The sequence below is a fragment of the Chiloscyllium plagiosum genome, unplaced genomic scaffold, assembly GCF_037043375.1.
Source record: "Chiloscyllium plagiosum isolate Xiang-an unplaced genomic scaffold, Cpla_swu_hap1 HiC_scaffold_33, whole genome shotgun sequence".
NCBI classification, from domain to species: Eukaryota; Metazoa; Chordata; class Chondrichthyes; order Orectolobiformes; family Hemiscylliidae; genus Chiloscyllium; species Chiloscyllium plagiosum.
Window position 1 is genome coordinate 27820560 of NW_028270171.1, and position 126908 is coordinate 27947467.

Consider the following 126908-nt stretch of genomic DNA (forward strand, 5'->3'; position numbering starts at 1 on the left):
AGGGGAGGTGTGAGGGTGAGGGGCGAAGAGAGGGTAGGGAGTGAGGGTGAGGGGAGGAGAGAGGGGAGGGGGTGAGGGTGAGGAGAGGGAGTCCAACCCGTCCATGCCGACCAGATATCCCAACCCAATCTAGTCCCACCTGCCAGCACCCGGCCCATATCCCTCCAAACCCTTCCTATTCATATACCCATCCAAATGCCTCTTAAATGTTGCAATTGTACCAGCCTCCATCACATCCTCTGGCAGCTCATTCCATACACGTACCACCCTCTGGGTGAAATCATTGCCCCTTAGGTCTCTTTTATATCTTTCTCCTCTCGCCCTGAACCTGTGCCTTTCGTTCTGGACTCCCCCACCCCAGGGGAAAATGGGAACAGGGAAAAGATTTCCCTGAATTAGAGACTGTTAAGTTTCTTTTCTCGGCTGTATTGACTCGATGTGGGCCCGTGCTTGGACCCCAGAATCCTGATAGATAAACCGATGGCACGATTCAGTGCCTTGCTTGTTGATTTTATGGACCATAGCTGGGCCCCACCATTCTCTGTTCGAACTGAGAGTGAAGTTCCACATAACGTCTCTCTTCAACAAACTGCAGAAATATTAGTCACATTCTTTCAGAAGTCTGCTGTCCGACGTTGGACTGTTACACTGGAAATTTGCTAATGTTCCTTTGTTATTTAAGAAGGAAGGGACAGAGGAATTCTAGATCCAAGTTATCAGTGGGTTTGGGTGGGGGGGTGGGGAGCAGGGAAGACCCTTTGCGGACTGAGATGAGAATTCTGTTCATTTCATCTAGAGATTCCTGTCAGAAAAGTGCCTGTAAACAGGAATAAAAGAAAGAATATGTGGAGCTTGTTCAAGGAGCAACTATTGAGTGTCCTTGATAATTATGTACCTGTCAGGCAGGGAGGAAAGGGTCGTGCGAGGGATCCGTGGTTTAATAAGGAATTGGAATCCCTTGTTAAATGGAAGAGGGCGGCCTATCTCAAGATGAGACGTGAAGGTTCAATTGGGGCGATTGAGAGTTATAGGGTAGCCAGGAAGGACCTGAAGAGAGAGCTAAGAGCAGCAAGGAGGGGACATGAAAGGTCCTTAGTCGGTAGGATGAGGGAAAACCCTAAGGCTTTCTATAGGTATGTTAGGAATAAAAGAATGACTAGGGTAGGAATAGGTCCAGTCAAGGATAGTAGTGGGAAGTTGCGTGTGGAGGCGGAAGAGATTGGGGAGACACTGAATGAATACTTTTCTTCAGTATTTACTCAGGAACAGGGCATTGTCGTCGATGTGAATACTGAGTCACAAATAAGTAGAATGGATGGCTTTGAGGTATGTAGAGAAGAGGTGTTGGAAATCCTGGAAAAGGTGAAAATAGATAAGTCCCCTGGGCCTGATGACATTTATCCTAGGATTCTCTGGGAAGCAAGGGAGGAGATTGCAGAGCCATTGGCCTTGATTTTTATGTCCTCTTTGTCTACAGGAGTAGTGCCAGAAGACTGGAGAATAGCAAATGTGGTTCCCTTGTTCAAAAAGGGGAGTAGGGATAACCCTAGTAACTATAGGCCGGTGAGTCTCACTTCTGTTGTGGGAAAAGTCTGAGAAAGAATTGTAAGGGATAGGATTTATGCACATCTGGATAGGAATAATGTGATCAAGGATAGTCAGCATGGTTTTGTGAAGGGCAGGTCGTGCCTCACAAACCTTATTGAATTCTTTGAAAAGGTGACGAAGGAGGTTGATGAGGGGAAAGCGGTAGATGTGGTATATATGGATTTTAGTAAGGCGTTTGATAAGGTTCCCCATGGTAGACTACTGCAGAAAATACGGAGATATGGCATTGAGGGTGCGTTGGAGGTTTGGATTAGGAATTGGCTGGATGGAAGAAGACAGAGGGTAGTAGTTGATGGCAAAGTTTCTTCATGGAGTGCCGTCACTAGCGGTGTTCCGCAAGGATCTGTTTTGGGACCATTGCTGTTTGTCATTTTTATAAATGACCTGGAAGAGGGGTTAGAAGGTTGGGTGAGCAAGTTTGCGGATGATACGAAAGTCGGAGGAGTTGTTGACAGTGAGGAAGGATGTGGCAGGTTACAGCAGGATATAGAGAAGCTGCAGAGCTGGGCAGAAAGGTGGCAAATGGAATTCAATGTAGCTAAGTGTGAGGTGATTCACTTTGGGAAGAATAACAAAAAGATGGGGTACTGGGCTAATGGTCGGATACTTGGTAGTGTGGATGAGCAGAGGGATCTTGGTGTCCATGTACACAGATCTCTGAAAGTTGCCACCCAGGTAAATAGTGCTGTGAAGAAGGCAAATGGCGTACTGGCTTTTATTGGTAGAGGAATTGAGTTCCGGAGTCCTGAGGTCATGATGCAGTTGTATAAGACTCTGGTGCGGCCGCATCTGGAATATTGTGTGCAGTTTTGGTCGCCATACTATAGGAAGGATGTGGAGGCACTGGAACGGGTGCAGAGGAGGTTTACCAGGATGTTGCCTGGTATGGAAGGAAGATCGTATGAGGAAAGACTGAGACACTTGGGGCTGTTTTCATTAGAGAAAAGAAAGTTTAGGGGTGACTTGATTGAGGTGTACAAGATGATTAGGGGGTTAGATAGGGTTGACAGTGTGAACCTTTTCCCGCGTATGGAGTCGGGTATTACAAGGGGGCATAGCTTTAAATTAAGGGGGGGTAGATATAGGACTGAAGTTAGGGGTAGGTTCTTCACTCAGCGAGTCGTAAGTTCATGGAATGCCCTGCCAGTAGCAGTGGTGGACTCTCCCTCTTTATGGGCATTTAAGCGGGCATTGGATAGGTATATGGAGGATAGTGGGTTAGTATAGGTTAGGTGGGCTTGGATCGGCGCAACATCGAGGGCCAAAGGGCCTGTACTGCGCTGTATTCTTCTATGTTCTTCTATGTTCTATGTTCTATGACTAGGGTAGGAATAGGTCCAGTCAAGGATAGCAGTGGGAAGTTGCGTGTGGAGGCTGAAGAGATTGGGGAGACACTGAATTCGTCAGTATTCACTCAGGAACAGGACATTGTTGCTGATGTGAATATTGAGTCACAATTAATTAGAATGGACGGCTTTGAGGTATGTAGGGAAGAGGTGTTGGAAATTCTGGAAAGGGTGAAAATAGATAAGTCCCCTGAGCCTGATGGCATTTATCTTAGGATTCTCTGGGAAGTAAGGGAGGAGATTGCAGAGCCATTGGCCTTGATTTTTATGTCCTCATTGTCTACAGGAATAGTGCCAGATGGCTGGAGGATAGCAAACGTGGTTCCCTTGTTCAAGAAGGGGAGTAGGGATAACCCTAGTAACTATAGGCCGGTGAGTCTCACTTCTGTTGTGGGAAAAGTCTTAGAGAGAATTGTAAGGGATAGGAGTTATGAACATCTGGATAGGAATAATGTGATCAAGGATAGTCAGCATGGTTTTGTGAAGGGCAGGTCGTGCCTCACAAACCTTATTGAATTCTTTGAGAAGGTGACTAAGGAGGTAGACGAGGGTAAAGCTGTAGATGTGGTGTATATGGATTTTAGTAAGGCGTTTGATAAGGTTCCCCATGGTAGGCTACTTCAAAAAATACGGAGGTATGGCATTGAGGGTGAGTTGGAGGTTTGGATTAGGAATTGGCTGGATGGAAGAAGACAGAGGGTAGTAGTTGATGGTAAAGGTTCATCTTGGAGTGCAGTTACTAGCGGTGTTCCGCAAGGATCTGTTTTGGGACCATTGCTGTTTGTCATTTTTATAAATGACCTGGAGGAGGGGCTAGAAGGTTGGGTGAGCAAGTTTGCGGATGACACGAAAGTCGGTGGAGTTGTTGACAGTGAGGAAGCATGTGTCAGGTTACAGCAGGATATAGAGAAGCTGCAGAGCTGGGCAGAAAGGTGGCAAATGGAATTCAATGTAGCTAAGTGTGAGGTGATTCACTTTGGGAAGAATAACAAAAAGATGGGGTACTGGGCTAATGGTCGGATACTTGGTAGTGTGGATGAGCAGAGGGATCTTGGTGTCCATGTACACAGATCTTTGAAAGTTGCCACCCAGGTAAATAGTGCGGTGAAGAAGGCATATGGTGTACTGGCTTTTATTGGTAGAGGAATTGAGTTCCGGAGTCCTGAGGTCATGATGCAGTTGTATAAGACTCTGGTGCGGCCACATCTGGAGTATTGTGTGCAGTTTTGGTCGCCATACTATAGGAAGGATGTGGAGGCACTGGAACGGGTGCAGAGGAGGTTTACCAGGATGTTGCCTGGTATGGAAGGAAGATCGTATGAGGAAAGGCTGAGGCACTTGGGGTTGTTTTCATTGGAGAAAAGAAGGTTTAGGGGTGACTTGATAGAGGTGTACAAGATGATTAGGGGTTTAGATAGGGTTGACCATGAGAATCTTTTTCCACGTATGGAGTCAGCTATTACGAGGGGGCATAGCTTTAAATTAAGGCGGGGTAGGTATAGGACAAATGTTAGGGGTAGATTCTTTACTCAGCGAGTCGTGAGTTCATGGAATGCCCTGCCAGTAGCAGTGGTGGACTCTCCCTCTTTATGGGCATTTAAGTGGGCATTGGATAGGCATATGGAGGATAGTGGGCTAGTGTAGGTTAGGTGGGCTTGGATCGGCGCAACATCGAGGGCCGAAGGGCCTGTACTGCGCTGTATTCTTCTATGTTCTATGTTCTAAGAGTATCTGTTGATTTCCACATCGATTCCCAGACAGGTTTTGAAGTCCTACATGAGATAACTAGCAAAAATGAAACCATTTTTTTTCAAGATTTGGAAACGCAGGTGTTGGACTGGGGTGCACAAAGTTAACAATCACACAACACCAGGTTGTGGAACATAGAACATTCCAGCCCGCGATGTTGTGCCGCCCTGTGGAACCAATCTGAAGCCCATCCAACCTACACTATTCCATTCTCATCCATATGCCTAGGCAATGACCACTTAAATGCCCATAAAGTTGGCGAGTCCACTACTGTTGCAGGCAGTGTGTTCCACACCCCTACTACTCTCTGACTAAAGAAACTACCTCTGACATCTATCACCCCTCAATTTGAAGCTATGTCCCCCCTCGTACTAGCCATCACCATGAGGCAAAAAAACTCTCACTGTCCTCACGATCAACAGTTTATTTGGAAGAGGATTTAATCCTCTTGCAAGGATGCCTGCCTTGAAGAAGTTTATTTGGAAGCACTAGCTTTCGGAGCGCTGCTCCCTCATCAGGTGGTTATAGAGTCATAGAGATGTACAGCAGGGAAACAGACCCTTCGGTCCAACCCGTCCATGCCGACCAGATATCCCAACCCAATCTAGTCCCACCTGCCAGCACCCGGCCCATATCCCTCCAAACCCTTCCTATTCATATACCCATCCAAATGCCTCTTAAATGTTGCAATTGTACCAGCCTCCCCCAGATCCTCTGGCAGCTCATTCCATACACGTACCACCCTCTTAGGTCCTTAGGTCTCTTTTATATCTTTCCCCTCTCACCCTAAACCTATGCCCTCTATTTCTGGACTCCTTCACCCCAGGGAAAAGACTTTGCCTATTTACCGTATCCATACCCCTCATGATTTTATAAACCTCTATAAGGTCACCCCTCAGCCTCCGACACTCCAGGGAAAACAGCCCCAGCCTGTTCAGCCTCTCCCTGTAGCTCAGATCCTCCAACCCTGGCAACATCCTTGTTTGTGGAGTATGCGGTCTTATTCCCCACAACCACCTGATGAAGGAGCGGCGCTCTGAAAGCTAGTGCTTCCAAATAAACCTGTTAGATCATAACCTGGTGTTGTGTGATTTTTAATTTTGTTTTTTTTTTCAAAAAACCGTTATTGGATGTGAGTGCCACTGACAAGGCTGGGATTTGTTCCTCTCCTTTAATTGCCCTCGAGCTGGGGACGGGGGTTTGCTACGCCATTTGAGGTCAGTTAAGAGTCAACCATATTGCTGGGTCCCCGGAGTCACGTATGGAACAGCAGATTTCCGACCCTAAAGAACATTCATGAACCAGATGGGGTTTTTTTTACGATGATCAATGATGGTTGTCATGGTCACAGTCACTGAGACAAGTTTTCAATTCCAGATCTTGTATTTTGCATCTAATTCTGAGCGTTGAACTTTGGGTCTTTGTTGAGGACCTGGAGACAATGTGAGGGAGATTTACCAAAGCAATGATGGGGATGAGGCAAGGTGAGTTCAGGGAGATAGGCGTCACGGAAACGCAGTTCTGGCCTCCTTATTTAAGGACAGATGCTGGAGGCAGGTCAGAGGAAGGTGACTAGAGTGGAATGGATGGAAAGCTAATGAGATGTCTATTACGAGAGAGGTTGAACCAATAGTACGGGGTACTTTATTTCAGTTCCACAGGACATGGTGAGACCACATCTCCAATACTGTATGCACTTTTTGTCTCCTTATAAGGAAGTTCTGAGGAGGTTTACTGGATTGATACCTACAGGTAATAAGTGAGTTATCTTCTGAGGAAAGATTAGTGTGGACTTGATGATTTAATTGAAATATATGCATTTCTGAGTGTGAAAAGGATATTTTTCACTCGTGAGAGTCCCAAAGCTCCCAGCGGAGCCTGGGCTGCTGTCTGATCGGAGAGGGGATGACTGGTGGGGAGTTTAACCTGAGAAACTGGGGCCTTTATGGTGACCTGAACCAACACCCGCAACTCTCATGTCACGCTGCTTGGCAAACCTGGCGGCGGAGGGAAGGAAGATCACTCAATAGAAGATTTCAAAAATGAAGGGCCTGGGTGGAGTGAACAGTGTTTCCACCAACGGGAGCATCAGAAACTGGAGGCTTAAGATAATTGGTTTAAAAAAAAAACAGAGGTGGAGCTGAAGAGGTTTCATGACCAAGTTACAATGATTTGGGATGCACTGGCAGGAAGCTGACAGGTTCAACAGTAACTTTCCAAATCGAATGAGCAGTTGCATGTCAGAGAAGGGAATGTCACTCAAGGAAGAGCAACAGAACAAATATTGCCCAGCGGTCTGCTTTCTGTGCCGGAAGATCGGAATGCAGCTTTGTCCTGCTGAGGTGGGAGTACCCGAGTTGATAAATGGAGTCACCATGGCCTTTTCAAGAATAAATTACACCTGGTTAATGGAGCCGATGTGAACAATGCAGGCAGAGTTCTTCATGGGATGCCTTCCGGACGCTTTCCGGACAGTATTGGGTTCCGTGAAACAGAGAGAAGCTCCTGGAATCAGAGATCGCTTTTTGACGTGGGCTGGAGACAGAGCTGGGACAAAGGGTGATCAGCAGAATCTAACAGGTCCCCCCCCGGGGAGGAACGAACCTTTGCTGGGATTTTGAAGATTGAGGGGTAATTTAATCCAAAGTTTCAAGCTAGTGAGTGGAACTGATGAAGTTGATAGCGAGTGATTTGCTCACAGGTTGGAGAATCCATGACTGGATCCAGGAATAGGCTGCTGGAAATCTAAATGTCACCTCCTGTAAGCAGCACTTGACGCTGGTTCAGTGTTTAATTTAAAATTGGCGTTCAGTAGATTTCTGTTCAATTCCGTGAATCCTTTTGTGGTAAAGGTGACCATCGACACCATCTCTAGGGGTTGAGTACTGATTTGTTAGGTACGCAGGTGATTGTTGAGGCTGCTTTGAACCCAGAAGGCACTGTTAGAAACAGGACAGCATTAGCACAGGCCCTGGAGTTTCTCAGTGAGTTGCAGGCTCGGGACTTAGAGTCATAGAGATGTACAACATGGAAACAGACCCTTCGGTCCAACCCGTCCATGCCGACCAGACATCCCAACCCAATCTAGTCCCACCTGCCAGCACCTGGCCCATATCCCTCCAAACCCTTCCTATTCATATACCCATCCAAATGCCTCTTAAATGTTGCAATTGTACCAGCCTCCACCACATCCTCTGGCAGCTCATTCCATACACGTACCACCCTCTGTGTGAAAAAGTTGCCCCGTAGGTCTCTTTTATATCTTTCTCTTCTCACCCTGAACCTATGCCCCCTAGTTCTGGACTCCTCCACTCCAGTGAAAAGACTTTGCTTGTCCATGCTCCTCATGATTTTGTAAACCTCTGGAAGGTCACCCCTCAGCCTCCGACGCTCCAGGGAAATCATTCTGGTGCAGGACCAGCCCAGGCTCTGCTGTGACTGCCTCAGAATGTTTGTGGGTGTTTGGCTCCTCTGGTTGGGTAGGGGGAGAGTCACTGTCATTTGTTACTTCCTCCGGCCCTCTGATCTTCAGGAGTGTCCAAAGACAACTCGAGTAGAAGTTTCTCAGTGGTGGTACATGCCTGGTGTTTGTAGAGCACAGCAGGGCAGTACTGTTTCTCCATAGACGGTCAGTTTGGTCAGCACGCGGGCTCCTCTGCACTCCCAGGCTGACATCCCCAAACTGTTAAAGACACTTTGGTTGTTTTGGTAATACCTCCGTCTCACCGTGAGCGTAGACGGCTTGAGAGGCAGTGCTGCTGACAACACTCACTGCTAACAGATTCTCGTCGTGGACTGAAATCTTGAGCTCGAGATAGGGATTCCCTGGAGAAGACTGCGACACTGCAGTTCACAAAAGATCAAAGTTGTCACTTGCTTTGCTGGGGAGAGCGGGTCCTTGCTCTTTTGTATATCCAGTTCTGAACCGGGTGCACAGTCAGGGACAAACAGGAAGTTAGGAAGTGTCTCCTTGGAGACTGAGGTCTTTGTCCAGAGCCATCTCTGACTGACCGCCGTCCCACCCATGTGAGATCTGATTCCGCAAGGCATTGACAGAGGAAAACATTCTGAAGAGGCTGGACGGACGCACAGTCCCGTTTCACTCCATCGCTGACTGAGAGTGGGTTCTGGAAACCTGCCGTCATCCAGGATGTGAGCAGGCGTTGGACCTTGAATGTTCCGAGCCGTTGAGGGGAATACCCGAGAACAGCTTCATTTTTCTATTGATCTTTCAAAACCTGTCGTGCCTGATAGTGTCAAAGATCTGGGTCAGTGCGTGAGGGACCTCGCTGTGTTCTTGACCATTCCCCTGCAGCTCTCTGGATTGCAAACACCATCCCAATGACTCCTCGCACTGACGCTCTGCTCCGTTCGCCCTCCCCGATGGCTCTCCTTGTTTATTAACCACTGGAGTGAAGGAACATCAAAATTTGCAGCTGGCACAAAGTCAGGTGGGTAGGAGCTTACTGGAGGGCAACGATGACAGTGAGTGGGCGAAATGGAGACGTGGCGTGCAAAGTGGGAAAACGCGAGCTACATCAGTCTAGAGCCGAGGGAGACCGGGGAACTTTCCACGTGTTGAGAAACTGGACGCCAGCGGAGCCACATGTACAAGTCACGTGAGTCCATGAGAACATTTGAATTACACTCGTAGGATTGTCCCCAGGGTTTATGAAGAGAGATAGGAATTATCATTTAGCTGGACAGATTCCTGATGCCCTCTCGAGAGCAGCTCAGCAGACACCTCAGGAAAGAGAGAATCTCCAGGAAGTGGGTTCCGTGCAGATCCACCAGACTGATAGCAAACTCACAAGGTTGGTTTACAAGGATAGATTACATCGATGTGGCTTGTTGGGATTCAGAGGCGATCAGCTTGAGGTGGTTAAACTTAACGCTGCATTGGGAAGGACTCGGAGACACGGTTTCCTCTCTGGGAATGTCCAGGACTACTCTGGACACCGCGCTGAGGGAAAGCTGGTGGACACTTCCGCAAGGCTACGGAAAATGGTTGTAGGGATCAAGGGATGTGGGCGCAATGGAGGGGCTGGGACTGAGCTCTTCACAGGTGACACTGGCAGAAAGGTTGTGAGGACCTTTGGGGGGGGGGGGGAGGGGCACCTGGTGTGAGGTCACTTATCACCGAGCCAGTGACGACTGGAGGAAACCAGTTTGTAAACAGGGTGTGGTTAGGAGCTGGCATATGCTCAGCCAGAGCTCTTGGATCCTAATATGAAGAGAGAGGACGGGCAGCAGTGCAGGGGAGCAGGCTGGTGAGAGAGACTTGCTAAATTGCTCTTGTCGGTGTGCAGGTTAGGTGAATTGGCCGTGCTAAATTGCCCACAGTGTTCAGGGATGTGCAGTTTAGGTGCATTAGTCAGGGGTACATGTAGAGTAATAGATTCGGAGAATGGGTCTAGCTTGGTTACTCTTCAGAGGGTCAGTTGGGCCAAAGGGCCTGTTTCCACACAGTCGTGATTCCAGAGAGCCAGCAGGGGCTTGATGGGGTGAATGGCCTCCTCCACTGTAATTGTTCTGTGATTGAGCTCCAATCTTATTTAAATCTGATCGTGCAGGAGGAGAAATCGGGAAACGTGTTTTCCACATAGGTGAGCACCTCTCCGGGACTTCCCGTCAACTTGGGAGCGTTCAGGATTGAGATCAGGAGATTGTTGCAAAGAATATGGAACAGAGTCGGTTAAAGCAGCTATGGTTGGATTCCAGGGCGGAGCAGTTTGGAGGGGCTGAATGGCCACACTGTGTTCTGTTGCATTGGTCTTTTCTTTTAAATCTTCTCATTCCTTAAAAAGCGAAAGTAATTTCACACAATGTGATGCTGCAGTGTTCCTCTCTGAGGTTTTTTTTTAGATTACTTACAGTGTGGAAACAGGCCCTTCGGCCCAACAAGTCCACACCGCCCCGCCAAAGCGCAACCCACCCATACCCCCTACATTTACCCTTTACCTAACACTACGGGCAATTTAGCGTGGCCAATTCACCTGACCTGCACATCTTTGGATTGTGGGAGGAAACCGGAGTACCCGGAGGAAACCCACGCAGACACGGGGAGAACGTGCAAACTCCACACAGTCAGTCACCTGAGGCGGGAATTGAACCCAGGTCTCTGGAGCTGTGAGGCAGCAGTGCTAACCACTGTGCCACCGTGTGTATCCCCCTTGGTGGTGAATGGCTGGAGGTAGACTGAGGGTTAGTGACAGTTCCAGTGACAGTGTAGAAGGGGGCCAGGGGCCACACTTTGTGGTATACAGGTTATTATGGGCCAGGGCTATGGTCTTGTCTTGGTAACTTGCATGTCACATCCGTTGCTCTCCATCCTGATCAACCAGTGTCTGTGCTCCCTTTTGTTTTCCCCACAAATTATTTTCATCATGACAGTGACAGGCAGGAGAAGGCCCATGATCATTTGTAACATCCCCTTCGGTTAATCAATCCATGCCCAGTCTTGTGTGTCCACCACTCTGTGCGTTTAGTTTTAAATATATTCTCGTGCACTTTTTGTCTTTCTTGGTCCCTCTCTGTCAGGAAGTTAACTGTACAGACTTATGTCTGTCAGACCCCTCGATCTCAGGGAGATATCTGTAAAACGATTGGTGTCTCTGAGTCCTCTCTCAGGGAGATATCTGTACACCGACTGGTGTCTCTGAGTCCTCTCTCAGGGAGATATCTGTACACCGACTGGTGTCTCTGAGTCCTCTCTCAGGGAGATATCTGTACACCGACTGGTGTCTCTGAGTCCTCTCTCAGGGAGATATCTGTACACCGACTGGTGTCTCTGAGTCCTCTCTCAGGGAGATATCTGTACACCGACTGGTGTCTCTGAGTCCTCTCTCAGGGAGATATCTGTACACCGACTGGTGTCTCAGTCCTCTCTCGGGGAGATATCTGTACACCGACTGGTGTGTCTCAGTCTCCTCTCAGGGAGATAATCTGTACACCAACTGGTGTCTCAGTCCTCTCTCGGGGAGATAATCTGTACACCGACTGGTGTGTCTCTGTCCTCTCTCAGGGAGATATCTGTACACCGACTGGTGTGTCTCAGTCTCCTCTCAGGGAGATAATCTGTACACCAACTGGTGTCTCAGTCCTCTCTCGGGGAGATATCTGTACACCAACTGGTGTGTCTCTGTCCTCTCTCAGGGAGATAATCTGTACATCTGTACACCGACTGGTGTGTCTCTGTCCTCTCTCAGGGAGATAATCTGTACACTGACTGGTGTGTCTCAGTCTCCTCTCAGGGAGATAATCTGTACACCAACTGGTGTCTCAGTCCTCTCTCAGGGAGATAATCTGTACACCGACTGGTGTGTCTCAGTCCTCTCTCAGGGAGATAATCTGTACATCTGTACACCGACTGGTGTCTGTCAAGCCCCGTCCCCCTCCCTTTCTCAGTGAGATATTTGTAAACTGATTTAATGTGTGTCAGTACTCTCTCATGGAGATATCAGCACACTGGTTGGTGTCTCTCAAGTGCCCCAGCCCCCCCACAATGAGGTATCTGTACACTGACTGATGTCTGTCAGTCTCCTCTCTGTCTCAGAGCCATTATATGTATGCTGCCTGGTGTCACTCGGATCCTTAACTCAGAGAAATATCTGTACGCTGATTGCTGTCTTGCAGATCTCTCTCTCTCTGGGGCATATTTCAATGCTGAATGGCTAGTAGTTTTGTGGAATTATGTTGCAGACCTGAAATGCCTCAGTCCATCACATCTCGGTGCACAAGAGCTGAGAGCAGCTCAACTTGCACTGTTCAGATTCATTTCATCTTAATTGCTTTGGCAACTGAGGTTTTTTCTGTGAACTCTCTTTGTGCTCCTTTCTCTCTGGAGGTTGTGTGTTGGTCAGTTATTTCTCAACTGCTTGTCCTGTCTGTTCAGGTGTTAATGAGCTCTTCAGTGTTGCAGTCAGCCCTGGTATTTCAGTTTGCAAATTCCTGTTTCATCATGCTCACCTCAGTCAAATTAAATCCGATGTTTCTTCAAGGTGTGACTGAGTTTAGATGTCTGATAGAGAATTTTTATTCCCACAAATAAAAATGTTTACGCGGCTGCAAAAGCTAAAAATTGCAACCCGTCGCTGTATCACACTGGGGTACAGTACTGGTAGGGACAGGTCTGTCACTGTATAACACTGGAGTACAGTACTGGTGAGGACAGGTCTGTCACTGTATAACACTGGGGTACAGTACTGGTAGGGACAGGTCTGTCACTGTATAACACTGGAGTACAGTACTGGTGGGGACAGGTCTGTCACTGTATAACACTGGGGTACAGTACTGGTGGGGACGGGTCTGTCACTGTATAACACTGGGGTACAGTACTGGTGGGGACGGGTCTGTCACTGTATAACACTGGGGTACAGTACTGGTGGGGACGGGTCTGTCACTGTATAACACTGGGGTACAGTACTGGTGGGGACAGGTCTGTCACTGTATAACACTGGGGTACAGTACTGGTGGGGACGGGTCTGTCACTGTATAACACTGGAGTACAGTACTGGTGGGGACAGGTCTGTCACTGTATAACACTGGGGTACAGTACTGGTGGGGACAGGTCTGTCACTGTATAACACTGGCGTACAGTACTGGTGGGGACAGGTCTGTCCCTGTATAACACTGGCGTATAGTACTGGTGGGGACAGGTCTGTCACTGTATAACACTGGAGTACAGTACTGGTGGGGACATGTCTGTCACTGTATAACACTGGGGTAGGGTACTGGTAGGGACAGGTCTGTCACTGTATAACACTGGGGTACAGTACTGGTGGGGACGGGTCTGTCACTGTATAACACGGGTACAGTACTGGTAGGGACAGGTCTGTCCCTGTATAACACTGGGGTACAGTAGATTAGATTAGATTAGATTAGATTACAGTGTGGAAACAAGCCCTTCGGCCCAACAAGTCCACACCGACCCGCCGAAGCGAAACCCACCCATACCCCTACATTTACCCCTTACCTAACACTACGGACAATTTAGCATGGCCAATTCACCTAACCTGCACATCTTTGGACTGTGGGAGGAAACCGGAGCACCCGGAGTAAACCCACGCAGACACGGGGAGAACGTGCAAACTCCACACAGTCAGTCGCCTGAGTCGGGAATTGAACCCGGGTCTCTGGCGCTGCGAGGCAGCAGTGCTAACCACTGTGCCACCGTGCCGCCCACGGTGGGGACAGGTCTGACCCTGTATAACACTGGGGTACAGTACTGGTGGGGATGGGGCTGTCCCTGTATAACACTGGGGTACAGTACTGGTGGGGACAGGTCTGTCATTGTATAACACTGGGGTACAGTACTGGTAGGGACAGGTCTGTCACTGTATAACACTGGGGTACAGTACTGGTGCGGACAGGTCTGTCACTGTATAGCACTGGGGTACAGTACTGGTGGGGACGGGTCTGTCACTGTATAACACTGGGGTACAGTACTGGTGGGGACGGGTCTGTCACTGTATAACACTGGGGTACAGTACTGGTGGGGACGGGAATGTCACTGTATAACACTGGGGTACAGTACTGGTGGGGACAGGTCTGTCACTGTATAACCCTGGGGTACAGTACTGGTGGGGACGGGTCTGTCACTGTATAACACTGGAGTACAGTACTGGTGGGGACAGGTCTGTCACTGTATAACACTGGGGTACAGTACTGGTGGGGACAGGTCTGTCACTGTATAACACTGTGGTACAGTACTGGTGGGGACAGGTCTGACCCTGTATAACACTGGGGTACAGTACTGGTGGGGACAGGTCTGTCACTGTATAACACTGGGGTACAGTACTGGTAGGGACAGGTCTGTCACTGTATAACACTGGGGTACAGTACTGGTGGGGACAGGTCTGTCACTGTATAACACTGGGGTACAGTACTGGTGGGGACGGGTCTGTCACTGTATAACACGGGTACAGTACTGGTAGGGACAGGTCTGTCCCTGTATAACACTGGGGTACAGTACTGGTGGGGACAGGTCTGTCCCTGTATAACACGGGTACAGTACTGGTAGGGACAGGTCTGTCCCTGTATAACACTGGGGTACAGTACTGGTGGGGACAGGTCTGACCCTGTATAACACTGGGGTACAGTACTGCTGGGTACGGGTCTGTCCCTGTATAACACTGGGTACAGTACTGGTGGGGACGGGTCGGTCCCTGTAACACACTGGGGTACAGTACTGCTGGGTACGGGTCTGTCCCTGTATAACACTGGGGTACAGTACTGGTGGGGACAGGTCTGTCCCTGTATAATACTGGGGTACAGTACTGCTGGGTACGGGTCTGTCCCTGTATAACACTGGGGTACAGTACTGGTGGGGACAGGTCTGTCCCTGTATAACACTGGGGTACAGTACTGGTGGGGACAGGTCTGTTACTGTATAACACTGGTGTACAGTACTGGTGGGCACAGGTCTGTCCGTGTATCACACTGGGGTACAGTACTGGTGGGGACAGGTCTGTTGCTGTATAACACTGGGGTACAGTACTGCTGGGTACGGGTCTGTCCCTGTATAACACTGGGGTACAGTACTGGTGGGCACAGGTCTGTCCGTGTATCACACTGGGGTACAGTACTGGTGGGGACAGGTCTGTTGCTGTATAACACTGGGGTACAGTACTGCTGGGTACGTGTCTGTCCGTGTATAACACTGGGGTACAGTTCTGGTGGGGACAGGTCTGTCCCTGTATAACACAGGGGTACAGTACTGGTGGGGACTGGTCTGTTGCTGTATAACACTGGGGTACAGTACTGGTGGGGACTGGTCTGTCACTGTATCACATTGGGGTACAGTACTGGTGGGGACAGGTCTGTCACTGTATAACACTGGGGTACAATACTGGTGGGGATAGGTCTGTCATTGTATAACACTGGGGTACAATACTGGTGGGGACAGGTCTGTCATTGTATAACACTGGGGTACAATACTGGTGGGGACAGGTTTGTCATTGTATAACACTGGGGTACAATACTGGTGGGGACAGGTCTGTCCCTGTATCACACTGGGGTACAGTACTGTTGGGGTCAGGTCTGTCACTGTATAACACTGGGGTACAATATTGGTGGGGACAGGTCTGTCCCTGTATAATACTGGGGTACAGTACTGGTGGGGACAGGTCTGTCACTGTATAACACTGGGGTACAGTACTGCTGGGTATGGGTCTGTCCCTGTATAACACTGGGGTACAGTACTGGTGGGGACAGGTCTGTCACTGTATGACACTGGGGTACAGTACTGCTGGGTACGGGTCTGTCCCTGTATAACACTGGGGTACAGTACTGGTGGGGACAGGTCTGTCCCTGTATCACACTGGGGTACAGTACTGGTGGGGACAGGTCTGCCACTGTATAACACTGGGGTACAGTACAGGTGGGGACGGGTCTCTCCCTGTATAACACTGGGGTACAGTACCTGTGGGTTCGGGTCTGCCACTGCATAACACCAGGGTATGGTACAGGTGGGGACAGGTTTGTCACTGCATAACACTGGCGTACAGTGCCGTTAGGGACGGGTCTGTTACTGTTTAACACTGGCGGACAGTGCCGTTGGGGACGGGTCTATTACTGTTTAACAATGGGGTCGAGTACTAGAGGGGACAGGTCTGTCACTGTATAACACTAGGGTACAGTTCTGGTGGGAACAGGTCTATTACTGTATAACACTGGAATACAGGACTGGTGGGGACTGGTCTTTCACTGTATAATACTGGGGTACTGTACTGGAGGGGACAGGTCTGTTACTGTATAACACTCGGGTACAGTACTGCGAGGGACAGGTCTGTCAATGCATAACATTGGGGTACAGTACTGGTTGAGACCGGTCTGTTCCTGTACAACACTGGCCTACAGTACTGGTGCGGACCGGTCTGTCAATGGTTAACACTGGGGTACAGTACTGCGGGGGACAGGTCTGTCACTGTACAACACTGCGGTACAGTAATAGTGGGGACAGGTCTGTTACTGTATTAAGCTGGTGTACAGTACTGGTGGGGACAGATCTGTCGCTGTATAACACTGGGGTACAGTACTGGGGGGGACAGGTCTGTCTTTGTATAACACTGGGGTACAGTACTGGTGGGGAAGGTGTGTTACTTATACGAAATAAGGTAGGTGAACTTGCAGCGTGGGTTGGTACCTGGGACTTCGATGTTGTGGCTATTACGGAGACATGGGTAGAACAGGGACAGGAATGGCTCTTGCAGGTCCCAGGGTTTAAATGTTTTAGTAGGGTCAGAGGTGGGGGTAAAAGAGGGGGAGGTGTGGCATTGCTTGTCAAAGATAGTATTACAGCTGTGGAAAGGACGATGGATGCAGACTCGCCATTTGAGGTAGTTTGGGTTGAGGTTAGGAATAGGAAAGGTGAGGTCACCCTGTTAGGAGTTTTTTACAGGCCTCCTAATAGTCCTAGAGACGTAGAAGAAAGGATAGGGAAGGTGATTCAGGAGATGAGTGACAGTAATAGGGTGGTTGTTATGGGGGACTTTAACTTTCCTGATATTGACTGGGAAAGCTATAGCTCAAGTTCGTTAGATGGGTCAGTGTTTGTCCAATGTGTGCAGGAGGGTTTCCTGACACAATATGTAGACAGGCCAACAAGAGGTGAGGCCATACTGGATTTGGTTCTGGGTAATGAACCAGGCCAGGTGTTAGAATTAGTGGTAGGTGAGCACTTTGGGGACAGTGACCACAATTCGGTGACTTTTACTCTAGTGATGGAGAGGGATAAGTGTGCACTACAGGGCAAGAGTTATAGCTGGGGGCAGGGAAATTATGATGCGGTGAGGCATGACTTAGGATGTGTGGCTTGGAAAAGTAAGCTTCAAGGCAAGGGCGTAATTGATATGTGGAGCTTGTTCAAGGAGCAACTATTGAGTGTCCTTGATAAGTATGTACCCGTCAGGCAGGGAGGAAAGGGTGGTGTGAGGGAGCCGTGGTTTAATAAGGAATTGGAATCCCTTGTTAAATGGAAGAGGGCGGCCTATGTAAAGATGAGGCGTGAAGGTTCAATTGGGGCGATTGAGAGTTATAAGGTAGCCAGGAAGGACCTGAAGAGAGAGCTAAGAGCAGCAAGGAGGGGTCATGAAAGGTCCTTAGTTGGTAGGATTAGGGAAAACCCTAAGGCTTTCTATAGGTATGTCAGGAATAAAAGAATGACTAGGGTAGGAATAGGTCCAGTCAAGGATAGTAGTGGGAAGTTGCGTGTGGAGGCTGAAGAGATTGGGGAGACACTGAATGAATACTTTTCGTCAGTATTCAATCAGGAACAGGACATTGTTGTCAATGTGAATACGGAGTCACAATTTAGTAGAATGGATGGCTTTGAGGTATGTAGGGAAGAGGTGTTGGAAATTCTGGAAAGGGTGAAAATAGATAAGTCCCCTGGGCCTGATGGCATTTATCCTAGGATTCTCTGGGAAGCAAGGGAGGAGATTGCAGAGCCATTGGCCTTGATTTTTATGTCCTCGTTGTCTACAGGAATAGTGCCAGAAGACTGGAGGATAGCAAATGTGGTTCCCTTGTTCAAGAAGGGGAGTAGGGATAACCCTAGTCACTATAGGCCGGTGAGTCTCACTTCTGTTGTGGGCAAAATCTTAGAGAGAATTGTAAGGGATAGGATTTATGAACATCTGGATAGGAATAATGTGATCAAGGATAGTCAGCATGGTTTTGTGAAGGGCAGGTCGTGCCTCACAAACCTTATTGAATTCTTGGAGAAGGTGACTAAGGAGGTGGACAAGGGGAAAGTGGTAGATGTGGTTTATATGGATTTTAGTAAGGCGTTTGATAAGGTTCCCCATGGTAGGCTACTGCAAAAAATACGGAGGTATGGCATTGAGGGTGAGTTGGAGGTTTGGATTCAGAATTGGCTGGATGGAAGAAGACAGAGGGTAGTAGTTGATGGTAAAGGTTCATCTTGGAGTGCAGTTACTAGCGGTGTTCCGCAAGGATCTGTTTTGGGACCATTGCTGTTTGTCATTTTTATAAATGACCTGGAGGAGGGGTTAGAAGGTTGGGTGAGCAAGTTTGCGGATGATACGAAAGTCGGAGGAGTTGTAGACAGTGAGGAAGGATGTGGCAGGTTACAGCGGGATATAGATAAGCTGCAGAGCTGGGCAGAAAGGTGGCAAATGGAGTTCAATGTAGGTAAGTGTGAGGTGATTCACTTTGGTAAGAGTAACAAAAAGATGGGGTACTGGGCTAATGGTTGGATACTTGGTAGTGTGGATGAGCAGAGGGATCTTGGTGTCCATGTACACAGATCTCTGAAAGTTGCCACCCAGGTAAATAGTGCGGTGAAGAAGGCATATGGCGTACTGGCTTTTATTGGTAGAGGAATTGAGTTCCGGAGCCCTGAGGTCATGTTGCAGTTGTATAAGACTCTGGTGCGGCCACATCTGGAGTATTGTGTGCGGTTTTGGTCGCCATACTATAGGAAGGATGTGGAGGCACTGGAACGGGTGCAGAGGAGGTTTACCAGGATGTTGCCTGGTATGGTAGGAAGATCGTATGAGGAAAGGCTGAGGCACTTGGGGCTGTTTGATAGAGGTGTACAAGATGATTAGGGGTTTAGATAGGGTCGACAGTGAGAATCTTTTTCCACGTATGGAGTCAGCTATTACAAGGGGGCATAGCTTTAAATTAAGGGGGGGGTAGGTATAGGACAGATGTTAGGGGTAGATTCTTTACTCAGCGAGTCGTGAGTTCATGGAATGCCCTGCCAGTAGCAGTGGTGGACTCTCCCTCTTTATGGGCATTTAAACGGGCATTGGATAGGCATATGGAGGACAGTGGGCTAGTGTAGGTTAGGTGGGCTTGGATCGGCGCAACATCGAGGGCCGAAGGGCCTGTACTGCGCTGTATTCTTCTATGTTCTATGTTCTAACACCTGGGTACAGTACTGGTGGGGACAGGTCTGTCACTGTATAACACTGGGGTACAGTACTGGTGGGGACAGGTCTGTCACTGTATAACACTAAGGTACAGTACTGGTGGGGACAGGTCTGTCACTGTATAACACTAAGGTACAGGACTGGTGGGGGCAAGTCTGTCATTGTATAACACTGGGGTACAGTACTGGTGGGGACAGGTCTGTCACTGTATAACACTAAGGTACAGTACTGGTGGGGACAGGTCTGTCACTGTGTAACACTGGTGTACGGTACTGGTGGGGACAGGTCTGTCACTGTATAACACTGGAGTACAGTACTGGTGGGGACAGGTCTGTCACTGTATAACACTGGGGTACAGTACTGGTGGGGACAGGTCTGTCACTGTATAACACTGGAGTACAGTACTGGTGGGGACAGGTCTGTCACTGTATAACACTGGGGGACAGTACTGGTGGGGACAGGTCTGTTACTGTATAACACTGGGGTGCAGTACTGGTGGGGACAGGTCTGTTACTGTGTAACATTGGGGTACAGTACTGGTGGGGACAGGTCTGTTACTGTGTAACACTGGGGTACAGTACTGGTGGGGACAGGTCTGCCACTGTATAACACTGGGGTACAGTACTGGTGGGGATAGGTCTGTCACTGTATAACACTGGGGTACAGTACTGGTGGGGATAGGTCTGTCACTGTATAACACTGGGATACAGTACTGGTGGGGACAGGTCTGTTACTGTGTAACATTGGGGTACAGTACTGGTGGGGACAGGTCTGCCACTGTATAACACTGGGGTACAGTACTGGTGTGGACAGGTCTGTTACTGTGTAACATTGGGGTACAGTACTGGTGGGGATAGGTCTGTCACTGTATAACACTGGGATACAGTACTGGTGGGGACAGGTCTGTTACTGTGTAACATTGGGGTACAGTACTGGTGGGGACAGGTCTGCCACTGTATAACACTGGGGTACGGTACTGGTGGGGACAGGTCTGTTACTGTGTAACACTGGGGTACAGTACTGGTGGGGGCAGGTCTGTTACTGTATAACACTGGGGTACAGTACTGGTACGGACAGGTCCGTCCCTGTATAACACTGGGGTACGGTACTGGTGGGGACAGGTCTGTTACTGTGTAACACTGGGGTTCAGTACTGGTGTGGACAGGTCTGTTACTGTGTCACACTGGGGTACAGTACTGGTGGGGACGGTCTGTCGCTGTATCACACTGGGGTACAGTACTGGTACGTACAGGTCTGTCACTGTATCACGCTGGTGTATAGTACTAGTGGGTATGGGTCTGTCATTGTATAACACTCGGGTGCAGTACTGGTGGGGACAGGTCGTTCCCTGTATAACACTGGGGTACATTACCGGTGGGGACAGATCTGTCCCTGTATAACACTGGGGTACAGTACTGGTGGGTACCGGTCTGTTCCTACATAACACTGGGGTATAGTACTGGCGGGGACAGGTCTGTCATTGTATAACACTGGGGTGCAGTATTGGTGGGGGACAGGTCTGTCACTGTATAACACGGGTACAATACTGGTGGGGACAGGTCTGTCATTGTATAACACTGGGGTACAGTATTGGTGGGGGACAGGTCTGTCACTGTATAACACTGGGGTACAATACTGGTGGGGACAGGTCTGTCACTGTATAACACAGATATAGTACTGGTGGGGACGGGTCTGTTACTGTGTCACACTGGGGTACAGTACTGGTGGGGACAGGTCTGTCACTAAATAACTCTGGCGTACAGTACTGTTGGGAACGGTCTGTCATTGTATTACACTGGGGTACAGTATTGCTGGGGACGGTCAGTCGCTGTATCACACTGCTGTACAGTACTGGTGGGGACACATCTATCATTATATCGCATTGGGGTACAGTACTGGTGGGGACAGGTCTGTCACTCTGTAACACTGGGGTACAGTACTGGTAGGGACAGGTCTGTCACTGTATCACGCTGGGGTACAGTACTGGTGGGGACAGGTCTGTCATTGTATAACACTGGGGTACAGTACTGGTGGGGACAGGTCTGTCACTGCATAACACTGGGGTGCAGTACTGGTGGGGACAGGTCTGTCACTGTATAACACTGGGGTGCAGTATTGGTGGGGACAGGTCTGTCACTGCATAACACTGGGGTACAGTATTGGTGGGGACAGGTCTGTCACTGCACAACACTGGGGTACAGTACTGGTGGGGACAGATCTGTCACTGTATAACACTGGGGTACAGTACTGGTGGGGACAGGTCTGCTCCTATATAACACTGGGGTACAGTACTGCGGGGGACAGGTCTGTCACTGTACAACACTGCGGTACAGTAATGGTGGGGACAGGTCTGTTACTGTATTAAGCTGGGGTACAGTACTGGTGGGGACAGGTCTGTCTCTGTATAGCACTGGGGTACAGTACTGGTGGGGACTGTTCTGTTCCTGTATAACACTGTGGTACAGTACTGGTGGGGGACCGGTCTGTCACTGTACAACACTGTGGTACAGTACTGGTGGGGGACCGGTCTGTCACTGTACAACACTGCGGTACAGTACTGGTGGGGACAGGTCTGTTACTGTATTAAGCTGGGGTACAGTACTGGTGGGGACCGGCCTGTCACTGTATAACGCTGGGGTACAGTACTGGTGGTGATAGTTCTGTCACTACATAACACTGGGGTACAGTACTGGTGGGGGCCGGTCTGTTACTGTATAACACTGGCGTACAGTACTGGTGGGGACAGGACTGTTACTGTATAACACTGGGGTACAGTACTGGTGGGGACAGGACTGTTACTGTATAACACTGGGGTACAGTACTGGTGGGAAGGATCTGTCCCAGTATAAGACTGGGGTACAGTGCCGTGGGGACGGATCTGTCCCTGTATAACACTGGGGTACAGTACTGGTGGGGATGGATCTGTCCCTGTATAACATTGGGGTACAGTGCCGTGGGGACGGATCTGTCCCTGTCTAATACTGGGGTACAGTACTGGTGGGATGGCTCTGTCACTGTATCACGCAGGGGTACAGTACCGGTGGGGACAGATCTGTCCCTGTATAACACTGGGATACAGTACTGGTAGGGACCGGTCTGTCTTTGTATAACACTGGGATACAGTAGTGGTTGGGACCGGTCTGTCTCTGTATAACACTGGGATGCAGTATTGGTAGGGTCCGGTATGTCACTGTATAACACTGGGGTACAATACTGGTGGGGACAGGTCTGTCACTGTATAACACAGATATAGTACTGGTGGGGACGGGTCTGTTACTGTGTCACACTGGGGTACAGTACTGGTGGGGACAGGTCTGTCACTAAATAACTCTGGCGTACAGTACTGTTGGGAACGGTCTGTCACTGTATAACACTGGGGTACAGTTCTGGTGGGGACGGTCTGTCACTGTATTACACTGGGGTACAGTATTGCTGGGGACAGGTCTGTCACTATTACACTGGGGTACAGTAGTGGTGGGGACGGTCAGTCGCTGTATCACACTGCTGTACAATACTGGTGGGGACACGTCTATCATTGTATCGCATTGGGGTACAGTACTGGTGGGGACTGGTCTGTCACTGTGTAACAGTGGGGTACAGTACTGGTAGGGACCGGTCTGTCACTGTATAACACTGGGGCACAGTACTGGTAGGGACCGGTCTGTCACTGTATAACACTGGGGTACAGTACTGGTAGAGACATTTCTGTCTCTGTATAACACTGGGGTACAGTACTGGTACGGACAGGTCTGTCACTGTATCACGCTGGGGTACAGTACTGGTGGGGACCGGTCTGTCACTGTATAACACTGGGGTACAGTACTGGTGGGGACAGGTCTGTCACTGCATAACACTGGGGTACAGTACTGGTCGGGACAGGTCTGTCATTGTATAACACTGGGGTACAGTACTGGTGGGGACAGGTCTGTCACTGTATAACACTGGGGTATAGTCCCGTTGGGGACAGATCTGTCCCTGTATAACACTGGGGTACAGTACCTGTGGGGACAGGTCCGCCACTGTATAACACCAGGGTATGGTACAGGTGGAGACAGGTCTGTCATTGCATAACACTGGGGTACAGTACTGGTGGGGACAGGTCTGTCACTGTATAACACTGGGGTACAGTACTGGTGGGGACCGGTCTGTCACTGTATAACACTGGGGTACAGTACTGGTGGGGACAGGTCTGTCATTGTATAACACTGGGGTACAGTACTGGTGGGGACAGGTCTGTCACTGTATAACACTGGGGTATAGTCCCGTTGGGGACAGATCTGTCCCTGTATAACACTGGGGTACAGTACCTGTGGGGACAGGTCCGCCACTGTATAACACCAGGGTATGGTACAGGTGGAGACAGGTCTGTCATTGCATAACACTGGGGTACAGTACTGGTGGGGACAGGTCTGTCACTGTATAACACTGGGGTACAGTACTGGTGGGCACAGGTCTGTCACTGTATAACACTGGGGTACCGTACTGGTGGGGACAGGTCTGTCATTGTATAACACTGGGATACAGTACTGTTGGGGCAGTTCTGTCACTGTATAACACTGGGGTACAGTACTGGTGGGGCAGTTCTGTCACTGTATAACACTGGGATACAGTACTGGTACGGACAGGTCTGTCTCTGTATAGCACTGGGGTACAGTACTGGTGGGGACTGGTCTGTTCCTGTATAACACTGGGATACCGTACTGGTGGGGACAGGTCTGTCATTGTATAACACTGGGATACAGTACTGTTGGGGCAGTCCTGTCACTGTATAACACTGGGGTACAGTACTGGTGGGGCAGTTCTGTCACTGTATAATACTGGGATACAGTACTGGTACGGACAGGTCTGTCTCTGTATAACACTGGGGTACAGTACTGGTGGGGTCTGGTCTGACCCTGTATAACACTGGGGTACAGTACTGGTGGGGACAGGTCTGTCACTGTATAACACTGGGGTACAGTACTGGTGGGGACTGGTCTGTTCCTGTATAATACTGGGGTACAGTACTGGTGGGGGACAGATCTGTCTCTGTATAACACTGGGGTACAGTACTGGTGGGGACTGGTCTGTTACTGTATAACACTGGGGTACAGTACTGATGGGGAAGGTGTGTTACTGTATTACACTGGGGTACCGTACTGGTGGGGACGGATCTGTCCCTGTATAACAATGGGGTACAGTGCCGGTGGGGACGGATCTGTCCCTGTATAACTCTGGGGTACAGTGCCGGTGGGGACGGATCTGTCCCTGTATAACAATGGGGTCGAGTACGTGTGGGGACAGATGTGCCATTGTTTAACAGTGGGATAGAGTACTGATGGAGACAGGTCTGTTCCTCTATAACGCTAGGGTACGGTATTGGTGGGAACAGGTCTGTTACTGTATAACACTGTGGTACAATACTGGTGGGGACAGGTATGTCTCTGTATAGCATTGGGGTACAGTACTGGTGGGGACTGGTCTATTACTGTATCACGCTGGGGTACCGTACTGGTGGAGACAGGTCTGTCATTGTATAACTCTAGGGTGCAGTACTGGTGGGGCAGTTCTGTCACTGTATTACACTGGGGTACAGAACTGGTAGAGACATTTCTGTCCCTGTATAACACTGGGGAACAGTACTGGTGGGGACCGGTCTGTCTCTGTATAAAACTGGGATACAGTAGTGGTAGGGACCGGTCTGTCTCTGTATAACACTGGGGTACAGTTCTGGTGGGGACGGGTCTGCACTGTATAACACTGGGGTGCTGTACTAGTGGGGATGTATCTGTCACTGTATAACACTGGGGTACAGTACCAGTGGGGACAGATCTGTCCCTGTATAACACTGGGGTATAGTACCTGTGGGGACAGGTCTGCCATTGTATAACACCGGGGTACAGTACCAGTGGGGACAGATCTGTCCCTGTATAACACTGGGGTATAGTACCTGTGGGGACAGGTCTGCCATTGTATAACACCGGGGTACAGTACCTGTGGGGACAGATCTGTCCCTGTATAACACTGGGGTACAGTACCTGTGGGGACGGGTCTGCCACTGTATAACACCAGGGTATGGTACAGGTGGAGACAGATCTGTCACTGCATAACACAGGCGTACAGTACTGGTGGCGACGGGTCTGTTACTGTATAACACATCGGATGCTGCTGGAATTGCTGTGCTCTACCAGCACCACTGATCCAGAATCTGGTTTCCAGCATCTGTAGTCATTGTTTTTACCTTACTGATGGAGACAGGTCTGTCACTGTATAACACTGGGGTACAGTACTGGTGGGGACAGGTCTGTCACTGTATAACACTGGGGTACAGTACTGATGGAGACAGGTCTGTCACTGTATAACACTGGGGTACAGTACTGGTGGGGACAGGTCTGTCACTGTATAACACTGGGGTACAGTACTGGTGGGGACAGGTCTGTCACTGTATAACACTGGGGTACAGTACTGGTGGGGACAGGTCTGTCACTGTATAACACTGGGGTACAGTACTGGTGGGCACAGGTCTGTCACTGTATAACACTGGGGTACCGTACTGGTGGGGACAGGTCTGTCATTGTATAACACTGGGATACAGTACTGTTGGGGCAGTTCTGTCACTGTATAACACTGGGGTACAGTACTGGTGGGGCAGTTCTGTCACTGTATAACACTGGGATACAGTACTGGTACGGACAGGTCTGTCTCTGTATAACACTGGGGTACAGTACTGGTGGGGTCTGGTCTGACACTATAACACTGGGGTACAGTAATGGTGGGGACAGGTCTGTTACTGTATTAAGCTGGGGTACAGTACTGATGAGGACAGGTCTGTCACTGTATAACACTGGGGTACAGTACTGGTGGGGACAGGTCTGTCACTGTATAACACTGGGGTACAGTACTGGTGGGGACTGGTCTGTTCCTGTATAATACTGGGGTACAGTACTGGTGGGGGACAGATCGGTCTCTGTATAACACTGGGGTACAGTACTGGTGGGGACTGGTCTGTTCCTGTATAACGCTGGGGTACAGTACTGGTGGGGAAGGTGTGTTACTGTATTACACTGGGGTACAGTACTGGTGGGGACCGGTCTGTTCCTGTATAACACTGGGGTACAGTACTGATGGGGAAGGTGTGTTACTGTATTACACTGGGGTACAGTACTGGTGGGGACAGGTCTGTCACTGTATAAAACGGGTAACAGTACTGGTGGGGACCGGTCTGTTCCTGTATAACACTGGGATACAGTACTGGTGTGGACAGGTCTGTCACTGTATAAAACGGGTAACAGTACTGGTGGGGACCGGTCTGTTCCTGTATAACACTGGGGTACAGTACTGGTGAGGGCAGGTCTGTCACTGTGTAACACTGGGGTACAGTACTGGTGGGGGACAGGTCTGTCACTGTATAACACTGGGGTACAGTACCGGTGGGGACGGGTCTGTCACTGTATAACACTGGTGTACAGTACTGGTGGGGGCAGGTCTGTCACTGTGTAACACTGGGGTACAGTACTGGTGGGGGACAGGTCTGTCACTGTATAACACTGGGGTACAGTACCGGTGGGGACGGGTCTGTCACTGTATAACACTGGGGTACAGTACCGGTGGGGACAGGTCTGTCACTGTATAACACTGGTGTACGGTACTGGTGGGGACAGGTCTGTCCCTGTATAACACTGGGGTACAGTACTGGTGGGGACAGGTCTGTCACTGTATAACACTGGGGTACAGTACTGGTGGGGACAGGTCTGTCACTGTATAACACTGGGGTACAGTACTGGTGGGGACATTTCTGTCCCTGTATAACACTGGGGAACAGTACTGGTAGGGACCGGTCTGTCTCTGTATAACACTGGGATATAGTAGTGGTAGGGTCCGGTCTGTCGCTGTATAACACTGGGGTACAGTACTGGTGGGGACAGGTCTGTCACTGTATAACACTGGGGTACAGTACTGGTGGGGACGGGTCTGTTACTGTGTCACACTGGGGTACAGTACTGGTGGGGACGGGTCTGTTACTGTGTCACACTGGGGTACAGTACTAGTGGGGACGCTCTGTCGCTGTATCACATTGGGGTACAGTACCGGTGGGGACAGGTCTGTCACTGTATAACACTGGGGTACAGTACTGGTGGGGACAGGTCTGTCAGCGTATCACACTGGGATACAGTACTGGTGGGGACTGGTCTGTTCCTGTATAACACTGGGGTACAGTACTGGTGGGGGACAGATCTGTCTCTGTATAACACTGGGGTACAGTACTGGTGGAGACTGGTCTGTTCCTGTATAACACTGGGGTACAGTACTGGTGGGGGACAGATCTGTCACTGTATAACACTGGGGTACAGTACTGGTAGGGACCGGTCTGTCTCTGTATAACACTGGGATATAGTAGTGGTAGGGACCGGTCTGTTGCTGTATAACACTGGGGTACAGTACTGGTGGGGTCAGGTCTGTCACTGTATAACACTGGGGTGCTGTACTGGTGGGGACAGGTCTGTCAGCGTATCACACTGGGATACAGTACTGGTGGGGACGGGTCTGTTACTGTGTCACACTGGGGTACAGTACTGGTGGGGACGGGTCTGTTACTGTGTCACGCTGGGGTACAGTACTGGTGGGGACGGTCTGTCTCTGTATCACACTGGGGTACAGTTCTGGTGGGGACGGGTCTCCACTGTATAACACTGGGGTACAGTGCTGGTGAGGATGGGTCTGTCATTGTATAACACTGGGGTGCAGTACTGGTGGGCACAGGTCTGTCCCTGTTTAACACTGGTGTTCAGTACAGGTGGGGACATGTCTGTTACTGTATAACACTGGGGTATAGTACCTGTGGGGACAGGTCTGCCATTGTTTTACACTGGGGTACAGTACTGGTGGGGACATGTCTGTCACTGTATAACACTGGAGTACAGTACTGGTGGGGACATGTCTGTTACTGTATAACACTGGGGTACAGTACTGGTGGGGACATGTCTGTCACTGTATAACACTGGGGTGCAGTACTGGTGGGGACATGTCTGTTACTGTATAACACTGGGGTATAGTACCTGTGGGGACAGGTCTGCCATTGTATAACACTGGGGTACAGTACCTGTGGGGACAGGTCTGTCACTGTATAACACTGGCGTACAGTACTGGTGGGGACGGGTCTGTCCCTGTATAACAATGGGGTCGAGTACGAGTGGGGACAGATGTGCCACTGTTTAACAGTGGGATAGAGTACTGATGGAGACAGGTCTGTCACTGTATAACGCTAGGGTACAGTACTGGTGGGGACAGGTCTGTCACTGTATAACACTGGGGTGCAGTTCTGGTGGGAACAGGTCAGATACTGCATAACACTGGGGTACAGTACTGGTGGGGGCAGGTCTGTCACTGTGTAACACTGGGGTACAGTACTGGTGGGGACGGATCTGTCACTGTATAACACTGGGGTACAGTACTGGTGGGGACATTTCTGTCCCTGTATCACACTGGGATACAGTACTGGTGGGGGACAGGCCTGTCACTGTATAACACTGGGGTACAGTACTGGTGGGGACGGGTCTGTTACTGTGTCACACTGGGGTACAGTACTGGTGGGGACGGTCTGTCGCTGTATCACACTGGGGTACAGTACTGGTGGGGACAGGTCTGTCACTGTATAACACTGGGGTACAGTACTGATGGGGACGGTCTGTCACTGTATAACACTGGGGTACAGTACCGGTGGGGATGTACCTGTCACTGTATAACACTGGGGTACAGTCCTGGTGGGGACAGGTCTGTTACTGTATAACACTGGGGTACAGTCCTGGTGGGGACGGGTCTCTCCCTGTATAACACTGGGGTACAGTACCTGTGGGTTCGGGTCTGCCACTGTATAACACCAGGGTATGGTACAGGTGGGGACAGGTTTGTCACTGCATAACACTGGGGTACAGTATTGATGGGGACAGGTCAGTCACTGGCGGACAGTGCCGGTGGGGACGGGTCTGTTACTGTATAACAATGGGGTCGAGTACTAGTGTGGACAGGTCTGTCACTGTATAACACTGGGGTACAGTTCTGGTGGGAACAGGTCAGATACTGCATAACACTGGGGTACAGTACTGGTGGGGGCAGGTCTGTCACTGTATAACACTGGGGTACGGTACTGGTGGGGCAGGTCTGTCACTGTGTAACACTGGGGTACAGTACTGGTGGGGACAGGTCTGTCACTGTATAACACTGGGGTGCTGTACTGGTGGGGACAGGTCTGTCAGCGTATCACACTGGGATACAGTACTGGTGGGGGACAGGCCTGTCACTGTATAACACTGGGGTACAGTACTGGTGGGGACGGGTCTGTTACTGTGTCACGCTGGGGTACAGTACTGGTGGGGACGGTCTGTCTCTGTATCACACTGGGGTACAGTTCTGGTGGGGACGGGTCTCCACTGTATAACACTGCGGTACAGTGCTGGTGAGGATGGGTCTGTCATTGTATAACACTGGGGTGCAGTACTGGTGGGGATAGGTCTGTCATTGTATAACACTGGGGTACAGTATTGGTGGGGACAAGTCTGTCCCTGTATAACACTGGGGTTCAGTACTGGTGGGGTAGGTCTGCCATTGTATAACACCGGGGTACAGTACCTGTGGGGACAGATCTGTCTCTGTATAACACTGGCGTACAGTACTGGTGGGCACAGGTCTGTCACTGTATAACACTGGGGTACCGTACTGGTGGGGACAGGTCTGTCATTGTATAACACTGGGGTGCAGTACTGGTGGGGACAGGTCTGTCTCTGTATAACATTGGGGTACAGTACTGGTGGGGACAGGTCTGTCACTGTATAACACTGGTGTCCAGTACTGGTGGGGACTGGTCTGTTCCTGTATAACACTGGGGTACAGTACTGGTGGGGTCTGGTCTGACACTATGACACTGGGGTACAGTTCTGGTGTGGACAGGTCTGTCACTGTATACCACTGGTGTACAGTACTGGTGGAGACTGGTCTGTTCCTGTATAACACTGGGTTGCAGTACTGGTGGGGAAGGTGTGTTACTGTATTACACTGGGGTACAGTACTGGTGGGGACTGGTCTGACACTGTATAACACTGGGGTACAGTACTGATGGGGAAGGTGTGTTCCTGTATTACACTGGGGTACAGTACTGGTGGGGACAGGTCTGTCTCTGTATAACACTGGGGTACAGTACTGATGGGGAAGGTGTGTTACTGTATTACACTGGGGTACAGTACTGGTGGGGACAGGTCTGTCTCTGTATAACACTGGGGTACAGTACTGATGGGGAAGGTGTGTTCCTGTATCACATTGGGGTACAGTACTGGTGGGGACTGGTCTGACACTGTATAACACTGGGGTACAGTACTGATGGGGAAGGTGTGTTACTGTATTACACTGGGGTACAGTACTGGTGGGGACTGGTCTGACACTGTATAACACTGGGGTACAGTACTGATGGGGAAGGTGTGTTCCTGTATTACACTGGGGTACAGTACTGGTGGGGACAGGTCTGTCTCTGTATAACACTGGGGTACAGTACTGATGGGGAAGGTGTGTTCCTGTATCACATTGGGGTACAGTACTGGTGGGGACTGGTCTGACACTGTATAACACTGGGGTACAGTACTGATGGGGAAGGTGTGTTCCTGTATTACACTGGGGTACAGTACTGGTGGGGACAGGTCTGACACTGTATAAAACGGGTAACAGTACTGGTGGGGACCGGTCTGTCACTGTGTAACACTGGGGTACAGTATTGATGGGGACGGTCTGTCACTATATCACACTGGGGTACAGTACTGGTGGGGTCTGGTCTGTTACTCGGTAACACTGGCGTACAGTACCGGTGGGGATGTACCTGTCACTGTATAACACTGGGGTACAGTCCTGGTGGGGACAGGTCTGTCACTATAACACTGGGGTGCAGTACTTGTGGGGACAGGTCTGTCATTTTATAACACTGGGGTACAGTACCTGTGGGGACGGGTCTCTCCCTGTATAACACTGGGGTACAGTACCTGTGGGTTCGGGTCTGCCACTGTATAACACCAGGGTATGGTACAGGTGGGGACAGGTTTGTCACTGCATAACACTATTGTACAGTATTGATGGGGACAGGTCAGTCACTGGCTGACAGTGCCGGTGGGGACGGGTCTGTTACTGTATAACAATGGGGTCGAGTACTAGTGTGGACAGGTCTGTCACTGTATAACACTGGGGTACAGTTCTGGTGGGAACAGGTCAGATACTGCATAACACTGGGGTACAGTACTGGTGGGGACAGGTCTGTCAGCGTATCACACTGGGATACAGTACTGGTGGGGGACAGGCCTGTCACTGTATAACACTGGGGTACAGTACTGGTGGGGACGGTCTGTCTCTGTATCACACTGGGGTACAGTTCTGGTGGGGACGGGTCTCCACTGTATAACACTGCGGTACAGTGCTGGTGAGGATTGGTCTGTCATTGTATAACACTGGGGTGCAGTACTGGTGGGGATAGGTCTGTCATTGTATAACACTGGGGTACAGTATTGGTGGGGACAAGTCTGTCCCTGTATAACACTGGGGTTCAGTACAGGTGGGGACAGATCTGTCCCTGTATAACACTGGGGTACAGTACCTGTGGGGATAGGTCTGCCATTGTATAACACCGGGGTACAGTACCTGTGGGGACAGATCTGTCTCTGTATAACACTGGCGTACAATACTGGTGGGCACAGGTCTGTCACTGTATAACAGTGGGGTACCGTACTGGTGGGGACAGGTCTGTCATTGTATAACACTGGGGTGCAGTACTGTTGGGGCAGTTCTGTCACTGTATAACACTGGGGTACAGTACTGGTACGGACAGGTCTGTCTCTGTATAGCACTGGTGTCCAGTACTGGTGGGGACTGGTCTGTTCCTGTATAACACTGGGGTACAGTACTAGTGGGGTCTGGTCTGACACTATAACACTGGGGTACAGTAATGGTGGGGACAGGTCTGTTACAGTATTAAGCTGGGGTACAGTTCTGGTGGGGACAGGTCTGTCACTGTATAACACTGGGGTACAGTACTGGTGGGGACTGGTCTGTTCCTGTATAACACTGGGGTACAGTACTGATGGGGAAGGTGTGTTACTGTATTACACTGGGGTACAGTACTGGTGGGGACTGGTCTGACACTGTATAACACTGGGGTACAGTACTGGTGGGGACAGGTCTGTCACTGTATAAAACGGGTAACAGTACTGGTGGGGACCGGTCTGTTCCTGTATAACACTGGGATACAGTACTGGTGGGGACAGGTCTGTCAGTGCATAACACTGGGGTGCAGTACAGATCGGGGCAGGTCTGTCACTGTGTAACCCTGGAGTACAGTACTGGTGGGGACTGGTCTGTCACTGTATAACACTGGGGTAGGGTACTGGTGGGGGCAGGTCTGTCACTGTGTAACACTGGGATACAGTACTGGTGGGGACAGGTCTGTCACTGTGTAACACTGGGATACAGTACTAGTGGGGACGGATCTGTCACTGTATAACACTGGGGTACAGTACTGGTAGGGACCGGTCTGTCTCTGTATAACACTGGGATATAGTAATGGTAGGGACCGGTCTGTCTCTGTATAACACAGGGGTACAGTACTGGTGGGGACAGGTCTGTCACTGTATCACATTGGGGTACAGTACTAGTGAGGACGGTCTGTCGCTGTATCACACTGGGGTACAGTACTGGTGGGGCTGGGTCTGTCCCTGTATAACACTGGGGTACAGTACCGGTGGGGACAGGTCTGTCACTGTATAACACTGGGGTACAGTTCTGGTGGGGACAGGTCTGTCAGCGTATCACACTGGGGTACAGTACTGGTGGGGACGGGTCTGTTACTGTGTCACGCTGGGGTACAGTACTGGTGGGGACGGTCTGTCTCTGTATCACACTGGGGTACAGTACCTGTGGGGACAGGTCTGCCATTGTATAACACTGGGGTGCAGTACTGGTGGGGACAGGTGTGTCACTGTATAACACTGGGGTGCAGTACTGGTGGGGACAGGTGTGTCACTGTATAACACTGGGGTACAGTACCTGTGGGGACGGGTCTCTCCCTGTATAACACTGGGGTACAGTACCTGTGGGTTCGGGTCTGCCACTGTATAACACCAGGGTATGGTACAGGTGGGGACAGGTTTGTCACTGCATAACACTGGGGTACAGTATAGGTGGGGACAGGTCAGTCACTAGCAGACAGTGCCGGTGGGGACGGGTCTGTTACTGTACAACAATGGGGTCGAGTACTAGTGTGGACAGGTCTGTCACTGTATAACACTGGGGTACAGTTCTGGTGGGAACAGGTCAGATACTGCATAACACTGGGGTACAGTACTGGTGGGGGCAGGTCTGTCACTGTATAACACTGGGGTACAGTACTAGTGGGGACGGATCTGTCACTGTATAACACTGGGGTACAGTACTGGTGGGGACAGGTCAGATACTGCATAACACTGGGGTACAGTACTGGTGGGGGCAGGTCTGTCACTGTATAACACTGGGGTACAGTACTGGTGGGGACAGGTCTGTCACTGTATAACACTGGGGAACAGTACTGGTAGGGACAGGTGTGTCACTGTATAACACTGGGGTACAGTACTGGTGGGGACAGGTCTGTCACTGTATAACACTGGGGTACAGTACTGGTGGGGACAGGTCTGTCACTGTATAACACTGGGGAACAGTACTGGTGGGGACAGGTGTGTCACTGTATAACACTGGGGTACAGTACTGGTGGGGACAGGTCTGTCACTGTATAACACTGGGGTACCGTACTGTTGGGGCAGGTCTGTCACTGTATAACAATGGGGTACAGTACTGGTACGTACAGGTCTGTCGCTGTATCACGCTGGGGTACAGTACTGTTGGGGCAGTTCTGTCACTGTATAACACTGGGGTACAGTACTGGTGGGGACAAGTCTGTCACTGTGTGAAACTGGGGTACAGTAGTGGTAGGGACCTGTCTGTCACTGTATAACACTGGGGAACAGTACTGGTAGAGACATTTCTGTCCCTGTATAACACTGCGATACAGTACTGGTAGGGACCGGTCTGTCTCTGTATAACACTGAGATACAGTAGTGGTAGGGACCGGTCTGTCTCTGTATAACACTGGGGTACAGTACTGGTGGGGACAGGTCTGTCACTGTATAACACTGGGGTGCAGTATTGGTGGGGACAGGTCTGTCACTGTTTCACACTGGGGTGCGGTAGTGGTGAGGACGGGTCTGTTACTGTGTCACACTGGGGTACAGTACTGGTGGGGACGGTCTGTCGCTGTATCACACTGGGGTACAGTACTGGTGGGGACGGGTCTGTCGCTGTATCACACTGGGGTACAGTACTGGTGGGGATGGTCTGTCGCTGTATAACACTGGAGTAGAGTAATGATTGGGACGGTCTGTCACTATATCACACTGGGGTACAGTACTGGTGGGGTCTGGTCTGTTACTCGGTAACACTGGCGTACAGTACCGGTGGGGATGTACCTGTCACTGTATAACACTGGGGTACAGTCCTGGTGGGGACAGGTCTGTTACTGTATAACACTGGGGTGCAGTACTGGTGGGGACAGGTCTGTCACTATAACACTGGGGTGCAGTACTGGTGGGGACAGGTCTGTCACTATAACACTGGGGTACAGTACTGGTGGGGACATTTCTGTCCCTGTATAACACTGGGGAACAGTACTGGTAGGGACCGGTCTGTCTCTGTATAACACTGGGATATAGTAGTGGTAGGGACCAGTCTGTCTCTGTATATACTGGGGTACAGTACTGGTGGGGTCAGGTCTGTCACTGTATAACACTGGGGTGCTGTACTGGTGGGGACAGGTCTGTCAGCGTATCACACTGGGATACAGTACTGGTGGGGGACAGGCCTGTCACTGTATAACACAGGGGTACAGTACTGGTGGGGACGGGTCTGTTACTGTGTCACACTGGGGTACAGTACTGGTGGGGACGGTCTGTCGCTGTATCACATTGGGGTACAGTACTGGTGGGGACAGGTCTGTCACTGTATAACACTGGGGTACAGTACTGATGGGGACGGTCTGTTACTCGGTAACACTGGCGTACAGTACCGGTGGGGATGTACCTGTCACTGTATAACACTGGGGTACAGTCCTGGTGGGGACAGGTCTGTTACTGTATAACACTGGGGTGCAGTACTGGTGGGGACAGGTCTGTCACTATAACACTGGGGTACAGTACTGGTGGGGACAGGTCTGTCACTATAACACTGGGGTACAGTACTGGTGGGGACAGGTCTGTCACTATAACACTGGGGTACAGTACTGGTGGGGACAGGTCTGTCACTGTATAACACTGGGGTGCAGTATTGGTGGGGACAGGTCTGTCACTGTTTCACACTGGGGTGCGGTAGTGGTGAGGACGGGTCTGTTACTGTGTCACACTGGGGTACAGTACTGGTGGGGACGGTCTGTCGCTGTATCACACTGGGGAACAGTACTGGTGGGGACGGGTCTGTCGCTGTATCACACTGGGGTACAGTACTGGTGGGGACGGTCTGTCGCTGTATCACACTGGGGTACAGTACTGGTGGGGACGGGTCTGTCGCTGTATCACACTGGGGTACAGTACTGGTGGGGACGGTCTGTCGCTGTATCACACTGGGGTACAGTACTGGTGGGGACAGGTCTGTCGCTGTATAACACTGGGGTACAGTCCTGGTGGGGACGGGTCTCTCCCTGTATAACACTGGGGTACAGTACCTGTGGGTTCGGGTCTGCCACTGTATAACACCAGGGTATGGTACAGGTGGGGACAGGTTTGTCACTGCATAACACTATTGTACAGTATTGATGGGGACAGGTCAGTCACTGGCTGACAGTGCCGGTGGGGACGGGTCTGTTACTGTATAACAATGGGGTCGAGTACTAGTGTGGACAGGTCTGTCACTGTATAACACTGGGGTACAGTTCTGGTGGGAACAGGTCAGATACTGCATAACACTGGGGTACAGTACTGGTGGGGGCAGGTCTGTCACTGTATAACACTGGGGTACGGTACTGGTGGGGCAGGTCTGTCACTGTATAACACTGGGGTACAGTACTGGTGGGGACAGGTCTGTCACTGTATAACACTGGGGCACAGTACTGGTGGGGACAGGTCTGTCAGTGTATAACTCTGGGGTACAGTACTGGTGGCGACGGATCTGTCACTGTATAACACTGGGGTACAGTACTGGTGGGGACGGATCTGTCACTGTATAACACTGGGGTACAGTACTGGTGGGGACGGATCTGTCACTGTATAACACTGGGGTACAGTACTGGTGGGGACATTTCTGTCCCTGTATAACACTGGGGAACAGTACTGGTCGGGACAGGTCTGTCACTGTATAACACTGGGGTACAGTACCGGTGGGGACAGGTCTGTCACTGTATAACACTGGGGTACAGTACTGGTGGGGACAGGTCTGTCAGCGTATCACACTGGGATACAGTACTGGTGGGGGACAGGCCTGTCACTGTATAACACTGGGGTACAGTACTGGTGGGGACGGGTCTGTTACTGTGTCACGCTGGGGTACAGTACTGGTGGGGACGGTCTGTCTCTGTATCACACTGGGGTACAGTACTGGTGGGGACGGTCTGTCTCTGTATCACACTGGGGTACAGTTCTGGTGGGGACGGGTCTCCACTGTATAACACTGGGGTACAGTGCTGGTGAGGATGGGTCTGTCATTGTATAACACTGGGGTGCAGTACTGGTGGGGACAAGTCTGTCCCTGTATAACACTGGAGTACAGTACTGGTGGGGACAGGTCTGTCAGCGTATCACACTGGGATACAGTACTGGTGGGGGACAGGCCTGTCACTGTATAACACTGGGGTACAGTACTGGTGGGGACGGTTCTGTCACTGTATAACACTGGGGTACAGTATTGGTGGGGACAAGTCTGTCCCTGTATAACCCTGGGGTACAGTACTGGTGGGGACAGGTCTGTCAGCGTATCAAACTGGGATACAGTACTGGTGGGGGACAGGCCTGTCACTGTATAACACTGGGGTACAGTACTGGTGGGGACATTTCTGTCCCTGTATAACACTGGGGTACAGTACTGGTAGGGACAGGTCTGTCACTGTATCACACTGGGGTACAGTACTGGTGGGGACAGGTCTGTCACTGTAAAAATCTGGGATACAGTACTGTTAGGGACCGGTCTGTCTCTGTATAATACTTTGGTACAGTACTGGTAGGGACAGGTCTGTCACTGTGTGACACTGGGGTATAGTAATGGTGGGGACAGGTCTGTAACTGTATTATGCTGGGGTACAGTACTGGTGGTGAGAGGTCTGTTGCTGTATAACTCTGGGGTACAGTACTGGTGGAGACAGGTCTGTCGCTGTATAACACTGGGGTACACTACTGATGGGGAAGGTGTGTTACTGTATTACACTGGGGTACAGTACTGGTGGGGAAGGTGTGTTCCTGTATAACACTGGGGTACAGTACTGGTGGGGAAGGTGTGTTCCTGTATAACACTGGGGTACAGTACTGGTGGGGGACAGGTCTGTCTCTGTATAACACTGGGGTGCAGTACTGTTGGGGACTGGTCTGTTCCTGTATAACACTGGGGTACAGTACTGGTGGGGAAGGTGTGTTACTGTATTTCACTGGGGTACAGTACTGGTGGGGACCGGTCTGTCTCTGTACAGCACTGGGGTACAGTACTGAGGGTGACATGCCTGTCAGTGCATAACACTGGGGTGCAGTACTGCTCGGGACCATTCTGTCATTGTATATCACTGCGGTACAGTACTGGTGGGGGACAGGTCAGTCTCTGTTTTGCACTGGGGTACAGTACTGGTGGGGACTAGTCTGTCACTGCATAACACTGGGGTACAGTACTGGAGGGGACAGGTCTGTCACTGTATAATACTGTGGTACAGTCCTGGTAGGGACAGGTCTGTTACTGTATTACCCTGGGGTACAGTACTGGTGGGGACCAGTCTGTCGCTGTATATCACTGGTGTACAGTACAGGTAGGCACCGTTCTGTTACTGTATAACTGGTGTAAAGAACTGATGGGGAGTGGTCTGTCGCTGTATTGCCCTGTGACACAGTACTGGTGGGGACAGGTCTGTCACTGTATCACATGGGGTACAGTTCTGGTGGGAACAGGTCAGATACTGCATAACACTGGGGTACAGTACTGGTGGGGGCAGGTCTGTCACTGTATAACACTGGGGTACAGTACTGGTGGGGGCAGGTCTGTCACTGTATAACACTGGGGTACAGTACTGGTGGGGACAGGTCTGTCACTGTATAACACTGAGGTACAGTACTGGTGGGGACAGGTCTGTCACTGTATAACACTGGGGTACAGTACTGGTGGGGACAGGTCTGTCACTGTATAACACTGGGGTACAGTACTGGTGGGGGCAGGTCTGTCACTGTATAACACTGAGGTACAGTACTGGTGGGCACAGGTCTGTCAGTGTATAACACTGGGGTACAGTACTGGTGGGGACAGGTCTGTCACTGCATAACACTGGGGTACAGTACTGGTGGGGGCAGGTCTGTCACTGTATAACACTGGGGTACAGTACTGGTGGGGACATTTCTGTCCCTGTATAACACTGGGGAACAGTACTGGTAGGGACAGGTCTGTCACTGTATAACACTGGGGTACAGTACTGGTGGGGACAGGTCTGTCACTGTATAACACTGGGGTACAGTACTGGTGGGGACAGGTCTGTCAGCGTATCACACTGGGATACAGTACTGGTGGGGGACAGGCCTGTCACTGTATAACACTGGGGTACAGTACTGGTGGGGACGGGTCTGTTACTGTGTCACGCTGGGGTACAGTACTGGTGGGGACGGGTCTGTTACTGTGTCACGCTGGGGTACAGTACTGGTGGGGACGGTCTGTCTCTGTATCACACTGGGGTACAGTTCTGGTGGGGACGGGTCTCCACTGTATAACACTGGGGTACAGTGCTGGTGAGGATGGGTCTGTCATTGTATAACACTGGGGTGCAGTACTGGTGGGGATAGGCCTGTCATTGTATAACACTGGGGTACAGTATTGGTGGGGACAAGTCTGTCCCTGTATAACACTGGGGAACAGTACTGGTGGGGACAGGTCTGTCAGCGTATCACACTGGGATACAGTACTGGTGGGGGACAGGCCTGTCACTGTATAACACTGGGGTACAGTACTGGTGGGGACGGATCTGTCACTGTATAACACTGGGGTACAGTACTGGTGGGGACATTTCTGTCCCTGTATAACACTGGGGTACAGTACTGGTAGGGACAGGTCTGTCACTGTATCACACTGGGGTACAGTACTGGTAGGGACAGGTCTGTCACTGTATAACACTGGGGTACAGTCCTGGTGGGGACAGGTCTGTCACTGTATAACACTGGGGTACAGTACTGATGGGGACAGGTTTGTCACTGTATAACACTGGGGTACAGTACTGGTGGGGACAGGTCTGTCACTGTAAAAATCTGGGATACAGTACTGTTGGACCGGTCTGTCTCTGTATAATACTTTGGTACAGTACTGGTAGGGACAGGTCTGTCACTGTGTGACACTGGGGTATAGTAATGGTGGGGACAGGTCTGTAACTGTATTATGCTGGGGTACAGTACTGGTGGAGACAGGTCTGTCGCTGTATAACACTGGGGTACAGTACTGATGGGGAAGGTGTGTTACTGTATTACACTGGGGTACAGTACTGGTGGGGAAGGTGTGTTCCTGTATAAGGAGAAAGTGAGGTCTGCAGATGCTGGAGATCAAAGTTGAAACTTTATTGCTGGAACAGCACAGCAGGTCAGGCAGCATCAAGGGAGCAGGAGATTCGACGTTTCGGGCACAGGCCCTTCTTCAGGAATTCCTGAAGAAGGGCCTGTGCCCGAAACGTCGAATCTCCTGTTCCCTTGATGCTGCCTGACCTGCTGTGCTGTTCCAGCAATAAAGTTTCAACCGTGTTCCTGTATAACACTGGGGTACAGTACTGGTGGGGGACAGGTCTGTCTCTGTATAACACTGGGGTGCAGTACTGTTGGGGACTGGTCTGTTCCTGTATAACACTGGGGTACAGTACTGGTGGGGAAGGTGTGTTACTGTATTTCACTGGGGTACAGTACTGGTGGGGACCGGTCTGTCTCTGTACAGCACTGGGGTACAGTACTGGTGGGGACCGGTCTGTCTCTGTACAGCACTGGGGTACAGTACTGCGGGTGACATGTCTGTCAGTGCATAACACTGGGGTGCAGTACTGCTCTGGACCATTCTGTCATTGTATATCACTGAGGTACAGTACTGGTGGGGGACAGGTCAGTCTCTGTTTTGCACTGGGGTACAGTACTGGTGGGGACTAGTCTGTCACTGCATAACACTGGGGTACAGTACTGGAGGGGACAGGTCTGTCACTGTATAATACTGTGGTACAGTCCTGGTAGGGACAGGTCTGTTACTGTATTACCCTGGGGTACAGTACTGGTGGGGACCAGTCTGTCGCTGTATATCACTGGTGTACAGTACAGGTAGGCACCGTTCTGTTACTGTATAACTGGTGTAAAGAACTGATGGGGAGTGGTCTGTCGCTGTATTGCCCAGTGACACAGTACTGGTGGGGACAGGTCTGTCACTGTATCACATGGGGTACAGTTCTGGTGGGACAGGTCTGTCACTGTATAACACTGGGGTACAGTACTGGTGGGGACAGGTCTGTCACTGTATAACACTGGGGTACAGTACTGGTGGGGGCAGGTCTGTCACTGTATAACACTGAGGTACGGTACTGGTGGGGACAGGTCTGTCACTGTATAACACTGGGGTACAGTCATGTTAGGGAAAGGTCTGTTAATGTTTTATCCTGGGGTACAGTACTGGTGTGGACTGGTCTGTCGCTGTATCACACTGGGGTACAGTACTGGTGGGGACAGGTCTGTCACTGTATAACACTGGGGTACAGTACTGGTGGGGACAGGTCTGTCACTGTATGACACTGGGCTACAGTAATGGTGGGGACAGGTCTGTTACTGTATTAAGCTGGGGTACAGTACCGGTTGGGAGAGGTCTGTCGCTGTATAACACTGGGGTACAGTCCTGGTGGGGAAGGTGTGTTACTGTATTACACTGAGGTACAGTACTGGTGGGGACCAGTCTGTCTCTGTATACCACTCGGGTACAGTACTGGTGGGGGACAGGTCTGTCTCTGTATAACACTGGGGTACAGTACTGGTGGGGGAAAGGTCTGTCTCTGTATAACACTGGGGTGCAGTACTGTTGGGGACTGATCTGTTCCTGTATAACACTGGGGTACAGCATTGGTGGGGAAGGTGTGTTACTGTATTACACTGGGGTACAGTACTGGTGGGGACCGGTCCGTCTCTGTACAGCACTGGGGTACAGTACTGCAGGTGACATGCCTGTCAGTGCATAACACTGGGGTGCAGTACTGCTGGGGACCATTCTGTCATTGTATATCACTGCGGTACAGTACTGGTGGGGGAACAGGTCAGTCTCTGTTTTGCACTGGGGTACAGTACTGGTGGGGACTGGTCTGACCCTGTATAACACAGGGCAACAGTGCTGGTAGGGACCGCTTTGTCCCTGTATAACACTGGGGTCCAGTACCTTTTCCTCTGCTACATCGATGACTGTATGGCGCTGCCTCATGCTCCCACGAGGAGGTTGAACAGTTCATCCACTTCACCAATATCTTCCACCCCCAACCTCAAATTCACCTGGACAAGTCTCAGATTCCTCCCTCCCCTTCCTCGACCTTTCTATTTCTATCTCAGACGACCGAATCAACACGGACATCTACTACAAACCGACCGACTCCCACAGCTACCTAGACTACACCTCCTCCCATCCTGCCCCCTGTAAAAACGCCATCCCATTCTCCCAATTCCTTCGACTCCACCGCATCTGCTCCCAGGAGGACCAGTTCCAAAAACGCACAACCCAGATGGCCTCCTTCTTCAAGGACCGCAATTTCCCCCCCAACGTGGTCGACGATGCCCTCCACCGCATCTCTTCCACTTCCCGCTCCTCCGCCCTTGAGCCCCGCCCCTCCAACCGCCACCAGGACAGAACCCCACTGGTCCTCACCTACCACCCCACCAATCTCCATGTTCAGTGGATCATCCGCCATCATTTCCGCCACCTCCAAACGGACCCCACCACCAGGGATATATTTCCCTCCCCTCCCCTATCAGCGTTCCGAAAAGACCACTCCCTCCGTGACTCCCTCGTCAGATCCACACCCCCCACCAACCCAACCTCCACTCCCGGCACCTTCCCCTGCAACCGCAGGAGGTGCAAGACTTGCGCCCACACCTTCCCCCTCACCTCCCTCCAAGGCCCCAAAAGAAAAGGCCACAGATTCACCTGCACCTCCACACACATCATTTACTGCATCCTCTGCACCCGATGTGGCCTCCTCTATATTGGGGAGACAGGCCGGCTACTTGCGGAGCGTTTCAGAGAACACCTCTGGGACACCCGGACCAACCAACCCAACCACCCTGTGGCTCAACATTTCAATTCCCCCTCCCACTCCACCAAGGACATGCAGGTCCTTGGACTCCTCCATCGTCAGACCACAACAAAATGACGGTTGGAGGAAGAGCGCCTCATCTTCCGCCTAGGAACCCTGCAACCACAAGGGATGAACTCGGATTTCACCAGTTTCCTCATTCCCCCTCCCCCCACCTTGTCTCAGTCAAATCCATCGAATTCAGCACCGCCTTCCTAACCTGCAATCTTCTTCCTGACCTCTCCGCCCCCACCCCAGTCTGACCTATCACCCTCACCTTGACCTCTTTCACCTATCACATTTCCGACGCCCCTCCCCCAAGTCCCTCCTCCCTACCTTTTATCTTAGCCTGCTGGACAAACTTTCCTCATTCCTGAAGAAGGGCTTATGCCCGAAACGTCGATTCTCCTGTTCCCTGGATGCTGCCTGACCTGTTGCGCTTTTCCAGCAACACATTTTCAGCTCTGATCTCCAGCATCTACAGACCTCACTTTCTCCTGTCCCAGTATAACACTGGGGTACAATACTGGTGGGGACAGGTCTGTCACTGTATAACACTTGGGTACAGTACTGGTGGGGACAGGTCTGTCACTGTATAACACTGGGGTACAGTCCTGGTGGGGACAGGTCTGTCCCTGTATCACACTGGGGTGCAGTACTGGTGGGGACCATTCTGTCATTGTATATCACTGGGGTACAGTACTGCTGGGGACCATTCTGTCATTGCATATCACTGCGGTGCAGTACTGCTGGGGACCATTCTGTCATTGTATATCACTGGGGTACAGTACTGGTGGGGGACAGGTCAGTCTCTGTTTTGCACTGGGGTACAGTACTGGTAGGGACTGGTCTGACACTGTCTAACACAGGGGTACAGTGCTGGTAGGGACCGCTTTGTCCCTGTATAACACTGGGGTCCAGTACTGGTGGGGACCAGTTTGTCACTGTATAACACTGGGGTACAGTACTGGTGGGGACCGGTCTGTTCCTCTATAAAACTGGAGTACAGTACTGGTGGGGACAGGTCTGTCGCTGTATAACACTGGGGTACAGTTCTGGTGGGACAGGTCTGTCACTGAATGACACTGGGGTACAGTACTGGTGGGGATAGGTCTGTCCCTGTATAACACTGGGGTACAGTACTGGTGGGGACAGGTCTGTCCCTGTATAACACTGGGGTACAATACTGGTGGGACAAGTCTGTTACTGTATAACACTGGGGTACAGTACTGGTGGAGACAGGTCTGTCCCTATATAACACTGGGGTACAGTACTGGTGGGACAGGTCTGTTACTGTCTAACACTGGGGTATAGTACTGTTGGGGACAGGTCCGTCCCTGTATAACACTGGGGTACAGTACTGGTGGGGACAGGTCTGTCATTGTATAACACTGGGGTACAGTACTGGTGGGGACAGGTCTGTCACTGTATAACACTGGGGCACAGTACTGGTGGGGACAGGTCTGTCACTGTATAACACTGGGGTACAGTACTGGTGGGGACAGGTCTGTCACTGTATAACACTGGGGTACAGTACTGGTGGGGACAGGTCTGTCACTGTATAACACTGGGGTACAGTACTGGTGGGGACAGGTCTGTCACTGTATAACACTGGGGTACAGTACTGGTGGGGACAGGTCTGTCAGTGTATAACACAGGGGTACAGTACTGGTGGGGACAGGTCTGTCCCTGTATAACACTGGGGTACAGTACTGGTGGGGACAGGTCTGTCACTGTATAACACTGGGGTACAGTACTGGTGGGGACAGGTCTGTCACTGTATAACACTGGGATACAGTACTGGTGGGGACAGGTCTGTCACTGTATAACACTGGGGTACAATACTGGTTGGGACAGGAGTGTGTCTGTGCAGCATAGTCGGAGGTTCCTGTGATTTCAGTTGGTGTTGTAATGGAAATGTGTACTTCCTGTTGGGAAGGTTTCCCCTCCGCAGGTGAGAAGCAGGATGTATTGTTTCATTCATTCCAGGTTCATCAGCCCAGTTAGCAGGAAGTCTAAGGAGTGGGTCTCTATATTTCTCAAATCCATCCCAATTCACGTGGTTATATCTTTATGTTGGTAATTTTTCATGCGGTTTTCACCGTGAAGGGGGAGCGAAACCAGTTTTGCCTCTGTTAAGGGGAAGTTACAGACGTGCTCAGGCTGTAGAGCTGAGCTGTTGAACGTGGTTCAGTTGAATAGAGAGCGTTGGCGTGGTCTGCACAAGCCTGGTGTGTCCTAATTGGGTTTTCTTCTAAGGGGCTGGGCAGGGTCACTGCAATCTTTGTCGAGGAATGTCTCTCTGTTGTTTCTGTCAGTGTTTTCTGATCATATTTGATCAGATTCTGCACTGAAGATATGCAGAAAGAGGGAAAGGAATAGATTGGAGCTAACGTTATGTTGGTGCTGAGTGATTGGTTGGGAGGCTGTAAACAGTAACAATGAAGGAAATGGGTTTGCGTTGTTACCCGTCATGTCTCCCAGGAACCTGTTCAACGGTTGGTATTTCTTTGATTGACATAGTGGTGCAGTCCACTGTTAACACATTAACGCTTGGAGTTGCAGACTGTAGTTCAACAAGATCCAGGAGATCGCCAAAGGAACTGGTGCAGGGACTGAAGAAAACTGGTAGCGTTCATCATGACAGAGTGTGGATTTCTCTGCTCGACATCGGAGCAGGATCCATCGGGAATATTGAATATTGGGAGAGGCTGGAGATTTGGGGTCAAATGTCATCCAGCACTAAAGGTTCGTGGTTGAGGCAATAAGCAAGCAAGGGCTGTCAGAATGTTGGACTTTAATCTGGGAGGTGAAAGCTGAAGGGACAAAGTGATGTTTCAATAGAGTAAGGTTACGCTTCCATTTGAAGAAAGTTCTGCCTATCCTGGTTGGGTTTGTGGGGGGGGGTGGGGGTGCAGTGCAGAGTCACCAGATTTGTCGTGGGCTTTAAGTACAAGGTATCCTCACCTAAAGTCAGAGTTGGCTTCTTGTAAATGACAACTTTAAGTGAAGCGGGCTTTCTGATAGGAATCAGTGTTAAAGCCGGAGTTGGGTTCCTCGCAGACAACCTTAATCCTGAAAAGCTGATGTGAAAGTTGACGTGCTGTGCCGTAGCTGCGTAGCACTGTTTGTTCTGAGCTGACACAGCTTGCAGAACGAGTGAAGGGAGGGTTCAGTGAAGAAAGCAGGCTTCGACAGAGATTGACAGCACAGGGAAAGGCCCTTCAGCCCATCACATCCATGCCAGTCAAATCAACCATGTAACGTTTTGGTCACATTTTCCAGCACTTGGCCCATAGACCTTTATACCTTGGCATTGAAGGGCACACCTGAATAATACTAAAATGCTCTAAAGGTTTCTACTCTCCCAGTATTACAGGCAGTGAGTTCCAGACCCTCTGGTTGAAAAGGTTTCCCTCACATCTCCTGGAAACCTTCTGTCCCTCACCTTGAATCTATGCCAGCTGATCCCTCCAGCAAGGGGAAACATTTCTTCTGTCTACCTTGTCTATACTCCTCAGAATTTCTATCCCCTCTCTATTTCCTGTGCTCTAAGGAAAACAACCCGTGTCCATCATTAGAGTCATAGAGATGGACAGCACAGAAACAGACCCTTTGGTCCAGCTCATCCATGCTGACCAGATATCCTCAACTCATCTCGTCCCATTTGCCAGCACTTGGCCCATATCCTCCAAACCCTTCCTATTCATATACCCATCCAGATGCCTTTTAAATGTTGTACCAGCCTCCACCACTTCCTCTAACAGCTCATTCCAGACACACTCCACCCCCTGCATTAAAAAGTTGCCCCTTTTAAATTGTTCCCCTCTCACCCAAATATGCCATCTAGTTTTGGACTCCCCCATCCCAGGGAAGAGACGTTGTCTATTTACCCTAACCATGCCCGCCATGATTTAATAAGCCTCTATGAGGTCACCCCTCAGCCTCCGACGCTCCAGGGAAAACAGCCCCAGCCTGTTCAGCCTCTCCCTGTAGCTCAAATCCTCCAACCCTGGCAACATCCTTGTAAATCTTTTCTGAACCCTTTCAAGTTTTCCATAGGAGGGAGGCCAGATCTATCTTCATAACTGAAATTCTCCAGCGCAGGCAACATCCTGGTAAATCTCCTTTGCACCATCTGCAGTGCTGTCACATCCCTCCTATAATGTGAATTCCAGAATTGCACACAATCCACTAGTTTTTGGCTTAGCCAATGTTTGAATGCAATCCCAGCATGGTCTCCCTGCTCTTAAACTCTCTGCCTCCACGAATGAAGACAAGTATCCCTTCTTAACCACTTTATCGTGACACCTGTCTGTCAGTTCCTCAGTGTTTCCCAGAGTCCTGCTGTTCGTTATGTATTCCTTTGCCTTTTTTGACCTGCTCAAGTGCATCATATCGTATTTATCTGGATTGTATTCCATTTGCCTCAGGTCAGTCCGCCTGACCAGCCCATCTCTCTCCCCTTGTTGTCTATCACCTGTCGTAATCCAAGGCTATCCTCCTGACTTCTAATCACCCTCCCAGTTTCTGTATTGTCTGAGAACCTCGTGATCAACCCTGCCATGCTCAGGCCTAAACACCGCACACAGCAAAGGCCCCAACACTAACCCCTTTGTTCTTTGTTCCGTGTGGGACCCCATTGGACACTGACTTCCAGTCAGAAAAACACCTCTTGACTCTTACCTTCTCTCCTCTGCCACTCAGACCATTGCGGGTCCAGTTTGCCAAATTTCCTTGGATCCCATGGGCTCTTGTCCTCGCTATCAGTCTCCGTTACAAAACCTTATCAAAAGACTTGCTGAACTGCAAGTAGTCATCAAAAGCGTTGCCCTCACCCACACACCTGGTCACCTCTTCCAAAAAAACGTCAGTCACGTTGGTCAAACTTGACCTCCCCATAACAAAACCATGCTGATTTGCTTTTGATTAATCCTTGTGTCAATAAATGCAGATTAATTCTGTCCCTCAGAATTGCTCCCAATAGTTTCCCCATCACTAAGGTTAGACTGACCAGGCTGGAGTTTCCTGGTTTACCCCCTTGTAGTCTTTATAAAAATGTGCAGTGCTTACAAATACAGAATACATTTTGTAATAATAACCATAATTATTAATCAGAGTAAGTTCCTCCACTGTTGCACCTATTCAGGTGAGGCAGCATGGAACTCATTACATCAAGAATTCTTTTTAAAAAAACTAACTCCACAGCAAATCCTGTCTTGGACAGGTACGAAGAGCAGAGGAATTTTAAAAATTAAAGGGGAAAAGCAAAGTTTACTTCAGTACCTGAGCAGAGAGCTGTTAGTGAATTTTGCGAAGATTTGTAGCTCAGGTTGAGGTTCCAGATGTAGGTTTGCTCGCTGAGCTGGAGGGTTCGTTTTCAGGCGTTCTTTTTCTGAGGGGGTGGTAAATGGGATCCAAGGCAATGTGTTTGTTGATAGAGTTCCGATTGGAATGCCATGCTTTTAGGAATTCTGGTGCGTGTCTCTGGCTTGTCCTAGGATGGATGTTTTGTCCCAGTCGAAGTGATGTCCTTCCTCATCTGTATGTGAGGATACTAGTGAGACTGGGTCATGGCTTTTTGTGAACAGTTGATGTTCATATATCCTGGTGGCTAGTTTTCTGCCTGTTTGTCCTGGTGTTTGTTACAGTTCTTGCAAGGTATTTTGTAAATGACATTAGTTTTGCTTGTTGTCTGTATAGGGTCTTTCAAGTTCATTATCTGCTGTATTAGTGTGTTGGTGGGTTTGTGGGCTACTATGATGCCAAGAGGTCTGAGTACTCACAATATTATTACATACAGATGTGGTGTTAATGAGCTCTTCCGTGCTCATTAGAAGCATAGCATTCCAATTGGAACTCTATCAGCAAACACATTGACTTGGGATCCCATTTACCACCCTCCGAGAAAAAGAACCGGAAATGATGCCACCACAGGAAATGACATCACCAACCCAAGGAAACCTAAACACACAAATAGAAAGTGGGTCATGCCACCAGTGCTTCATCCGGAGGCTCACTGATGATGTTACCTAGCATGGTGATGAAAGGTCTGAAAACAAACATTCCAGCTCAGTGAGCTAACTTACATTCAAAATTATAGAGTCATACAGCGTGGAAACAGACCCTTCAGTCCAACTAGTCCACACTGACCATGTTCCAAAATTAAACTCGTCCCACCTGCCTGTGCTTAGTCCAAAAACATTCAAACCTTTCCTATCCATGTACTTATCCAAATGTCTTTTAAATGCTGTAACTGTACCTGCTTCTACCACTTCCTCTGTCAGTTCAGTCCATTCATGAACCACTCTGTGCAAAAGCAGTTGCCCCTCATCCTTTTTAAAACTTTCTGCTCTCTCACTTTAAAAATATGGCTCCTAGTTTTGAGCTCTCCACACTAGGGAAAAGACTCTTGCTATTCACTTTATGTTATGCCTGTCATTTTATAAACCTCTATAATAACATTTAATAATAATCTACCTATAAACAGGGCGACTGGAACTCCACATTGTACACCAGGAGCGGCCTCACCAACTCCCTGTACAACCCTCAACATGACGTCCCATCCCTTATACCAATGGTCTGAGCAATGAAGGCAAGCTTGCTAAACACCTTCTTAACCATCCTGTCTTGCCTGCGACACAAATTTCAAAGACTTGTGAATGTGATCCCCTTGGTCTCTCTGTCCTACAGCACTACCCAGGGCCACCATTAATTATATAAGTCCTGTCCTTGTTCATTTTACCCAAAGGCAATGCCTCACATTCATCTGCCATTGACCCAATTGATCAAGGTCCTGTTGTGAGATAATCATCTTCTCTGTATATTAGGTCATCAATTTTGGTGTATCTGCAAAGTTTCTAACCATGCCTCCCATATTCAATTTATATAAATGACAAATAAAAGTGGACCCAGGATTGATCCCTGTGGAACTCTGCAGGTCACAGGCTTCCCAGTCTGAAACAGCCCTCCACCACCACCCTCTGTCTCCTACCATCAAGCCAATTCAGTATGCAGGGGAGAGAAGGTAACAATCAAGAGGTGTTTTTCTGACTGGAAGTCAGTGTCCAGTGGGGTCCCACACGGAACAAAGAACAAAGGGGTTAGTGTTGTCGCTCTTGCTGTGTGCGGTTTTTAGAAATGATTTAGACCTGAACGTGGCAGAGTTGATCAGTAGGTTCTTAGACAATACAGAAACTGGGAGGGTAACCCTGAATCCATTTACTAATTAACTTTACAAATGTGGAACCATGTCAAAAGCTTTACTAAAGTCCATATAAACAACATCCACTGCTCTGCCCTCGTCAGTCTTTTAGTTACTTCTTCAAAAAAACTCAGTCAAGTGAGACACTATTTCCCTCACACAAAGCCATGCTGACGGTCCCTAATCAGTCCTTGCTACTCCATATGTATATAAACCCTATCTCTCAGAATCCCATCCAGTAACTTATCACCACTGATGTCAGTTTCACCAACTGACCGTTCCCAGTCTTCTCCTTACAGCCTTTCCTGATTAAAGGCATTATATTAGCCACCCTCCGATCCTCTGGCACCTCACCCGAGGTTATAGATGATACAGATATTTCTGCTAGGGCACCAGCAATTTCTTCCCTAACTTTCTGCAATATCCTTGGAAACACTTGATTGGGTCCCAGAGATTTATCCACCTATAACTCAGGCAATGGTTGGGAGATGGGACTGGGGTATCATAGCAATTACAGAGACATGGCTCAGAGATGAATAGGACTGCGCGCTCAATGTTCCAGGGTATAGATGCTGTAGGAAGGTTAGAAAGGAGGGCACGAGAGAAGGGGGCATGTCGTTTTTGATAAGGGATAGCATTAGAGCTGTATTTAGGGAGGATATTCCTGGAAATACATTCAGGGGACTTATTTGGGTGGAACTGAGAAATAAGAAAGGGATGATCACTTTATTGGGAATGTATTATAGACCCCCTAATAGTCAGAGGGAAATTGAGAAACAAATTTGTAAGGAGATCTCAGCTATCTGTAAGAATAATAGGGTGGTTATGGTAGGGGATTTTAACTTTCCAGACACCGACTGGGACTGCCACAGTGTTAAAGGTTTAGATGGAGAGGAATTTGTTAAGTGTGTACAAGACAATTTTCTGATTCGGTATGGGGATGTACCTACTAGAGAAAGTGCAAAACTTGACCGACTCTTGGGAAATAAGGCAGGGCAGGTGACTGAGGTGACTTGGGGCCACCGACCATAATTCTATTAGTTTTAAAATAGTGATGGAAAAGGATAGACCAGATCTAAAAGTTGAAGTTCTAAATTGGAGAAAGGCCAATTTTGACGGTATTAGGCAAGAACTTTCGAAAGCTGACTGGGGGCAGATGTTCGCAGGTAAAGGGACGGCTGGAAAATGGGAAGCCTTCAGGAATGAGATAACAAGAATCCAGAGAAAGTATATTCCTGTCAGAGTGAAAGGGAAGGCTGGTAGGTATAGGGAATGCTGGATGACGAAAGAAATTGAAGGTTAGGTTAAAAAGATCGAGTGAATCCTTAGAAGAGTATAAAGGCAGTAGGAGTATACTTAAGAGGGAAATCAGGAGGGCAAAAAAGGGACATGAGATAGCGTTGGCAAATAAAGTTAAGGAGAATCCAAAGGGATTTTAGAAATACATTAAGGACAAAAGGTTCACTCTGGAGAGAATAGGGCCCCTCAAAGATCAGCAAGGCGGCCTTTGTGTGGAGCTGCAGGAGATGGGGGGGGGGGGGGGGGGGATACCAAATGAGTGTTTTGCATCAGTATTTACTGTGGAAAAGGACATGGAATAATATAGAACATGGGAAAATAAACAGTAATATCGTGAAAAATGTCCATAATACAGAGGAGGAAATGCTGGACATCTTGAGATGCATAAAAGTGGATAAATCCCCAGGACCTGATCAGGTGTACCCTAGTATCTGTGGGAAGCTAGGGAAGTGATTGCTGGGCACCTTGCTGAGATATTTGTATCATCGATATTCACAGGTGAGATGCAGGAAGACTGGAGGTTGGCTAATGTGGTGCCACAATGGAACAGCAGTTTCTCGATGAATTACATACGGATAAGGCAACATACATATTGATTAAGTGACCGTTGCAACCAGAGTGTGTCAATAGTAGAGATTAAGCCATCTGGCATTATTACAATGGATAACTGGCTTCACCTTGTTAAACGGACCTTACATACTGAATGCATCTTCATCTTGTTAAATACTCTACATAATGGCTGCTTCTTCCACCTTCTTAACCCTTTACCCTTCCCTGCAGCACTCCATTGTTAACTGCAAGTTCTTATCTGAACGGAGTCATGCTCAGCTGAACCTCCTGTTTCACAAAACTCAAAGCTTAACTCTTTGTCTACCTGCTCATATCTTATACACTTTCCCACTCAGGCCTCACCTTTTTTAAGTAAATGGCGAGGGATGCAATGGTGAGTAACTCGCCTCTTGACTCCCCAGAGCCTGTCCATAATTCACCAGGCACAAGTCAGGAGTGTGGTGGAATACTCCCCACTTGACTGGATGGCTCCAGCTCCAACAACACAGGCCAAAGCATCCTGCTGGATTGGCACCACATCCACTGTCTTGACCACTGACGCTCAGTAGTAACAGTGTGTACTCTCTACAAAATACACTGCAGAAACGTACCTGTTACTCTGAGAGGAGCTTCCAAACCCAAGGCCATTTCCATCTAGAAAGACAAGGTGAGCAGGTAGATGGGAACGCCACCCCCTGCAAGCTCCCCTCCAAGCCTGTCACCATGCAGACTTTGAAATATGTTACCATTCTTCCATTGTCACCGAGTCGAAACCCTGGCATTCCCTCCCTAATAACATTGTGGTTTTAGCTTTAGACTGGAGGCCTGTGACCAGTGGAGTGCAGCAAGGAATCGGTGCTGGGTCCACTACTTTCATCATTTACATAATGATTTGGATGTGAGCATAAGAGGTACAGTCAGTAAGTTTGCAGATGACACCAAAATTGGAGGTGTAGTGGACAGCGAAGCAGGTTACCTCAGATTCCAACAGGATCTGGACCAGATGGGCCAATGGGCTGAGAAGTGGCAGATGGAGTTTAATTCAGATAAATGCGAGATGCTGCATTTTGGGAAAGCAAATCTTAGCAGGACTTATACACTTAATGGTAAGGTCTTAGGGAGTGTTGCTGAACAAAGAGACCTTGGAGTGTAGGGTCATAGCTCCTTGAAAGTGGAGTCGCAGGTAGAGAGGATAGTGAAGAAGGCGTTTGGTATGCTTTCCTTTATTGGTCAGAGTATTGAGTACAGGAATTGGGGGGTCACGTTGCAACCGTACAGGACATTGGTTAGGCCACTGTTGGAATTCTGGTCTCTTTCTTAGCGGAAGGATGTTGTGAAACTTAGAGTCATAGAGATGTACAGCACGGAAACAGACACTTCGGTCCAACCCGTCCATGCCGACCAGATATCCCAACCCAGTCTAGTCCCACCTGCCAGCACCCGGCCCATATCCCTCTAAACCCTTCCTATTCATATATCCATCCAAATGCCTCTTAAATGTTGTAATTGTACCAGCCTCCACCACATCCTCTGGCAGCTCATTCCATACACGTACCACCCTCTGTATGAAAAATTTTCCCCGTAGGTCTCTTTTATATCTTTCCCCTCTCACCCTAATATGCCCTCTAGTTTTGGACTCCCCCATCCCAGGGAAGAGACGTTGCCTATTTACCCTAACCATGCCCGTCATGATTTAATAAGCCTCTATGAGGTCACCCCTCAGCCTCCGACGCTCCAGGGAAAACAGCCCCAGCCTGTTCAGCCTCTCCCTGTAACTCAAATCCTCCAACCCTGGCAACATCCTTGTGAATTTTTTCTGAACCCTTTCAAGTTTCACAAGGGATATGGGCCGGGTGCTGGCAGGTGGGACTAGATTGGGTTGGAGTAACTGGTCAGCATGGACGGGTTGGACCGAAGGGTCTGTTTCCGGGCTGTACATCTCTACGACTCTATGTCTCTATGACATGGACTACAAAGCAGTTCAAGAAGACAACTAGCCACCTTCTCAAGGGAACCTCAGGACAGGCAATAAATGCTGGCCCAGCTAGCCTCACGCGTGTCCCACAAAGTAATTTTCAAAATTAACTTGGATGAAGGTATGGAAGGTAGGGTTACCAAACTCACTGATGTCACAATGATAGGGTGCAAAGCAGGTTGTGAAGAGGACAGCTAGAGGCTACAAAGGGATTATAGACTGGGCAATAACTAGTAGCAAATACACCATAATATGGCAAAGTGCAAAACTATCGGCTTTGGTTGGAACAATGTGAAAATGAGGAGAAAGTGAGGTCTGCAGATGCTAGAGATCAGAGCTGAAAATGTGTTGCTGGAAAAGCGCAGCAGGGCAGGCAGCATCCAGGGAACAGGAGAATCGACGTTTCGGGCATGAGCCCTTCTTGAAGAAGGGCTCATGCCCGAAACGTCGATTCTCCTGTTCCCTGGATGCTGCCTGACCTGCTGCGCTTTTCCAGCAACACATTTTCAGCTCAACAATGTGAAAATGATCTAAACTGGCAGGGTGTTTGTACAGCTCTGAGATGCAGGTAGATCTAGCCGTTTTCATGCATGAATCACAAGAGGTTAGCACGCAGGTACAACAAATAATTAGGAAGATTAACACAATGTTACCATTTATTTTTGGAGGAATTGGATATAAAAGTAGGGAAGTTATGCTTCGCTTGTACAGGGCCTAGTGAGGCTACATCTGGAGTACCGTGTACCTGGAGTACTGTGTACAGTAGCTGCTCCCCCCCACCCCCCGTACCTGTGGGGGATACGTTCCAGGACCTACCGTGGAAGCTGGAAACCGCGGATCGCAGTGAACTAATTCATTTAAATGGGAAACACACCTTCCCAGCAGCCTCCTGGTCCCTGGTTCTGGAACATTCCTTTTTTATGTGTTCAGGCCGCGGGTCACTGAAATTGCAGAGAATGATTCTGTGGATACTGGGGTTACCCTGTAGGGTGCGCCTGGAGGACCGCGTGCAGGGTGCGCCTGGAGGACCGCGTGCGGGGTGCGCCTGGAGGACCGCGTGCGGGGTGCGCCTGGAGGACCGCGTGCGGGGTGCGCCTGGAGGACCACGTGTAGTACTGGTCACCTTCTTGAAGGAAAGATGGAAATGCATTGAATGCAGTTCAGAGAAGGTGTACTCGGCTAATGCCTGGGATGTCTTTATGAGAAAACGTTAGACAGACGAGTCTTGTATCTATGGAGTTTAGAAGAGTAAGAGGACACTTAAATGAAACACAAGATCCTGGGAGTTCTTGATGAGATAGATGTGGAGATCACTTTTCCTTTTGAAGGAGAATCGAGGGCTCAGGGTCACTGTTTAAAGAGCAGTCTCCCAGTTAAAGCAGCAGTGACAAAGACTCTGAGGCTCATCAGTCACACAGTCACACAGCACAGCAACAGACCCTTCGGTCCAGAGTGTTTGAACCCTTCTTCCTGAAATGGTGCCGGACACAAACTACTTGGATATTTTTAAGGCAGACGAGAATAAAATCTGGATATGCAAAGGTTGGAGGAGGGGCTAGATCATGAAACGTTACTTGGGGGTTTGTGGGAATGTAGATTTGAGGTTACAATGAGATCAGCCATGATCATACCGAATAGCAGAGCAGGCTCAAGGGGCTGAGTGGCCTCCTTGTTTACTTGCAAGAAATCGAGGGTTCCCATGATAGATTACCAAGGCTGGACAGGTTTGAGGGAGAGTGGGAGAGAGGGTTACCATGATAGATTACCAAGGCTGGACAGGTTTGAGGGAGAGTGGGAGAGAGGGTTACCATGATAGATTACCAAGGCTGGACAGGTTTGAGGGAGAGTGGGAGAGAGGATTCCCATGATCGATTACCAAGGCTGGGCAGGTTTGAGGGAGAGTGGGAGAGAGGGTTCCCATGATAGATTACCAAGGCTGGACAGGTTTGAGGGAGAGTGGGAGAGAGGGTTCCCATGATCGATTACCAAGGCTGGACAGGTTTGAGGGAGAGTGGGAGAGAGGGTTCCCATGATAGATTACCAAGGCTGGACAGGTTTGAGGGAGAGTGGGAGAGAGGGTTCCCATGATCGATTACCAAGGCTGGACAGGTTTGAGGGAGAGTGGGAGAGAGGGTTCCCATGATAGATTACCAAGGCTGGACAGGTTTGAGGGAGAGTGGGAGAGAGGGTTCCCATGATAGATTACCAAGGCTGGACAGGTTTGAGGGAGAGTGGGAGAGAGGGTTCCCATGATAGATTACCAAGGCTGGACAGGTTTGATGGAGAGTGGGAGAGAGGGTTCCCATGATAGATTACCAAGGCTGGACAGGTTTGAGGGAGAGTGAGAGAGAGGGTTCCCATGATAGATTACCAAGGCTGGACAGGTTTGATGGAGAGTGGGAGAGAGGGTTCCCATGATAGATGTAGGTGAAGAATGACGGAAGGAGGTCTGAATGGAATGGTTGGGCCGATGGCCTGTTTCTGTATATCTTGGATAAAATGAGGAGCACTCCTTTGTAAGGCTGTCGAGGATGGCGACCATTAGAATTTTTGCACTGAGATTAATAGATGTTTTTTGGATAAGATTGAGTTTATCTCCCCTGCTATCCCTGTCTCTCTGCATGTTACCGTTCCTCCATTACTCTGAGCTCCCTTCATTCTCCTCTTGGACCTGTGGTGTCCCCTGTTTGATATCTGTCCTCACAGACTCTGTTCACTTCAGTGACTTGGCTCAGCAACCTTTTGACTTCCGAAGGGGGAAATGGGCTGGACCAGATCTTCAGCTGAGCTTTCCTCAAACAGACGTATTAGCTCATGTAACAAGGAAACTAATAACAGAAACACGTTGGACCTTGTAGTGGTGAGGTTTAGCTTGTTTTAAAAAGCTGTGAAAGGCAGCATTGAATGCCCAGACCATTCAGCCCATCAGGGCCATGTTTACCCTTCACAGCTTAGATACGCCAAATGTCTCCTGTTCCCTTTTCCTGTTTTGCTGGGACTCCCTTTTAAACACTGATGCGTTGTTCATCTCATCAACTCTGACATGACCACTCCCCCCTTCTCAGCACTGACCAGGCAAAGGAGTTGTTTTTTCTGATTCTCGATTAGATTCGCGATCTTGACAGTTGGTTGTAAAACTGGCGAGGGTGTTCTGTTGAAAAACAGACACCTTTTCAGAACTTTTCGTATTGCACTCATCAGGAATGTTTTCAAGAATACTCCAGTTTTAAAGGTAAACCAACCTTTATACTGTACAACGGTCTACATGGATGTCAGTAAGGCGTTTGACAAGGTTCCCCATGGGAGACTGATTAGCAAGGTTAGATCTCATGGAATACAGGGAGAGCTAACCATTTGGATACAGAACTGGCTCAAAGGTAGAAGACAGAGGGTGGTGGTGGAGGGTTGTTTTTCAGACTGGAGGCCTGTGACCAGTGGAGTGCCACAAGGATCAGTGCTGGGCCCTCTACTTTTTGTCATTTACATAAATGATTTAGATGTGAGCATAAGAAGGTACAGTTAGTAAGTTTGCAGATGACACCAAAATTGGAGGTGTAGTGGACAGCGAAGAGGGTTACCTCAGATTACAACAGGATCTTCTCCAAATGGGCCAATGGGCTGAGAAGTGGCAGATGGAGTTTAATTCAGATAAATGCGAGGTGCTGCATTTTGGGAAAGCAAATCTTAGCAGGACTTATACACTTAATGGTAAGGTCCTCGGGAGTGTTGCTGAACAAAGAGACCTTGGAGTGCAGGTTCATAGCTCCTTGAAAGTGGAGTCGCAGGTAGATAGGATAGTGAAGAAGGCGTTTGGTATGCTTTCCTTTGTTGGTCAGAGTATTGAGTACAGGGGTTGGGAGGTCATGTTGCGGCTGTACAGGACATAGGTTAGGCCACTGTTGGAATATTGCGTGCAATTCTGGCCTCCTTCCTATCGGGAAGATGTTGTGAAACTTGAAAGGGTTCAGAAACGATTTACAAGGATGTTGCCAGGGTTGGAGGAGCTGAGCTACAGGGAGAGGCTGAACAGGCTGGGGCTGTTTTCCCTGGAGCGTTGGGTGCTGAGGGGTGACCTTATAGAGGTTTATAAAATCATGAGGGGCATGGATAGGGTAAATCAACAAAGTCTTTTCCCGGGGGTGGGGGAGTCCAGAACTATAGGGCATAGGTTTGGGGTGAGAGGGGAAAGATATAAAAGAGACCTAAAGGGGAACTTTTTCACGCAGAGGGTGGTACGTGTATGGAATGAGCTGCCAGAGGATGTGGTGGAGGCTGGTACAATTGCAACATTTAAGGGGCATTTGGATGGGTATATGAATAGGAAGGGTTTGGAGGGATATGGGCCGGGTGCTGGCAGGTGGGATTAGATTGGGTTGGGATATCTGGTCGGCATGGACGGGTTGGACCGAAGGGTCTGTTTCCGTGCTGTACATCTCTATGACTTTATGACAGGAGGGTGATAGTTGTAAGCAGTCTTTGATTGGTAGAGGAGTAATCAGCTAATGATGATTGAAACTTAACTGCCAATTTATTCTTTTAAAATTTTCTTGTGTTGTGGGTCCCTGAGAATAGTTGAATGGTCCCCATATAGGAGGGAATATGTCGGGTTTGTTCTGTCTCTCTTTGTGAGCTACTCTCCTTATCCCACTCCTCCACAACCCTGCGATTTTTTTAAATTTCTTTTGCTTCGGTGCTAACCCAATTCCTTTCTCCCAAAAGAACCTGCCCCCTCCCACTCTCACACTCACACAGTGCACTCCAGATCTCAGCCACATGCAGCGAGTAACTATTATTTCCACGTCTGGTCATTGGGTCTTTTGCCAATCCCATCAAAACAGCATCCCCTGGTTCATGACCCTTGCACTGTGAGAGTCATTTCCTCCGAAGTCACTCTGTTCCGACTGATCCTGACTCGGTGCTCCTTTCCGGGATATTTTTGGGAAGTTGTTCAGACCAGACTGGCCCCCTCCAAGTGCACAGGAAGAGTTTCACAAGGCAGGTTGCTAAGTAACAACTTACAACATGTTCCCAGGATTGAACATATTCAAGCAGCAAGAGTTAGGAATACTCCCCACACTGGAACACCGAACAGTGGCTGGGGGGGGGGGGGGGGGTGGGAGGGGCACTACAGGTTAATGTGTCCAGCTGAACAGGAATTTAAAGAAACCTAAGCAATTTATTTTGCATTTTAAGAGAATCTGTTCGCTTTTTGAAGTGAGTTGTCATGATGACGAAGCAGCGTGTTTCGGGGGAAGTCTCATTGTCTGTCTGTTGTGATGGATCTTGTCAATCAGGCACAGCCCACAGGATGCTTGGATTGTAATCAGGCCTCTCCCTCTGACTGTGAGCAGTGAAAATCCATAGCTTAGACTGAGATCCAGTTTCTAAGAGTGAATCGTAGCGACATCACATTAGGCCAAAGTGAGGTCCGTGGTGGCACAGGCTAAGCATGGTTTTAGGGAGTGATAATTGTCCTGAGTAACCTGGGGTGGAGGGAGGGGACGGTCTGGGATGGGGCAGGCAGGTAAACAAATTCAGCTCAACAGATACACAGCGTTACGCCAGCCCCTGCACGTGCCTCACAATGCTTCTCATTACCTGCCTCATCTTGACCATTAACAGACACCCCCATCATACTCCAGCTAATCGCTGGGGGTGGACTGTTTCTTCAATGGCCAGAATTGAAAGCAGTCAAGGTGGCTGTAGTACCAAGAGAGCGCCGCACTGTCAGAGGGTCAGTGCTGAGGGAGTGCCGCACTGTCAGAGGGTCAGTGCTGAGGGAGCGCCGCACTGTCAGAGGGTCGGTGCTGAGGTAGCGCCGCACTGTCGGAGGGTCAGTGCTGAGGGAGTGCCACACTGTCGTAGGGTCAGTACTGAGGGAGTGCCACACTGTCGGAGGGTCAGTGCTGAGGTAGCGCCGCACTGTCGGAGGGTCGGTGCTGAGGTAGCGCCGCACTGTCGGAGGGTCGGTGCTGAGGTAGCGCCACACTGTCGGAGGGTCAGTGCTGAGGGAGTGCCACACTGTCGTAGGGTTAGTACTGAGGGAGTGCAGCACTGTGGGAGGGTCAGCGCCGAGGGAGCGCCGCACTGTCGGAGGGTCAGCGCCGAGGGAGCGCCGCACTGTCGGAGGGTCAGCGCCGAGGGAGCGCAGCACTGTCGGAGGGTCAGCGCCGAGGGAGCGCCGCACTGTCGGAGGGTCAGCGCCGAGGGAGCGCCGCACTGTCGGAGGGTCAGCGCCGAGGGAGCGCAGCACTGTCGGAGGGTCAGCGCCAAGGGAGCGCCGCACTGTCGGAGGGTGAGCGCCGCACTGTCGGAGGGTCAGCGCCGAGGGAGCGCCGCACTGTCGGAGGGTCAGCGCCGAGGGAGCGCAGCACTGTCGGAGGGTCAGCGCCGAGGGAGCGCAGCACTGTCGGAGGGTCAGCGCCGAGGGAGCGCCGCACTGTCGGAGGGTCAGCGCCGAGGGAGCGCCGCACTGTCGGAGGGTCAGCGCCGAGGGAGCGCAGCACTGTCGGAGGGTCAGCGCCGAGGGAGCGCCGCACTGTCGGAGGGTCAGCGCCGAGGGAGCGCCGCACTGTCGGAGGGTCAGTACTGAGGTAGCACTGCACTGTCGGAGGGTCAGTACTGAGGTAGCACCGCACTGTCGGAGGGTCAGTGCTCTGTTTGATGCTGGTTATCTCTCACTGATGCACTGACCAATACTTTGCCAGTCATCCAATCGACCTTTGGTTCCAGGGTAACGTGAATTATTATTTTCCAATTTGCAATGTTGCTGTTGTGTGAATGGACTTCTCTGTTTCTGACATTCGCCGCCCATGTAAATGTCATCCAATAGCAGCAGAGTTTAGATTAGCCTTGGGGTCATAACAGGACTCCTGACCCCGGTGACCTTTGGCCAGCACATTGCTTAGGGGTTAGAGTGTATGAACAAGTAAAAACCAAAATACTGCGAACACTGGAAATCAGATCTGAACACAGAAAGTGCTGGAGGAGCCCAGTGTATTTGGCAGCGTCTGTGGGTAGAGAAATAGTTAACATTTCAAGTCTGGTGTTATTCTTCCTCGGAATTGAATGGGGTTGAAAAATGATGTATTTCACGTTGGAAACAAGAGGTGCAGGAAGTGGGACTGATTGTGAGTGTGCTCAGAGCTAAATACAAAGGGATTATTCATGGGGAAGGGAAGGGAGAGATGTGAAAGGTGTGAAAAGAAGGAAAATACCTTGTCCAGGAGACGCTGCCGTGTATGATGGTGTGGGGGGAGGGGGGTGCGAGAGGAATGTAAGAGACATTTGAGGACACAGAGACCATGCTCTTGAAGTCATGCAATTCAGTATTGGCTGTTTGAGGTGGAAAGCACCAAACTGGAAGAGGAGGTGTTTTTCCTTGGGCACAGTTCTGTAGGCCCAAGAAATGTTAACGTTCGTTTCTTAAAACAGCAAATAAATTGGGGGGTGGGGGGGGTTGGTGTCAGGGTCGTTGGGAGAGGTGGGGGGAGGGGGGTCAGGGTCGTGGGTAGAGGTGGGGGGTGTCAGGGTCGTTGGGAGAGGTGGGGGGGGTCAGGGTCGTGGGGAGAGGTGGGGGGAGGGGTGTCAGGGTCGTGGGGGGAGGGGTGTCAGGGTCGTGGGGGGAGGGGTGTCAGGGTTGTTGGGAGAGGTGGGGGGGTGGTGTCAGGGTCGTGGGGAGAGGTGGGGGGGTCAGGGTCGTGGGGGGAGGGGTGTCAGGGTCGTTGGGAGAGGTGGGGGGGTGGTGTCAGGGTCGTGGGGAGAGGTGGGGGGGGTCAGGGTCGTGGGGGGAGGGGTGTCAGGGTCGTGGGGGGAGGGGTGTCAGGGTCGTTGGGAGAGGTGGGGGGGTCAGGATCGTTGGGAGAGGTGGGGGGAGGGGTGTCAGGGTTGTAGGGAGAGGTGCAGTGGGCACAGATCAGCTCAAACTGGTCTTCCCCCAAATAGCTGCCTTTCACGTGGGGTGGGGGACATGATTAGACCCCCCCCCCCGCCCACTCCCCAAAACCGTTCCCCAGTTCCCGCACACTCTATATTGGAGGGATGATCGCGAGCCCGTGACAGGAAGCAGAGACGTTAAACTGAGATCTTCCTGCCCTTGTGGGAGCCAACAGGCCACGCGCTGTGCTCGGCATTCCAAGCCGGTGCGGCCTGCGGTGTTTTTGGGAAAGGATTGACCCCCCGCCCTTTCGGGTTCTGAGTGAATAGAAGCTGTTTTAATCCCTGACTCACTCAGTGAAGGGAGGCCAAATGAACCCCACCTTAAATTCCCTGCCACAGGAAAGGGTGAGGAGGCTGTTCACTTACAGACTTGATTTAAGCCTGCAGTTACCATAGCAACAGAACTGCTCTGCCGCTGAAGGTATTGGTGGCTGCATGATCCCGAGGGAAAGCTGTTGGAGAGACTCTCTGATCAGTCAGTTCCTGCTCTTTAATGCTGTGGCCTCTCAGCGTTCCTCCCATTGCCCCCGACCTCTCACAATCACCCGCCCCCTCTCCCACCCTCATTCCCTCCCACATACACTTCGGATCACAGAATCCCCCACACTGTGAAAGCCGACCATTCGGCCCATCCACACCGAGCATCTGAAGAGTATCCCACTCTGCTACCCCATTCCCATAACCCTGCATTTCCCCTGGCCAGTCCACTAACCTACACATCCCTGAACACTACGGGCAATTTTGCGCAGCCAATTCCTGCACATCTTTGGACTGTGGGGGGAAACTGGAGCACCCGGAGGAAACCCACGCAGACACGGGGAGAATGTGCAAACTCCACACAGTCGCCCGAGGCAGGAATCGAACCTGGCTCCCTGGCGCTGTGAGGCAGCAGTGCTAACCACTGAGCCACCACGCCAGCCCTTTGTATTGGCTAACGTCCATACGTTCACTTTTCATGCTCACCATAAGCTGAATAAGCCTCCCAAATATGGCCAGCAACAACCATGTGCATTGATGTAGCACTTTTAACATTGTGCATCCCCAAGGTGCTTCACGAAACAAAACAGAACTGAGATCTAGCCCTGTGAGATATCAAGGCATGTGGCTGGCCACTCAGTCACAGATTTAACAGACCGTCTTTAAAAGGGAGGAGGGGGGAGGGAGAAGTGGACAGGTGTCGGAAGGGTTCCAGAGCTCAGGGCCTTGGTCAGCCGAAGGCATGGTCACCAGTGGTGAAGCAATTAAAATGAAGGGGCTGTTGGAAGGGGCCAGAATTGAGATGAGCCCTGATGAGGGGCATGGATAGGATAAACAGACAAGGTATTTTCCCTGAGGTGGGGAGTCCAGAACTAGAGGGCATAGGTTTCAGGTGAGAGGGGAAAGACATAAAATAGACCTAAGGAGCAACGTTTTTCAATGAGAGGGTGGTACGTGTATGGAATGAGCTGCCAGAGGAAGTGGTGGAGGCTGGTACAATTGCAACATTTAAGAGGCATTTGGATGGGTATATGAATAGGAGGGTTTGGAGGGATATGGGCCGGGTGCTGGCAGGTGGGACTAGATTGGGTTGGGATATCTGGGCGGCATGGACGGGTTGGACTGAAGGGTCTGTTTCTGTGCTGTACATCTCTCTGACTCTCTATCCCAGAGGGCTGTGGGGCTGGAGGAAATCTCCTGGGTCGGGAGAGTTCGGGACTGAGTTTCTGATGGCTGGAGGCCAGTGTCTATCAGGGAGTACGGCAATGATCAGGACCAGGGTTCTGAGCGAGTTGACGTGAGGTTTAGAAACGGTGATCTGTAGGAGATCAGACAGGAGTAGTCGAGTCTGGAGTTACAAGGCGTGGGTGCGGTTTTGAAGATGGTGTTGGATGTGTGGTGGAGGCTCCTGGGGGCCAGGATGGTGACAATCTGCCAGGGGCGTGGATGGAGCTGTCACACAGAGGATGCCGAGTTAGTGGCTGGGACTGAAAACAATAGCTTTGTTGTTCCTGATGCCTCTGCAGAGGAAAGGCCAGCTCATCCAGGAGTGGTTGGATAGGCCTCTGAGAATTCAGCATCATTGGGCAGTGGGGGTAGAGCTGAGTGGTGTCACTGTAATAAGGGATGCTGTGATTTCAGATGTTGCTGAGGGACAGTATGTGGCTGAGAAATAGAAAGGGCGCAGAGTTAGATCCTCAGTGTTGGGACTGAGTGAGAGATAATGGAACAGGGAATGTTGCTGGTACATGTGATTCTCTGGTTAATGAATCAAACCAGTTATTCATGAAAGCAGTTAATGCTCTCACATTTGCAGTGTCCTTTTTGCCGTTTGTACATCTCTGGTTAAATCTGCATTTACTGTCCTTTCCTAATTGTCCAGAGGACAGGTAAGGGGCTACCCTCATGACTGTGGGACTGGAGTCAGGTGTGGGTCCAACCCGTTATGGATGGTAGATTTCCTTCCCTGAGTGGTATTTGTGAACCAGATATGATTTTACCACAGTTGACAATTTTATAAAATTCATTTTTCACCATCTACCCTAGTACAGGTAATCATTGTAACAGGGTCGGCCAGATGGACATCATAGATTAGGAGTTCCCTGACTGTTAACCTGGTCCAATCAGGGAGCCCTGGCTGACAGATATATACAGGAGGGTCAGAGGTTCTTCACTCTGAGAGCTGGCTCTGAGGGAGCTGGATCAGTGTCAGGGACTCTCCGCGTGTAGATAAACGATGACTTGATGCTGGGATGCCAGCCTTCAGGGGAGTTATTTCATGGTGACCAGATTAGGATTAATGATGTAACCATTGCACAAGCGCCCACTAACTGAAGCCCAACTGGATTTCAAACAGTTGCTACAACTGGCTTTATCATTGGAAAATGCAGCAAGTGGAGCATATGTGTTGCAGGGTATTTAGGGCGGCACGGTGGCTCACGCTGCCAGGGACCCGGGTTCGGTCCCACCCTCGGGCAACTGTCTGTGTGGAGTTTGTACATTCTCCCCGTGTCTGTGTGGGTTTCCCCCCACAGTCCAAAGATGTGCAGGTCAGGTGGCTTGGCCATGCTAAATTACCCATAGTGCCCAGGGATGTGCAGGCCTGGTGGGTTAGTCAGGGGAAAGGGCAAGGAGGGATGCCCTCTGGAGGGTCAGTGTGGACTTGATGGGCCAAATGGCCCGTTTCCACACTGTAGGGATTTTATGATTTTGATGGAAGTGGACACCCTCACCCTCAGTCTGACCTGAGCTTGGGGAACACCACTTGAGTGAAGTCAATTGTAGAGCCTCCCTCAGGACATATCCTGAACAGATGGACTCTGGGTCAACCCCCAGTAAAACCCCAAAACAAAGCCACTGGGATTAATGCTTAAAATTCTCTTCAGGATCCAGGCCAGCGGGTCATTGTAGTTGCAGTCGGTATGCGGACTTGAGACAGTGAAAGAGTCCCACCTCGCCTGGATTGAGTAATGAACTTATAGGAACGCTGTGCTTTTCCAGCACCACTCTAATCTAAATGAATTTATAGGCTGGTATCCAGTAGAGTGCACACCCTGGAAAATTCACCAACTGATGGTTTGGTACAGTTAAATTGCTTCGGATCATCCAAATCAGAACCAGTCACAATAAATGTCTGGTAAAGTAGTCACCTGGTTCAGTTATTTCGGTGATCCCAGAACCAGTCTTTAACAAGATTCATTCTACGCTCGAACACTTAAGTTTATGCAAGATGTCAGCCAGTGGGAGAACCTGTACTGGGGAACCTTTACAGATTAAGGGGACAACTTCAGTTCCAACCTTTTATGAAAAGCAGCTGGTTCAGTTATCCTTCATTGTAGTAAAAGACCCAGACCCACGCTTGATGGGGTGAAATTAGTCGTCAAAGATTCACCTCGATTGACTCAACATCTTTCAACGAGCAAATGGCTGCATGAGTAAAGTCCCAATTAAATTTCCCAAACAGCAAGGTGGCTCAGTGGTTAGCACTGCTGCCTCACAGCGCCAGGGACCTGGGTTCGATTCCAGCCTCGGGCAACTGTCTGTGTGGAGTTTGCACATTCTCCCCGTGTCTGTGAAGGTTTCCTCAGGGTACTCCGGTTTCCTCCCACAGTCCAAAGTTGTGCAGGTCAGGGTGAATTGGCCGTGCTAAAATTGTCCTCTAGTGTTGAGGAATGTGTAGGTTAGGTGAATTAGTCAGGGGTAAATTTAGAGTAATAGGGTAGGGGGAATGGGTCTGGTTGGGTTACTCTTCAGAGGGTCGGTGTGGACTTGTTGGGTTTAGATCAGAGTGGTGCTGGAAAAGCACAGCCGGTCAGGCAGCATCCGAGAAGCAGGAAAACCGACGTCTCGGGCAAAAGCCCTTCATCAGGAATGGAGGTTGTTGGGCCGAATGGCCTGTTTCCACACTGTAGGTGCTCTATGATTTTCGGGAAGGTCGAGGGATTGTCAAAGGAGCCCAGGCCACCTTGCATGTTGACCAGGAAGTGATTCCACGATTCTGCAAGGCCCATTGCCTTATGGGAAGGTAGGGGCAGAAACCAGGTGGCTGGGAAAGTGAAGGAATCTTCAAACCGGCCCAGTTTGTGGAAGGGGCAGCACTGGTCATGCTGAGGTTGAAACCCAGTGGGTGGGTCCGGCCTTTGTGGGGATTTTAAACAAATGGCAAATGGTTTTTAACAGCTGAGTAACTACCCAATGCCTCGCATAGTGGAATAATACACAACGCTGACAAGGGCAGGTTGGTTCTTCACAAAGCTGGACATGAGCCGTGCTTAGGTTAAAAACAATGACTGCAGACGCTGGAAACCAGATTCTGGATCAGTGGTGCTGGAAGAGCACAGCAGTTCAGGCAGCATCCGAGGAGCAGCCTGAATTGCTGTGCTCTTCCAGCACCACTGATCCAGAATGAGCCATGCTGACTCAATGCAATTGCGGCTAGATGAGGATTCCCAGAGGTCTGCTACAAATAATATTCATAAGGGCTTGTACCAGTAAAGGAGGCTACCGTATTGGGTTTAATTGACCTGTGCCCCCATTTGGGGTAGAATTGGCCTGTGCTGCAGATGATCGAGAACAGTTTACAAAGTGGTAATGAGGTGCTAATAACTGGGAAGACCAATATGGAGCACTTAGAGAACCTGGACGTAATCCTTAGCTATTTCTCCCAGTGGGCATACACCTTAGAAGGGAAAACTGTGTGTACCAGGCGCCCCAACTAACCTCCTTGGGTTGCAGAGTCGAAAAGACCCAGTTACGCCCAGTAGAAGGTGAACTGAGGGTGATTGAAGTCTGTACTGGAGCTTAGGTCTAGGGCTGGCGAGCAATTATGGGAAGTTCGTACATAACCTGGACTCCATCTTGACACCATTGCATTAATTCTTAGGAAGGGATCGGCCTTGGAAATAGTTGCATAGCCAAGGCGTAGCTTCCAGGAAAGTGGAGAAACAGCTCTCATCCTGTAAGGTGTTGGCTCACTACGATCCCAAGCGAGCTCTGGCACTGACATGCGATGCCTCCCCGGATGGCATTGGGATAGTGTTAGCTCATAGTTGGCCCACTGGAGAGGAACACCCAATAGCTTCTGCATCCAGGACTTTGGCTAATGTAGGATGTAAATACTCCCAGAGAGAGAAGGAAGGTCTGGCCGTCACATTCGGACTCCGGATGTTCCGCCAATACGTTTGCATATGGACATTCCTGGAGTGTCATAACAGTGGACCAGAAACCCCTGTTATGTCCAGTTAAAGAGTACAAGGCAGTGCTGCCCACACGTTCAGGCTGAATTCAGCAGTGGGCTGTAATACTAAGTCCGTATAATTGCAAATTGGAACACTATCCAGGAGACCAAATAGTAAATAGTGGGTGGCACGGTGGCACAGTGGTTAGCACTGCTGCCTCACAGCGCCAGAGACCCGGGTTCAATTCCCGACTCAGGCAACTGACTGTGTGGAGTTTGCACATTCTCCCCGTGTCTGCGTGGGTTTCCTCCGGGTGCTCCGGTTTCCTCCCACAGTCCAAAGATGTGCAGGTCAGATGAGTTGACCATGTTAAATTGCCCATAGTGTTAGGTAAGGGGTAAATGTAGGGGAATGGGTCTGGGTGGGTTGTGCTTCGGCGGGTCGGTGTGGACTTGTTGGGCCGAAGGGCCTGTTTCCACACTGTAAGTAATCTAATCTAAAAAGGTAATCTAATCCAAACGTGGATGCAATGTGCCACCTCCCTTTGCAGATACATCACCAGTGGGTCCGCCACTGAGAAACTCCATTATGGTTTTCAATTTTCTGGACAGACTTTGAGCCAAGCAGAAAGTGTCAGACTTTAGGTACAGAAAGGTTCGGTCCTGAGGGACCTGAAACAGCAGGTGGTGATGGGGGAAACCGTAGGGCCATGAGAACACCCAGAACTGAGACCTGGAGAGACCAGGTCACCGTACTGGACGGTATATTATTATGGGGAGCAAGAGTGATTGTCCTGAGCAAAGATCACTACCAGATATCATTTGAACTCCTCCAGGGTCGGGGGTGGGGGGTCTCCAAAATGAAGATGTTGGCGAGATGTTATATCTGGTGGCCAGGCTTGGATGAGGCAGCTGTGTTAGTGGGGCAGTGCCAACAAGGACAGAAAATGACCACCCAGCAGCTCCCCCCATATTTGTGGGCATGGTTGGGTAAATCCTGGACTCAGTTGTACCTTAATTATGCGGGTGATTTCATGGGCTCGATGTTCTCAGTCGTTGTGAACGTCCACTCAAAGTGGCTGAATGTGTACAGAGTTCATTCGTCAAACACTGGGAACAGCGATAGAAAGACTTTGCGCGTCCTTTGCAATACATGGGTTCCCAGAGGGGTTGGTCACAGATAACGGACAATCGTTGACCAGACTGCTGCCCGAGGAAGAGAGAGCATTTCTTCTGAGATGCTCTAGGTTCAAGTGGCGGGCGACTGTGTGTCACACACCGCCTGTATCACAGTCAAAGTTAGAGGAACCCAGGGGGAGCTACAAAACGCCACCTTTGTGCTCGTACTCAAGAGGGGGAGGGATGTAGTGACTGTAACAAGGTCAGTCAGGTGGACCTCATAGAACAGGAGTTCCCCAATTTGGGCTGTTTATTTGGTCCAATCAGGGAGCCCTGGCTGGATAGATAAGAACAGGAGAGTCCGAGGCTCTGCTCACTCTGAGAGCTGGCTCTGAGGGAGCTGGATCGGTGTCAAGGCCTCTCCATGTATAAATAAAGGGTGACTTGGTGACGGGATACCGGCCTCTGTGGAATTATTTCCAGTGGGATTTTCCAGAATAGAACATGGAACATTACAGCACAGTACAGACCCTTCGGCCCTCGATGTTGCGCTGCCCTGTCATACCAATCTGAAGCCCATCCCACCTACACTATTCCATGTTTGCCCATATGCTTGTCCAATGATGACTTAAATGTACGTAAAGTAGGCGAATCTACTACCGTTGCAGGCAAAGCATTCCGTACCCTTACTACTCTCTGAGTAAAGAAATATTAGCCTTGTGGTCGAGATCGCGAGTCATGTGACATTATCACGCCATCACTGCCTCGCATAGTGAATTATTTTGCTCCTTTACATTTGTTGCTCTCAGGGTGAACGCTGTACTGGATTTGGGGGAACATGGTGACCAGGACAGATGCACAGACACCTGGTTGGCCACAACCATTTGGTGTTTGCAGATAGGTTTCTGAGGTTGTCTGAAAATTCAGCTCTCTCCGTCCTGTCTTCGTTTGTGACTGGAGGGAGGACTGAAAAAGAATCCAAAGATATTTGGACAGGTCTGTGAATAGGAAAGATTTAGAGGGAAATGGGCCAATAGCAGGCAGACAGGACTAGTTCAGTCTGGGAAAGCTGTGAGCATGGACGAGTTGGGCCAAAGGGACTGTTTCCATGCTGTATTATCTCTATGACAGGTTTAGAGAATGGCCTGGCTTTTGTTGCCACAGCAACGTGATGGTCAGATTTATTTAGTGGAACCTTTTGTCCTGTTGCTGTCAGCCACTCTCAAACCCAGTTCCTGAGTTCATTTCCTTCCTGCTCCCTGGAGCAGAGGCCCTTCTTGGCGTACAGTTCCTCCACTGAAAGTGTTAAGATTCTGAATGGGTTTGTAAGAAACTGGGCCTTGGCTGAGGCCTGGGACTGGAGTGAGCCACGGTGGCCTTTGTGAGTGCACCGTGATCAGGCCGGAGCCGTGAACAAAGCCCCTAGTTCGTGTGGCCTACTCGTGATTCAGCTGCAGTTCTGGTAAAGCCTGCATCCTTGTGCAGCTGCCGCGGAAATTATAGCAGCAACCCCACCCCTCTAAGGCTGAGCTTTGAAGCATTTATTCCAAAAAAAAACCGAGGTTTGAGCAATTAGTGCAGAATCTTGAGAGTTGCTGTGATAATCTGGACATTCCTGGAGTGCCACAGCAGGCTGACCTCAGTTAACTCCTTAGGTTGACTGGAGTTCACCTGCTCCGAGCAGAGCTTTCAGTTCAAGGGCCACATTTCGACTCTAATAACAACTGGGGTTGGGGGGAGGCAGAGGACCACGGGGACACCACTGAGTCCCTTCAGCCTGTTCTAGCCTTTCATTAGATAGCGGCTCGCCCGTATCTCAACTCATAAACAAAATCCATATCCTGGAGTGTTCTTACCGCCAAAAATAAAACACCAATTGCGCCCCTTCCCCATTCTGCTGCCATTGGACCATTTTCTGACAGTTCTTTAAAAAATAACTTGTTTAAAGAGAATTTTAAGATCACAATTATGTCTGCCATCCCTCCAATTATTCTCCAGAGATTGACTTGTACAGTTGTTAGAGTGGTGCTGGAAAAGCACAGTAGGTCGAGCAGCATCCGAAGAGCAGGAAAATCGACATTCTGGGCAAAAGCCCTTCATCAGAAATGTTGATTTTCCTGCTCCTCGGATGCTGCCTGACCTGCTGTGCTTTTCCAGCACCACTCTCTAGACTCTGATCTCCAGCATCTGCAGGCCTCACTTTCGCCTTGTACAATTGTTGAATAGCACAGCATAGGAAGAGGCTAGTCAGCTCATCTAGTTTATGTAAGCTTCTGTGAACAGTAATCCAGTTTGTCCCACTCCTTCACCTTTCCCATATCCCTGCAATTCTCTATTTCTTAATATTTATCCAACTGTCTTTTAAAAATTCCGGATGAATCTGTATCCACTGACCCGCCTGGCAGCTAAAATGGAGCAGCTATGTCCATTTGCAGCAAGATCTGGAAAATATTCAGGTTTGGGCCTGTCGAGTGGCAAGTCACATTTGTGCCACATAAATACCAGGCAATGAACATCTCCAACAAGAGAGAATCTAACCATCGCTCCATGATTCCAATGGCGTTGCCATCACTGAATCCCTCACTATCAATACCTTGGGAGTTTCCGTTGACTAGAAACTCAACTGGACTCACCATATAAACACATTGGCTACAAGAGCAGGTTAGAGGTTAGAAATGCTGCAGCGAATAAGTCATCCTTTGACTCACCACAGTCTTTCCACCATCTACGAGGTACAAGTCAGGAGTGTGATGGAATACTCCCCACTTGCCTGAGTGGGTGCAGCTCCAACAACACTCAAAGCTTGTCATCCTCCAGGACAAAGCAGTCCACTCAACTGTCACCACATCTGACCCCTTCATCACTCACACCTTCCATCACTGACACTGAGTGGCTGCGATGTGTACCATCCACAAGATGCACTGTAACAACTCACTGAGGCCTTCTCTGGCACCACCTTCCCCATGCTCTTCCATCGAGAAGGACAAAGGTAGCAGATACACGAGGAAGACCACTCCCTGCAAGTTCCCCTCTAAGCCGCTCACCATCCTGATCTTGAAACGGATCCCTGTTCCTTCCATGTTACTGGGTCAAACTCCTGGAACTCTCTCGCTAACAGCTTTGTGGGTCAACCCACAGCACAGGGACTACAGCGGTTCAGGAAGGCAGCTCACCCCCACCATCTCAGGAGCAACGAAGGATAAGCAATAAATGTTGGCTAAGCAGCAATCCTGTGGATGGATTGAAAATAACATGTAAATTTGGTTCCTTTTTTGTCTGCTATCTTAAATCTGAGCTCGCTGCCTCCCGATCCTCCAGCTGTTGGGACCAGTTTCTCTCTCTTTCATGATCCTTTATCACTTTAAACACTATCAAACCTCCCCTTAACTTTCTCAACCGAAAGACAAACAGCCAGGCTCCCTTTGTAGTCAGAATTTCTTATCTTTTCTGAACAACTCTGAGTACAGGAGTCAGGGTGACATACTGCAGCTGTACAGGGCCTTGGTGGTGAGATCTCCACTGGGAGTACTGGCTGCAGTTTTAGTCTCTTTAAAAAGACAAAATATATTTGCCATGGAAGGACTGTAGAGGAGGTTTTCTGGGCTAGTTTCCGGGATTTTGGTTTGCCATATGAGGAGAAATTGGGTCAATTAATCCCGTATTCACTGGGGTGTAGGAAAATGAGAGGGGACCTTAATGAAATGTATACATTTCTTACCAGACACGGCAGACTGGATTCAGGGGAGTCCAGAACAAGGGCTCCTCATCTCTGCATACATGGGCCATTTTGGACTGAGATGAGGAGAAATTCCTTCACTCTCAGAGAGTGGAATTCTCTACCAGAGAAGGCAGTGGAAGCAAAATAACTGAATATGTTTAAACAAGAAATAGATTTCCAGAGATGACAGGCAGCCAGGGTATAGAGGGAGAGTGGTGGGGGGTAGGGCATTGAGATAGAATCAGCTGTGATTGTACTAAATGGTGTAGCAGGCCTGAAGGGCAGAATAGCCTGCTCCTACTCCTTTTCTGTGTTTCTGTCGAGACTTGGCCCTCCCCTCCGGGGATACAAGCTTGTGCAGGTCGGAAATGCAGTGGAAACGACTGCTCGCTTTGACAGAGCCCCCTCGGCAGGTTGGTGGGACGGGTTCAGGGGAGCGGGCAGCTGAGAGACAGGATCCAGGAAGAGGCTGCACAATGTCAGTAAATGGGGGGGGGGCGGTGGGGAGAGAGAGACAGGACGTGGCGGGGGGGAGCTCCTTGATGCTGCACCAAGCGAAACAAAACCAGTTCTTCTTTCTTGTTACAAAACAAAACTCAGGAAGGAAAGGGAATGCACAAGCAGTTACTTGACGTTGTCTTGCTGAGAACTGCACTCTGGGCTCAATTATGATTCACCGCAGTGGCAGCTGGTGAACACAAGCCATTCTGAAAGAGTACAGCTCAGTTATCTTCACAACAAGCAGCAACTGAAGCTAACTGGGAGAGACTAGGTAGGGCGATGCAGTCAGTGTTTGTCCAGTTTGAGAGGCTGTTGGCGGAGAGAGTGGAACAGAACATGTCCGCAAGGCGAGCTGCTCCCGAGCAGCACCACAATATTATCACCATCTCCTGTTTGTTTTACAGGCAGAAGGTGTCATGTTAACGATCAGAGTTCAAACAGCCATCACATGAACTTTTGTTTCAGAAAGGTTCCTTCACAGGATGTGAGAGTTGCTGGCTAGCCTGCCATTAATTGCCCGTCCCCTAATTACCCTGGAGTAGGCGGTGTGTGTTGTCCCTGTGCTCTGGGTTGACCCACAAGGCTGTTAAGGAGAGAAACCCGGGATTTTGACCCAGTGACCGTGAAGGAACGGCGGAATATTGCCAAGCCCGGACGGTGAGTGGTTTGGAGGGGAACATGCAGAGAGGGTGGTGTTTCCCCTGTATCTGCTGCCCTTGTCCTTCTCAGTGCAAGTGGTGGTGGGTTTGAAAAGTGCTGTCTGAGGATCTTCAGTGAGTTTCACATGGACAAGGACTGAGAGTAGGCCACTCAAGCTCCACCATTCAGTCAGCTCATAGCGGACCTGATTTAAAACCTCATCCCAACGTTCCTGCATATCCCCAAATAACCTTTCACCCCATTTGTTATCAAGAGGGTTGGGATATCTGGTCGGCATGGATGGGTTGGACCGAAGGGTCTGTTTCCATGGTGTACATCTCTATGACTGTATAATGTATCTAGCTCTGCCTCGGAACTATTCCAAGATTTGCGTCCACTATTTTCCAGGGAAGGGAATTCCAAAGACTCGATCCTCTGAGAGAAATGTTTCTTCCTCCTTTTTTGAAATGGGCAGCCCCTTATTTTTAAACTATGACCCTTGTTTGAGGTTCTCCCACAAGAGGAGGAAACATCCTTCCCACGTCCACTCAGTCGAGTCCCCTCAGGATCTTATCTGTTTAAATTGCCTCAGCCTCTGAGCTCCAGAGGATAAGGGCCTGGCTCATCTAGCTTTTCCTTATAAGGCAATCTGGTCTGAGTGGCACGGTGGCTCAGTGGTTAGCACTGCTGCCTCACAGGGACCCGGGTTCGATTCCAGCCTCGGGAGACTGTCTGTGTGAAGTTTGCACGTTCTCCCCGTGTCTGCGTGGGTTTCCTCCCACAATCCAAAGTTGTGCGAGTCAGGGTGGATTGGCCAGGCTAAATTGTCCATAGTGTTCAAGCATGTTGTTGAGAAGGTATATGGTGAGTTGGTGTTTATTTGTAGGAGGATTGAGTTTCAGAGCCACGAGGTCATGCTTCAGCTGTACAAGACACTGGTGCGGTCGCACCTGGAGTATTGTGTACAATTCTGGTCACTGCATTATAGGAAGGATGTGGAAGCTTTGGAAAGGGTTCAGAGGAGATTTACTAGGATGTTGCCTGGTATGGAAGGAAAGTCTTACGAGGAAAGATTGAAGGACTTGAGGCTGCTTTCGTTGGAGAGAAGAAGGTTGAGAGGTGACTTAATCGAGACGTATAAGATAATCAGAGGGTTAGATCGGGTGGACAGGGAGAGCCTTTTTCCTCGGATGGTGATGGCTAACACAAGGGACATAGCTTTAAATTGAGGGGTGATAGATTTAGCACAGATAACGGGGGTAGTTTCTTTACTCAGAGAGTAGTAGGGGCGTTGAATGGCCTGCCTGCTACAGTAATAGACTCGCCGACATTAAGGGCATTTAAATGGTCATTGGACATACATGTGGATAATAATGGAACGGTGCAGGTTAGATGGGCATCAGATTAACTTCACAGCTCGGTGCAACATCGAGGGCCGAAGGGCCTGTACTGCGCTGTAATGTTCCGTGTGCAGGTTTGGTGCATTAGGTAGGGGTCAATGTATTAGGGTAGGGGAGTGGGTCTGGGTGGGTTACTCTTCGAAGCGTTGGTGTGGGCTTGTAGGGCTGAATGGCCTGTTTCCACACTGTAGGGATTCCATGATAAACCTTCTCTGAACTGCTTCCAACACATTAATAACCTTCCGTAAATGCAGCAAAGAACACTGTACACAGTAACTTAGATGCAGGATCACAATCGCCTTGTATAACCGAAGCCATAATCTCTTGTATTCGGTTACCCTCACAGTATTGCTATTAGGTGCAGTGCTGCTTCGAGATGGCACACGCTGCTGTTACTGTGTGTCGGTGGTGAATGAGGAACCAATCAAGTGGTTGCATCAAGGTGTGAACACCTTGAAGCTGCACTCATCCAGTGAAGCTGGGAACATTGCACTATGTTCCTTGTAAACTGATTAACTCGGTGGGTTATTTGATTTAACAGGGTAAAGCACAGTGCTGTGTGTACAGTTGGCAGGCACGCGTTGTAGAGACTTGGCACATGGAGTCTTTCAAGGCAAGGTACACTTACAACATGAAGAATCACCGAACGGTCAAGGGAAGGGCTTGTGCAGCACTGAAGTGGGCAAGTCAGGAACTTGGGACTTTGTAATGAACTCAGGTATGAGCAGAGATATTGGTGTCCGTCCCTGGGAACTTCTCCAGGGATTTCCAGTGACTCCCTGTCCCCGGCAAGGACACAAATTGCCAGCACAAAAGGAGGCTGCTTCCCCCCATCCTCTCTCTGCTGTCTCTTTCCAGTCCGAAAGCAATCTCTGCTGTCACTCAACGTGCATTATTAATTCAGTTTCCCCTTGAACGGAACAAGTTCATTGTCTCCCCGAGGATTCCAGACTTCAGTAGTGTTTGTAACTGGAATCCGCACTGACTGTCTGTAGAGCACCCCACCCACACCCACCTCTGTTACACTGTATTTTCCAATTCACCCTGACCTGCACATCTTTGGACTATGGGAGGAAACCGGAGCACCCGGAGGAAACCCACGCAGACACGGGGAGAATGTGCAAACTCCAGACAGTCAGTCGAGGCTGGAATCGAACCCGGGTCCCTGGTGCTGTGAGGCAGCAGTGCTAACCACTGAGCCACCGTGAATGATCCAATCAGTAAATGCCCAGTTTATTTCTTTATCAGAGCTGAGGGCTGCAATGATCGATGTGTTGGGCTAGGGTAGCAGCATAGGACCTTGAGCAGGAGTTTGTGCCATCAGAGACGGTGACCGTATCCTCAGTCTTTGTGGCCTTAGTGCCCACAGTGCGATGTTTGAAAGGTCACAGTCTGGTCAGGATGGTGTATTTATTGAGGTGTTTCTAGGATGGCTGTCTGTGCGGGTGTGCACATCTTTTTGTCTGCGTGTGTGTGTGTGAGAGTGTGTGTGTGTGTGAGTATGTGTCTGTGTGAGTGTGTGTGTGAGAGTGTGTGTGTGAGTGAGTGAGTGTGTGTGTGTGAGTATGTGTGAGTGAGTGTGTGTGTGAGAGTGTGTGTGTGTGTGCCTGTGTGTGTGTGAGTCTGTGTGTGTCTGTGTGTGTGTGTGTGTCTGTGAGAGTGTGTGTGTGTGTCTGTGTGTGTGTGTTTGTGTGTGTGTGAGTGTGTGTGTGAGAGTGTGTGTGTGTGTCTGTGTGTGTGAGTGTGTGTGTGTCTGTGTGAGTGTGAGAGTGTGTGTGTGTGTGTCTGTGTGTGTGTGTGTGTGAGTGAGTGTCTGTGTGAGTGTGAGAGTGTGTGTGTGTGTGTGTGTCTGAGTGTGTGTGTGTGAGTGTGTGTGTGTGTTCAGCAAACTATTATTGCCCTTTAATCTAAATCCAGCCCCCGCCCCCGCCCCTCCGGATCTGAAGTCTCCCTTCATTCATTGTGATGGAAAGTAAATGGGAGTGGTGAATAGTAAGGGGGAGGAGTCCCCTCCCTCTGGTAATGACCTGGGCATAACTCCAGCCCAGGGTCACCCACAGGCCTGGGCCCTCACCCTCAGGGCCCCGTGAGGGCTGGGATGTTGAAAATGAAGATCACGTTAACCTTGGGGTCAGGAGCAAACACTTTGCTGCTCTTGTGAGTGAAGCTGAAATGGCGTTTGAGCCAAAAGGGGATGTTGGGTAATAAGAGAACAGGAATCCACAAAGGAACTTGCAAGGCTTAAATTAATATTTTTAAAACCTAAGTAATCTTCACAATTTGTGTATTATTGGGGAGTATGGGACAATGTAGCCATCACATGTTATGTGAAGGCTTGATACAGCTGAGTGTTGTGGTGGAGAAGGACAGTTGGACATTGACCAGGTTACTGTCAGACAGAAGTTACCCATAGGCCCTGACTGGGTAAGAACAGCAGTTTTCTGAAAAAAACCTGTTGCTCACCCATTCTGTGCTTGGTCCTTTTCACTGAGCCCAGTGTTTATCATTCAAAACTTCAAAAATCAGTTCAACTCCATGAACTGAGCTGTAGGATCTAAACTAAATTGTTTTCTGGACGGATAATCCAAGGCTGACTGCATTCGCTAAGAATCACAAGCTTCCAGCTTCAACTTCCACTTGACAGACTTCAACGATAAAATCTGATCTGATAGACACAATGCCATACTGAGGGAGTGCTGCACTGTTGGAGGGTCAGTGCTGAGGGTGTGCTGCACTGTCGGAGGGTCAGTGCTGAGGGAGTGTTGCACTGTCGGAGGGTCAGTGCTGAGGGAGTGCCGCACTGTCGGAGAGTCAGTACTGAGGGAGTGCAGCACTGTCGGAGGGTCAGTACTGAGGGAGTGCTGCACTGTCGGAGGGTCAGTACTGAGGGAGTGATGCACTGTCACAGGGTCAGTGCTGAGGGAGTGCTGCACTGTCACACGGTCAGTGCTGAGGGAGTGCTGGACTGTCGGAGGGTCAGTGCTGAAGGAGTGCTGCACTGTCGGAGGGTCAATGCTGAGGGAGTGCAGCACTGTCGGAGGGTCAGTGCTGAGGGAGTGCAGCACTGTCGGAGGGTCAGTACTGAGGGAGTGCTGCACTATCGGAGGGTCAGTGCTGAGGGAGTGCCGCACTGTCACAGGGTCAGTGCTGAGGGAGTGCCAGTGCTGAGGGAGTGCAGCACTGTCGGAGGGTCAGTGCTGAGGGAGTGCCGCACTATCGGAGGGTCAGTGCTGAGGGAGTGCCGCACTGTCACAGGGTCAGTGCTGAGGAAGTGCCGCACTGTCACAGGGTCAGTGCTGAGGGAGTGCTGCACTATCACAGGGTCAGTGCTGAGGGAGTGCCGCACTGTCACAGGGTCAGTGCTGAGGAAGTGCTGCACTGTCACAGGGTCAGTGCTGAGGGAGTGCCGCACTGTCGGAGGGTCAGTGCTGAGGGAGTGCCGCACTGTCGGAGTGTCGGTGCTGAGGGAGTGCCGCACTGTCGGAGGGTTAGTGCTGAGGGAGTGCCGCACTGTCGGAGGGTCAGTGCTGAGGGAGTGGGCATTGTCAGAGCGTCAGGGATGAGGGAGTGCTGCACTGTGGGAGGGTCAATGCTGAGGGAGTGCTGCACTGTCAGAGGGTCAGTACTGAGGGAGTGCAGCACTGTCGGAGGGTCAGTGCTGAGGGAGTGCCGCACTGTAACAGGGTCAGTGTTGAGGGAGTGCTGCACTGTCGGAGGGTCAGGACTGAGGGAGTGCCGCACTGTCGGAGGGTCAGTACTGAGGGAGTGCTGCACTGTCGGAGGGTCAGTGCTGAGGAAGTGCTGCACTGTCACAGGCTCAGTACTGAGGGAGTGCCACACTATCAGAGGGTCAGTACTGACGGAGTGCCGCACTGTCACAGGGTCAGTGCTGAGGGAGTGCTGCACTGTCGGAGGGTTAGTGCTGAGGGAGTGGGCATTGTCAGAGCGTCAGGGATGAGGGAGTGCTGCACTGTGGGAGGGTCAGTGCTGAGGGAGTGCTGCACTGTCAGAGGGTCAGTACTGAGGGAGTGCAGCACTGTCGGAGGGTCAGTGCTGAGGGAGTGCTGCACTGTCGGAGGGTCAGTGCTGAGAGACTGCTGCACTGTCGGAGGGTCAGTACTGAGGGAGTGCTGCACTGTCGGAGGGTCAGTGCTGAGAGAGTACCGCACTGTCAGAGAGTGAGTACTGAGGGAGCACCGCACTATCGGAGGGTCAGTGCTGAGGGAGCGCCGCACTGTTGGAGGGTCAGTACTGAGGGAGCACCGCACTGTCGGAGGGTCAGGGCTGGGGAGCGCCGCACTGTCGGAGGGTCAGTACTGAGGGAGCACCGCACTGTCGGAGGGTCAGTGCTGAGGGAGCGCCGCACTGTCGGAGGGTCAGTACTGAGGGAGCACCGCACTGTCGGAGGGTAAGGGCTGAGGGAGCGCCGCACTGTCGGAGGGTCAGTACAGAGGGAGCACCGCACTGTCGGAGGGTCAGTGCTGAGGAAGTGCCGCACTGTCGGAGGGTCAGGACTGAGGGGGTGCTGCACTGTCGGAGGGACAGGACTGAGGGAGTGCCGCACTGTCGGAGGGTCAGTGCTGAGGGAGTGCCGCACTGTCACAGGGTCAGTGCTGAGGGAGTGCTGCACTGTCGGAGGGTCAGGACTGAGGGAGTGCCGCACTGTCGGAGGGTCAGTGCTGAGGAAGTGCCGCACTGTCGGAGGGTCAGGACTGAGGGAGTGCCGCACTGTCGGAGGGACAGGACTGAGGGAGTGCCGCACTGTCGGAGTGTCAGTGCTGAGGGAGTGCCGCACTGTCACAGGGTCAGTGTTGAGGGAGTGCTGCACTGTCGGAGGGTCAGGACTGAGGGAGTGCCGCACTGTCGGAGGGTCAGTACTGAGGGAGTGCTGCACTGTCGGAGGGTCAGTGCTGAGGAAGTGCTGCACTGTCACAGGCTCAGTACTGAGGGAGTGCCACACTATCAGAGGGTCAGTACTGACGGAGTGCCGCACTGTCACAGGGTCAGTGCTGAGGGAGTGCTGCACTGTCAGAGGGTCAGTGCTGAGGGAGTGCCGCACTGTCGGAGGGTCAGTACTGACGGAGTGCCGCACTGTCACAGGGTCAGTGCTGAGGGAGTGCTGCACTGTCAGAGGGTCAGTACTGAGGGAGTGCCGCACTGTCACAGGGTCAGTGCTGAGGGAGTGCTGCACTGTCGGAGGGTCAGTACTGAGGGAGTGCCGCACTATCAGAGGGTCGGTGCTGAGGGAGTGCAGCACTGTCAGAGGGTCAGTGCTGAGGGAGTGCTGCACTGTCAGAGGGTCAGTACTGAGGGAGTGCTGCACTGTCACAGGGTCAGTGCTGAGGGAGTGCTGCACTGTCGGAGAGTCAGTACTGAGGGAGTGCCGCACTGTCACAGGGTCAGTGTTGAGGGAGTGCTGCACTGTCGGAGGGTCAGGACTGAGGGAGTGCCGCACTGTCGGAGGGTCAGTACTGAGGGAGTGCTGCACTGTCGGAGGGTCAGTGCTGAGGAAGTGCCGCACTGTCACAGGGTCAGTGCTGAGGGAGTGCTGCACTGTCAGAGGGTCAGTACTGAGGGAGTGCCGCACTGTCACAGGGTCAGTGCTGAGGGAGTGCTGCACTGTCGGAGGGTCAGTACTGAGGGAGTGCCGCACTATCAGAGGGTCGGTGCTGAGGGAGTGCAGCACTGTCAGAGGGTCAGTGCTGAGGGAGTGCTGCACTGTCAGAGGGTCAGTACTGAGGGAGTGCTGCACTGTCACAGGGTCAGTGCTGAGGGAGTGCTGCACTGTCGGAGAGTCAGTACTGAGGGAGTGCCGCACTGTCACAGGGTCAGTGTTGAGGGAGTGCTGCACTGTCGGAGGGTCAGGACTGAGGGAGTGCCGCACTGTCGGAGGGTCAGTACTGAGGGAGTGCTGCACTGTCGGAGGGTCAGTGCTGAGGAAGTGCTGCACTGTCACAGGCTCAGTACTGAGGGAGTGCCACACTATCAGAGGGTCAGTACTGACGGAGTGCCGCACTGTCACAGGGTCAGTGCTGAGGGAGTGCTGCACTGTCAGAGGGTCAGTGCTGAGGGAGTGCCGCACTGTCGGAGGGTCAGTACTGACGGAGTGCCGCACTGTCACAGGGTCAGTGCTGAGGGAGTGCTGCACTGTCAGAGGGTCAGTACTGAGGGAGTGCCGCACTGTCGGAGGGTCAGTACTGAGGGAGTGCCGCACTATCAGAGGGTCGGTGCTGAGGGAGTGCAGCACTGTCAGAGGGTCAGTGCTGAGGGAGTGCTGCACTGTCAGAGGGTCAGTACTGAGGGAGTGCTGCACTGTCACAGGGTCAGTGCTGAGGGAGTGCTGCACTGTCGGAGAGTCAGTACTGAGGGAGCGCTGCACTGTCGGAGGGTCAGGGCTGAGGGAATGCCGCACTGTCGGAGGGTCAGTGCTGAGGGAGCGCTGCACTGTCGGAGGGTCAGGGCTGAGGGAATGCCGCACTGTCGGAGGGTCAGGGCTGAGGGAGTGCCGCACTGTCGGAGGGTCAGTACTGAGGGAGTGCAGCACTGTCGGAGGGTCAGTACTGAGGGAGTGCTGCACTGTCAGAGGGTCAGTGCTGAGGGAGCGCCGCACTGTCGGAGGGTCAGTGCTGAGGGAGTGCTGCACTGTCGGAGGGTCAGTGCTGAGGGAGTACCGCACTGTCGGAGGGCCAGCGCTGAGGGAGTACCGCACTGTCGGTGGGTCAGTGCTGAGGGAGTGCCACACTGTCAGAGGGTCAGTGCTAAGGGAGTGCCGCACTGTCGGAGCGTCAGTGCTGAGGGAGTGCCGCACTGTCGGAGGGTCAGTGCTGAGGGAGTGCAGCACTGTCGGAGGGTCAGTGCTGAGGGAGTGCCGCACTGTCGGAGGGTCAGTGCTGAGGGAGTGCCGCACTGTCGGAGGGTCAGTGCTGAGGGAGTGCCGCACTGTCGGAGGGTCAGTGCTGAGGGAGTGCCGCACTGTCGGAGGGTCAGTGCTGAGGGAGTGCCGCACGGTCGGAGGGTCAGTGTTGAGGGAGTGCCGCACTGTCGGAGGGTCAGTGCTGAGGGAGTGCCGCACTGTCGGAGGCTCAGTGCTGAGGGAGTGCTGCACTGTCACAGGGTCAGTGCTGAGGGAGTGCCACACTGTTGGAGGGTCAGTGCTGAGGGAGTGCCACACTGTCGGAGGGTCAGTGCTGAGGGAGTGCTGCACTGTCACAGGGTCAGTGCTGAGGGATTGCCGCACTGTCGGAGGGTCAGTGCTGAGGGAGTGCCACACTGTTGGAATGTCAGTGCTGAGGGAGTGCTGCACTGTCGGAGGGTCAGGGCTGAGGGAGCGTTGCACTGTCGGAGGGTCAGTACTGAGGGTGTGCTGCACTGTCAGAGGGTCAGTGCTGAGGGAGTGCTGCACTGTCACAGGGTCAGTGCTGAGGGATTGCCGCACTGTCGGAGGGTCAGGGCTGAGGGAGTGCCACACTGTCGGAGGGTCAGTGCTGAGGGAGTGCTGCACTGTCAGAGAGTCACTAGTGAGGGTGTACTGCACTGTCAAAGACACCGGGTTTTGGTGTAAACTTTAAACTCTGCCTGTGTTGACTGGTGTGAAAATCAGATGGTAACATTTTGGATAAAGGTCAGGCAAGATGTAGCCTGCGTGTTGGTCAACAATTCTCTCTTGAACAGCACCAAAAGAAACAAGATGATCTGGGTCATTATTATGTGTTTTTATGGTATTGTGCTGTGCACAAAATGGTTTTTGTGTTTTCCATGTTAAGTTCGATAAGACAGTATTGACTGTCACACACTTTGGTGCATGCTGAGGTACAAGGCACTTTTAAAACATTAGGATAATACTGAGACTAAGCCCTGATCTTTGGAATTCCCTCCCTAAACCGAACCTCTACTCTATCTGTTATTGGCTAAAACCAGCCTCCTTCACCAAGGGACATTGGAGATACAGGTAATGTGGGTAAATGAGTAATAGATTACGTCAGTTTGTATTTTGACTGGGTTAACCAAGGCAGCACTGAAGCTGTGTACGATGAATCCCAAGGACTGTGTACAAGATGGAGATCTGGCACAGGAGCCAACCATGGAATGGGCAGTTTGGGACCTGGTCAGGGTAACGAGGAAAAACTAAATTAATGACCTTGCCGTTAAGGAGATCCTGGCAAATAGTGACCATAAAATATTAGAAATTTACATGAAGTTTGAAAGGAAATGTACGGGGCGTGTTGGGCAGCGTGGATTGGGAAAATATGCTGAAAGATTTCAAAGAGGAAAGGCAAGGCTACTCTTTAAAGAAAGACAAGATGGTGTACAACAAAAACACATCCTTCTAAGCCACTGACAGCCAAAGGGAACAGTGAATCAACAAAAAAAAATTCAAGATTTTATTAGATCACAGGAAGTGGTTTATGAAAACGCAATCACCTGCACTCAGCAAGTCCTTTCTAGCTCGATTTCTGGTTGTTTCATGATGATCTTGTGACTCTAGATGTTTCACAGTGTTAACGTCGCTATATAAATGCAAGTTGGTCTGCTTCTGAGGTTTAGTGACTGTGTTGTGTGCCTTGCTCTTGAACACCCCTCCATTCTGTTGTCTCTGCTGCAGGCTATTTCCAGATGTACAGGCGAGCGTTCCTGAGGCCAGGCACGAGGACTTGTGCAGCAGCTGGTGACATTGGCGTCTGTCAGAGGGACAGCCACAGAACCATGGGTACCTCGGAGTGAGCTCAGGGGTCCAGGAGCAAGGGACGGAGTTGAATGGTGAGCGTGGTGGAAGGGGGCACAGGGCATGAGGAGGCTTCTGTGCAAAAGGTGGGAGAAGTTGCTGCTGTCACTTGGCAGAAGCTGGTGGGTGGACTGGAAGGTGATTGGCCGGTGGGTGGGTGGACTGGAAGGTGATTGGCCAGTGGGTGGACTGGAAGGTGATTGGACAGGTAGGTGGACTGGAAGGTGATTGGCCGGTGGGTGGGTGGACTGGAAGGTGATTGGCTGGCGGGTGGGTGGACTGGAAGGTGATTGGCCAGTGGGTGGACTGGAAGGTGATTGGACAGGTAGGTGGACTGGAAGGTGATTGGCCAGTGGGTGGACTGGAAGGTGATTAGCCAGTGGGTGGGTGGACTGGAAGGTGATTGGCCAGTGGGTGGTTTGACTGGAAGGTGATTGGCCGGTGAGTGTTGAGATATTTTCCCGCTAAATGCAGTTTTTAAAGCAATTCTGCGGAAACAGAGATTTACATTAAATCAGCAACTTAAGTTAAATATTTTGGTATAAGGACAAAAACCATACATTAGGGGAAGAAGATTTTGGATTGTACAATCACAATGGCTCAGTAGTTAGCACGGCTACCTCACAGCGCCAGGGACCCAGCTTCGATTCCAGCCTCAGGCGACTGTCTGTGTGGAGTTTGCACATTCTCCCCGTGTCTGCGTGGGTTTCCTCCGGGTGCTCCGGTTTCCTCCCACAATCCAAAGATGTGCAGGTCAGGTGAATTGGCCATGCTAAATTGCTCGTAGTGTTGGGTGCATTAGTCAGAGAGGAATGTGTCTGGGTGGGTTACTCTTCGGAGGGGCAGTGTGGACTGGTTGGGCCGAAGGGCCTGTTTCCGCACTGTAGGGAATCTAATCTAACCTAATCAATCAAGATGTTAAAGTCGAAAAACAGACGTTGCTGGGAAAACTCAGCAGGTGTGGTCTGCTTTTCCAGCAACTTCTGTCTTTGTTTCTGATTTACAGCATTCGCAGTTCTTTCGGTTTTTGATCAAGATGTTAAATCGGTTTGGGTGGACCTATGAAACCGCAAGAGGCAACAAACATCGGTGCAAGTTGATGTGGGCCACCAAACTGTTGTGGTCATTTTGGACATGGAGAATGGGAGATTGGAGATACGCGTAATGAGGGTGAATGAGTAATAATGGACAACTTCAGTTTGCATTTTGACTGGGTCAACCAAGGCAGCCCTAAAGCTGTGTAGGATGGATACCTGGACTGTGTACAAGATGGAGATCTGGCACAGTGTGTGGAGGAGCCAACCATGGAATGGGCAGTTTGGGGTCTGGTTTGTGTAACGAGGAAAGACTGGAATGATAGAATCCCGAGTGTGGATAAAGACCATTCAGCCCATCAAGTCTACTGTGATCGTCCAACCCAGACCCACCCCCCCTACTCTCTCCCTGTAACCCCACGTTTCCCATGGCCAGTCCATCTAACCTGCACATCCTTTGGACTGTGGGAGGAAACCCACTCAGACACGGGGAGAATGTGCAAACTCCACACAGACAGCCGCCCGAGGGTGGAAATAATGACCTTCCTGTCAAGGAAGTTTTGGGGAATAGCGACCATAATATATGAGCAGTTTATCTGAAGTTTGAAAGGAAGCTGTGAGAGGCGAGTTGGCTGTGGTGGATTGGGAAAATATACTGAAAGATTTGATAGTAGTTGCGCAAGTTGTTTAAAGAAACGCAAGAAAGTCTGTGATAGAAATGTGTTCCTTTAAGCCACAGATACCCAAAGGGAAAGGTGAATCAACAGAAAGAAGTTAAGGATTTCATTAGATAACAGGACGTGTCTATGAGAATACAATAAAAGCCTTACCATTGGGAACAGTTTAGGACCCAGCAAACTGACCAAGAAACTGATAGGAAAGATACTGTTGATGCAAACTCACAAGAAACATGAAGGAGGGTTGGAAGCACTTCTATCAGTACACGCAAGAAAAAACAGAGCGAGGGTGAATGTGAGTTCATTCAGATAGGAGACAGAATTTATATCGAGAACAGGGAAATGGTGGAAGAATTAAACCAGACCAAACCAGTAAGGCTTTTGATAAGATCCCTCATGACAGACAAGTCAAATTGGCTGAAAGGCAGGAAGAATCGAAGCCCCACAGTGTGGAAAGAGGCCATTCAGCCCAGCAAGTCTGTACCAACCCCCCCCCCCCCCCCCCCCCAAAGCGCATCCCACCCAGACCCAGTCTCCCACTCTATCCCTGTAACCCTGCATTTCCCGTGGCCAATCCACCTGACCCGCACATCTTTGGACTGTGGGAGGAAACCGGAGCACCCGGAGGAAACCCACGCAGACACGGGGAGAATGTGCAAACTCCACACAGACAGTCACCCGAGGTGGGAATCGAACCCACGTCCCTGGATCCTTGAGGTAGCAGTGCTAGCCACTGAGCCACCGTGCTTATAGAGGGCAGTGGTCGAGGGTTGTTCTGTGACTGGAAGTCTGGTTCCAGTGGGATTCCACCGAATTTGGAGCTGGGTCCCTTAATGTTTGTGATGTGCGTTAATGGTTGAACTTAAACGTAGGGCCTGTGATTTCAACATTTGTAGATGATGCAAATTGGTGAGGTGTTGAGTCGTGAGGGGATATCATTAGACTGGTCTGGCAGGAATTCAAGCCAGAATACTGAGGTACAGCAAAGGATTACACTGTGTGTGGCACAATGTGGAGGAGCTGGTGTTGGACTGGGGTGGACCAAGTTAAAAATCCCACAACACCAGGTTATTGTCCAACAGGTTGATTTGGAAGCATTTGCTTTCGGAGCGACGCTCCTTCATCAGCACCTGGTGCTTCTGAATAAACCTGTTGGACAGTAACCTGGTGTATTGGGATTTTTAACAATGTATGGCAGCATCCATACATTGGATGCTGCCATACAGGCGACTGACTGTGTGGAGTTTGCACGTTCTCCCCGTGTCTGCGTGGGTTTCCTCCGGGTGCTCCGGTTTCCTCCCACAGTCACAAAGATGTGCAGGTCAGGTGAATTGGCCATGCTAAATTGTCCGTAGTGTTAGGTAAGGGGTAAATGTAGGGGTATGGGTGGGTTACGCTTCGGTGGGTCGGTGTGGACTTGTTGGGCCGAAGGGCCTGTTTCCACACTGTAAGTAATCTAATCTAATCTAATCCCTGGAAAGTGTTGAGGATCAAAGGGATCTTGGTGCACGTATCCACAAATCGCTGATGGTATCAGACTAGGTAAATGGTATGCTGAAAATGTGTTGCTGGAAAAGCGCAGCAGGTCAGGCAGCATCCAAGGAACAGGAGAATCGACGTTTAGGGCATAAGCCCTTCTTCTTCGGGCTTATGCCCGAAACGTCGATTCGCCTGCTCCCTGGATGCTGCCTGACCTGCTGCGCTTCTCCAGCAACACATTTTCAGCTCTGATCTCCAGCATCTGCAGCCCTCACTTTCTCCCCTAGGGTAAATGGTATGGTTAAGGTAGCGGTTGTGGTTTTGGGATACTTGCCTTTATTAATTGCGGCACTAACTACAAGAGCAGAGAGATTGTACTGGAACTGTATCAGCGCTGGTTTGGCATGCAGTTGTAGTCACCACATTATAGGAAGGATGTGATTGTCCTGGAGGGGGTGAAGCGGAGATCGGGTGGACAGGAACGTTTACCTACCATTAGTACAAACATCAGTAACCGGGGGAAGAGGGATTGAAGGTAAGAGGAGATTTGAGGAGAAATATTTTTCGCTGAACTGCAGAAAGGCAGGATATCAACAAGGTAATGATGTCCTCAGCATCGATCTCCTGAAGATGTTTGTTACAGTGAGCTCATGGGAGAACAGGGACAATAGCAACGTAAACACCAAACTGGCTGAGTGATGGGTTACAGAGGGTCCGGTGCAGTTTTCAAGATGGGGAAATGTTTGTCGCGGAGTTCCCCAGGGGTCAGTATTGGGATCCTCGCTCTTCCTGACTGATATAGATGATCTGGATCTTGGCGTTCAGCGGACAATTTCCAAGTTTGCAGATGACACAAAACTTGGAAGAATTTGAAATTGTGAGGGGAGAGTGTGGAACTCCAGAAAGACTCTGCCAGGTTTGGTGGAGTGGGCGGATGAGATTCAACGCAGAGAAGTGTGAGGTGATGCAGTTTGTCAGGAAGGACGTTGAAAGGCAGCGTACAATAGGGGGGTACAATTCTACAGGGGGAAGGGAGCAGAAGGACATGAGGGTCGATGTACACAGGTCACTGAAGGTGGCAGGACTGGTGGCAAGTGGTCTCTGCTTTATTAATTAGGGAGTGGTGTACAAGAGCAAGGTGAGGTTGAACTTGTCCAAGACCACAAAACAGAAATTGCTGGAAAAGCTCAGCAGGTCGGGCAGCATCTGTAGAGAGAAATCTCCCAGGCCTTTGTCCGTCCAACTGTTCTCACTCTCTTTGGGCTGGATCCCCACCTATCATTTACTGCATACCCTGCGTTCCGCATAAAAGCCAACCTTTTCCAAGTTACCATCAGGTTCTGAGGAAGGGTCACCTGACCTGAAACATTCACTCTGATTTCTCTCTCAGCAGACGCTGCCAGACCTGCTGAGCTTTTCCAGCAATTTCTGCTTTTGTTTCTGATTTCCAGCATCTGCAGTTCTTTCAGTCTTTGTTGAGAATGTTAGAATTCTTGACAGGGGGAATGAGAACAAAAGTAGGGAGGTTATAATACAAACGGATTGTTACCACCTCATTCAGAATTAGTCATCTTTAAAGGGGAATATGTTTGAGGGAGTTCGGAGCAGGTTTAATAAACTGGTACCTGGTATGGAGAGTTGTCAAATGAGGGTTGGCTGGGACAGACTAGTGTTGAGAGTGTGGCGCTGGAAAAGCACAGCAGGTCAGGCAGCATCCGAGGAGCAGGAGAATCAATGTTTCGGGCTGGAACCCTTCAGCCATTCCTGATGAAGGGCTTTTGCCTGAAACATTGATTCTCCTGGTCCTCGGATGCTGCCTGACCTGCTGTGCTTTTCCAGCGCCACACTCTCGACTCTGATCTCCAGCATCTGCAGCCCTCACTTTCTCCTGAGAGAGACTAGGCTTGTATCCACCAGGGTTTGGCAGAGTGAAGAGTCAACTGTAATAAGATCCAGAGGGATCGTGACTGGACAGATGTGGAAGGGGACATCCTCCTTTTGTGGGAGAACCGAGAACTAGGGGTCACCCTTTGAGAATCAGGGATTGCCTCTTTAAAACTAAGAGACAAAGTGAAGCTTATTCTCTGCTGGTTCTGAGTCTTTGGGATGGTACAGTGGTTAGCACTGTGGCCTCACTGTGGCAGGGACCCCGATTCTAGTATTGGCTGACTGTTTGGTGGATCGGCCAGGCTAAATTGCTCATAGGGTACAGGGATGTGCAGGCCTGGTGCGTTAGCCATGGGAAATCCCGGCTTCCGGGGATAGGGTAGTGGGTGGGTCTGAGGGAGATGCTCTTCGGAAGGTCAGTGCGGACTTTGTGGGCTGAATGGCCTGCTACCACACTGCAGGGATTCTGTGATAACTCTCTCCCTGAAAAAGCCGTGGAAACCGAGTGTTTTGTTAGGGCTGAGGCAGAGGGGCTTTTGTTAAGTTGGTGTCAGTCAACGATTGTCAGGGGTTGCTGGGGAATATAGATTTCAGGTGACAATCAGATCAGCCACGAACATATTGACTGGCAGGGTAGGCTTGAAGGGCCGAATGGCCTACTCCTGCTCACTGTTCATATACAGACATACAACACAGAAACAGACCCTTCGCTCCAACCTGCCTGTGCTGACCAGATACCTCAATTTGTCCTAATCCAATTTGCCAGCTTTTGGCCCATATCCCTGTGAATCATGCTGTATTGTCAGAGCCCGGACAGTATCCAGTGCCTCCAGTTACTTCCAGACATCATGTGGAGTGAGTCGAATTAGCTAAAAACTACAGGTGGCATGGTGGCTCAGTGGTTGGCACTGCTGCCTCACAGCACCAGGGTCCCAGGTTCAATGCCAGCCTCAGGGCAACTGTCTGTGTGGTGTTTGCACATTCTCCCCGTGTCTGCGTGGGTTTCCTCCCACAGTCCAAAGGTGTGCAGGTTAGGTAAATTGGCCATGCTAAATTGCCCGTAGTGTTAGGTGCTGGGTGGGTTACTCTTTGGAGGGTCAGTGTGGACTGGTTGGGCTGAAGGGCCTGTTTCCACACTGCAGGGAATCTAATCTAGTTTCTGTGATGGTGGGGACCACTAGAGAAGGCTGAGATGGACCATCCACTGGGCATTTCTGGCTCAAGATTGTTGCGAATGCTTCATCTCTCGCTCTTGCGCTGACATATTGGCTTCCCCATCTGCGAGGATGGAATATTTGAGGAACGTCCTCTTCCAGTGAGTTGTTTAATTGCCTACCACCGTTCACAACCAGATAAGGTGGGATAGCAGAGCTTAGATCTGTTCTGTTGGTTGTGGGCTCGCTTAGCTCTGTCTTGCTGCTGATGCTGTTGGGTACGCAAGGCCGTCCTGCTTGGTGACTTCACCAGGTTGGCACCTCAGTTTTAGCTATGCCTGGCGCTGCTCCTGGCGTGCCCTCCTGCACTTTCCATTGTAGCAGGGTCAGTGTGAACGAGTTGTCAGTGTTCGTTTCTGCAGCTTTGTGTAAGGAGAGGGTTAACCATCAGCCTGTGACCAGTGTGCCTGACACACACTGACTCTCCAGCAGCTCCTCCTACACCACAGCGGCTTGCTGGAGCTGTGACTGAGGCTCCCTGAGGTCCTACTGAGAGCCATTCCCCTCCCCCCGCCCCCTGCTGCTTCCTCATTGGCTGCCTGTAGTCAGCTGACACAGTTCTGGCAATTCGGTCGAGCAGACTGACCATAATCGACGGAAAGAGCAGCCGCTGACCAGGGTCAGAGGTCAGAGGATAAAGGTAGCATCAGGTGACAGTAGGCCATGACCCACTCCTCACCCCCTTCCTTCCAATGGGCTCCTTCTCTTCAGGACCACCCCCACCAGCTGACAAAAATGGAAATCAAATAGGAGAACGTCCCCTCCCCTCTTACCCCTTCCCCTCCCCTCCTGCCCCTTCCCTTCCCCACTCCCACCCTTCCCTTCCCCTCTCGCATCCTTCCCCAATTTACTCCTGCCCCTCCTATCCTATGCCCCCTCCCCTCCTCCCCAACGTTCACCAATGTACCCCTCCCCACTCCTCCTTGCCTCTCCTTCACCTCTTCCCTCTCAGCCCCACTCTAAATGCCCCCCCTCTCTTCCCCTCCCCAACTTCCTCATTCTCTCATTTTCTAGCTTGCTGTCTCTCTCAAAACCCCCTCCCCCCACCATTTCAGCGCTCTTAACCACACTTAGCCCCCTCACACCTCCCTCTCTCCCCTCACCCTCTCTCACACACCCCCCCCACCCCGAAAGACCCCCCCCCTTACCAATGTCTATAGTCCCTCACTCCTCTTCCCTCTCGGTTCCCCCCTCCTTTCCCCGTCCTGTGCCCCACCCACCACTTCCGTCCCCTCCTCCCTCCATACCCCCTCCCCTCCCCACGGACCCCCTCTTTCTCAGGCCTGGTTTGACACCCACCCGCTTTCCTCTTCTCCCTCCTTCCGCACCCACCTGCTCTTCCTCACTTCCCCCCTCCCCCCCCCAACCCCCACACTCTGTGCGACTGGGAGGGGGTTATTGGGGGTGAAAATCCGGCACATCTTCTCAACCAGCCAGAGCCCACCCCCCACTGAGACCGTGAAGCACCGGTCCACACTCTGACCTTTGAACTCCATTTCAGTTTGGAAGACGTGAACCTCCTTCAGGGGAGTTGCTAGGCAACCTCCAGCTGTCTTTTGCTGATAAATATCTCCGGGTATTTGGTAATGTTTGAACAGTTGCAACAGATTTCTTCCCAGCACAGTCAGTCAGTTTTTGTGAAAATCCACAGATGGGATGTGGGTGTCACTGGTTGGGACTGCCTTTATTGCCTATCCCTAGTTGCCCGGCAGGTAGTCAACCACCAATTAGATAAAGGGGAGTTTGGAGATACCTGCAGTTGGCTTTTGATGAAGTGGGAATGTGGAATTCAAAACTCTAACATCCTCCGGATCTTACTGAATCTTAACAATGGGCCACATTTAATCTCACATCGGCCAGACCGAGCAAGGACGGCAGATTTCTTTCACCCTTGACCGTTTTCCAAAGGTGGGGTTGAAACTGATCAAAGACGAAAGTGAGCTGGAGATCAGAGTCAAGATTAGAGCGTGGTGCTGGAAAAGCACAGCAGCGTCCAAGGAACAGGAAAATCGACGTTTCGGGCATAAGCCCTTCATCAGGGAGTGATATCCCCTGGACATTAGCCTGGGACTCTCGATTACTAGTCCAGTGATATTTACACCACTACCTCCAAATTCATGTGTTCGTATAAGTAGATACACCGTGACCTGAATTAACAGGGACTGTCTACAATTGATTTGTAAGTAAACCTTACCCCGCTGAGTAAGTACTGACTCTGTGCAGCTCAAAGGGTTAATGAGGAAAGTGACACAGAATTGAGAAAGGTCTCCAGGTCAAATTGATTTTCATTCCAGCTTGGAAGGAAATAGCTGACATTACTGGGAAATTGTAGTTTTTTTTGTATTCACTAATAGGACATGGCTGGGTGAGCATTTATTACCCGTCCCTAGTCGCCCTTAAGAAAGTAATGGTGAGGTGCCTTCTTGAACCTCTGCTATCCACAGTGAGGAGAACCCAGTGTTGGACTGGGGTGGACACAGTTAAAAAAAATCACACATCACCAGGCTATAGTCCGACAGGTTTATTTGGAAACACTAGCTTTCGGAGTGCTGCCCCTTCATCAGGTAGCTGTCATCAGGTGGTTGATGAAGGAGTGTCGCTCCGAAAGCTAGTGCTTCCATATAAACCTGTTGGACTGTAACCTGGTGTTGTGTGAATTTTAACTTCATCACAGGAAGGTGTGCGAGAAGCAGGGTTAAAGTTGTAGGAGACTTCCGTTTTCCCAACATTAATTGGGATCGTCTGAGTGTGAAAGGATCAGACAGGGTGGATTTTTTAAGTGTGTCCAGGAGAGGTTTCTGTGCCAGTGCGGAGATAGTCCGACGAGGGATGGGGCAGGACGCCACCTAATCCTCAGGAATGAATCTGGTGAAGTGGTTGAAGGGTCGGTGGGTGAGCATTTTGGGGATCGTGACCATAACTCGGCAAATTTCAAAGAATTGGATAAGGATAGTGCAGAAATTAACTGTTTAACTTGGGGACAGGCCGATTTTAATATTGGTGCCAGGATCTGGCACGCAGACTGGAACAGGTAAGTCTACACTTGGACAGTGGGAACCTTTGAAAAGTAGTGCAGTGACAATTCAAAGCCAGCGTATTTCAAAGACTGAAGGGCAAGTCCTTAGGAGCCCTTGATATCAAGGGACATTGAGGGTTTGATAAAGAAAAAAGAAGGAAGGTTATGTCAGACACAGGGCATTAAAAACAAGACAGGCTCTTCAAAAGTATAGGCGGTTAATTAAAAAGGAAATTAAGAGGGCCCACAAAATGTCATTGGCAAGGTAGGATCAAGAAAGGCCCCAACACCTAAGAGTAAGGGGATTACAGGGAAAGAGTGTGTGGAGCCAGTGGGCAGGGGGTGAGGTCTTAACTATTTTTATAGAGGTGAAAGACATTGTAGATGGGGTTTTCAGTGGGATGTGAGGTTCTAGAGTGAGGAGGAGGTATTCGATGCTTCATTGGGCATAAAGGTGCATAAAACTCCAGGGCCTGATGGGATGTATCCCAGACTGCAAGGGGAGGCGAGAGAGGAGATTGCTGGAACCCACGGGAGACATTTAATATCTCACTGGCCACAGGTCTAAGTGCCAGATGATTGGAGGATAGCAAATGTGGTTCCTGTGTTCAAGAAGGGCAGCAAGGATAGGCCAGGTAATTATTCACCAGTTGGTCTGATGTTAGTGGTAGAGAAATTATTGGAAAAAGTTCTGAATTATTTTTAAAGAAGGGAGAGAGAAAACAGGGAAAAAAAGCCGGTTAGCCTGACATCAGTGCTGGGGAAAATGCTAGAGTCAATTATTAAGGATGTAATAACAGCCTTTGGAAAGCGATGACTGAATCAGTCCTCGTCAGCATGGATTCACTAAAGAGAAATCATGTTCGACAAATTTTCTGGAATTTTTTGAGGGTGTGACCAGTGTAGGGGACGAGGGTGAATCAGTAAATGCTGTGTATCTGAACTTTCAAAAGGCTTTTGACAAGGTTCCACCCGAGAGATTAGTGAGGAAAATTAAAGCTCATGGTATCAGAAGTAATGTATTGATATGGATAGAGATCTGGTTAGCCGACAGGAAGCAGAGAGTTGGAATAAATGGATCCATTTCAGACTGGCAGGCAGTAATGAGTGGGGTTCAGTGCTGGGACCCCAGCTGTTCACAATATACATTAACCATTTGGATAAAGGAATTGAATGCAGTATCTCCAAATGTGCAGATGACACTAAGCTGGGTGGCAGGGTGTGCTGTGAGGAGGATGCTAAGAGGCTGCAGGGTGACTTGGACTGACTGGCTGAGTGGGCAAATACTTGGCAAACGCAATATAATGTGGATAAATGTGAGGTTACCCACTTTGGTGGCAAAAATAGGAAGGCAGTTATTATCTGAAAGGTGGTTGTTTAGGAGAAGGTGAGGCGCTTCGAGACCTGGGTGTTATGGTGGAACAGTCACTGAGGGCTGACACGCAGGTGCAGCAGGCAGGGAGGAAAGCTAATGGCATGCTGGCCTTCATAGCGAGAGGATTGGAGTGTCGGAGTAAGGATGTCTTGCTGCAGTTATACAGGGCCTTGGTGAGGCCACACCTTGAGTATTGTGTGCAGTTTTGGTCTCCGAGTCTGAGGAGGGATATCCTTGCTGTTGAGGGAGCCCAGCGGAGGTTCACCAGACTGATTCCCGGGACGGCAGGACTGACTTATGAGGAAAGGCTGGGACAACTGGGCTTGTACTCACTGGGATTTAGAAGAATGGGAGGGGGGGGAATCTCATAGAAACAAAATCCTGATGGGGCTGGACAGGCTGGGTGTGGGAAACCCGTTCCTGCTGCTGTTGACTTCCCCAACAGCAGGAGGGTCACAGTCTAAGAATAAGGGGCAAGCTGTTCAGGACTGAGATGAGGAAGAATGTCTTCACTCAGAGAGTTGGGAATTCTCTCCCACAGGAAGCTGTTGGGGCCAGTTCATTAGATACATTCAAGAGGGACTCTTGCAACTAAAGGGATCAAGGAGTATGGGGAGAGAGCGGGAATGGGATACTGAGATTGCATGATCGTATTGAATGGTGGTGCAACTCGAAGGGCCGATTGGCCTAATCTATCTACTCTCTATGTTTCTAATCAACACTCGGAAAGGCAGGGATTGATCAGGAATACATAGCCAGCACAGCTTTGTTGGAGGGAGATCCTTTCTAATGTAACTGAACGTTGTGAAAAGGTGACTAATTATATTGATGAGGGGAGTGCCGTTGATATAATTTACATGGACCTCATTAAGGCCTTTGGGAAGGAAGACCACTCGGAAGGCTGTTCCAAAAGGGAAGAGCCCATGGGATCCAGGTCAGGTTGGCAAACTGGATCCAAAATTGGTGATGGTGAAGGGAAGTGTTTGTGATGGGAAGCCTGTGACTAGCAGCGTGCCATAGGGAACGGTGCTGGGACCCTTGCTGATTTTTTATTTACATTAATGAATGTAAATGTAAAAAATATAATCAGTAAAGTTTGCAGATGAAACAAGAATTGATGGCGTTGATCGTGAGGAGGATGGTCCCAGGCTACAGTCTGATATCGATCAGCTGGTAAATTGGGCAGAGCAATGGCAGATGGGTTTAGTCCTGATCATTGCGATGTGATGCATTTTGGGAGGTCTAATGCAGGAAGGATTTACACAACGAATGGTAGGTCCCTAGGGAGCACTGAGGAACGAAGGGACCTTGGTGGGTCCAAGTCCATAGATGCCCAAAGGTGACAGCACAAGGTGGTGAGGAAGGCATACACAATGCTTGCTTCCATGAGCTGGGCGTACACAATAGGAGCACGGAAAGCCTTGGGGGATAATACAGATCACCACTTCAGGAAGGCTGAGCATTCTCTGGAGACTACAGAGGAGCTTTACCAGAATGGTTCCAGGAGTGAGGAGGTCTTAGCTCCACAGATAGATTGGAGAAGCTGTGATTGTCATTGGAGCAAAGGAGGCTGGGAGAGATTTGATCGAGGTGCACAAGATAATAATAAGTTTAATTAATAGTCATTTCAAAGAAAGGTTAGCAGTTAGCTATCAGTCATCATTAACTGGTGTATTCTCTTATGAGAGTACTGCTGCCAATCCACTGTCCACCAATCAGCATTCACCTCCCACACAGTATAAGCGTTACCTTCCTTTGGTATTGCTTGTGAATTGACGCGATCGGTTCAGGGCAAAAAGCCTCGACAGAGTGTGTTCCCTTTCTCAGCAGTACCTGAGACGGGCTGCAGGGAACGATAAAAAGGTGTTCCTTTTCTTTCTGGGCTGGGGCAGGGGAGTCTCAGACATTTAAGGTCCTGTATAAGAGAGGATTGGCGAAAGTAGGTGGGTGGCTGTGTGAGAATGAACAGTTTTACACAGTGGGTAGGAATGATTGAGAAATCGCTGCCTACAAAGGCCAGTGCAAATGGAGATAATCAGTGATTTCAGAAGGAAATGGGATGGGCATTTAAAGGAAGTAATCTTGCAGGAGCTACAACATTAACTCAGGAGCGGAGCTGAGTGAACTGTATTGATCTGCTGAGAGCTAACATGGAGTTGATGGGTTAAATGGCCTCCTGCTGTGCTGTGTTATTATTATGTTCCAGAATGCATATCCTGAGAGAATAATGGAGGCAGATTCCATTGGAATTTCCTGAAGGCAACGCAATAAATCCTTTGAAGTGGGGTGTGGGGGGAGGATAATACTGGGCTCCCCCCCAGCTGTGAGGCTGACCCAGGAAGTGATTCTTGGTAACCATGTCTCTGGGAATTCTGGGTAGCAGCCACTTGCGTTGCTTCATTGATGTTCCTTTCCCTCTTGGAATTTCCAGAGATCCTACCAGGGACTGGACTGTGGAACGCCACGACATGCAGTCATACCGGGAGCAGAGCAGTTACCACGGAAACCAGAGGCTCCTTCACCAAGAGGCTCAGGAGTCTCCCCGATTGGACAGCTACAGCCAGCACCACCAGGGCCCCCTCTTCAGCGGCTACGCCAACCGGCCAGGCGGCGAGGGCTGTGACCAGCAGCTGTACCCGGGCTTCCGCAGGGAGCCCACCGATTACTACTACCCCAGGGCCAAGGACCTAACCGGGCCCCAGGCCCAGCGAAGGCTGCCCGGGCCTTTGCAGAGCGGGTATGGGGCACAGCAGGCAGGAGGCTACTCCGTGCAGTACCTGAGCGAGGGTCAGTGGAGGGCACCTCACTCCGCCACCATGTCAGGCTACGGCCAGTTTGACCAGGAGGCCTACACTGGTCAGTTTTCACCCGGCAGTGTGCAGCAGCAGCAGCAGCAGCAGCTACGACACCAGGCCTTCCAAGCTCCCCTTGGCTCCCAGACGGTGGCCCAGCCTTCTCCCTCCGCCGCCCACCACCCCCAGCATTCCCACCAGCCCAGCCCAGCCCTGTTAGCCAAGTACCAGCAACGGGTGGCTCAGTATAACCCCCAGCAGTTCCAGACTGCTGTATCCTCATCCTCCTCATCCTCCTCTTCTTCTTCTTCCTCTTACCTGTCACCTCAAGGCTACAGCCAGCCCCCGGGGCAGGCTTTCGATAGTTACCATGTCAACGCCGGTGCCCAGTGCGATGGCTACATGGTTAACACCACGACTGCCCCCAGCTACGGGACCCAAGCGGGTTATAGCTACCAGGCACCAATGGGCAAGGCCTGTTTCGAACAATCAAAGGCAGGCCAGGGTCAGCAGCCTGGGCCTCAGGCCCTGCAGTACCCCAGTGCGGCCAAGGTGCCCTTGGGGAACCAGCAGTTCGCCCCCTACTGTTCAGCCGACATTCCCGTCAAATCGCCCATGCCCTTCCACCAGAACTTCAGCCCGAGTTCCAACGCCTCCCCGGCCACCCCAGTGGCCCAGTCCCCGTCGTGTAGCTCCACCCCTTCCCCTCTGGTGGTAAGCAGCGAGAGCCTGCAGTGTGGGCCGGGCGCCATGGGCATGAGGGGCCGGGTGGTACCGCTCATGCCCCAGCCCAGTCCCACCCCGGCGGGCCTGATGCCGAGCCCCGGCTCGCAGCCTGTGGCCTACGAGGGGTTTGGGTTGGAAGGCGGGGCTGAGAAACGCCCCTCAGACTTGGGCCAGAGCAGCCTGACGGCCCTGAGCTCCCAGGTGGCCAACATCCCCAACAGAGTGCAGCACCTGCTCATCTCCGACACCTTGGCGTTACACCGACGGCAGGGCCGGCGGCCCAACAAGAGGCCAGGCCCAGGAGGCCCGCCCGAGCACCAGGGCCTCGAGGAACCACTGAAATCACCGCAGGCCGAGTCCTTGGACGGGGCCTGCTCGAGTTCATCTGAGGACCCCGCGGAGAGAGTTCGTCAGCTCAGCGGGCAGAGCGGCACCTCGGAGCGAGGCTACAAGGCCCACAACCCAGACACCGTGCCCACTGCCACCTGCTCGCCAGCAAGTTCCATCGGTGACGGCGCCGGCCGGCCCCTCTCCAAGGAAGAGGTCATCGCCCAGATGTGTCGGGATGGTAAAGGCAACGCCGTGCCACCACTCACAGAGCAAGGCCTGGCCCGCAGCGAGAAGCCTGTCGGAGTGATCGTCGCCCGGGAGACCATGGCCGCTCGGGGCAATGCCATGGCTCTCGGGGGCCAAGGGGAGGAGCACCCGCAGCAGAACGCCTTCCTCACCGGCGGCGAGAAAGAACCCGGCCTCCAGCAGCAACTAAGCAACGCCCGCAACATCATGGCACCTTCAACGACCCCGAACGGGAACGGGCTGGGGGTGCACCAGGGCCAGGTGGCGCTCAGTGACCCCCTGGCCACAAGGATGGACACCTCCAAGTCCCCTGGCTACTTGGCGTACGGGCTTCGCGATGTGCCCAAGGGCGATGGCCAGTACCACTACATGCAGTACCCAGCAGCCAGTTACGGTCACCCAGGGCCCGAGCAGTTTGGTCTGGGAGACGGGAAGGTGCACCCGGGAAAGCCTGACAAGAGCCACAGTTTGCTGCAAGAGGCTTTGCAGGCCACCTACCATGGGAGGAAGTTCCACCCGGCTTACGCTCCAGAGGATCATTACCCAGGCTTCCTGGAGAGCCCATTGCAGCCCGTCAGGCAGATGATCGAGTTGACCAGGAAAGGGGGACATAACAACAGCCTGGCCTCTCCCCCGGGCTGGGGGGAGTCGAGGACTCCCGGCCCAGGCTTCAGCCTGGAGCTGAGCAAGGCCGACCATGAGCCTCCATACGAGCCCGGGGCCGCCGAGAGGAAGTCAGTCATCTGTGATGTCTCCCCTTCGAGACCCTTCGGTCACGGGCCTTTACCCCCGGGCTGCGGGCAAGGGCAGGAGCGGGAGCTGGGCCGCAGCTTGAAGGCAGCTCGGGCCTGCAAGACCGGCCAGACGGTTATCCAGGCCGGAGTCTACATGGGGGCAGATGGGAAGGCCAAGGGGCTGATGGAGCAGCATCAGGGTCAACTGAGGAGCCTTGGGCAGTACGACAGCAGGGAGCCCCACTGGAAATACGACTCATTTGAGCTGGCCCGGTCTTCAGCGCTGGTCTCCATGCCAATGTCGATGGGATCCTCCAGCACCCTGCTCCATCATGCCCTCAACAGTCGACCCTCGAGGGGTCGGAGACCCTGCGGACGGGCAGGAGGTAGAGCCGGGGTGAGGAGGAGAGCGCCAACTCGGACAGACGACAAAGCTCTGATGGCCAGGGCCCCCCTGATCAAACAGGAGGAGGCGCTGGGCTCCAGGCTGCCTGGATTCCTGGGCCGCGCCGGAGAGCATCTGCCCATCTTGCCTTGCGCTAGTGCCCCGCACCCTCCCTCCTCGCACTCCGAGACACTCTCCTCCCTGCTGACCAAACAAGATGGCCCCCGCTCGTCTGGTCCCGAGGGGCTGACCGGTCTGAGGCCTTTACGCCAGGCCCCCAACTCCAACGGGGTGAGCGACTGGACCGACGGGAAGGCTTTCCCGACAGAGGACAGCTGGAGCGGCGTTCCGAAGGATTCCCGAGCTCCTCACGCCCCAGAGCAGCAGTCGAGCGGCCACGCCGCGCTCCAGCCCCGCCTGGGGGATAGCACGAAGTTGGGGGAATGGCCAGCGGAGGCGGACAAATCGTCGCAGCCCGCGCGGAGGCCGAACGAGTCTCCGGCTCAGACAGAGCTGTCGGTTCAGTCGTCCATCTTGTCCAGGAGGAGGATTCGGTCTTTCATTTCGCCCATTCCGGCCAAACGACTTTGCCAAGACCCCCGGACCAGAGAGGCGGACGGTCAGTTGGCTCCACCTCACGGCATTGCCGGTGCAAACCCATTGCGCAAGGGCGAGCCAGGGAACGAAGCTGCACTGACCAACAGTGGCAAGGACAGCCCCGGGGCCAGCGTCTCTCCAGTGGTCTCCCTCACCAGTCCCGGCAAACTCAAAACTCTCCCCCCCAGGAAGGGCCGGGGATTGAAGCTGGAGGCCATTGTGCAGAAGATCGCGTCCCCCAATGGGAGGAAGTTCCCCGTGGCAGGATTACTGGAGGGGGCGTCCGATGGGGTAACGCTCGAGGATATCCTCTCGGTCCGGGAAGGATGCTGGGAGAGCGAGCACGGGCCCACCGTGCGGCCAGGGGTCAAAGTTCGCGGAGAGGCCACGGCGGAGCCTGAGGCCCAGCTCGGGGGCCCGGGGGTTGCCGGCTGCCCCCAGGGTTACGGGGGTCTCTCCCCGGCGACCCGCCTCCCCTACCAGGCCGACCAGGCCTCCCTGGCCCGCTCCCCTCAGCTGGCGCTAGGCCAGGGTCTCGCCGCCAGCCTCCCCAAACCGGACGGCGTGCCCCCCAAAGGGTACTTCCCGTCGGGCAAGAAGAGGGGGCGCCCCTTGGGAAGCATCAACAAGACCAAGCGGCAGCTGCAGCCATGCCGGGGCCTGCAGACCCTGGGGGAGGAGGCAGACGAGAGCGCCCCCAAGAAGAGGCGGCCCAGGAGGAAGAAGGCGCCTCTACACTCACGGCCCAGGAGGAGGAGGAAGCCAGAGGCCCCAGCGGCCTTACCCCAAGAGCCCGAGATCAAACTGAGACACGTGGGGGGCCGGGTCACCCGCAGGAGGAGGGGGGACGCCCAGGACCGGATCTTCTCGCCGTACGTACTCCTGGAACGGAGGCGGGAGGCAGTGCTGCTTTGCACCATTATCAACACCCAGGAGGATGAGCGGAACCGGGGCCAGAGAGGGCCCCAGAGTCACCAGGGGCCCGCGTCCGCCCCCACCCCCACCAGCTGCGCCGGCAAAGTCCTGCCCACCTCCTCGCACATGGTGGCGGGCCCCCTGGTGACAGAGAGCTCCACCCTCGGCCTGCTGCTGTGCTGCTTGTGCGGGAAGTGCGCCAACCACCGCGACCTGGGTGACCTCTTCGGGCCCTACTACCCCTACCTTTACGCCAGCACCTTGCCCAAGAACCCCCCCGCCAAGAAGCTGCTGCCCCCGCCCAGCCGCATCAAGGTCCGGCACAAAAGCATGCCCGAGCTCCTAAAGACTGGTCATTCGGAGGACGAGGGCAAGGAGCCCGGCGCTGTCCTGGGGCACACGCGTTTGAAAAGGCGCCACTACTCTGAGGACTGTACCCCGTCGTGGGCCAGTCCCCGCAGCAACAAAGGTCACCGTCGCTGCTACTGTTGTGAGAAATCGCCGTCGTCAGTGTCCGCACGGACTCCGCGATTGAAAAGTGAGCTCAGTTCCCAGGTGGACCTTCAGTTGCCTCAACTACCTCTCGATCCCAATGAACTGTGGGTGCACGGCGCCTGTGTGCTCTGGGCCAGTGAGGTCTACCTGGTCTCGGGGAGTCTCTACGGACTACAGGAGGCGGTGGAAATGGGCCAAGAGACGGTGAGCACACAGCAGAGGGAGAGGGGATTGGAGTGAGGGGGGAGAGGGGAGAGTGAGTGAGGGGGGAGAGGGGAGAGTGAGTGAGGGGGGAGAGGGGAGAGTGAGTGAGGGGGGAGAGGGGAGAGTGAGTGAGGGGGAGAGTGAGTGAGGGGGGAGTGGGGAGAGTGAGTGAGGGGGGAGAGGGGAGAGTGAGTGAGGGGGGAGAGGGGAGAGTGAGTGAGGGGGGAGAGGGGAGAGTGAGTGAGGGGGAGAGTGAGTGAGGGGGGAGTGGGGAGAGTGAGTGAGGGGGGAGAGGGGAGAGTGAGTGAGGGGGGAGAGGGGAGAGTGAGTGAGGTGGGAGAGGGGAGAGTGAGTGAGGTGGGAGAGGGGAGAGTGAGTGAGGGGGAGAGGGGGAGAGTGAGTGAGGGGGAGAGTGAGTGAGGGGGGAGAGGGGAGAGTGAGTGAGGGAGAGAGGGGAGAGTGAGTGAGGTGGGAGAGGGGAGAGTGAGTGAGGGGGGAGGGGAGAGTGAGTGAGGGGGGAGAGGGGAGAGTGAGTGAGGGGGGAGGGGAGAGTGTGAGGGGGGAGAGGGGAGAGTGAGTGAGGTGGGAGAGGGGAGAGTGAGTGAGGGGGAGAGGGGAGAGTGAGTGAGGGGGAGAGTGAGTGAGGGGGGAGAGGGGAGAGTGAGTGAGGGGGAGAGGGGGAGAGTGAGTGAGGTGGGAGAGGGGAGAGTGAGTGAGGTGGGAGAGGGGAGAGTGAGTGAGGGGGAGAGTGAGTGAGGGGGGAGTGGGGAGAGTGAGTGAGGGGGGAGAGGGGAGAGTGAGTGAGGGGGGAGAGGGGAGAGTGAGTGAGGTGGGAGAGGGGAGAGTGAGTGAGGTGGGAGAGGGGAGAGTGAGTGAGGGGGAGAGGGGAGAGTGAGTGAGGGGGAGAGTGAGTGAGGGGGGAGAGGGGAGAGTGAGTGAGGGGGAGAGGGGAGAGTGAGTGAGGTGGGAGAGGGGAGAGTGAGTGAGGGGGAGAGGGGAGAGTGAGTGAGGGGGGAGAGGGGAGAGTGAGTGAGGGGGGAGGGGAGAGTGAGTGAGGGGGGAGGGGAGAGTGAGTGAGGGGGGAGAGGGGAGAGTGAGTGAGGGGGGAGGGGAGAGTGTGAGGGGGGAGAGGGGAGAGTGAGTGAGGGGGAGGGGAGAGTGAGTGAGGGGGCGAGGGGAGAGTGAGTGAGGGGGAGAGGGGAGAGTGAGAGAGGGGGAGAGGGGATCGTGAGTGAGGGGGGGAAGTGAGAGTGAGGTGGGGGGAGGGGAGAGTGAGTGGGGGGAGGGGAGAGTGAGTGAGGGGGAGAGGAGAGTGAGTGAGGGGGAGAGGGGAAAGTGAGTGAGGGTGAGAGGGGAGAGTGAGTGAGGGGGGAGGAAAGAGTGAGTGAGGGGGAGAGGGGAGAGTGAGTGAGGGGGAGAAGGGAGAGTGAGTGAGGGGAGAGGGGGGAGTCAGTGAGGGGGAGTGGGGAGAGTGAGTGAGGGGATTGAGGGGAGAGTGAGTGAGGGGGAGAGGTGAGAGTGAGGGGGGAGGGGAGAGTGAGTGACGGGGAGAGTGGGTGAGGGGGAGAGTGAGTGAGGGGGAGAGGGGACAGTGAGAGGGGGAGAGGGGAGAGTGAGTGAGGGGGAGAGGGGAGAGTGAGTGAGGGAGAGAGGAGAGTGAGTGATGGGGAGAGGGGAGAGTGAGTGAGGGGGAGTGGGGAGAGTGAGTGAGGGGGAGAAGTGTGAGGGGGAGAAGGGAGAGTGAGTGAGGGGGAGACGGGAGAGTGAGTGAGGGGGAGAGGGGAGAGTGAGTGAGGGGGGAGGGGAGAGTGAGTGAGGGGGGAGGGGGAGAGTGTGAGGGGGGAGGGGAGAGTGAGTGAGGGGGAGAGGGGAGAGTGAGTGAGGAGGGAGAGGGGAGAGTGAGTGAGGGGGGAGAGGGGAGAGTGAGTGAGGGGGAGAGGGGAGAGTGAGTGAGGGGGGAGAGGGGAGAGTGAGTGAGGGGGAGGGGAGAGTGAGTGAGGGGGGAGGGGGAGAGTGAGTGAGGGGGGAGTGGGGAGAGTGAGTGAGGGTGGAGTGGCGAGAGTGAGTGAGGGGGGCGTGGGGAGATTGAGTTAGGGGGTAGGGGGGAGAGTGAGTTAGGGGGTAGGGGGGAGAGTGAGTTAGGGGGTAGGGGGGAGAGTGAGTTAGGGGGTAGGGGGGAGAGTGAGTGAGGGGGGAGAGGGGGGAGTGAGTGAGGGGGAGAAGGGAGAGTGAGGGGGAGAGAGGTGAGTGAGTGAGAGGGGGAGAGGGGAGAGTGAGTGATGGGGAGAGGGGAGAGTGAGTGAGGGGGGAGAGGGGAGAGTGAGTGAGGGGGGAGAGAGGAGAGTGAGTGAGGGGGAGAGGGGAGAGTGAGTGAGGGGGAGAGGGGAGAGTGAGTGAGGGGGAGAGTGAGTGAGGGGGAGGGGAGAGTGAGTGAGGGGGAGGGGAGAGTGAGTGAGGGGGAGAGGGGAGAGTGAGGGGGAGAGGGGAGAGTGAGTGAGGGGGAGAGTGAGTGAGGAGGAGAAGGGTGAGTGAGTGAGGGGAGAGTGAGTGATGGGGAGAGGGGAGAGTGAGTGAGGGGAGAGAGGGGACAGTGAGTGAGGGGGGAGAGGGGAGAGTGAGTGAGGGGGAGAGGGGAGACTTAGTGAGGGGGAGGGGGAGAGGGGAGAGTGAGGGGGGAGGGGAGAGTGAGTGAGGGGGGAGAGGGGATAGTGAGTTAGGGGGAGGGGAGAGTGAGTGAGGGGGAAGGGGAGAGTGAGTGAGGGGGGAGAGGGGAGAGGGAGAGGGAGTGAGGGGGGAGAGGGGAGAGTGAGTGAGGGGGAGAGTGAGTGAGGGGGGAGAGGGGAGAGTGAGTGAGGGGAGAGGGGAGAGTGAGTGAGGGGGGAGAGGGGAGAGTGAGTGACGTGGGAGAGGGGAGAGTGAGTGAGGGGGAGAGGGGAGAGTGAGTGAGGGGGAGAGTGAGTGAGGGGGGAGAGGGGAGAGTGAGTGAGGGGGAGAGGGGAGAGTGAGTGAGGTGGGAGAGGGGAGAGTGAGTGAGGGGGAGAGGGGAGAGTGAGTGAGGGGGGAGAGGGGAGAGTGAGTGAGGGGGGAGGGGAGAGTGAGTGAGGGGGGAGGGGAGAGTGAGTGAGGGGGGAGAGGGGAGAGTGAGTGAGGGGGGAGGGGAGAGTGTGAGGGGGGAGAGGGGAGAGTGAGTGAGGGGGAGGGGAGAGTGAGTGAGGGGGCGAGGGGAGAGTGAGTGAGGGGGAGAGGGGAGAGTGAGAGAGGGGGAGAGGGGATCGTGAGTGAGGGCGGGGAAGTGAGAGTGAGTGGGGGGAGGGGAGAGTGAGTGGGGGGAGGGGAGAGTGAGTGAGGGGGAGAGGAGAGTGAGTGAGGGGGAGAGGGGAAAGTGAGTGAGGGTGAGAGGGGAGAGTGAGTGAGGGGGGAGGAAAGAGTGAGTGAGGGGGAGAGGGGAGAGTGAGTGAGGGGGAGAAGGGAGAGTGAGTGAGGGGAGAGGGGGGAGTCAGTGAGGGGGAGTGGGGAGAGTGAGTGAGGGGATTGAGGGGAGAGTGAGTGAGGGGGAGAGGTGAGAGTGAGGGGGGAGGGGAGAGTGAGTGACGGGGAGAGGGGAGAGTGGGTGAGGGGGAGAGTGAGTGAGGGGGAGAGGGGACAGTGAGAGGGGGAGAGGGGAGAGTGAGTGAGGGGGAGAGGGGAGAGTGAGTGAGGGAGAGGGGAGAGTGAGTGATGGGGAGAGGGGAGAGTGAGTGAGGGGGAGTGGGGAGAGTGAGTGAGGGGGAGAAGTGTGAGGGGGAGAAGGGAGAGTGAGTGAGGGGGAGACGGGAGAGTGAGTGAGGGGGAGAGGGGAGAGTGAGTGAGGGGGGAGGGGAGAGTGAGTGAGGGGGAGGGAGGGGAGAGTGTGAGGGGGGAGGGGAGAGTGAGTGAGGGGGAGAGGGGAGAGTGAGTGAGGGGGAGAGGGGAGAGTGAGTGAGGAGGGAGAGGGGAGAGTGAGTGAGGGGGGAGAGGGGAGAGTGAGTGAGGGGGAGAGGGGAGAGTGAGTGAGGGGGGAGAGGGGAGAGTGAGTGAGGGGGGAGGGGAGAGTGAGTGAGGGGGGAGGGGAGAGTGAGTGAGGGGGGAGTGGGGAGAGTGAGTGAGGGTGGAGTGGCGAGAGTGAGTGAGGGGGGCGTGGGGAGATTGAGTTAGGGGGTAGGGGGGAGAGTGAGTTAGGGGGTAGGGGGGAGAGTGAGTTAGGGGGTAGGGGGGAGAGTGAGTGAGGGGGGAGAGGGGGGAGTGAGTGAGGGGGAGAAGGGAGAGTGAGGGGGAGAGAGGTGAGTGAGTGAGAGGGGGAGAGGAGAGAGTGAGTGATGGGGAGAGGGGAGAGTGAGTGAGGGGGAGAGGGGAGAGTGAGTGAGGGGGGAGAGGGGAGAGTGAGTGAGGGGGAGAGGGGAGAGTGAGTGAGGGGGAGAGGGGAGAGTGAGTGAGGGGGAGAGTGAGTGAGGGGGAGGGGAGAGTGAGTGAGGGGGAGGGGAGAGTGAGTGAGGGGGAGAGGGGAGAGTGAGGGGGAGAGGGGAGAGTGAGTGAGGGGGAGAGTGAGTGAGGAGGAGAAGGGTGAGTGAGTGAGGGGAGAGTGAGTGATGGGGAGAGGGGAGAGTGAGTGAGGGGAGAGAGGGGAAAGTGAGTGAGGGGGGAGAGGGGAGAGTGAGTGAGGGGGAGAGGGGAGACTTAGTGAGGGGGAGGGGGAGAGGGGGAGAGTGAGGGGGGAGGGGAGAGTGAGTGAGGGGGGAGAGGGGATAGTGAGTGAGGGGGAGGGGAGAGTGAGTGAGGGGGAAGGGGAGAGTGAGTGAGGGGGAGAGGGGAGAGTGAGTGAGGGGGAGAGGGTTGAGTGAGTGAGGGGGAGTGGGGAGAGTGAGTGAGGGAGAGGGGAGAGTGAGTGAGGGGGAGAGGGAAGAGTGCGTGAGGGGGAGAGGGGAGAGTGAGTGAGGGTGAGTGGGGAAAGTGAGTGAGGGGGAGAAGGGCGAGGGGGAGAGGGTAGGGTGAGTGAGGGGAGAGAGGGGACAGTGAGTGAGGGGGGAGAGGGGAGAGTGAGTGAGGGGGAGAGGGGAGACTGAGTGAGGGGGAGGGGGAGAGGGGAGAGTGAGGGGGGAGGGGAGAGTGAGTGAGGGGGGAGAGGGGATTGTGAGTTAGGGGGAGGGGAGAGTGAGTGAGGGGGAAGGGGAGAGTGGGTGAGGGGGGAGAGGGGAGAGTGAGTGAGGGGGGAGAGGGGAGAGTGAGTTAGGGGGAGGGGAGAGTGAGTGAGGGGGGAGAGGGGAGAGTGAGTGAGGGGGAAGGGGAGAGTGGGTGAGGGGGGAGAGGGGAGAGTGAGTGAGGGGGAGAGGGGAGAGTGAGTGTGGGGGGAGGGGCGAGTGAGTGAGGGGGGAGAGGGGAGAGAGAGTGAGGGGGAGGGGAGAGTGAGTGAGGGGGAAGGGGAGAGTGGGTGTAGGGGGACAGGGGAGAGTGAGTGATTGTGAGAGGGGAGAGTGAGTGAGGAGTGGGGATAGTGAGTGAGTGAGGGGGGTGAGTGGAGAGTGAGTGAGGGGGAGGGGAGAGTGAGTGAGGGGGGAGGAGAGTGTGAGAGGGGCGAGTGAGTGAGGGGAAGAGGGGAGTGTGAGTGAGGGGGAGGGGAGGCTGAGGGAGAGGGGAGAGTGTGAGGGGGGAGGAGAGAGGGGGGAGAGGGGAGAGTGAGTGAGGGAGGAGAGGGGAGAGTGAGTGAGGGAGGAGAGGGGAGAGTGAGTGATGGTGAAGAGGGGAGAGTGAGTGATGGTGAAGAGGGGAGAGTGAGTGAGGGGGAGAGGGGAGAGTGAGTGAGGGGGAGAGGGTTGAGTGAGTGAGGGGGAGTGGGGAGAGTGAGTGAGGGAGAGGGGAGAGTGAGTGAGGGGGAGAGGGGAGAGTGAGTGATGGGGAGAGGGGAGAGTGAGTGAGGGGGAGTGGGGAGAGTGAGAGGGGGAGAAGTGTGAGGGGGAGAAGGGAGTGTGAGTGAGGGGAGAGAGGGGAGAGTGAGTGAGGGGGGAGAGGGGAGAGTGAGTGAGGGGGGAGAGGGGAGAGTGAGTGAGGGGGGAGAGGGGGGAGTGAGTGAGAGGGAGAAGGGAGAGTGAGGGGGAGAGAGGTGAGTGAGTGAGAGAGGGAGTGGGGAGAGTGAGTGAGGGGGAGAGGGGCAAGTGAGTGAGGGGGAGAGGGGCGAGTGAGTGAGGGGGAGGGGGAGACAGAGTGAGGGGGAGAGGGGAGAGTGAGTGAAGGGAGAGGGAGGGGGAGAGGGGAGAGTGAGTGAAGGGGAGGGGGAGAGTGAGTGAGGGGAGAGGGGAGAGTGAGTGAGGGGGAGAGTGAGTGAGGGGGAGGGGAGAGTGAGTGAGGGGGAGGGGAGAGTGAGTGAGGGGGAGCGGAGAGTGAGTGAGGGGGAGAGGGGAGAGTGAGTGAGGGGGAGAGGGGAGAGTGAGTGAGGGGAGAGTGAGTGATGGGGAGAGGGGAGAGGGGAGAGTGAGGGGGAGGGGAGAATGTGAGGGGGGAGAGGGGATAGTGAGTTAGGGGGAGAAGGGAGAGTGAGGGGGAGAGAGGAGAGTGAGTGAGGGGGGAGAGGGGAGAGTGAGGGGGGAGGGGAGAGTGAGTGAGGGGGAGAGGGGAGAGTGAGTGATGGGGAGGGGGAGAGGGGAGAGTGAGTGAGGGGGGAGAGGGGAGAGTGAGTTAGGGGGAAGGGAGAGTGAGTGAGGGGGAGAGGAGAGAGTGAGTGAGGGGGAAGGGGAGAGTGGTGGGTGAGGGGGGAGAGGGGAGAGTGAGTGAGGGGGAGAGGGGAGAGTGAGTGAGGGGGGAGAGGGGATAGTGAGTTAGGGGGAGGGGAGAGTGAGTGGGGGGGGGAAGGGGAGAGTGGGTGGGGGGGGAGAGGGGAGAGTGAGTGAGGGTGAGTGGGGAAAGTGAGTGAGGGGGAGAAGGGCGAGGGGGAGAGGGTAGGGTGAGTGAGGGGAGAGAGGGGACAGTGAGTGAGGGGGGAGAGGGGAGAGTGAGTGAGGGGGAGAGGGGAGACTGAGTGAGGGGGAGGGGGAGAGGGGAGAGTGAGGGGGGAGGGGAGAGTGAGTGAGGGGGAAGAGGGGATAGTGAGTTAGGGGGAGGGGAGAGTGAGTGAGGGGGAAGGGGAGAGTGGGTGAGGGGGGAGAGGGGAGAGTGAGTGAGGGGGGAGAGGGGAGAGTGAGTTAGGGGGAGGGGAGAGGGGGAGAGTGAGGGGGGAGAGGGGAGAGTGAGTGAGGGGGAAGGGGAGAGTGGGTGAGGGGGGAGAGGGGAGAGTGAGTGAGGGGGGAGAGGGGGAGTGAGTGCGGGGGGAGGGGCGAGTGAGTGAGGGGGGAGAGGGGAGAGAGGGAGTGAGGGGAGGGGAGAGTGAGTGAGGGGGAAGGGGAGAGTGGGTGTAGGGGGACAGGGGAGAGTGAGTGATTGTGAGAGGGGAGAGTGAGTGAGGAGTGGGGAGAGTGAGTGTGGGGGGAGAGGGGAGAGTGAGTGAGGGGGGTAAGTGGAGAGTGAGTGAGGGGGGAGGGGAGAGTGAGTGAGGGGGAGGAGAGTGTGAGAGGGGCGAGTGAGTGAGGGGGAGAGGGGAGTGTGAGTGAGGGGGAGGGGAGAGTGAGGGAGAGGGGAGAGTGTGAGGGGGGAGGAGAGAGAGGGGGAGAGGCGAGAGTGAGTGAGGGAGGAGAGGGGAGAGTGAGTGATGGTGAAGAGGGGAGAGTGAGTGAGGGGGAGAGGGGAGAGTGAGTGAGGGGGAGAGGGTTGAGTGAGTGAGGGGGAGTGGGGAGAGTGAGTGAGGGAGAGGGGGAGAGTGAGTGAGGGGGAGAGGGGAGAGTGAGTGAGGGGGAGTGGGGAGAGTGAGTGAGGGGGAGAAGTGTAAGGGAGAGAAGGGAGTGTGAGTGAGGGGAGAGAGGGGAGAGTGAGTGAGGGGGGAGAGGGGAGAGTGAGTGAGGGGGGAGCGGGGGGAGTGAGTGAGGGGGAGAAGGGAGAGTGAGGGGGAGAGAGGTGAGTGAGTGAGGGAGAGGGGAGAGTGAGTGAGGGGGAGTGGGGAGAGTGAGTGAGGGAGAGGGGAGAGTGAGTGAGGGGGAGAGGGGAGAGTGAGTGAGGGGGAGTGGGGAGAGTGAGTGAGGGGGAGAAGTGTGAGGGAGAGAAGGGAGTGTGAGTGAGGGGAGAGAGGGGAGAGTGAGTGAGGGGGGAGAGGGGAGAGTGAGTGAAGGGGAGAGGGGCAAGTGAGTGAGGGGGAGAGGGGCTTGTGAGTGAGGGGGAGGGGGAGACAGAGTGAGGGAGAGAGGGAGAGTGAGTGAGGGGAGAGGGGAGAGTGAGTGAGGGGGAGAGGGGAGAGTGAGTGAGGGGGAGAGGGAAGAGTGAGTGAGGGGAGGGGAGAGTGAGTGAGGGGGAGAGGGGAGAGTGAGTGAGGGGGAGAGGGGGAGAGTGAGTGAGGGGGGAGGGGGAGAGTGAGTGAGGGGGAGAGGGGAGAGTGTGAGGGGGAGGGAAGAGTGAGTGAGGGGGAGGGGAGAGTGAGTGAGGGGGAGAGGGGAGAGTGAGTGAGGGGGAGAGGGGAGAGTGAGTGAGGGGGAGAGTGAGTGAGGAGGAGAAGGGTGAGTGAGTGAGGGGAGAGTGAGTGATGGGGAGGGGGAGAGGGGAGAGTGAGGGGGAGGGGAGAGAGTGAGTGAGGGGGGAGAGGGGATAGTGAGTTAGGGGGAGAAGGGAGAGTGAGGGGGAAGGGGAGAGTGGGTGAGGGGGGAGAGGGGAGAGTGAGTGAGGGGGGAGAGGGGAGAGTGTGTTAGGGGAGGGGAGAGTGCAGTGAGGGGGAGAGGGGAGAGTGAGTGAGGGGGGAGAGGGGTGAGTGAGTGAGGGGGGAGAGGGGTGAGTGAGTGAGGGGGAGAGGGGAGAGTGAGTGAGGGGGAGAGGGGAGAGTCAGTGAGGGGGAGGGGGGTGAGTGAGGTGGAGAGGGGAGAGTGAGTGAGGGAGGAGAGGGGAGAGTGAGTGAGGGGGGAGAGGGGAGAGTGAGTGAGGGGGGAGAGGGGAGAGTGAGTGGGTGTGGGGAGGGGAGAGTGAGTTAGGGGGGAGTGGAGAGTGAGTGAGGGGGAGAGTGAGTGTGGGGGGAGAGGGGAGAGTGAGTGAGGGGGCGAGGGGGAGAGTGAGTGATGGGGCGACTGAATGAGGAGGAGTGGGGAGAGTGACTGAGGGGGGAGAGGGGAGAGTGAGTGAAGGGGGTGAGGGGAGAGTGAGTGAGGGGAGAGTGAGTCAGGGGGAGAGGGGAGAGTGAGTGAGGGGGTTGAGGGGAGAGTGAGTGATGGGGAGAGGGGGAGAGTGAGTGAGGGGGAGTGGGGAAAGTGAGTGAGGGGGAGAAGGGTGAGGGGAGAGAGGGGAGAGTGAGTGAGGGGGAGAGGGGAGAGTGAGTTAGGGGGAAGGGAGAGTGAGTGAGGGGGAGAGGAGAGAGTGAGTGAGGGGGGAGAGTGAGTTAGGGGGAGGGGAGAGTGAGGAGGGGGAGAGGGGAGGAGTGAGTTAGGGGGAGGGGGAGAGAGTGAGTGAGGGGGAGAGGGGAGAGTGCGTGAGGGGGAAGGGGAGAGTGGGTGAGGGGGAGAGGAGAGAGTGAGTGAGGGGGGAGAGGGGAGAGTGAGTGAGGGGGGAGAGGGGGAGAGTGAGTTAGGGGGAGGGGAGAGTGAGTGAGGGGGAGAGGGGAGAGTGAGTGAGGGGGAGAGGGGAGAGGTGAGTGAGGGAGGAGAGGGGAGAGTGAGTGAGGGGGAGAGGGGTGAGGGGGAGAGGGGAGAGTGAGTGAGGGGGGACAGGGGTGAGTGAGTGAGGGGGAGAGGGGAGAGTGAGTGAGGGGAGAGGGTAGAGTGAGTGAGGGGGAGAGGCGAGAGTGAGTGAGGGGGAGGGGGGTGAGTGAGGTGGAGAGGGGACAGTGAGTGAGGGGGAGAGGGGAGAGTGAGTGAGGGGGAGAGGGGAGAGTGAGTGAGGGGGATAGGGGAGAGTGAGTGAGGGGGGAGAGGAGAGTGAGTGAGGGGGGAGAGGGGAGAGTGAGTGAGGGGGCGAGGGGAGAGTGAGTGAGGGGCGAGGGGCGAGGGGAGAGTGAGTGATGGGGCGACTGAGTGAGGAGGAGTGGGGAGAGTGAGTGAGGGGGGAGAGGGGAGAGTGAGTGAAGGGGGTGAGGGGAGAGTGAGTGAAGGGGGTGAGGGGAGAGTGAGTGAGGGGGTGAGGGGGGAGAGTGAGTGAGGGGGAGAGGGGAGAGTGAGTGAGGGGGAGAGTGAGTGAGGGGGTTGAGGGGAGAGTAAGTGATGGGGAGAGGGGAGAGTGAATGAGGGGGGAGAGGGGAGAGTGAGTGAGGAATAGTGGGGAGAGTGAGTGAGGGGGAGAGGGGAGAGTGAGTTGGGGGAGGGGAGAGTGAGTGAGGGGGGAGAGGGGAGAGTGAGTGAGGGGGAAGGGGAGAGTGGGTGAGGGGGGAGAGGGGAGAGTGAGTGAGGGGGGAGAGGGGAGAGTGAGTTAGGGGGAGGGGGAGAGTGAGTGAGGGGAGAGGCGGAGAGTGAGTGAGGGGGAGAGGGGAGTGAGTGAGGGGGAGGGGGGGTGAGTGAGGTGGAGAGGAGAGAGTGAGTGAGGAGGGAGAGGAGAGAGTGAGTGAGGGGGGAGAGGGGATAGTGAGTGGGGGGGAGAGGGGAGAGTGAGTGAGGGAGGAGAGGGGAGAGTGAGTGAGGGAGGAGAGGGGAGAGTGAGTGGTGGGGGGAGAGGGGAGAGTGAGTGAGGGGGGAGAGGGGAGAGTGAGTGAGGGGGAGAGGGGAGAGTGAGTGGGGGGAGAGGGGAGAGTGAGTGGGTGTGGGGAGGGGAGAGTGAGTTAGGGGGGAGTGGAGAGTGAGTGAGGGGGAGAGTGTGGGGGAGAGGGGAGAGTGAGTGAGCGGGGAGGGGAGAGTGGATGAGGGGGGAGAGGGGAGAGTGAGTGAGGGGGCGAGGGGGAGAGTGAGTGATGGGGCGACTGAATGAGGAGGAGTGGGGAGAGTGACTGAGGGGGGAGAGGGGAGAGTGAGTGAAGGGGGTGAGGGGAGAGTGAGTGAGGGGGTTGAGGGGAGAGTGAGTGATGGCGAGAGGGGAGAGTGAGTGATGGGAGAGGGGAGAGTGAGTGAGGGGGGAGTGGGGAAAGTGAGTGAGGGGGAGAAGGGTGAGGGGAGAGAGGGGAGAGTGAGTGAGGGGGAGAGGGGAGACTGAGTGAGGGGAAGGGGGAGAGGGGAGAGTGAGGGGGTGGGGAGAGTGAATGAGGGGTAGAGGGGAGAGTGAGTTAGGGGGAAGGGAGAGTGAGTGAGGGGGGAGAGGAGAGAGTGAGTGAGGGGGGAGAGGGGAGAGTGAGTTAGGGGGAGGGGAGGAGTGAGTGAGGGGGAGAGGGGAGAGTGAGTTAGGGGGAGGGGAGGGAGGGAGGTGAGTGAGGGGGGGAGAGGGGAGAGTGAGTGAGGGGGAAGGGGAGAGTGGGTGAGGGGGGGAGAGGAGAGAGTGAGTGAGGGGGAGAGGGGAGAGTGAGTGAGGGGGAGAGGGGAGAGTGAGTGAGGGGGAGAGGGGAGAGTGAGTGAGGGAGGAGAGGGGAGGTGAGTGAGGGGGGAGAGGGGAGAGTGAGTGAGGGGGGACAGGGGTGAGTGAGTGAGGGGGAGAGGGGAGAGTGAGTGAGGGGGAGAGGGTAGAGTGAGTGAGGGGGAGAGGGGAGAGTGAGTGAGGGGGAGAGTGAGTGAGGAGGAGAAGGGTGAGTGAGTGAGGGGAGAGTGAGTGATGGGGAGGGGGAGAGGGAGAGTGAGGGGGAGGGGAGAGGGGAGAGTGAGTGAGGGGGGAGAGGGGAGAGTGAGTGAGGGGGGATAGGGGAGAGTGAGTGAGGGGGAGAGGGGAGAGTGAGTGAGGGGGGATAGGGGAGAGTGAGTGAGGGGGGAGAGGAGAGTGAGTGAGGGGGGAGAGGGGAGAGTGAGTGAGGGGGGCGAGGGAGAGTGAGTGAGGGGGCGAGGGGAGAGTGAGTGATGGGGCGACTGAGTGAGGAGGAGTGGGGAGAGTGAGTGAGGGGGGAGAGGGGAGAGTGAGTGAGGGGGGAGAGGGGAGAGTGAGTGAAGGGGGTGAGGGGAGAGTGAGTGAAGGGGGTGAGGGGAGAGTGAGTGAGGGGGGTGAGGGGAGAGTGAGTGAGGGGGAGAGGGGAGAGTGAGTGAGGGGGAGAGTGAGTGAGGGGGTTGAGGGGAGAGTAAGTGATGGGGAGAGGGGAGAGTGAGTGAGGGGGGGAGAGGGGAGAGTGAGTGAGGAGTAGTGGGGAGAGTGAGTGAGGGGGAGAGGGGAGAGTGAGTTGGGGGAGGGGAGAGTGAGTGAGGGGGGAGACGGGAGAGTGAGTGAGGGGGGAAGGGGAGAGTGGGTGAGGGGGGTGAGGGGAGAGTGAGTGAGGGGGAGAGGGGAGAGTGAGTTAGGGGGAGGGGAGAGTGAGTGAGGGGGGAGAGGGGAGAGTGAGTGAGGGGGAGAGGGGAGAGTGAGTGAGGGGGAGAGGGGAGAGTGAGTGAGGGGGGAGAGGGGAGAGCGAGTGAGGGGGAGAGGGGAGAGTGAGTGAGGGGGAGAGGGGAGAGTGAGTGAGGGGGAGGGGGGTGAGTGAGGTGGAGAGGGGAGAGTGAGTGAGGGGGGAGAGGGGTGAGTGAGTGGGGGGAGAGGGGAGAGTGAGTGAGGGGGGTGAGGGGAGAGTGAGTGAGGGGGAGAGGGGAGAGTGAGTTAGGGGAGGGGAGAGTGAGTGAGGGGGGAGAGGGGAGAGTGAGTGAGGGGGAGAGGGGAGAGTGAGTGAGGGGGGGAGAGGGGAGAGTGAGTGAGGGGGGAGAGTGAGTGGGGGGAGAGGGGAGAGTGAGTGGGTGTGGGGAGGGGAGAGTGAGTTAGGGGGGAGTGGAGAGTGAGTGAGGGGGAGAGTGAGTGTGGGGGGAGAGGGGAGAGTGAGTGTGAGCGGGGAGGGGAGAGTGGATGAGGGGGGAGAGGGGAGAGTGAGTGAGGGGGCGAGGGGGAGAGTGAGTGATGGGGCGACTGAATGAGGAGGAGTGGGGAGAGTGACTGAGGGGGGAGAGGGGAGAGTGAGTGAAGGGGGTGAGGGGAGAGTGAGTGAGGGGGTTGAGGGGAGAGTGAGTGATGGCGAGAGGGGAGAGTGAGTGATGGGAGAGGGGAGAGTGAGTGAGGGGGAGTGGGGAAAGTGAGTGAGGGGAGAAGGGTGAGGGGAGAGAGGGGAGAGTGAGTGAGGGGGAGAGGGGAGACTGAGTGAGGGGAAGGGGGAGAGGGGAGAGTGAGGGGGTGGGGAGAGTGAATGAGGGGTAGAGGGGAGAGTGAGTTAGGGGGAAGGGAGAGTGAGTGAGGGGGGAGAGGGGAGACTGAGTGAGGGGAAGGGGGAGAGGGGAGAGTGAGGGGGTGGGGAGAGTGAATGAGGGGGAGAGGGGAGAGTGAGTTAGGGGAAGGGAGAGTGAGTGAGGGGGGAGAGGAGAGAGTGAGTGAGGGGGGAGAGGGGAGAGTGAGTTAGGGGGAGGGGAGAGTGAGTGAGGGGGAGGGGGAGAGGGAGAGTGAGTTAGGGGAGGGGGAGAGTGAGTGAGGGGGAAGGGGAGAGAGTGAGTGAGGGGGGAGAGGGAGAGTGAGTTAGGGGGAGGGGAGAGTGAGTGAGGGGGAGAGGGGAGAGTGAGTGAGGGGGAGAGGGAGAGTGAGTGAGGGAGGAGAGGGGAGAGTGAGTGAGGGGGGAGAGGGGTGAGGGGGAGAGGGGAGAGTGAGTGAGGGGGGACAGGGGTGAGTGAGTGAGGGGGGAGAGGGGAGAGTGAGTGAGGGGGAGAGCGTAGAGTGAGTGAGGGGGAGAAGGGTGAGTGAGTGAGGGGAGAGTGAGTGATGGGGAGGGGGAGAGGGGAGAGAGTGAGGGGGAGGGGAGAGGGGAGAGTGAGTGAGGGGGAGAGTGAGTGTGGGGGGAGAGGGGAGAGTGAGTGAGCGGGGAGGGGAGAGTGGATGAGGGGGGAGAGGGGAGAGTGAGTGAGGGGGCGAGGGGGAGAGTGAGTGATGGGGCGACTGAATGAGGAGGAGTGGGGAGAGTGACTGAGGGGGGAGAGGGGAGAGTGAGTGAAGGGGGTGAGGGGAGAGTGAGTGAGGGGGTTGAGGGGAGAGTGAGTGATGGCGAGAGGGGAGAGTGAGTGATGGGGAGAGGGGAGAGTGAGTGAGGGGGAGTGGGGAAAGTGAGTGAGGGGGAGAAGGGTGAGGGGAGAGAGGGGAGAGTGAGTGAGGGGGAGAGGGGAGACTGAGTGAGGGGAAGGGGGAGAGGGGAGAGTGAGGGGGTGGGGAGAGTGAATGAGGGGTAGAGGGGAGAGTGAGTTAGGGGGAAGGGAGAGTGAGTGAGGGGGGAGAGGAGAGAGTGAGTGAGGGGGAGAGGGGAGAGTGAGTTAGGGGGAGGGGAGAGTGAGTGAGGGGGAGAGGGGGAGTGAGTTAGGGGGAAGGGGAGAGTGAGTGGGGGGGAGAGGGGAGAGTGAGTGAGGGGGAAGGGGAGAGTGGGTGAGGGGGGAGAGGAGAGAGTGAGTGAGGGGGGAGAGGGGAGAGTGAGTGAGGGGGAGAGGGGAGAGTGAGTGAGGAGGGGGAGAGGGGAGAGTGAGTGAGGGAGGAGAGGGGAGAGTGAGTGAGGGGGGAGAGGGGAGAGTGAGTGAGGGGGGACAGGGGTGAGTGAGTGAGGGGGAGAGGGGAGAGTGAGTGAGGGGGAGAGGGTAGAGTGAGTGAGGGGGAGAGGGGAGAGTGAGTGAGGGGGAGAGTGAGTGAGGAGGAGAAGGGTGAGTGAGTGAGGGGAGAGTGAGTGATGGGGAGGGGGAGAGGGGAGAGTGAGGGGGAGGGGGAGAGGGGGAGAGTGAGTGAGGGGGGAGAGGGGAGAGTGAGTGAGGGGGGAGAGGGGAGAGTGAGTGAGGGGGAGAGGGGAGAGTGAGTGAGGGGGGATAGGGGAGAGTGGAGTGAGGGGGGAGAGGAGAGTGAGTGAGGGGGGAGAGGGGAGAGTGAGTGAGGGGGCGAGGGGAGAGTGAGTGAGGGGGCGAGGGGAGAGTGAGTGATGGGGCGACTGAGTGAGGAGGAGTGGGGAGAGTGAGTGAGGGGGGAGAGGGGAGAGTGAGTGAGTGGGGAGAGGGGAGAGTGAGTGAAGGGGGTGAGGGGAGAGTGAGTGAAGGGGGTGAGGGGAGAGTGAGTGAGGGGGGTGAGGGGAGAGTGAGTGAGGGGGAGAGGGAGAGTGAGTGAGGGGGGAGAGTGAGTGAGGGGGTTGAGGGGAGGAGTAAGTGATGGGGAGAGGGGAGAGTGAGTGAGGGGGGAGAGGGGAGAGTGAGTGAGGAGTAGTGGGGAGAGTGAGTGAGGGGGAGAGGGGAGAGTGAGTTGGGGGAGGGGAGAGTGAGTGAGGGGGGAGACGGGAGAGTGAGTGAGGGGGAAGGGGAGAGTGGGTGAGGGGGTGAGGGGAGAGTGAGTGAGGGGGAGAGGGGGAGAGTGAGTTAGGGGGAGGGGAGAGTGAGTGAGGGGGGGAGAGGGGAGAGTGAGTGAGGGGGAGAGGGGAGAGTGAGTGAGGGGGGAGAGGGGAGAGTGAGTGAGGGGGGAGAGGGGAGAGCGAGTGAGGGGGGAGGGGAGAGTGAGTGAGGGGGAGAGGGGAGAGTGAGTGAGGGGGAGGGGGGGTGAGTGAGGTGGAGAGGGGAGAGTGAGTGAGGGGGGAGAGGGGAGAGTGAGTGGGGGGAGAGGGGAGAGTGAGTGAGGGGGGTGAGGGGAGAGTGAGTGGGGGGAGAGGGGAGAGTGAGTTAGGGGGGAGGGGAGAGTGAGTGAGGGGGGAGAGGGGAGAGTGAGTGAGGGGGAGAGGGGAGAGTGAGTGAGGGGGGAGAGGGGAGAGTGAGTGAGGGGGGAGAGTGAGTGGGGGGGAGAGGGAGAGTGGAGTGGGTGTGGGGAGGGGAGAGTGAGTTAGGGGGGAGTGGAGAGTGAGTGAGGGGGGAGAGTGAGTGTGGGGGGAGAGGGGAGAGTGAGTGAGCGGGGAGGGGAGAGTGGATGAGGGGGGAGAGGGGGAGAGTGAGTGAGGGGGCGAGGGGGAGAGTGAGTGATGGGGCGACTGAATGAGGAGGAGTGGGGAGAGTGACTGAGGGGGGAGAGGGGAGAGTGAGTGAAGGGGGTGAGGGGAGAGTGAGTGAGGGGGTTGAGGGGAGAGTGAGTGATGGCGAGAGGGGAGAGTGAGTGATGGGGAGAGGGGAGAGTGAGTGAGGGGGAGTGGGGAAAGTGAGTGAGGGGGAGAAGGGTGAGGGGAGAGAGGGGAGAGTGAGTGAGGGGGAGAGGGAGACTGAGTGAGGGGAAGGGGGGAGAGGGGAGAGTGAGGGGGTGGGGAGAGTGAATGAGGGGGAGAGGGGAGAGTGAGTTAGGGGGAAGGGAGAGTGAGTGAGGGGGGAGAGGAGAGAGTGAGTGAGGGGGGAGAGGGGGAGAGTGAGTTAGGGGGAGGGGAGAGTGAGTGAGGGGGAGAGGGGAGAGTGAGTTAGGGGAGGGGAGAGTGAGTGAGGGGGAAGGGGAGAGAGTGAGTGAGGGGGGAGAGGGGAGAGTGAGTTAGGGGGAGGGGAGAGTGAGTGAGGGGAGAGGGGAGAGTGAGTGAGGGGGAGAGGGGAGAGTGAGTGAGGGAGGAGAGGGGAGAGTGAGTGAGGGGGGAGAGGGGTGAGGGGGAGAGGGGAGAGTGAGTGAGGGGGGACAGGGGGTGAGTGAGTGAGGGGGAGAGGGGAGAGTGAGTGAGGGGGAGAGCGTTAGAGTGAGTGAGGGGGAGAAGGGTGAGTGGTGAGGGGAGAGTGAGTGATGGGGAGGGGGAGAGGGGAGAGTGAGGGGGAGGGGAGAGGGTGAGGTGAGTGAGGGGGGAGAGGGGAGAGTGAGTGAGGGGGGGAGAGGGGAGAGTGAGTGAGGGGGAGAGGGGGGAGTGAGTGAGGGGGGATAGGGGAGAGTGAGTTAGGGGGGAGAGGAGAGTGAGTGAGGGGGGAGAGGGGAGAGTGAGTGAGGGGGCGAGGGGAGAGTGAGTGAGGGGGCGAGGGGAGAGTGAGTGATGGGGCGACTGAGTGAGGAGGAGTGGGGAGAGTGAGTGAGGGGGGAGAGGGGAGAGTGAGTGAAGGGGGAGAGGGGGGAGTGAGTGAGGGGGGATAGGGGAGAGTGAGTTAGGGGGGAGAGGAGAGTGAGTGAGGGGGGAGAGGGGAGAGTGAGTGAGGGGGCGAGGGGAGAGTGAGTGAGGGGGCGAGGGGAGAGTGAGTGATGGGGCGACTGAGTGAGGAGGAGTGGGGAGAGTGAGTGAAGGGGGTGAGGGGAGAGTGAGTGAAGGGGGTGAGGGGAGAGTGAGTGAGGGGGGTGAGGGGAGAGTGAGTGAGGGGGAGAGTGAGTGAGGGGTTGAGGGGAGAGTAAGTGATGGGGAGAGGGGAGAGTGAGTGAGGGGGGAGAGGGGAGAGTGAGTGAGGAGTAGTGGGGAGAGTGAGTGAGGGGGAGAGGGGAGAGTGAGTTGGGGGAGGGGAGAGTGAGTGAGGGGGGGAGGGGAGAGTGAGTGAGAGGGGGGAGAGGGGAGAGTGAGTGAGGGGGAAGGGGAGAGTGGGTGAGGGGGGTGAGGGGAGAGTGAGTGAGGGGGAGAGGGGGAGAGTGAGTTAGGGGGAGGGGAGAGTGAGTGAGGGGGAGAGGGGAGAGTGAGTGAGGGGGAGAGGGGAGAGTGAGTGAGGGGGGAGAGGGGAGAGTGAGTGAGGGGGGAGAGGGGAGAGTGAGTGAGGGGGAGAGGGAGAGTGAGTGAGGGGGAGAGGGGAGAGTGAGTGAGGGGGAGGGGGGTGAGTGAGGTGGAGAGGGGAGAGTGAGTGAGGGGGGAGAGGGGAGAGTGAGTGGGGGGAGAGGGGAGAGTGAGTGAGGGGGGAGAGGGGAGAGTGAGTGAGGGGGGGAGAGGGGAGATTGAGTGGGGGGAGAGGGGAGAGTGAGTGAGGGGGGAGAGGGGAGAGTGAGTTAGGGGGGAGGGGAGAGTGAGTGAGGGGGAGAGTGAGTGTGGGGGGGAGAGGGGAGAGTGAGTGAGCGGGGAGGGGGAGAGTGGATGAGGGAGGAGAGGGGAGAGTGAGTGAGGGGGCGAGGGGAGAGTGAGTAATGGGGCGACTGAGTGAGGAGGAGTGGGGAGAGTGGGTGAGGGGGGAGAGGGGAGAGTGAGTGAGGGGGGGAGAGGGGTGAGTGAGTGAGGGGGAGAGGGGAGAGTGAGTGAGGGGGAGAGGGGAGAGTGAGTGAGGGGGAGGGGGGTGAGTGAGGTGGAGAGGGGGAGAGTGAGTGAGGGGGAGAGGGGAGAGTGAGTGAGGGGGGAGAGGGGATAGTGAGTGGGGGGAGAGGGGAGAGTGAGTGAGGGGGGAGTGGAGAGTGAGTGAGGGGGAGAGTGAGTGTGGGGGGAGAGGGGAGAGTGAGTGAGCGGGGAGGGGAGAGTGGATGAGGGGGGAGAGGGGAGAGTGAGTGAGGGGGCGAGGGGAGAGTGAGTGATGGGGCAACTGAGTGAGGAGGAGTGGGGAGAGTGACTGAGGGGGGAGAGGGGAGAGTGAGTGAAGGGGGTGAGGGGAGAGTGAGTGAGGGGAGAGTGAGTCAGGGGGAGAGGGGAGAGTGAGTGAGGAGGAGAGTGTGTGAGGGGGTTGAGGGGAGAGTAAGTGATGGGGAGAGGGGATAGTGAGTGATGGGGAGAGGGGAGAGTGAGTGAGGGGGAGAGTGAGTGAGGGGGAGAGGGGAGAGTGAGTGAGGGGGAGAGGGGAGACTGAGTGAGGGGAAGGGGAGAGTGAGTGAGGGGGAAGAGGGGAGTGTGAGTGAGGGGGAGAGTGAGTGAGGGGGTTGAGGGGAGAGTAAGTGATGGGGAGAGGGGAGAGTGAGTGATGGGGAGAGGGGAGAGTGAGTGAGGAATAGTGGGGAGAGTGAGTGAGGGGGGAGAGGGGAGAGTGAGTGAGGGGGAGAGGGGAGACTGAGTGAGGGGAAGGGGGAGAGGGGAGAGTGAGGGGGGAGGGGAGAGTGAGTGAGGGGGAGAGGGGAGAGTAAGTGATGGGGAGAGGGGAGAGTGAGTGCTGGGGAGAGGGGAGAGTGAGTGAGGGGGAGAGGGAGAGTGAGTGAGGGGGAGAGGGGAGAGTGAGTGAGGGGGAGTGGGGGAGAGTGAGTGATGGGAAGAGGGGAGAGTGAGTGAGGGGGAGTGGGGAAGTGAGTGAGGGGGAGAAGGGTGAGGGGAGAGAGGGGAGAGTGAGTGAGGGGGGTGAGGGGAGACTGAGTGAGGGGAAGGGGGAGAGGGGTGAGTGAGTGAGGGGGGAGAGGGGAGAGTTAGTGAGGGGGAGAGGGGAGAGTGAGTGAGGGGGGATAGGGGAGAGTGAGTTTGGGGGAGAGGAGAGTTAGAGAGGGGGAGAGGGGAGAGTGAGTGAGCGGGGAGGGGAGAGTGGATGAGGGGGGAGAGGGGAGAGTGAGTGAGGGGGCGAGGGGAGAGTGAGTGATGGGGCGACTGAGTGAGGATAAGTGGGGAGAGTGAGTGAGGGGGGAGAGGGGAGAGTGAGTGAAGGGGGTGAGGGGAGAGTGAGTGAGGGGGGTGAGGGGAGAGTGAGTGAGGGGGAGAGGGGAGAGTGAGTGAGGGGGAGAGGAGTGAGGGGGGTTGAGGGGAGAGTAAGTGATGAGGAGAGGGGGAGAGTGAGTGATGGGGAGAGGGGAGAGTGAGTGAGGAGTAGTGGGGAGAGTGAGTGAGGGGAAGAGGTGAGAGTGAGTTGGGGGAGGGGAGAGTGAGTGAGGGGGAAGGGGGAGAGTGGGTGAGGGGGGAGAGGGGAGAGTGAGTGAGGGGGAGAGGGGAGAGTGAGTTAGGGGGAGGGGGAGAGTGAGTGAGGGGGAGTGGGGAGAGTGAGTGAGGGGGAGAGGGGAGAGTGAGTGAGGGGGGAGAGGGGTGAGTGAGTGAGGGGGAGAGGGAAGAGTGAGTGAGGGGAGGGGGGAGAGTGAGTGAGGGGGAGGGGGGAGGGTGAGTGAGGGGGAGAGGGGAGAGTGAGTGAGGGGGAGAGGTGAGAGTGAGTGAGGGGGAGGGGGGTGAGTGAGGTGGAGAGGGGAGAGTGAGAGTGAGGGGGGAGAGGGGAGAGTGAGTGAGGGGGGAGAGGGGAGAGTGAGTGGGGGGAGAGGGGAGAGTGAGTGAGGGGGAGAGGGGAGAGTGAGTGAGGGGGAGAGGGGAGAGTGAGAGAGGGGGAGAGGGGAGACTGAGTGAGGGGAAGGGGGAGAGGGAGAGAGAGAGTGAGAGAGAAGAGAGAGTAGAAGAGGGGAGAGGGCGAGAGTAGAGAGAGAAGAGGGGAGAGAGTAGGGAGAGAGCGAGAGAGTGGAGAGAGAGAGTGAGTGAGGGGAAGGGGGAGAGGGGAGAGTGAGTGAGGGGGGAGAGGGGAGAGTGAGTGGGGGGAGAGGGGAGAGTGAGTGAGGGGGGAGAGGGGAGACTGAGTGAGGGGAAGGGGGAGAGGGAGAGTGAGGGGGGAGGGGAGAGTGAGTGAGGGGGAGAGGGGAGAGTGAGTGATGGGGAGAGGGGAGAGTGAGTGATGGGGAGAGGGGAGAGTGAGTGAGGGGGAGTGGGGAAGTGAGTGAGGGGAGAAGGGTGAGGGGAGAGAGGGGAGAGTGAGTGAGGGGGAGAGGGAAGAGTGAGTTGGGGGAGGGGAGAGTGAGTGAGCGTGAGAGGGGAGAGTGAGTGAGGGGGAAGGGGAGAGTGAGTGAGGAGTAGTGGGGAGAGTGAGTGAGGGGGAGAGGGGAGAGTGAGTTGGGGGAGGGGAGAGTGAGTGAGGGTGAGAGGGGAGAGTGAGTGAGGGGCAAGGGGAGAGTGGGTGAGGGGGGGAGAGGGGAGAGTGAGTGAGGGGGGAGAGGGGGAGTGAGTTAGGGGAGGGGAGAGTGAGTGAGGGGGAGAGTGAGTGAGGGGGAGAGGGGAGAGTGAGTGAGGGGGAGAGGGTGAGTGAGTGAGGGGGAGAGGGGAGAGTGAGTGAGGGGGAGGGGGAAGAGTGAGTGAGGGGGAGGGGGGAGAGTGAGTGAGGGGGAGAGGGTGAGAGTGAGTGAGGGGGAGAGGGGAGAGTGAGTGAGGGGGAGAGGGAGAATGAGTGAGGGGGAGGGGGGTGAGTGAGGTGGAGAGGGGAGAGTGAGTGAGGGGGGAGAGGGGAGAGTGAGTGAGGGGGGAGAGGGGAGAGTGATTGGGGGGAGAGGGGAGAGTGAGTGAGGGGGAGAGGGGAGAGTGGGTGAGGGAGAGGGGAGAGTGAGTGAGGGAGAGAGGGAGAGTGAGTGAGGGGGAGAGGGGAGAGTGAGTGGGGGGAGAGGGGAGACTGAGTGAGGGGAAGGGGGGAGAGGGGAGAGTGAGTGAGGGGGGAGAGGGGAAAGTGAGTGAGGGGGAGAGGGGAGAATGAGTGAGGGGGGAGAGGAGAGTGAGTGAGGGGGGAGAGGGGAGAGTGAGTGAGCGGGGAGGGGAGAGTGGATGAGGGTGGAGAGGGGAGATTGAGTGAGGGGGCGAGGGGAGAGTGAGTGATGGGGCGACTGAGTGAGGAGGAGTGGGGAGAGTGAGTGAGGGGGGGAGAGGGGAGAGTGAGTGAGGGGGAGGGGGGAGAGTGAGTGAGGGGGAGAGGGGAGAGTGAGTGAGGGGGAGAGGGGAGAGTGAGTGAGGGGGAGGGGTGTGAGTGAGGTGGAGAGGGGAGAGTGAGTGAGGGGGGAGAGGGGAGAGTGAGTGAGGGGGGAGAGGGAGAGTGAGTGGGGGGAGAGGGGAGAGTGAGTGAGGGGGAGAGGGGAGAGTGAGTGAGGGGGAGAGGGAGAGTGAGAGAGGGGGAGAGGGGAGACTGAGTGAGGGGAAGGGGGAGAGGGGAGAGTGAGTGAGGGGGGAGAGGGGAGAGTGAGTGGGGGGAGAGGGGAGAGTGAGTGAGGGGGGAGAGGGGAGACTGAGTGAGGGGAAGGGGGAGAGGGGAGAGTGAGGGGGGAGGGGAGAGTGAGTGAGGGGGAGAGGGGAGAGTGAGTGATGGGGAGAGGGGGAGAGTGAGTGATGGGGAGAGGGGGAGAGTGAGTGAGGGGGGAGTGGGGAAAGTGAGTGAGGGGGAGAAGGGTGAGGGGAGAGAGGGGAGAGTGAGTGAGGGGGGAGAGGGAAGAGTGAGTTGGGGGAGAGGAGTGTGAGTGAGCGTGAGAGGGGAGAGTGAGTGAGGGGGAAGGGGAGAGTGAGTGAGGAGTAGTGGGGAGAGTGAGTGAGGGGGAGAGGGGAGAGTGAGTTGGGGGAGGGGAGAGTGAGTGAGGGTGAGAGGGGAGAGTGAGTGAGGGGGAAGGGGAGAGTGGGTGAGGGGGGAGAGGGGAGAGTGAGTGAGGGGGGAGAGGGGGAGTGAGTTAGGGGGAGGGAGAGTGAGTGAGGGGGAGAGGGGAGAGTGAGTGAGGGGGAGAGGGGAGAGTGAGTGAGGGGGAGAGGGGTGAGTGAGTGAGGGGGAGAGGGGAGAGTGAGTGAGGGGGAGGGGGAAGAGTGAGTGAGGGGGTGGGGGGAGAGTGAGTGAGGGGGAGAGGGGAGAGTGAGTGAGGGGGAGAGGGGAGAGTGAGTGAGGGGGAGAGGGGAGAGTGAGTGAGGGGTAGGGGGGTGAGTGAGGTGGAGAGGGGAGAGTGAGTGAGGGGGGAGAGGGGAGAGTGAGTGAGGGGGGAGAGGGGAGAGTGAGTGAGGGGGGGAGAGGGGAGAGTGAGTGAGGGGGGAGAGGGGAGAGTGAGTGGGGGGAGAGGGGGAGAGTGAGTGAGTGGGAGAGGGGAGAGTGAGTGAGGGGGGAGAGGGGAGACTGAGTGAGGGGAAGGGGGAGAGGGGAGAGTGAGTGAGGGGGGAGAGGGGAGAGTGAGTGGGGGGAGAGGGGAGAGTGAGTGAGGGGGGAGAGGGGAGACTGAGTGAGGGGAAGGGGGAGAGGGGGAGAGTGAGGGGGGGAGGGGAGAGTGAGTGAGGGGGGAGAGGGGAGAGTGAGTGAGGGGGAGAGGGGAGAGTGAGTGATGGGGAGAGGGGAGAGTGAGTGATGGGGAGAGGGGAGAGTGAGTGATGGGGAGAGGGGAGAGTGAGTGAGGGGAGTGGGGAAAGTGAGTGAGGGGGAAAGGGTGAGGGGAGAGAGGGGAGAGTGAGTGAGGGGAGAGGGGAGACTGAGTGAGGGGAAGGGGGAGAGGGTGAGAGTGAGTGAGGGGGGAGAGGGGAAAGTGAGTGAGGGGGAGAGGGGGAGAATGAGTGAGGGGGGAGAGGGGAGTGAGTGAGGGGGGAGAGGGGAGAGTGAGTGAGCGGGGAGGGGAGAGTGGATGAGGGTGGAGAGGGGAGATTGAGTGAGGGGGCGAGGGGAGAGTGAGTGAGGGGGGAGAGGGGAGAGTGAGTGGGGGGAGAGGGGGAGAGTGAGTGAGGGGGGAGAGGGGAGACTGAGTGAAGGGAAGGGGGAGAGGGGAGAGTGAGGGGGGAGGGGAGAGTGAGTGAGGGGGAGAGGGGAGAGTGAGTGAGGGGGAGAGGGGAGAGTGAGTGATGGGGAGAGGGGAGAGTGAGTGATGGGGAGAGGGGAGAGTGAGTGAGGGGGAGTGGGGAAGTGAGTGAGGGGGAGAAGGGTGAGGGGAGAGAGGGGAGAGTGAGTGAGGGGGAGAGGGGAGACTGAGTGAGGGGAAGGGGGAGAGGGGAGAGTGAGTGAGGGGGGAGAGGGGAAAGTGAGTGAGGGGGGAGAGGGGAGAATGAGTGAGGGGGGAGAGGAGAGTGAGTGAGGGGGGAGAGGGGAGAGTGAGTGAGCGGGAGGGGAGAGTGGATGAGGGTGGAGAGGGGAGATTGAGTGAGGGGGCGAGGGGAGAGTGAGTGATGGGGCGACTGAGTGAGGAGGAGTGGGGAGAGTGAGTGAGGGGGGAGAGGGGGAGAGTGAGTGAGGGGGAGGGGGGAGAGTGAGTGAGGGGGAGAGGGGAGAGTGAGTGAGGGGGAGAGGGAGAGTGAGTGAGGGGGAGGGGTGTGAGTGAGGTGGAGAGGGGAGAGTGAGTGAGGGGGGAGAGGGGAGAGTGAGTGAGGGGGGAGAGGGGAGAGTGAGTGGGGGGAGAGGGGGAGAGTGAGTGAGGGGGAGAGGGGAGAGTGAGTGAGGGGGAGAGGGGAGAGTGAGAGAGGGGGAGAGGGGAGAGCTGAGTGAGGGGAAGAGGGGAGGGGAGAGGGAGAGTGAGTGAAGGGGGAGAAGGGGAGAGTGAGTGTGGGGAGAGGGGAGAGTGAGTGAGGGGGAGAGGGGAGATGAGTGAGGGGAAGGGGAGAGGGGAGAGTGAGGTGGGGAGGGGAGAGTGAGTGAGGGGGAGAGGGTGAGAGTGAGTGATGGGGAGAGGGGAGAGTGAGTGATGGGGAGAGGGGAGAGTGAGTGAGGGGGAGTGGGGAAGTGAGTGAGGGGGAGAGGGTGAGGGGAGAGAGGTGGAGAGTGAGTGAGGGGGAGAGGGAGAGTGAGTTGGGGGAGGGAGAGTGAGTGAGGGGGAGAGTGAGTGAGGGTGAAGGGGAGAGTGAGGTGAGGGTAGAGGGGAGAGTGAGTGAGGGGAGAGGGGAGAGTGAGTGGGGGAGGGGAGAGTGAGTTGAGGGTGAGAGGGGAGAGTGAGTGAGGGGGAAGGGGAGAGTGGGTGAGGGGGAGAGGGGAGAGTGAGTGAGGGGGGAGAGGGTGAGAGTTAGGGGAGGGAGAGTGAGTTGAGGGGGAGAGGGGAGAGTGAGTGAGGGAGAGGGGAGAGTGAGTGAGGGGGAGAGGGGAGAGTGAGTGAGGGGAGAGGGGAGGTGAGTGAGATGGAGGGGGAAGAGTGAGTGAGGGGGAGTGGGGGGAGAGTGAGTGAGGGGGAGAGGGGAGAGTGAGTGAGGGGGAGAGGGGAGAGTGAGTGAGGGGGAGAGGGGAGAGTGAGTGAGGGGTAGGGGGGGTGAGTGAGGTGGAGGGGAGAGAGAGAGGGGGGAGAGGGAGTGAGTGGAGGGGAGAGGGAGAGAGTGAGTGAGTGGGGGGAGAGGGGGAGAGAGTGAGTGAGCGGGGGA

At 53.7% G+C, this 126908-nt stretch overlaps 1 protein-coding gene across 1 annotated transcript; it reads left to right on the top strand.

Moving 5' to 3' along the window:
* The first annotated feature begins 8544 nt into the window (after positions 1-8544).
* Positions 8545-102007, top strand: tcf20 (transcription factor 20). Its single transcript, XM_087978055.1, has 3 exons — positions 8545-9322; positions 83746-83900; positions 96979-102007. The coding sequence occupies exon 3, from the start codon at positions 97016-97018 to the stop codon at positions 102005-102007; it is 4992 nt and encodes a 1663-aa protein (XP_087834181.1). The 5' UTR covers positions 8545-9322; positions 83746-83900; positions 96979-97015.
* Positions 102008-126908: the final 24901 nt, after the last annotated feature.

Excerpts from the sequence above, each read along its gene's own strand:
- tcf20 (XM_087978055.1), top strand. The coding sequence starts at position 97,016 with ATGCAGTCATACCGGGAGCAGAGCAGTTACCACGGAAACCAGAGGCTC.